The 144,179-nt window shown below is 36.6% G+C and overlaps 2 protein-coding genes and 2 pseudogenes across 3 annotated transcripts; 1 reads left to right on the forward strand and 3 right to left on the reverse strand.

Moving 5' to 3' along the window:
• Window positions 1-2,581: 2,581 nt before the first annotated feature.
• LOC143621008 (protein BASIC PENTACYSTEINE6-like) lies at window positions 2,582-4,036 on the reverse strand (annotated as a pseudogene). The gene is made up of 3 exons (XR_013151439.1): window positions 3,946-4,036; window positions 3,751-3,875; window positions 2,582-3,670 (listed from the first exon to the last, which is right to left on the reverse strand). The product of XR_013151439.1 is annotated as a protein BASIC PENTACYSTEINE6-like (transcript).
• Window positions 4,037-19,555: 15,519 nt separating this feature from the next.
• Window positions 19,556-43,733, forward strand: LOC143620977 (glutamate receptor 2.7-like; annotated as a pseudogene).
• A 30,482-nt stretch (window positions 43,734-74,215) lies between these two features.
• On the reverse strand, window positions 74,216-75,272 carry LOC143620978 (uncharacterized). The gene is made up of 2 exons (XM_077092526.1): window positions 75,089-75,272; window positions 74,216-74,994 (listed from the first exon to the last, which is right to left on the reverse strand). The coding sequence occupies exons 1-2, from the start codon at window positions 75,270-75,272 to the stop codon at window positions 74,216-74,218; spliced, it is 963 nt and encodes a 320-aa protein (XP_076948641.1).
• A 15,314-nt stretch (window positions 75,273-90,586) lies between these two features.
• On the reverse strand, window positions 90,587-92,000 carry LOC143620996 (B-box zinc finger protein 21-like). The gene is made up of 2 exons (XM_077092538.1): window positions 91,437-92,000; window positions 90,587-90,984 (listed from the first exon to the last, which is right to left on the reverse strand). The coding sequence occupies exons 1-2, from the start codon at window positions 91,956-91,958 to the stop codon at window positions 90,616-90,618; spliced, it is 891 nt and encodes a 296-aa protein (XP_076948653.1). The 5' UTR covers window positions 91,959-92,000; the 3' UTR covers window positions 90,587-90,615.
• Window positions 92,001-144,179: the final 52,179 nt, after the last annotated feature.

Genomic DNA, 144,179 nt, shown 5'->3' on the forward strand with positions numbered 1-144,179 from the left:
GGTGGATAAAGGTTAGTATTTATATATTTTGAATGTTTTTTAACGGCATGCCTTGTTTATCCAAGTGGGGTTTGAACCCTAGTCTCCATCGGAGACCCAAGACCACAACCTCTTCCTATCATAATTATAGTGTGTTTTTGGTTCTAGAGTAAATAGCAATTCCTTCTAGGCAAAAAGGGTGGGTCGAACCAAGCAAAATAGCATGCTAGTTTGATTCAGATTATTAGGCTATGTGTAGTGGAGGGGCTACAATTGGGGGCGAATTGTGACACGTGATGTCTAGTCAGCATGGAGTGAAAATTTGTTTTTGGGGTGTAATAGTGTAGGGCTACAAGTTAGGCCTACAGTTTCTTTTTTTATTATTTTCTTTTTATAATAAACTAAACAAATAAAAACCAATTTATTTAAATAATTAAATAAAAATGCATTAAAATTAAAAAGAAATACTAAAAAAATTAAAAAACACAACTAATAATGCATTAAAATTAAAAAAAAAAAATACATAACTAAAAATATTAAAAAACATAACTAAATAAAATACTAATATCCATAATATTCGCGCATTTTTTCCATTAGTTATCGTTGCAATAATGCGGCCTCCTCGTGTAACCCGGCCGCTTTGAGGGATTTGTACTCTTCACTTATTTCCCGCAATTCCAACATTTGGGCAATATTTTCGTGTTGTTTGTCGGTTTTTCTCATGGCCTCGTTGAGTTCCTCGACACACTTTTTTTGTTTTTTGACGATTTCTCTCATGGTAGCGGCGAGTTCCACGAGTGTCGGTTGGTTCGGGTTGTTTGAAGGATTCATTTTGCTAAATTTTTTGAAGAATTTGGGTATGAATTGTGTATGAAATGGATATGAAATGGAGAAGAATGTGTATGTTTATATATATATATATATATTGTTTATTTTTTTTTGACCGTTACAACGGTCAAATTAATATAATAATATTATTATTAAAACCCCATCGGCGATAAAAGAACCCCGCCCCCGCCCCTTTTCGCCCACATATCGCCGGGGGGGGGGGGGGGGAGGGGGGGGGTGGTCTCGCCCCTCTTCGCCCAATCTCACGCCCCATTACACACAGCCTTACGGACAACCGTAGGTTTATACTGAAGTGACACCTTAAAGTACTAGTTTTTCTATCTTTAATACTACAATATTTTGAAAAGGGACTTACTATCAAAAGAGATCTGTTAAGTAACACTACCAAAGTCTCGTTAAATGAGGGGAGGAGAAGGAAAAGAGAAAAAAATGTTAAAATATTATGTTCCGGAGATATTTTTAAAGAGAGAATAGGAGAGAAGAAGGGATAATACTAGAAAATTTAAACATATATTCATCCTTCCAAATTAGAGAGATTATGAGAGAAAATCTTATCAATTACTAAATTATCCTTAAAAGTAATTTTATTTTTGTTTTTACTTAAAGGTTCTAATAGTAAAACTATAACTTTCTTTTATTTTTCTCTTAACTCGAGAACACATGAAATATGCGAATTCATTGATTTTCCTTTTCTTCTCATTAAACTCGGGAACAAAAAAAAAAAAAAACTTTTCAGTCTCATTTCTTTCTCTCCTAATTTCCTCCCCCTCCCCTCTCCTCTCCTCCCCTCCTCTATCCTTGTTAACGAGACTCTAGAACACAATGTAAAGTCTTGTATCTATCTCTTAGGTATATTTTTAAATCTGTAAAGCATCATTAATTCAAGTCTCATGTCTATCTTTAGGCATACCTAACATTTTCAAGCATCTTTCAAATCATTCTAGTTTTTGTATAATTTTGTTAAAGAAGAAAACAAAAAAGCAAAAAACTTAAGCAAGTACACTAGACCATCTCCAAGGCCAATGATAATACCCATCCTTACTCTAGTGTCATATTATGGCTCTCCTTCATCTTTAAATCATGAAAATACCCATTTTTCATCATTCAACCATATACTAAAATAATTATATTACAATGTACAACTCTAGATGCATAACTCTTAGCGGGGACACCCCCACCGTTGTCACTATCAAAGGCATGGTGTTCTCGTGTGGCAGCTTGTCCACATCTGCTGCATAGTCTACTTGGTGGAGCCAGGAATTTACTGGAATTTGGAAGATATAAGAGGTTATGTGTACCTGGAAGAGAGGAGGGATTTGTATTTGACAAAAAACAGGTTTTTAAAGACATTGGAGTATTAGACAGGTTTTATGACGTCCAAAAAATAATCCAAGTATAAAGAATTATAAAAATGCAAAATATTTACTATACCTATTTTGGTAAAACTTATCCAATGTCTGATAAAATCTTGTGGACTAATCTCATGTCGTTCAATATCTGAATAATAGTCTCTTTACCTCTCGAATATTTCAGGATTACTAAAATTACAAACTGTCTTCGTATGATATCACTAAGATTTGGGATGTTAATCGTGTCAGGTTGACGGGTTATTAACTTAAGATTTGGGGTGTTAGGTTGACGAGTTATTGACTTAGAGGTTGATGAGTTAATCGTGTCAGGTTGACGGTTTTTGTCTCTTTAACCTGCCCCACCAACGAAAGTGTCAAAACGGTCAATCGTTTGCGTTTTGAAATTTTATTTAATTTATAACATGACCATACATACTTCCAATAACGTTCAACATTATAGATACAAACATAAATGTTGAAAACCACCATTAAGGAACCTTCAAGTCTTTATCATCCAAATACATTACTAATGCTTCAAGGTCAACAAATCACACTTAAGTAGCTCAAAACCTAATAATTTACTTAATAGTGATGTACCGATTCGTCCCGTGTTTAGCCCAATGCTCCTTAAGATCAACTGGATTTGACAAATCATGGCCTTCACCAGCGAGCCGACTGATTAGCTTATTAAACACACTCCCACTCATCTTCCGACCGCCAACACGCGCGTGTCGTTTATTAGGCAACGATGGAAGCGGGTACATTGACATGGTGGTCGTGCAACAGGACGACTGCCACCCGCCATTACCCCATTTGTAACATGGCCTAAACACACCCGTGCACGAACACACGGGTATAGGCATCGTTGTGTCATCATACGCCACCTGGTTCAACCCGAGATCCTGATCTTTCCACTCGGATTTGATCTCACCACCACCGCCAATGCCGCTACTGTCCCAATCGTGGTTGTCATCATACATAACCTTGTTCAAATTATCACATTCCAGTTTCACCTTTCTAGACGATCATGACGTCTTGTTAGTGGTCGATGTAGCGTGTTTGATATCTTTCGTGCGTTTCGCACGTCTAGGTTTCACGGGTTCTTGAGGTGGAGATGTTGGTAGCAAGCCGCCACCACTGCCCAAGTTGGTGTCGTCGTGTTGGTAATGGTGTGGGTGGTGCACGTGTTTTACGTTCCGTGATATTTGACATCCCGGTGGGCATGATGACGACAAATTATTGTTGCTATTATTATTGCTGGAATTGGTCATCGAGTTTTCACGGTACTGCAAAGTGGCAATGGCGTTATCCCGTTCCATAATTGCGCTATTCCGTTCAGCGATTGCCGAGTCGCGTTGCAGAAGCGCCATGTCACGCTCGGCGAGGGCGGTTTTCTTTTCTGACATGGCTAGGTTTCTTTCTTGGATGGCGGCGTCCCGCTCAGCCATGATGGTCATTATCTGCTTCATTGATGGTTGATGCTGCATTAACCACTGAAAACACAAACAATAAGTGTTTGGAGTTTGGTTGTTTTAAGGTTTAAAATATGATGTTGAGGTGTAAAAGATAGTACCTGACCCTGAAGCTGTTTTTGCCTCCCATTTTCCCGATGCCCGTTGTCATCCATTTGCAAACTTGTAAAGATGAAACTTCTAATATTAACCTCGACTACTCATGAAGCTAACCGCAGTTCAAGAACTGTAATTAAGATTTGAGACCTGTTAGGATATTAGAATAAAATGACAGAAAAGTTGTTTACAGATCATACCGTTGTATTACATTTGGGAGAAAACGTGTTCTGTGCACAAAAGCTTGCCATATTTCTTCATTGTAAACCTTTACTAGCTTAAGAGAGATACCTGGTAAAGTAAAAAGCATGCATATACTAATAAATATAGATTCAAGCCATACGAAATTACCATTTTACCCTTTGATAAATCAGTTTTGGTATCGTTGCCTAGAAAAGAAAACTGAATATTTGAATCCATAATCACATAACTAGAGTCAAATTATGTGCCTATAATTATGTGATTATTGGGTTCAATAATCAGCAATTTTATGTTTGAATCAACAAAAATGTGCCTCTAATTATGTGATTCTGAATTCAAACAATCAGTTTTCAGTGCTTGGATCGACAAGTATGTGCCTCTGATTATGTGGTTCAATATCAGATCTCTATGTCAGACATACAAAACTGACTACTGAACCCCATTAGTCACACAATTTGAGCACATTTACGCTAATCCAAAGATCGAAAACCGAGTATTGAACCCCATAATGACACAAACACAACTAGAGGCAGATTTTGTTAATTCAAACATAAAAAACCGATAATTTGAACCACAATAATCACATAACTAGAAGCACATTAGTGCATATACACAAACATACAAGTACACGGAGCAAGCATATAACCAATGTACTTAACCATCTACCTATCAGGAAGATCAAGAACATATGAAATACAATAATAGCACACAGCAAACACATCCGGTAATCCATGCAATTTCAAGCTTATCAAACCATTTTCACTTACAAAAATAACCTAAATTTAGGGCAAACAATATCCATGCATCCAATAAACTCAAATTAATCTACAAAACCATCAAATCAGCTTGATTTCAGTCAAAATTGAGCTCGTATAAGTCAAATAAACCCTAATCAACCATAAACTTAAGCCAAGTAAATTAATTCAAAATTAGATCAATAATTAAGCATAAATTAATGATGAGTTTGGAAATTACTTACAGAATCATGAAATAGAAACCCTGAGAAGAGGAGTTGGTGGAGAAGCAAAGAAGAGTGAAATGAATGGCCACTTGCCAGTCACCATCTTTTTCTTATCTTTCATAACAGGTTAATGCCTAGTACAATAGTGATGGTGGTGTGCTAAATACACGGACGGTCACGCTTTCTTTGGTGAATGTTGTTTCTTAACCGTTTACTAAAGCCTACCTTTAGTTACTTTAAAATAATTGGATTAAATAAAGATTTTGGACATTAGGAATTTAACTAGTGTTTCCAACTCCACTTTGTCGGTGCTGTGAAAATGTAACCGGAGAAGCTTAAGACATCCACGCGTCAATATGAAATCAGTTCTCGAGTAACATTTTCTTTATAACATTTAAGACTTTCTATAAAATGGAAACCGTCGTATACGCTTTATGTTTATCAACCACAGCGACACCATAACCTTTACCACCACATGATGCCTTTCCACTTGAAAATCGTGCTTCGAATACTTATTTAATTAAATATCAGAGTCTTACACGGATATTATTATAAAAATGACAACTTAGTTCAATCATAAATCTTATTCAAACACCCACGCGTCTTTCCTGCTCCTTCTCGCAAAACCGTCATTTACCTGAAAAGCATATTAAAATAATTTTTGTTAACATGAATGTTGGTGAGTTTTCCCGATAAACAATTTATATAAACAATATAATAGTTTATAACTATCATAATTCCAACCAATACCGATCTATACACGGTACAACACACAAAACCAACATTTGACCTTTTGCACCAAAAGTGTTAGTTGCAAACGAGCCAAGAGTACAACGCGTGTATGACTACCAATTTGATAACTCGAAGCGTACCAAACTCAAAATATTCCCATTTTTACCCCCAACGCGAATGGAAGTGGGGGGGGGGGGGCGTCACCCCAATAAATCTACCAATATTTTTGTGTCATTCTTTATCTCAGTTAATAGTTATTTAACCAAATTGATTCATCCCACTATAACACAATTTGTAAAGTATAATGCGTTTTCAAAAAATATATACATATATACTAGTAGAAGAGCCCGCGCGTTGCGGCGGGAAGACAACGAGAATTCAATTAGTATTGTTTCAATTACTAATGCGTTGCGGTTAGACTTTTGGTTGCATAAAGTGAATATCTAAATTGTTGTTAGTCATGTTTGCCATTGAAACAAACAGTGCAAAGACATAAAATGAACACAACAAAGATATACAAATTTGAATGTTGAGTCAAGATTTGACCCAAAACTGATCATATGGAAGATTGGAATCTTCTCAACCTCCTCAGATATCACTAGGTATGGAACCGGGCACACCTAAGACATCCGAGCAAGGTTTTACTTAGCCGGGCATGATATTTTGCCTACCGGGCAAGGTTATCTTCAAGAAGTCTTCTTTAGTGAATATCCGGGCAGGGTTCACTCTTTTGTGTATACCCGGGCAAGGTTCACTATATCAAGCAGGTTTGTTCTTCATAGCCGAGTAAGGTTTACTTCAGAGTAAGCACTTGGCTAACCAAGCTCATGAAGCCAAGTGATTAGAAGATCGGGCAAGGTATTCTTTAATAATACAGTGGTCCAGGCAAGCTTGATGTTTAATGAAATATCTCAAGTAACATCGGGCAGGGTTCAACTCAAGCAGGGTACAGTGCTCCCAAGCACACTTTGCTAATAAGCTAATTCCAAGCAAGGAGTTGATTGGACCATTGAAGAACAAGGTTGCTCGTTGGATTATGTCGGGCAAAGTCTGATATAATCAAGAAGATTGAAGTCTGCTTGGTGAGTATTTTCCTTAGGAAAATACTTCAAGTAAAGCATACCCGGAAAACTGTTCCCGGGCACACTTTAATGTTACAAAGTCTAACAAGGTAGGCAGAGCACAAAGTCTACTCGGAGAAGTTTACTTCTAAAAAGCATACCCGGAAGACTTATTTTACACTTAGCATAGCTTTGAATATGTAATTTGAATATGTACGTTATATTTAGGGTTTCTAGAAGGAATGATAGCTGTAAAGGATGTGTCAGGCCTATAAAAGAAATAATTAGGGCACGCCTCCTAAGGGTGGCTGAATACGAAATTAGAAAGAATATTTGTTAAGTGACAGCCGTTCTTAGTATTATACTGACAAACTTTCCCATCAAGAAACCCTAGATAGATTATCGTTTGTATGATTTGATATTATATAAATGGAAATCTTTTGAGTGAATCTTGTGTGTGTTAGTTATCTTTGATTAACTGTTCAGCAACTAAATCGTTTGTTATTGATTCCGCCTTTATCAAACGGTTTTCTTACTAAATATAGCAACCCGTCATTAACTCTCTTGTCAACACTTTATCCTGTGAGTTATGACTTAATTTGTTAACGATCTACCAACAATCGGGGACCTGACAAGTGGTATCAGAGCGCGGTCACTGCTATTTTAGTAAGAAATTGTTGCTGATTGAAGATTTGAAGAACAATGACGTAAGCATAACACTGTTCCATTAAAGAGTGACGTCAGCTGCTTTGTTCTTCATTTCAGTCCAGATCTACAACTTTCCGGTGTTTTCTCTTCCTTATTTCAATTAAAGTTTAAATCTTTATTACTTAATCTTGCTCTAATTGAACCAGAAACATCAGATCTGTAGATCTGGTTCTCAGATCCGATAATTTTCAAACCTTGTTTTCACTGATTAACTGATTTTGATTTTCAAAATGTCTGGTTACGAAGAACAAGTGGTGTCTACTAATAAGATTCCTAGATTATATGGACAGGAAAACTTCACAAAATGGAAGGTTTTATTTGAAGCAGCCATTTGCTATAATGATGTGGATATGTGAAACTCAAATCAAGAATGGTCCACAAGACACTACTGAAGGTGTCAATGCAACTGCTGCTGTGAGAGACAGATTGAGGAAAGTGGATGACATGGCCTTAGCCATGATAAAGCTAGGTCTCTCATGGGAAATATTGACCAAGGTTGCACATCACACAACAACTAAGGCTATGTATGATGCAATCCTTGAAATGTTTGAGGGAAACACTGAATTGAAGAACATCAAAAAGCAGAGGCTCAAGCAACAGTTACAGAGATTTAAATACAAGGATGGAGAAAGATTGAAGTAAATTATGGAAAGATTCTTAGCAATTGTGAATGAGCTAAGAACCACTGACTATGTCATGACTGATTTTGACTTGAACACCAAGCTGCTTAACTCAATGCCTAAGGAATGGTACACTGCCTGCAAATTCATCTTCCAAAAGCCCAATTTCAATAATTTGAAAGTGGATGATGTAGTGTGCTTCCTTCAGGTTGCAGAAATTGAAATGATTGAAAATGAAATGATTAAAGAAGAGAAGCCATGTTTCCAGGTCACTAATGCTCTCATTGCTCCAATGGGCAACTTTTCAACCATAAATCAACAACAAATTCCTATCATTGAAGAACCAGTTGAGCATGGTGTGGATACACCTAAATCTTTTGTTGGTGGTAGTACAAGTCATCATGGAAACCAACAAAGGTTCAATGTCCAACTTATGGATGATACTGATTCTGCCTCAATGGCTAGTGGACATGTACCTTACACTGGTGGAGGAAGTGGCCAAGGAAGTGAAACACAGGCTTTACTCTCCATGTTTACAGAATCATACAATGCTTTTGTTGCAAAGAATCTGATTCATACAAGTGTCATCCAGGATGACCTTGAATAGATAGATGCTGATGATTTGGAAGACATGGATTTGAAATGGCAAGCAGCCATGTTGGCTCTTAGAAGCAAAAGGCTATACAACAGGACTGGTAGATCACTCCTATCAGGGCCTAATGAAAGAATTGGTTTTGATAAGTCCAAAGCCATTTGCTATAATTGTTAACAACCTGGTCATTTTTCCAGAGAATGTAACATGCCAAGAAAATTCCAGATGCATCATACCAAAACCAGTCAAGAAATCAGCAGCACCAATATCAACAGAATCAGCAGAGAAACAACAATCCCAACAACTTCAATAACTACAATTCCAACTTCAACAACTTTCAACAGCCTCAAATGAACTATAATCATCAAGTTGTGCCTCAGAATCAAAACTTTTAAAGAAACAACAATCAAAACCTTCAAACTATTCCAAACAACTCAGTTCCAACCAATCAAAATCAAAACAGAAATCAAGGGAATGTGGCTGTAACCACACAGCATGAGGGTAGTTTTGACTGGAGCAATCATGAAGAAGACATTGCTGATGATATCAAGAGGGAAAATGTGGCATTTATGGCATTGATCGAGAAAGGAGCTGAATCATCATCTCAGGTACACTCTGCTCCTACTGTTGATTTGAATAAAATAATCAATGAATTGAAAACAAAAGTAGGCAAGCTGGAAAGTGAGTGTTTTAGAAAGCAAAGTATCATAAATGGATATGAGGCTAGTGAGCTGATAAGTTAAGAAAAGATTAAAAGTTTAGAAGATGACTACATAAGTAGTTACAGAGCTCAGAAAAGATACACCACTGAGATTGATGGATTGAAGTAGATGATTATGGAAGAAAAGAAGCAGAACACAAAACTGGAAGTTGAAAATGAATTCTTGAAGAACTTGGTTTCCACAGGAAACATATGTGGTATTCTAAACCAAGTGAGTGAGAAAGATAAATACAAAGCAGTTCCACCACCTTTTAACAACAACTTTATGCCAAAAGTTGATAAAGAGAAAAGAGATGCATATCTACAACAATTCAAAAATGTCTTTCATGACAAAGAAGAATTTGTTGATTTGTACAAGAATGTTGAGGTGAATGAAGAAGGTGAGTTTGTGGTTAAGGAAGAGGTGAAAGAAGAAAAATCAATTGGAGTGCAAGTCTCTGAAGATGACTTTGCTTCTGATGATCTTAATCAAGATGATTTGAGTGAATTAAGTGATCAAATAACTGATGAAGAGATCAAGGCTGCTGATAGAGGAAGAAGAGTGAAGAAACCTGAATCAATTGACAAACTTCCATTGTATCCACCAGTCACACCAAGAATGAAGAAGCAAAATGAAAGAATGAAAAGGGAACATGTGTCTTTCGACATTTGTGAAAGGAAGAAGATAAGCTACAATGCAGTGAGGCCTCCAAGCAAAGCTGTGTTGGAAAGGATGAAACAAAACAACAAGAAAAAAGTGACTGAAACAGTTGATATTGAAAATTGTATCCCTGTTTATCCAGTCTTTTCTAGTCATGAGGTTCTTGATGTTGGAGAAGTGGAAACCATGGAAGAATATGAGAAAAGACAGTTAATACATAGAGAAAGTCAAGATGAGGAACCTATAATTATGGAAAAGATTGTCATTGTCAAAAGCAAGACAGAAAGACAAGATATCAAGATTGAGGAATTTGTTCCTTTTTCAATTGATTATGATGGTCTGAAGACTCAGAAGACTCTTGGAGTCAAATCACCTAAACCAACTGAAAGATTCAGGAAACCAAGTGAACATGAAAGATACAAAGGAAAAGTATGGTGCAAGAAGTGTGATGAATATGGTCATCAGACAGACTCATGTAATGAGAGATTCAACTTCAAACATTTTCATGTCCCAGATGAAACAAAGTATGGACAAGACTTTGTTTTGTACAAGCAAAAATATGATGTGTACCTGGGAAAGGGAAAGGTGTGTGAAAAGGAAACAATAAGTGCAAATGAACTGAAATAAGCTAAGGATACAAGAAATGAAAAGAAAACAGAAGTCAAAATAAAGAAACAAGAGACTAAATCAGTAAGAAGAAGTTTATCTCCTAAGAAGCATGAGAAAGGTGTCAAAAAGAACATTCAGCCTTTGAGAATCGGTTCCAAACAAGATACTCAATCAGTCAAGTCTGATGGATCACAAGGATCACAAAGAAGTGACAAGACAAAGAACAGAGGTATCTTTCCTAGAAAGAAACCCACTGATCTGACAGGTGATGAGAAGTTCTTGTTAAAGCATGGATATGAACCTCATGGTTTTCTTTGGAAACCAAAGTGTGAAACTAAAGTGGAAAAGGTTGATGATATAAGACATTATTCAGAAAAGAAAGATTATGTTGTGCAAGAAGCTGACAATGCATCTGAATAATTCAAGAACACTACTTCATTTGTGAAAACTCCAAGAGAGTGTGGATATGAAACTGACAACTCAGATAATCTTGAAGTCACTCATGAAGATCCTGAACCAACAACACTCACTTCAAATGCTGCCACTGAAATTGAAACTGATGAGATGCAAGTTGAAAAAGCTTGCACTTCATCACTCAACTAATCAAACTTTTTTCTTTTGTGTAGGAACAGTCCACTCCACTGAATGACATATGGTACATGGATAGTGGATGTTCTAGGCACATGACTTGTGACAGGAGGTCACTTGTCAACTATGAAGAAAAGTTTGATGGTTCTGTGGCTTTTGGAAGTGATGAGAATGGTGGAAAAATTGTTGGAAAAGGAATTTTAACAAATGGAAAGGTTTCATTTGACAATGTGTTAGATGTTGAAGGACTCCAGTATAATCTGCTAAGCATATCACAAATGTGTGATAAGGGTTACAAAGTTGGTTTAGATGACTCACACTGTTTCATCTTAAAACCTGAATTTGTAATCCCACCTTAAATGATTATGATGATGGCCCCAAGAAATGGCAACTTAGATGAGCTTAATATGAAAGAATCCGTTTCAAGGGGTGGTACATGTTTTGTTTCCAAAGCCACTGAAAATGAGTCAAAACTGTGGCACAGGAAACTATGTCATGTGAATATGAAGAATATGAACAGACTTGTTAAGGGTGAATATGTCATTGGCTTACCTACAAGAGAGTTCAAACTGGAAGATCATTGCAGTTCATGCCAGAAAGGCAAGCAACACAAATCCTCTCATAAGACAAAGCTCATCAACTCAATTGATCAAGCACTTGAATTACTTCACATGGATCTTTTTGGTCCTATGAGTGTGCCAAGTATAGGAAAGAAAAGATACTGTCTTGTGATCATTGATGATTACTCAAGATATACTTGGGTTTATTTCCTAAGTACAAAGGATGAGACTGCAGAATTGATAAAGGGCTGTGTGACAATGATTGAGAAAAAACTGAATAAGAAAGTTAAAACAATGAGAAGTGATAATGGTACAGAGTTTAAAAATGGAGTCATGGAAGAATTTTATACAGAAAAGGGAATATTTCAGCAATTCTCAGCTACTAGAACTCCTGAACAAAATGGTGTTGCAGAAAGAAGAAACAAGACACTTATTGAAGCTGCCAGAACCATGCTAGCAGATTCAAACCTACCAGTTACATTTTGGGCTGAAGCTATTAATACTGCCTGCTATGTTCAAAACATGGTACTAGTCAACAAAAGGCATGAAAAGACACCATATGAAATTTTCTATAATAGAAAGCCTTACATAAAGTTTTTCAAGCCTTTTGGATGTAAATGTTTTCTTCTAAACACCAGGGATTACTTGAACAAGTTTTAAACAAAATCCTTGGACTGCTTCTTTGTTGGTTACTCTACACACTTAAAAGCATACAGAGTATATGTTAAGGGGGAAAGCCAAATGCCCTTAGCGCGGCGCCTAGGGGCTGCTGATGGGTTTTTAATTCGTTTTTGCTTAATGTCGGGCCTTGTTTTCGCTATTTAAACACCTTTGACTTAAACCTGACATAACCTGAAAGCCACCAGCCTATTTTGGAGAGTTCTTGGAGCTATTTTACGAGTTTGTTGGTGATTTAGAAGGCAAGAGGACATCCGGTGAAGAGTTACACGTTCACGTTCGAGTTTACGGGTTTTATCATCTTCGATTCCCCGTTTCTTATACTTTCACCATGTTTTCGTTATTATTTGTTTTGTTTGATTTAGATTTTAATATGCTAGGCTAAATTCCATAGCTGCCTAGGTCGTGATGAACCTTAGTTCGGTTTGATTTTATTTGGATTTTCATTTCGTTATGGATATTATGTTTTAAGTAAACGGCTGAGTTTTATTTAGTTGATGCGTATGATTGCTTGGTTTTGTTTACTTGAATTTATTGTTTCACATTGCCCTTGTTGATTGTCTCATAGGATAGGGTTTTGTTAGGTCATTTACTGTGTGTTCTTGACTAGTTTATGATTGATATCGATTAAGATCATAGAAACAATAAAATCAGTTAAACAAATAAAAGTGAGCTGCTAGTCTAAAAAGCTGTAAAGTGATAGGCTATTAATAGATTTTTGCTTGTCGGGATTGCTAGATTTAGTTCTTCTTAAGGAGTCCGTCTAGATTTGATTGTCAGCTTAGTCTATTAAATTAATTGGGTTTGCTTTGCTATCTTTTGAATTCCGCGCTGTAAGGTAGGTTTTTGTCATAAAAGATACTTAGACATAAGCAATTAAATAACCGTACGGAAGTTTAATATAAAACTGGTGAATCTTAAAACTTGTTAGAAATCCATAGGCGTCTTCTTGATGTTCAAGGGTTCTGTTCGGGTTTTCTGTCAAGGGTCTATCTTATGATCCCGATTCCATAACTTGCGTTTTTCCATTTAAATTAATAATCGTAACTTTGAGGATTCCGGCCTGGGTAGTTATTTTAATCATCTGAATTAATTCAAGTTTTCTAAATTGTTTATTAGTTAAAACTAATTAGGGTTTAAGTTTTATTAATTAATTAATAATTAATGATTATGTTTTATTATTATTATAATAATTAGGGTTTGTTTTATTATTATATTAATTAGTTTATTAATAGTTAAATTAAAGTAATCATTAGTTAATTATTATTATTAGAGTTTTAATTAATTAGTTTTAAAATCCCCCTCAAATATTATTAATAAATAGTCGTGTCTTGTAGTTGAGTCTAATTTGCTAGTTTCGTAATTTAAAGAGTCTCGTGGGTTCGATATCCGGACTTACTTAGCTGTACTAGAGTCGACCGGTTCACTTGCCGGTTCGTAGTTTAAGTTAAGTTTAAGGGTATAGAGTATTACTTAGTGTCTAGATTAGTTTATTTTTAGTTAATAATTATTTGACTACTTCAAGTACATCATCCTCCCAAGTTGGGGCCAACTTGCCCGGAAGCTTCATTATTGCAGAAGACAAAGTCTGCCGCATCGAATTCACATCTCGGACCCGCGAGTTATAATACTTTTGCATCTGGCGTTTGTAATTGTGCTCACGGATTGATGCTAATTCTCTCCTCTCCTCAAGGAGGTCGAGGTTCATCCGGAGTTCACGATCATTATCATTGATCAATAGAACTCTGGCGGATGGATTTCCAATCTCAGCCGGAATCATGGCCTTTGTGCCATAGGTTAGACTAAAGGGGGTTTCAGAATTGCTGGAATTATTTTGGGTGCAGAAGGCCCATAGTACATGGGGCAATTCGTCAATCCAACCCGTCTGTTTAGTCCCTAACCTTGCTTTGATTCCTTCCTTGATGGTCCGACTGGTTCTCTCAACCTAACCATTTGCTTGCGGGTGGGCTACAGATGTGAAAATTTGAGAGATGTGTAACTCTTTTAACCATTCTTGAAGCCCACTGTCCGCGAACTGAGTTCCGTTATCGCTAACGAATTCCAGTGGAAGACCAAACCGGCATATTATGAATTCCCACAGGAATTTCTTAACACTTGCCGCTGTTATGGAAGCAACTGTTTTGGCAGACGGTCCATGTTGGTGCATGATGTCAGTAGTTCAGTATCTCGTGTTTATTTGTGTCTGTAATTGTTTAAACTATTTGTTTTGTTTTGAACGTGTTAAGTTAGGTTTGGGTTTAGGCGAACTTGGGGCTTAGCGAAGTTATGACAACTTTGCCTAGTATGTTAGGCGAAGTTTTCGAGGTTTATAAATACCTCAACTTCGGCCTTTTTGTTTAAGTTTTGTTGAACGAGTTGTTTTGGTGATCTTGAGTATCACGTGTTGGCTATTGCAATACATCAAGTTTTACAGTATATTCTTGTGTGTGTATATACATATTCAACGTGTTAACTGTCTCGACACTCGTATCGTATACGTGGGAATTCCACACCCTCGTGTTACGAGATATTCCTGTGTTGATCCGGCTGGGAACCTACAATTGGTATCAGAGCCTTAGGCTCTTATGCTATGGTTCGAGATCTGTGTTTTGGTGTTTTCATGCCGTTTCTGATATGTTTTTGGCCGAACAGACGTCGTCGGCGAAGTTATAGGGTTCAGGCGAAGTTGTCGCTAAAATTTTAGGGTTTTGGCGAAGTTGACTTTTTTGGCGAAGTTGACTTTTGGCGAAGTTGACTTTTTGGCGAAGTTAAAAAAAATTATAAAAAAAAAAATTGTTTGGAGTTTTCGTCCGAATGGCCAGGTTTACACGATTATTGTGAGACCGAAAATGTTGTTCCGACAACGAGTGAAACTTGATATCTCTTGGTCTTACGTGTGAACAAATACGGGTCAACTCTGGATTTGGAGTTGAAATTGCGAATGGGATATTGATTAAAACTGGATATTGACACATATTTGGGTGTTTTTGGGCCAAGAAATAAGTGTTGTTCGAGGTTGACCAACTGAATAAAGTCAAATTTTGTTCAGGTTTTGTTGAGTCAAACAATTGACCTAAGGGGGAGATTGTTGAGTCAAAGATTTGGCCAGAATGAAGTATATGGAAGATTGGAATCTTCTCAACCTCCTCAGAATTCGCTAAGTATGGATCCGGGCACACCTTAGACATCCGAGCAAGGTTTTACTTAGCCGGGTATGATATTTTGTCTATCGGGCAAGGTTTACTTCAAGAAGTCTTCTTTAGTGGATATCCGAGCAGGGTTTGCAAATTAGTGCATTGCCGTGCAAGGTACACTAGTTTATGTAAATCCGGGCAAGGTTCACTTTATCAAGCAAGTTTGTTCTTCAGAGCCAAGTATATTACTCTTCCGAGTAAGGTTTGGTTAACCAAGTCCAAGAAGCCAAGTGATTGGAAGACCGGGCAAGTTATTCATTAATAAATATGGTCCAAGTAGGCTTGATGAAAATGGAATATCTCTAAGTAACATCGGGCAAGGTTCAACTCAAGCAAGGTATTATTCTCCCGAGTACACTTTGCTAATAAGTTATTTTAGCAAAAAGTTGAAATGGATCATTAAAGAACAAGGTTGCTCGTAAGGGTTTGTCGGCAAAGTCTGGCAAAGTCAAGAAGACTGAAGTCTACCCGGACTCTTCAAGCAAAGTCTACCCGAAAACTGATCCCAAGCATACTTCTATGTTACCAAGTCCTGAAGGATGGCAGAGTACACAGCGTACTCGGAAAATGAAGATTTATGAAAAGCCTACCCGGAAGACTTGTTTTACACTTAGTTTATTTTGAATATGTACGTTGTATTTAGGGTTTCTAAAAGGAATGACAGCTGTCCTAGGTTGGCAGGCTTATAAATAGAATGTTTAGGGCAAGCCGCCAAAGAGACAGACAGAGAAAGACACATACACACGAGACACGATATTCAGGAATAAGGATAGACAGACACATTTATTGAGAGTGAATATCGTGTGACGGCTGTCCTAGGATTCCTAAAACCCTTAATCGATTATCCACTTTGTATGATGAAAATTATATAGATGGAAATCTTTTGAGTGAATCCTGTGTGTGCTTTCTACATTTTATTATTCATTGCAACTACCCTGTTTGTTATTGATTCCGCCTTTAATAAACATTAATCTTTCTAAATATAGCAACCCGTCATTAACTCTCTTGTCGGCACATTAATCTGTGTGAGTTATGACATGATTAAGTAAGATCCAGCTGAAATCGAGGGGCCTGACAAGTGGTATCAGAGCTTGTTACTGCTATTTTGGAAAGATTGTTGCTGATTGAAGATTTGAAGAAGAATAACGTAAGCAGACCACTGTTCCATTGATTTGTGACGTCAGCAGCCCTGTTTTCATTTTTATTCCAGATCTATAATCTACCGGTGTTTTCTCTTCCTTATTTCAATTAAAGTTCTAATCTTTATATCTAAATCTTGTTCTAATCACATCAGACACATCATATATGAGCATTCTGTTTTCAGATCTGATTATTTTGAAAATTTTTATATTTACAAAGAAACTGATTTTTTTGATTTCTCAAAATGTCTGGATATGAAGAACAAGAGGTGTCTACTAACAAGATACCAAGGTTGTATGGACATGAAAACTTTACCAAATGGAAAGTACTCTTTGAAGCAGCCGTTTGCTACAATGATGTTGATATGTGGAATTCCATCAAGAATGGTCCACAAGCTACTGTTTAAGAAGGTGCAAATCCGCAAGCAACTGCTGCTGTGAGAGAAAGGATGAGAAAGGTTGATGACAAGGCTTTAGCTATGTTGAAGCTAGGTCTGTCTTGGGAAATACTTACCAAAGTTGCACATCATCCCAATGCCAAGGCAATGTATGATGCAATTCTTGAGATGTTTGAAGGAAATGTTGAACTCAAGAACATCAAGAAGCAGAGATTGAAGCAGCAACTAGAAAGATTCAAGTATAAAGAAGGAGAAAGGTTGAAATCAATTCTGGAAAGGTTTCTAGGAATTGTGAATGAGCTCAGAACCACAGATTATGTCATGACTGATTTTGATCTCAACACCATGCTGCTAAACTCTATGCCAAAGGAATGGTATACTGCCTGCAAGTTCATCCTCACAAAGCACAACTTCAATGAGCTAAAGGTAGATGATGTGGTGTGTTTTCTTCAAGCTGCAGAGATAGAAAAGATAGAAAATGAAATGATAAGGGAGGAAAGACCCTGCTTCAATGTTTCAAATGCATTGATTGCACCTATGGGTAATATGACTACCAAGAATCAGCAACAGATTCCTATCATTGAAGAACCTGCTGAGCATAATGCTGACAATACAAAGGATTTCATTGGTGGTAGCACAAGTAATCAAGGAAACCAGCAAAGATTCAATGTGCAACTGATTGATGACACTGATTCTGCCTCTGTGCCAAGTGGAAATGTTCCTCATACTGGTACAGTATATGGTCAAAGCAATGATACACAGGCTTTGATGTCTATGTTTACTGAGTCATATAACACATTTGTTGCAAAGAATTTGATTCACACTAGTGTAGTGCAAGATGATCTAGAGCAGATAGATGCTGATGATTTGGAGGACAAGGATTTGAAGTGGCAAGCTGCAATGTTAGCTTTGAGAAGTAAGAGGTTGTATAATAGAACTGGTAGATCTCTAGTTTCTGGTCCAAATGAAAGAATTGGATTTGACAAGTCAAAGACAATCTTCTATAATTGCCAACAGCCAGGACATTTTGCAAGAGAATGCAACTTGCCAAGGAACTATCAGATGAATCAATTCCCGAATCAACAGCCAAGAGGTCAACAACAATACCAGCAAAATCAGCAAAGAAACAACAACCAAAACTTCAATAACAACTTCAATCCCAACAATAACTATAATCCCAACTTCAACAACTTTCAGCCTCAAATGAATAATCTGAATCAAAGTATGCATCAGAATCAAAGTTTTCAAATGAACAACAATCAACACCTTCAAGCTGCTCAAAATGTTCCAAACAACACTGTTCCAGCCAACCAAATCAACCAAGAAATCAAGGAAATGTGGCAGTGACTACACAACATGAAGGAAATTTTGATTGGAGTAATCATGAAGAAGACATTGCAGATGATATCAGGAGGGCAAAAGTGGCATTCATGGCTATAATTGAGAAAGAAACTGGATCATCATCTCAGGTACACTCTGCTCCTACTGTTGATTTAAATGAACTTATCAATGAATTGAAAACAAAAGTAGGCAAGCTGGAAAGTGAGTGTTTTAAGAAACAAAGTATCATCAATACATATGAGGCAAGTGAACTAGTGAGTGAAGAAAGAATGAAAAGTTTAAAGAAAGATTGTGTAAACAGTTACAGAGCTCAGAAAAGATTCACCACTGAAATTGATGGGTTGAAGAAAATGATTATAGAAGAGAAGTTGTTAAACACAAAAATGCAAGTTGACAATGAATTCTTGAAGAACTTGGTCTCCACTGGAAACATCTGTGGAATTCTAAACCAAGTTAAGGAAGAAGACAAATACAAAGCAGTACCTCCACCATTCAACAACAACTTTATGCCAAAAGTTGATAAAGAGAAAAGAAATGCATATCTACAACAATTCAAAGATGTCTTTCAAGACAAAGAAGAACTTGTAGATTTGTTCAAGAATGTTGAAGTCAGTGAAGAAGGAGAGTTTGTAGTGAAGAAAGAACTGAAAGAAGAAAAGTCAATTGGTGTACAAGTCTCTGAAGATGATCTTGAATCAATTGATTTGAATCAAGATGACTTGAGTGATTTGAGTGATCAAATTACTGAAGAGGAACTTAAAGCTGCTGAAAGAGGAAGAAGATACAAGAAGCCAGAATTTATTGATAAACTTCCAAAGTACCCACCAGTCACACCAAAAATGAAGAAACAAAATGAAAGAATGAAAAGAGAACATGTGTCTTTTGACTTATGTGAAAGAAAGAAGGTGAATTACAATGCTGTAAGGCCTCCTAGCAAGGATGTATTGGATAAGATAAAGCAAAACAGCAAGAAAAAGATAAAAGAATATGTGAATGTTAAAAACTTTATTCCAGTTTACCCTATTTTCTCAAGCATTGAAGATTTTGACATTGGTGAAGTAGAAACAATGGAAGAATATGAAAAGAGGAAATTGAGACAAAGAAAAAACATTAAGGAAGAATCCTTGAGTACAAGAGAAATTGTTTTTGTGAAAGGGAAAGTGGAAAGAAGTGACATAAGAATAGCTGAGTTTGTTCCCTTCTCAATTGACTTTTACAGTTTAAAGTCTAAAAGGACAATTGGAGTTGATCCACCAAGACCAAGTGAAAGGTTCAAGAAGTCAAAAGAACATGAAATATTCAAAGGAAAGGTTTGGTGCAAGAAATGTGATGAATATGGTCATCACACAGACTCATGTAATGAAAGATTGAAATTCCAACCTTTCCATGTACCAGATGGAACAAAGTATGGCCAAGACTTTTTTCTATACAAACAGAAGTATGATATATATCTGGGAAAAGGAAAGGTGTGTGGAAATGAAACTTTGAAAAGAGAAGAAAAGAAATTTGCAAAGGAGACAAGGAGTGAAAAGAAAATTGATGTTAAAACAAAGAAACAAATGGCTAAATCAGTAAGAAGAAGTGTGTCTTCTAAGAAAAATGAGAAATTGGTGAAGAAGAATTATCAGCCTGTGAAAATCAGACAAGACAGTCAATCAGTCAAATCTGATGGCTCTCAAAGATCATCAAACAGTGAGATAACAAGAAGAAAAGATGCACATTCTAGAAAGAAACCAACAGAACTCACTGGTAATGAGAAGTTTCTACTAAAGCATGGATATGAACCACATGGTTTCCTTTGGAAAGCTAAGACTGAGAGTAAGGTTGAGCAAGTTGCTGATGTGAGAGACTACTCTGAGAAGAAGGACTATGTGATAAAGGAGTATGCCACTGACTCAACTGAATACCAGTGTCCAACCTCACTTGTTAAAACTCCAAGAGAGTGTGGTTATGAAACTGATAATTCAGACAACTTAGAATTGACTCATGAAGATCCTGAACCAACAACACTCACTTCCCAAGCTGTGTCTGAAACTGAATCTGATGAGCTGCAAGTTGATAAGGCTTGCACTTCATCACTCAACTAATCAAACTTTCTTTGTATGTGCAGGAACAGTCCACTCCTCTAAATGACATATGGTATATGGATAGTAGTTGTTCTAGGCACATGACTTGTGACAAGAGATCTTTTGTCAATTATGAAGAAAAGTATGAAGGTCCAGTAGCTTTTGGGAGTGATGAGAATGGTGGAAAGATTGTTGGAAAAGGAATCTTAACAAATGGGAAAGTCTCATTTGATAATGTATATCATGTTGAAGGTATTCAGTACAATCTGCTGAGTATATCACAAATGTGTGATAAGGGTTACAAAGTCAGTTTTGATGATTCACACTGTTTCATTTTAAAACCTGAGTTTGTAATTCCACCTGAAATGATTATGATGATGGCACCAAGAAATGGTAACTTGTATGAATTGAATATTAAAGAAGCTATTTCAAGAGGAGGTGCATGTTTTGTTTCCAAAGCCACTGAAAATGAGTCAAAATTGTGGCATAGGAAACTGTGTCATGTGAACTTGAAGAACATGAATAGACTTGTCAAAGGTGAGCATGTCATACGCTTACCTACAAGAGAATTCAAGTTGGAAGATCATTGTGATTCATGTCAAAAGGGAAAACAACACAAATCTACTCATAAGTCAAAACTCATCAATTCAAATGATCAAGTACTTGAATTACTTCACATGGATCTCTTTGGTCCTGTGAGTGTACCAAGTATTGGGAAGAAAAGATATTGTCTGGTAATCATTGATGACTATTCAAGATACACTTGGGTTTATTTCCTAAGTACCAAGGATGAGACTGCAGAGTTGATTAAAGCTTGTGTAACAATGATTGAGAACAAGTTGAATAAGACAGTCAAGATGATGAGAAGTGACAATGGCACTGAGTTCAAGAATGGAGTTATGCAAGAATTCTGTGAAGCAAAAGGAATACAACAACAATTTTCAGCTCCTAGAACTCCTGAGAAAAATGGTGTAGCAGAAAGAAGAAACTGAACTTTAATTGAAGCTGCAAGAACCATATTAGCAGATGCTAATCTGCCTGTCACTTTTTGGGCTGAAGCCATAAATACAGCCTGCTATGTTCAGAACAGGGTACTTGTGAACAAAAGGCATAACAAAACTCCTTATGAAATATTTCACAACAGAAAGCCTTACATCAAGTTTTTCAAGCCCTTTGGATGCAAATGTTTTCTTTTGAATGCAAGGAAATATTTGAACAAGTTTCAAACAAAATCCCTGGATTGCTTCTTTGTTGGATATTCTACACACTCAAAAGCCTACAGAGTTTATGTGAAAGATCACTTGAGTGTTATAGAATCATCTGACATCATCTTTAATAAGAATCAATTCAGTACAGTTAATGGTGCAACATGGCTGTTTGATCATGAGAAGTTAATAAGGTCATTCAAGATTTATCCTGAAGACTTTGATGACTCATTCTACAAGACCAGTGTAATTGAAGAAAAGAAGAAGAAAACATTGGACTTGGAAGAATTATGGAAGAAGGTTGCTAGAAAAGAGAAAGAATATTCTTTCGTGAAGAATTCCTCATGGAACACTAATGAACTTGATCATGCTGAGCACAATCAAGACAATCCAGATGTACAGAATGATACAATTCAGCCTGAGGATGACACAAGCAACCATGCAAGTGAAAATGAAACTGCATCCACTGCAAGATTTCAAGATCTATTTCTAAGACTGAACTTAGAAAAAAATGGTGCATCTACTTCAGGACAAAATAATGATGAAGCACCAGAATTTCATGATGCAGAAGCTGATTTGATCATTGAATATCTAGAACTCAATGAAACAAATCTTGATACAAACATGTCTACATATATGATTGTACAAACTCCTTATGTGGAAAAGAATCATCCCTCTGAAAACATCATTGGTGATTTGCATGAAAGAGTTACAAGAAGTCATTCCGAAATTGCAAACATCTGTCTTTACTCTTGTTTTCTGTCCCAAATAGAACCAAAGAACATAGCACAAGCATTAAAAGACAATAGTTGGGTGGAAGCAATGCAAGAGGAATTGACACAATTTAGAGACCTGCATGTGTGGGATCTTGTTGATAAGCCATTTGACAGATATGCAATTGGAACCAAATGGGTTTTTAGAAACAAAAGGGATGAAAGGGGTTTGGTGATTAAGAATAAAGCTAGACTTGTAGCACTGGGATGTCTTCAAGAAGAAGGAATAGACTTTGAGGAAGTCTTTGCACCTGTTGCAAGACTTGAAGCTATCAAGATTTTTCTTGCATATGCTGCCTCAAAGAACATTAGAGTGTTCCAGCTTGATGTTAAGTCTGCATTTCTAAATGGAAAGATTGATGAAGAGGTGTATGTTGCTCAACCTCTAGGTTTTGAGGATCCAATGTATCCAAACAGGGTGTATAAGTTAAACAAAGCCCTTTATGGATTGCATCAGGCTCCTAGAGCATGGTATGATGAGCTGTCAAATCATCTTCTTGAAAATGGTTTCAAAAGAGGAGCCATTGACAAGACACTCTTCTACAAAAGAAAGGGATCAGACTTACTTATGTTACAAGTGTATGTGGATGACATCATCTTTGGTTCTACAAATGAACAAATGTGTATGGAGTTTGAAGGGGTAATGAAGTCCAAATACACCATGAGTTCTATGGGAGAAATGAACTTCTTTCTAGGATTGCAAGTTCAACAGAAGGCTGAGGGGATTTTAATTCATCAAAACAAATATGTGCAGGACATCTTGAACAAGTTCAACTGTCAAGAGTACAAGACTGCTTCAACTCCAATGGACACCAAAGAAAATATGATTGCAGATGAAAAAGGGGAGCCTATAGATGAACATGAATATAGAGCCAAAATTGGATCTCTGATGTATTTGACTGCAACAAGACCAGATATCATGTTTGCTGTATGTGTGTGTGCAAGATTCCAATCAAGTCTAAAAGTATCCCACATGAATGCTGTTAAAAGAATATTCAAATATTTGAAGGGAAGACCAGACCTAGGGATTTGGTATCCAAAGAACCAATCTTTTGATCTGATTGCATATACAGACAGTGATTATGATGGCTGTAACATGAGCAGAAAGTCAACCTCAGGAGGATGTCAATTTTTGGGTGGAAGGCTAGTGTCATGGCAATGAAAAAAGCAGACTACAGTCTCAATCTCTACTGCAGAAGCTGAATATGTTGCTGCATCTGCCTGCTGTGCACAAGTTCTATGGATTCAAAATCAGATGCTGGACTATGGTTTGAATTTCTTGAACACCCCTATTCTTATTGACAATACTGCTGCATATTTTACTGTTAAGGATCCAGTTCAACATTCCAAAACTAAGCACATTGAAATCAGACATCATTTCATCAGAGACTGCAGTGAAAAAGGTTTGATTGAAATGCAAAGAGTTGATACAAGTGACAATTTGGCTGACCTTTTCACCAAACCACTTGAAAGAACCAGGTTCAACTTTCTTCTGAAAGCTCTGGGAATGATCAACTCTGATGAAATCTGATTAACTGTACTTAAGTATGATATTTGAATATGCTACTGAATATGTTAATTGTTATGTGCTTTAACTATGTATGTATGCAAAATTGGACATGTTTGATCTGATAGATAGGTTTGCATGATTATCAGTTGATGTGCATTTGTGATGTTAGAATAAGTGTCTGTGTTATGATTTACTTGTGAGAGTAAGCTTATTTGACATCACTGCTTTAATGCTTGACTATGTGTTTTATCTGATCATCTGATGTTGTTAGGATAGGTTTACACATGAATGTTGTTAAATGTTTGCTTGTCCTGATAATATTGAGTGTCATTCAGATTTAATTATGTACTGCAACTGTTTATGTCAAAATGTGTTTTATGTCAAAATTAAGTGATTTAATGAAATTTCTAATGAATTTTGCATAAATACTTTATTTTGATCAAAACATGAGCATGTTGTTAATGGTGTAGAGATATGATAAGATTATTCAGTTCAAGCTTTAAAAGAAGCTTAAAAGAAGGATTTTTTTAAGAAAAGTCTCAAGTAGTTGTTTTTGCTAAAAACTATGTCATTTGTCCAGTTGGAAGGACATGCACCTGTGTATGTTTGGTCCTTAAATCTCTACAGATTCAAAGGATAGCCATTGATATGAAAACTGAATGCATTTGGGGCAATAATAACTTGTTTCTTATTCCTTCACTTAAAACTATGTCAATAGCTCTAATTTTGAAAGGACATATATTCACATGTATGTTTGGTCCTATTGACCACGTTTGGTCAAACAGGATAGCCATTAACCTGACAATGAAGAGATATTGGGGTGATTGAATATTAAACTGTGTTTAATGGGAAATGATAGTACATTGACTGCTTAGCTGATCATATGGAATTAATAGGCTAAAAAGACCTTAGTATAGTCATTAACATGTATGGTTGCTTTCCCATGATGATGTAAAATCTTAGGTGATATAAATATAATGAATATGCTGATCTTTATGTGGAGATACATAGTTGTCTTTGCATGTCTTAAGATATATCTCTCCAAATGATAGGCAGAAAAGTGATTACCCAGTCATACACGAGCCTGTTGTTATTTGGTCAACCAAAAATGAAACATATTTAAATATGACAAAGAACATGCTTTAAGAAAATTTGAGAAAATATCAAAAACAAGGGGAAGAATGAATAAATCAACCAAAAGTTGATAAGTGTTTTAAATATTTTATCAAACAAGAGGGTTACAACAAGAACTACAAAGATGTTGACAAAATCTGTCTCATCTTGAATGAAAGGCATGTTATTAACTGTAAGTACAACGTTCAACCTCTATATATGTTTGAATCTCAAAAAAATACAATAATACAATAAGTTCTGTCATACAAAAACAATTTTTGACCAAATACAGGAGGCTGGAGTCAAATTGGGGTGATCTGGGTAAAACCAAATAAGCTTTGAGAAGAGATATGAGGCATCATAGCACAATGTTGACCATTAATGCATTATGCTTAAATTGAACCTTAATAATATCACCAAAGAAATGAAATTCATGCTAAGTTTATACCTGCTGTTAACCTATCTATGTTGTCATAATAATGCTGAGAATGAAGTATTGAGAAAGCTACTTAGTCAACATGATCCCATTCTTGAGATCTTTTCAGAAAATGAAAGAAACTGTTTTGAAGAGAAATATAACTGAAATTTGACAAGTGGTTTAAGTCAAAAAGTTTTGCATTTTGCCTTTAATTGGATGAATATGTAAGTTCGGGTAAGGTTTGATGTTTTATAACCTTTACGGGCACAAAACAAATGAATATGTTTGAATATGTTAGTTTATGATTTTTGGGTAAGCTTAGTCATTTTTGACTAACTTTATGATTTTCGGGCATGCTTTGAAGTGTTTACACTTTCCGGGTAGAGTACACTGTGTACTCATTTCCCGAGCAAGCTTGAAGTCTTGAGATGATTATGTGTTGTTATAGCTAGCTTTTAACAAGAAATTCTTGTTTCGGGCAAGCTATGCATGTTATATGCTGATTGTGAGTCCAAGCAAACTTTATGAACTTAGTCAAGTACATCAAGTAAGCTTTGTGATTTGTGTGAATATGTTGTTAGGAAAGGTTTGTTAATCTTTCCGGGCATGCTTAGATATTACTATTTAAGTTTGTCATTTTTCGGGTATGGTTTGGCATGTTGAATTCCCTCGGGTAAGGGCATACCTGATGATTGAATGTGTTTATCCTAGCAAGCTTAGTGCTAACATAGGATTTTCGGGCAAGCTCTTTGAAATTTTAGACTATAGCACACTTAAATGTTTATGTGTTTTAATTTCATTCCGAGCATGCCCTGTGATATATGTGTTTATGATTTCTTTGAAATTACAAGTGTTTTCGGGCAAACTTTGTTTTCCGGGCACACTTTATATTTCGGGTACACTTTTGTTCCCTCAATATACTTGGTAATTTCAAAACTTAACTTTCCGAGTACACTGTCTGCTAGAAATCCATTCACTCATAGCAGTTTTGCTACCCATCAAGTTTTCATATGAAGTCATGAATGCACAAAGAAAGGAAAATTATGTTCAGCCTTTCTCATGTTTACATTTGGTGGTGAAGTGAAGACATTAGCAGTTGATCAGCTAGAATTAGTATTTAAGCCATATTCCATGAAACACACATTTGGTTCAATGAAGGGAGATGATCCATCTTGTGAAGTTTGAGTTAAAAATGTAAGGCCCCGGTCTTGGTCCCCTACATTGGACGTTGGATTTACTCATAAACACAGTTCTAAATATCAGAGTTAAATAAAACTTTTCGCGGAATAGATAAATGTCCACCATTCATTACACAAGTCTTAAAATTTAAAACAATAATAAACATGTCTTTTAGTTTAAACATCATAAATAAAGTCTTCAGATGTCAGCTTCTTTATTCTTCTGCCATGTGACCCTCCTCAAGCCAACGGTCTTATCCTACTCACCTGCGTGTATACTAAAAGTCAGCTACACTAAGTGAGTTCTAGTTAATCAGGCAACATACAATACATTCACATACTTATACGTATCCAAAGATACATATTACTTACTTAACCTGTTCGCCTTTCTTTCGTACATACATAAGTAAATACCTTCATTCTTACTTTCATTCTTTCTTTCTTTCTTTCATACTTTCATATTTTAATCTTACTATACATACATACTTATAAGTTTTAAAGAGCCTTTCGCCCTATAACCTCACAGATATTATTAGTGTCTGCCACCCTTCTTCATAGATATTATTAGGGTCTGCCACCCTCCTTCACATATATTGTTAGGGTTTGTTACCCTTTTAATGTCAATTCATACATACCTTCCATTTCTTTTACATTATTATTTACTTTCATACATACTCTTAATCTATTCTACATCATACATACATCTACATACATCATTTGTATACATTTATATATCATACATACATCATATATAAACATTCACATAGCATACACTTACCACTTAAGGTAAGTGTATTAACTAATCATATCGAGTATGCACATATGCCCGAAAACATAACAAGGAAATGTGTCTTGTTCTTCTCTGAGTTAATGATAACACCCTTCCTTAGTTGTGCACGACTAACTGTGTAATAAGTTTAAGTGTTAATTAATTAACTTTAGTTTTATCATACTTCTATGTTAGTGTAACCCCTGGTTATGGGGATCCGGGGGCAGCGCCCTTGGCAGCGGGTTCTAGGGGTAGCAACCCCTAGCAGGGTCCAAGGGGAAGAGCCTCTGGATGGGGTCGAGCTTCCAGGTTAGCTTGGAAAAAAATTATTTTCATTAACTGTTCTTTACTAAAAAGTTCACCAGAAAACTTAAGTCTGAACTAATCTAATCGAATTATGACTCTAATCGAATGACCATTTCTAATCAAATGGCAGTTCTAATCGAATGACCATTTCTAATCGAAAGACTTGATCTAATCGAATGGCATTTCTAAGAGAATGGAAATTTTAATCGAACAACTTGATTTAATCGAATGGCAATTCTAATCAAATGGCATTTCTAATCGAATGGCAATTCTAATCGAATGACTTGATATAATCAAATGAACCTTTCTAATCAAATGGAAATTTGATTTGATCACTTTTCCCTCCTGATTCGATTTGATTACTTTCTTCATTCGATCCGATTACAATATCCATTCAAATAGAATACACCTCTATTCGTTTACATTTTCCATTCGATCACTTTTCTATTCGAATGCTTTTCTATTCGATTAGATAACTATGCTGAATCACGTTTCTTAAGAACCTGATTCATATGTTTCCATTCCCATCACCTTCTTTTCGAATACTTTTCCATTCGAATACCTTTTCATTCGATTACTTTCCATTCGAACACTACTGTAGCATATTAACACTATTATTATTATTATTATTATTATTATTATTATTATTATTATTATTACTTCATATTTTGTCATCCGTTACAATATTTTACCACTACGTCATCTTTAGCCATTTTAATTTCTATCCTTGACCAAGATCTAGCTCGTTTAGCAATAAAGTGTAAACCTTTATTGATTTTAAAACCCGATTTGGCTAGATCTATATTAACGGTTTTAATAACCCCACGTTTTATCATCAAGTTTATATTTTTGTTGTGTAAAAATACCCGATTTGACTTAATCTCAGATCTTAGGGCAAACCGTCCTTAAAAACACAGTCTTTAAGCTTATAAAGCGTACCTTTTGGGTTCACTTCGAGCTACGGTTAGCTTCAATACGTGACCTTGGACTTGTTTCTTGCTTGTACAATCAAAGATCTGATACAACTATGCTTGATTTGGGTTTTAGATCTGAGTCGTAAGGTTTGAGGGTGTATGTGTGTATTTTTGAGTGTGTATGGAGACTAGAAGATGGAAATGAGGGTTTTAGGGAGGTTTATATACCCCTAAGCCCATGGACCTAAGGCCCATCACCATCCTTTATTCCATATATTATTGTCCAAGCCCACACTTCATTAAACTTAACTAAATAACAACACACCCTTAAGTAAACGGAATTTCTTTTCATTTATTATATCAAAAGTAGGATATTACAAGTGTTCCCTTCTTAATAGTCTCTCTTTAGGTCTTGATACATCTTGGTGGATCTTATATGGATCGAGTACCTTGACTTATGAGTTTCATCTAGGATTCGGACTCTAAGATCTCCATGGCGCGGAATCCACATGCGGTCAAACCTAGTCTTCACATTATGACTGTTTTCCGTCAGCTCGTCTTGTTGTCCGATGATTCTTTCCTTCCTCACTAGCCCTTCATTTATATGCACCTCAGACTGTACCTTGATGATCTCTTCAAAGAGATTTGAGTTAATGATCAACTTATACGACTTCACAGTTACAATGACTTCTTCATTCTTACGGATTAGTGCGTCAGCAACCACATTAGCCTTACCAGGATAGTATTTTATGTCGCAGTTGTAGTCCTTTATCAATTCCAACCATCTCCTCTATCTTATATTCAACTCTTTTGGCTCGAAGAAGTACTTTAAACTCTTATGATCGGTGTAGATAGTACACTTAGTACCGTATAAGTAGTGTCTCATATCTTGAGAGCATGCACTACGGCGACTAGTTCTAAGTCATGCATTGGGTAGGTACTTTCATGAACCTTCAACTGTCTGGACACGTAAGCTATCATATTTCCTTGTGCATTAACACGCAACCTAACCCACGATGCGAGGCATCAGTACAAACAACCAAATCCTCGTCACCATCGGGTAGAGCAAGGATTGGAGATTGTGTGAGTCTTTTCTTTAATTCCTCAAAAGCCTCCTCCTGGAACTTACCCCAATTGAATAATACAGACGTTCGAGTCATTCCAGTCAACGGTGTGGCTATCTTGGAGAAGCATTCAATGAATCTCCTATGATATTCAGCCAACCCTAATAAGCTTCATATATCAGTTGGGTTTTGCGGAGTCTTCCAATTCATTTTCGCCTCAATCTTATTTGGCTCCACAATATTCCCTTCAGGATTGATTATGTGACCTAGAAACTGTACCTCACGCAACCAGAATGCGCACTTCGAAAACTTAGCATACAGTTTCTGTTTCTTCAAAATCTCCAATACTTCTCTTATATGCTCAACGTGATCAGACTTAGTCTTTGAATAAATTAATTTATCATCAATGAAAACGATGACTGACTTGTCTAAAATCGGCCGACATACCATATTCATAATATCCATAAAGGTTTCGGGAGCATTCAATAGACCGGACGACATCACGAGGAACTCGTAGTGTCCATACCGCGTTCGAAACGCCGCCATAGGGACGTCTGCCTCCTTCACCTTCAGCTTCAGCTGATACCTTCATCCGTTACAATATTTTACCATTACCTCATCTTTTAACCATTTCCATTTCTATCCTTGACCAAGATCTAGCTCGTTTAGCAATAAAGTACCTTTATTGATTTTAAAACCCGATTTGGCTAGATCTATACTAACGGGTTTAATAAGTCCACGTTTTATCATCAAGTTTATATTTTGTTTTTGTGTAAAAATACCCTATTTGCCTTAATCTCACATCTTAGGGCAGACCGTCCTTAAAAACACAGTCCTTAAGCTTAAATGTACCTTTTGGGTTCACTTAGAGCTACGGTTAGCTTCAATACGTGACTTTGGACTTGTTTCTTGCTTGTATAATCAAAGATCTAATAGAACAATGCTCGATTTTGGGTTTTAGATCTGAGCCGTAAGGTTTGAGGGTGTTTGTGTGTTTTTTTTAATTGTGTACGGAGGCTAGAAGATGGAAATGATGGTTTTAGGGTTTTAGGTAGATTTAAGGGAGTTTATATACCCCTAAGTCCATAGACCTAAGGCCCATCACCATCCCTTATTCCATCTTTTATAATCCAAGCCCACACTTATTTAAACTTAACTAAATAACAACACACCCTTAAGTAAACGAAATTTCTTTTCATTTATTATTATCAAAAGTAGGATGTTATAAGAAATGTATTAATCGGAGCAGTAGAACTACTCAACGGTAAAGAACCTCCAAATAAAGTTGGGTTTTGAGTTTCCTTTGACGACTTTTACCATTTCAAATCATACACTCTATCTCCAACTTTTTGCATGAATTCCATTGTCGTAATATCTTCATTCTTAAATAAGTTATTCTCTTTAAGCACCATAAGAAACGTTGAGTAAGAACTTGGAAGAGCATTTCGAACAGTATCAATCTTATCAACCTCACTAGGTTCCATCTTCACTTATTCATCTCAGCGATTAGATGATTAAACCTTGTGAGTATCTCTTCAACAGTTTCTCCTTTCAATAAGTTAAAATACTAAAACTGAAACTTCAACATAGTCTTCTTACTCTCCTCAATATTTCCCATACTTCTCATTTAAATGTGCTGAAACAAAGAGGCACAAATTTTACTACTTCCCATTTGATGGAAGATATTGTCGGTAATGCCATCATCAACGTGGAATTTGCCTTTGTTTCAATCTCTAAAGCTTTATTTTCTTATTGAGAATATTGAGTAAACGCCTTAGGGGTAAAACCAGTTGTTTCACTACCAACCATGGGTATCGTATAAACATCATCAAGACATCTTGAATACTCTGGGTGTACAGACCCTAGATGTGCTCTGAATCGTGGTTCCCATTTTGCAAAATCACTAAATTTCATTAAACGTGGAAATTTTGAATGTGACTCGATCTCAGCATCGAGATGTAACATCTTTTGCATTAACATGTTTTGAGATGCCAGTGCGTAATAACAAGCCATCTCAAATTATAGATTAAAATGAAAGTTTAAGGCGATAAATGTTCAAGTTTGAAACTTAAAGGTTTAAAAGGTAAATAATAATAGCGAATGGTTAACGAATTAATGAAGTAGGTTATGAATGAGTAAGAAGTGGATTGATGATGAACAATATCACAAATAAAGTATCTTACAGCGAATGAAGGGACGAATCTCGTGAAGAATGAGGTGACGAATGACACTCGGTCTTCACAAATGATGATAACGAATAACTATAACAAATGAAGATCCAATGATGACGAATCAACACTCACATAGGTAAACGAATACCTTAATGAATGGATGACGAATATGGTAACAAATGATATTGTTTTTATGTAACGAATGAGCTTGGCACGAATGGGTATCAATGATGAATCGGTAACGAATGAGTGATGACGAATTTGTTTCTATCACGAATAGCTGATAACGAATCAACTACAGTAACGAATGAGGTTGTTATTCTGTTGTAACAACTTCAACACGTGGCACGAATCAGTTGTAAACTGATAGCGAATGACTATCAAATGGATAACAAATGAATAAACTAAATATAATGAATAGTTATATGAATCTTCAAATCTTCAAAGTAATTTTCCAGATCTGGTAATTCCCAGATTCAAACCTTGATTTAGACTAACACAAACTGATGGATTAAACAGCCAATTCTTAACCAAATCACACAAATAACCACTCAAATCGCTCGTCTTAAACCCGCGGACAAACCCAAACTAATACAAATACTCAATTCCAACTCGAAGCTAGCCTGAAATCCAATAATCACCAAACCAGTAAACTCTGTTTTATGTCAACACAAACTTAATCCAAATCCATTCCAAATCACAATAGCTTAATTCCACATACACGAATACCACAATATCAATTCCGAATACAATCCCAACCAATTCAGCCTCTAATTAACATATCAATATGTTAATTCAGTTAAAATAGATAAAATCAAAAACAACAAGGAGCTTCAATACTATTGATCAATTCATATTGATTAATCAACGGATCTAGTTATTTGATATGCGTATGTGAGTAATAGATTAGTGAACGAAGTGTATGAGTAATCAATTGGGCAGCATAACGGCTAGAGAGAAATACTTTAAACAGTTGTTAAAGTATGTAGACTGAATCAGTCTATATATAGAAGACAAATGTCATTCGTTACACATTCTGTAACGAATGACCATTCATTCATCTTCATTACATAAGTATATTCATGGGTATAGCGAATGACTCATTCATTATATCCCATTCGTCAACATTCCATGACGAAAGATACATAATCATAATGATTAAATGTTCATTCGTTAAACATCCTTAACGAATTAACATAGTTAAGTACGAATGGTCTCATTCGTTAAACATCCTTAACGAATGAGCATTTACAATAACGAATGGGACTTTTAATTTACTAAAATGCCCTTACATTAAAATAATAATAAATTACAAACGATTACAAAGACTCGAGACGATCAAAACCATGCACTAACAGTATTTCACCATTGCCATTGACCATTGAACATGTTTACAATTTTAAACATTACCTTACTAAGAACAAGTAGAATATATGTATTGAACAAAATATTCATATTGAATAAAAATGGTTATTACTGTCATCACATCAATTTATTATTATACAGAAACCATATACAAAACACAATAAAATTAACAATATACATGTATTGTTGTACGTAGACTTGAAATTCAACATTGCACATATTCTGACATTCTTTTAGCTCTCTTTTTTTTACTTCAACATGGCAACATTATTTACCATAACTTCATATTTTTTTCACAATATCATCATCATGTTCCATGAGTTATCTGTATTCCGCGTGACTTTTCCAACACAAATATCATAAAATAAGTAAATGTATAGTAGTATTTTAATTAAACAGATTTATTCAGCATACCCTACACAATAAACATGTTTATCATACACAACAATTGACATATACGGACCATACAAAGTAAATGTATTTTATCAATCTTAAACATTCAATCATTAACAATAATATCATACACACCCTACACAATAGTAAAAAAAACTTATCCTACACAGTTAAAAAAATTATCGTATGCACCCTACATAGTAAAAACATTGTCCTAAACATCATACACATGTAGAAAACTACTTTATCCAGCAAAGTAAACATATTTATTTAGCATACACCACACAATATTCATTTTATCCTACAAAACAATTGACATATAGGAACCATACAGAGTAAGCATATCTATCCTATACATTCAATCGTTAACAATAATATCCTACACACCCTACACAATAAAAAAAACTAATACCACACACCCTATACAGTAAAATAACGTATCCTACACATTTAAAAAACTTATCCTACATACCTTACATAATAAAAAAAACTTATCCTACATACCCTACACAATAAAAAAAACTTATCCTACACAAGTAAACAATTGAGATGTTTGGCGAACATTGTGTTACATCTTTACAAATTGATCCAATAATAAAAATCATAATTTTTTACTCTAATATTCTAAGTAAATAATCAAATGCAGGTGTCTGTTTAATGCTGTAAATTATTTAAACTTGATTAAAAGAAAATTGAAAATGACATACCATCATCATTAAATATTTACAAATTTATCCAATAATAAAAATCTTTTTGTTTTGTGATCAAATACAGTATAATCCAAATGTAAATTATATAGGCATAATTTAAGGGATTTCATAAAGCTCGTCCGCTTTTTTTTTTTCTTTTATGCCTTTATACATATGACAGCTTTGCCCTTTCACATTAATAACTACCATATCCAATGCCTCTTTGTATTTACAAAAATGTCATTTGTATTTTGGATCATTGATTTCACTTAAACAATGTCTAAGAATCACTTCTTGCACTTCTCTCATGAACCATCCACTATATATATATTTATCTGTTCAGAATCATATGAGTACTATTTGAAAATTAAGAACCATGAGAACCATTTTGGACCACAAAAAAAATCATAAAAATCACAAAAAAGAAAAAAGAAAAAAACCAAAATTCTTATTTATCAACTCGGTTTCATAAAAAAATTGAGAACTTTGAGAACCTTTTTGAACCTCTAAAAAACCTCTCGAAAAAAATTTAATAAAATTATAAAACAAAAAAAATTAAAAAGTAAAAAAACCAAAATTCTTATATTTTATTCGGTTTCATAAAAAAACTTCATATTATACACATGTGTATAATTTCATTTAATCTTCAGCTACGTAATGTACATATATGTACATTATCATTTACCTTAAATTGTACATATGTGTATAACAAAAAAACATGTATGTACATATATGTACATATTATACATATATGTATAATTTAGCTAAACCGAAACGTTTTTTATGAAACTGGGATGATAAATAAGAATTTTGGATTTTTTACTTTTTTTAATTTTTGCGTTTTTTTTTTTTTTTGTTTTGTGATTTTTTTTTATTTTGGGTTTTTGTGGTCCAAAATGGTTATCAAAGTTCTCAATTTTAAAATAGTTCTCACATGATCTCAATCCTATATGTGTGTGTGTGTGTGTGTGGGAAAGTTAACGCACAAATAAAATTAACGTTCTAATTATGAGAATCAAGCAGAGTAATTATATATATCAGTAGAGTAATTACTTTATTTGTATATATAATTATTCTGCTTGATTCTCACAATTAGCATGTTAATTTCATATATATATATATATATATATATATATACACACACACACACACATAGAGGGTGGGGTTATAATAAGAAGTGAAATGTGTCTAAGAAGTGTAAGAAGTAATCTGGTGCGTTAGATATGTTGATCTGACGGTGGATATGGAAAGTGTGTTTATTATGCGATGTGTTTATTGTGCGGTGTGTTTTATTAGATCTAATGGTGAAAACACACTTTTTACACTTCTTAGAAAAAATCTACTTTTTATTATACCCTTATTCTCTCTCTCTCTCTATATATATATAGAGAGAAAGAGAAAAAAGGGTTCAAATAAAAATAAGGAGTTTCATAGAAATAGTAAGAATCAATAGATTTTTGACATTTGGCATTACAACCTATGGTGAAAGAACAATTCTAGGAAACTATGTCGATTATAACGGTGAAAGAGTAATTTTAGGAAACAATGTCGGTTTTTGGCGATTTTAAATCTCAACCATTGATTAACATGATCTAATGGCTATGATTTATTATTAGTCTTCCTATGAAACTACTTATTTTTAGGATAACATTTCCATATATATATATATATTGTAAGGCCCCGTTACCGGTACCTCACATTTGGACGTTGGATTTACTCATAAACGTAGTTCTAAATATCAGAGTAATTAAAAACTTTCGCGGAATTAATAAAACTTAAACCATTCGTTACAAACATCTATATTTTTTGTATTTTAAAACATAACTTAAATTATAGAAATAAAACATTGTAGCAAAAACCTCAGATGCCAGCTTCTTCCAACTCTACCATTTGTCCTCCTCAAGCTAACTGTCTCATTCTACTCACTTGCGTGCATACTAAAGTCAGCTACGCTGAGTGAGTTCTAGTTAATACAATCAGCATACAATACGTTCTTATATTACATACTTGTCCTTCTTTACTTTCTTTCATTCATCCGTAAGCATATACTTTTATTCTTACTTTCATACTTTCTTTCTTTCATACTTCATATTTTAGCTTTCTTTTACATACAAACTTATACATTTTAAAGAGCCTTGCGCCCTATAACCTCACAGATATTGTTAGGGTCTGCCACCCTTAAAGAGCCTTTTGCCCTATAAACTCACAGAAATTATTAGGGTCTGCCACCCTTAAAGAACCTTTCGCCCTATAACCTCACAGAAATTATTAGGGTCTGTCACCCTTCTTCACAGATATTATTAGGGTCTACCACCCTTCTTCACATATATTATTAGGGTCTGCCACCCTTTGCCGTCAATTCCTTCATATCATACTTTCCTTTTCATTTATATATTTTACACACTTTCTTTTATTCTCATATTCTATAACGTACATACTTCTTACATACAACATATATATAAACAGTCACATCACCTAATTATCTCCTGACAGTACATGCAATATCCGAATATCGTTCATGTACCGTCAAGCATTCTTTTATAACATACACATATATCATAATAGGCATACACTTACCACTTAAGGTAAGTGTATTAACTAATCACATCAAGTATGCACACAGCCCCGAAAACATAACAAGGAATGGGGCTGGAAACTCACCTGAATGCGGTTACGTTCGCCGTTAATAGTTATTCCCTTCTTGAGTTGTGCACGGCTAACTTTTTGATGCTTCTAGGTTCCGGCTAGTTTGGTTATGAACGTGGACTTGTTATCTTGCTTGTATGATTGAAGACCCAACGTTGCTATGATCGATTTAAGGTTTGGATGGTGGCCGGCGGCTATAGGAGATGTATTTGGCTTAAGTGTGTGTTTTAAGGTGTAGGCAAGAGTGCAGAATGGATGGAAATGGAAGATTTAGGGTTTAAGGGGTATTTATACTCCCTTAAGCCCATGGACCTAAGGCCCATCTTTCCTTTTTAGTCCATGATTATCTATTTTAATTAGCCTACTTATCTTTCCTTAATATTTTATTATTTCTTTGCCAAATCAAGTAACTCGATTATTATAAGGAATAATATAAAATATTATTGTTTGAGATTTTTGGGATGTTACATATATATATATATATATATAAATTTCAACCATTTATTAACATGATCCAATGGCTATTTTAGTTGTAGTCGTAGAAGGGGGTGGCCTACAACACCCATCCGCCCTCACGTTTACAACATCAACCCCCTTGTCGGACGAGCCTCCACAAACCGACGCGTTTTTCATTGCTCATTTGCTATCATGCCACATTAGACGGACGAGTGGACGGTACCCACAACACGCACGTTGTGGGTGCTCTAAATATTATTATTTTGACCAATTATATATTGTATAAAATGTTTAATACTTAGGATAAACAATTATCTAGGTGAAAATTATTCATTATGTGTGATGGTGTGTCTCTTGGTCATTATATATCTATACACGCGCAAACTAGTTTGAGCCTCACGTGTTATGGGAGTTTATTTAGTTTTTTGTTTTCAATCGTTTTGCTATTTTATATTTGTAATGGTTCATTTTATTTTTTAACGTAGTTTTATTTTGATTTAATACGTATATATTAGTTTGTTACATTAATTATATTTTTTTTAACGTTTGTGCTCTTTCAATTGAGATGTGTAGGTTCTTTAGATTTTTAGCGAACGAACATGAACATGTAGATTTTTTTATAAATGAACAAACATGAACACATGCAAATATGTATTACAAAAGGGGTTGTTTATGTAGGTGACGATGGTGGTGGATCCATGAGAAGGGAGGTTGACGATAGTAGTGGTAATCGGAAGTTAACCAGTGATATAGAGAATAGACTGACGATAGAGAATATGTAGATGAGAGAAATTAAATTTAGGTTTGATGATGAAAGTGTTTCACAAATAAATGAGATTTTATAACTAGTTTAAGGGATATCCGGGTTTGGTGAGACCTATGACATGCAAAAATTATATTTTGATGGTTAATGGGTTATTTCACAAATAAATTAGATGTTATAACATGTTTAAGAGCTATCCACTTATCCAGTTTTGGTGAGGTCCATGACCCATGAAAATTAGTGTTTAACTATGAAAGTTATTCACAAACATAAGAGATGTTTCCCATTTAAAGACTATTCGGGTTTGGTGAAACTCATACCTACGAATTCATGTCAGACACCTGCCGCATCCACATAGCGTCGGGCCGGATAACGCTTTCATGGCTTGATGTTTAGCGTCGGATAATACTAGAAACCTATAGAATCACCGCCACGTCGACCGACCACGTCTCCACGGCGCCTAAGACCTGTTGTGGAACGAAGAGCCTAAAGACTCAAAAAATTTTGGTTTAAGTCATAAAGATTCAATAAAAAGAGAGGTTTTGGGTTCAAGTCTCACCTATATTGGGTTTCCTCCGGGGGGGGGGGGGGTCTTTGAGTCGAGACCGATGGGGCTAATTGATGTGCAGATTCCCCTCGAGGAATTGTCAGCCTAGTACCCTAAGGTTTTATACTCACGAAATGGAGATGATTGGATGGGGACACCGGTCCGTTATATTTCTTCAAATGCGCCAAATACCATATTCATATTATTGCTTAAACGGATTCACGTATTGCATACATAGATTTATGTATTGCATACACAGATTCAAGGCCGGCTTTTGAGGTGTGCGAGCCACACGAGGCATGTTCTTTTTAGGCTGAAATTTTTTTATATATATTTAGAAAATAAATCTTATATAATATTATGGGATTTCGTTCATCTTAAAATTATCGGGCACAATTTTTTTAGTTCACAATCCACTTGGTAAAGTTTAGTTATTGGGTCCAAACCAAAATCCATTCGGTAAAGAATGTTATGGGAGCTTCACGAACCATCGGTTAGTCTCTAACTAATATTGTATTTGATTATATTACTATATTTTTGTTATATTTATTGTTATAACGTGAATGTAGTTTAAAAAAAATAGCTTAATTATATGTTTCGTTACTCATTAGGGCATACGCCATACATGCCTTTTTAATTTGGCTCGACTGAGGTATATAAATTCTCGGAGACGACCCTACACATATTCTTCTTAGGGTGAACTTGGTTTGCTTGTACACAAGCCACTGATGCCTGATTCTTAAATATATATCATATGTTATTATTGATATAGATTTATAAAATGTTCTCCCTAGTTAGTTATGAAACGATGTTGAAAACATAAGGGATTAAAGTTCTATCTAGTTTGATAATAAATTAGAAGTAGAGGGACTTGGTTGCAAATTTTTAAAATTCTATTAATTGGTCAAAGAAACGCTTAATTTGCATTTTTGGTCAAAACTGGCAACACACATACATAGAATGAGTTTGATGCGATCCAATGGAACTACATACTGTCGAGTCTGCTGACCTTCTCCTAGAAAAATAAATAGTATTGAAGTGGGTACTCAAGGTCAAGTAGAACACTTAGGTGAAACTGTCAAGTACAAAGCTCTTGTTGCAAGGGGTTTTGTGTAGTTACAAGGCATTGAGTTTCAAGAAGTTTTACGCCAGTAGCTAGAAGCCTAGAATTAATACAATTCGGCTTTATTGTTGCACTTGTGGGTGACAAAATTCTAGATGATATATCATTTGGATGTAAAATTGATGTTTTTGGTGGTTGAGTTTAATGAAGAGGTGAGTATAACAACCTAAAGGTTTTGCTACAGGGGGAGAGTGTAAAGTTTATTGGATGTTTAAAGCTAACTTAAAATGCCAAAGTTGACACAGTCTTGTGGATTTTAATGCATTATTATTTCATCTCCTTGTCATAATCATGTTCTCGGATGCATTTTAGTTTATATAAAGTGCCATTCTTACCTCTTAACTTGTATAATAAGTTAACATAAAATCTTATAGTTCTTACCTCTCAACTCGTAAGTGCGATTACACTGTAACTAAGATCAATAACAGTGTGAACCCTGTATGTATAAGTCATAAAATGTTAATATTACACTAAACAATACACATTGCGGATTTTATAATATTTCTTATTGAACGCCAGCTCTTGATCTACTAGAGAGACCAAAAGTGAAAGCCATTTCAAGTTCACAATCAACAGACGAAGCAAAGTTCTTGGCGGTATTGGGGGATCAAGCTAAAATACCTATTCGTTCACTTTCACCACTTCAATCTTCCAACAAACATCCTTATTTCCTTCAAATTACACAAGATGAAACTACTCAGGTTAAAGCCATTGTATCAATGGCATTATTGTTCGGATGGAAGAATGCTATTGCTATCTTTGAGGACAATGAAAATGGGAGAGACATGGCTACATTTATGAACAATTCCCTCCAAGAAAAAAACATAACTATAACTTATATGAGCCTTGTTTCTACCTCTGCTAGCTATGAAGTATTACAAAAAGAGCTTAACAAGCTTTCAAATATGCAAACAAAATTGTACATTGTACATGCTTCTCATACCCTTGCATCCCACCTTTTCCAAAATGCAAAATATTTAGGAATGATGGATGCAGGATACAAGTGGATTGTCACCAGCAAGACTATGAACTTTTTGAATAGTATGGATGATGAGGTTATCAAGTCTATGCAAGGAGTGTTGGGGTTTAAATCACACATCCCTCGGTCAAGGGAACTTCACAAATTCAAAATGAAATGGAGAAGTAAACATCATGTGATGGAGCTCAAGGACATAAATGCTTTTGCAATTTCAGCATATGATGGAGTTTTCGCACTAGCAATGGCTATTGAGAAGACACAAAATATGGAAACGAGGGGTTCGACTCAATGGGGTACGTATACAATACTTCTAAATCAAATGTTAAAAATCTCATTTGATGGTTTAAGTGGCAATATCAAATTTTATAACGCGAGGGTTACCGCACCAGAAGTAATAAATGTGTTAAGTAATAAGGAAGTTAGGGTTGGGTTTTGGACAGCGGATACTTTTTTCAGCAAAAAGATCAGTAAGCTGAACACTTTTCCAGGTGATGGCCTGGAACCCATTGTGTGGCCAGGAGGTATTATAAGTAATCCAACGCACCGGATGCTACAAGTGCGTAGCAAGCGCCTCAAAATTGGTATTCCAAGGCAACACAGAATAGGACCACTTTTTGAAGTGAAGTACGATGCTCAAACTAATTCAACACTTGTTTCGGGGTTTTGTTCCGAAGTGTTCCAAGTCGCATTTGCCGGACTAAAATTAAATCCTAGTGTAGCTTTGGAATTCATTCCAGTTACAAAAGATTGAGTTCGACAAGGAACTTATGAAGATCTTATAGATCAAGTGTACGCAGGGGTATGCATAATTTTCTAATCCATTATTCTTCGAAAGCAAGAAATCACCATAATATAATTTTTTGCATTATTGTTTGTATCAGGAATTTGATGCTGCCATGGGAGATATAACAATCAGAGCTAACAGATCTCAATATGCCGATTTCACATTACCATTCACGGATCTTGGCCTTGCAACACTATATCGAAATGCAGATGTAAGCCTGTGGATATTTATGAAACCACTTAGTTCAGATCTTTGGCTTGTAGCTGCTTGCTTCTTTATTATATTGGGATTTGTCATTTGGATTTTTCAACATGGGACGAATTATGAATTTCAAGGTTCACTGGCACAACAAATAGGAGCGACCTTGTGGTTTGCCTTTTCAACCATCGTCTTTGCTCAAAGTAGGCTATCGCATTTTTGTTTCTATTTTACTTAATTATCACTTTGTTTCAACTGAATGTAGTTAGTTATAATGTAACAACTTATGATTTTTAGTGTGTTATTTTTTTGCTTATATCCATTTGAGATAGTGTTTGAAGCTGGAAATTAATTTGTTAAGATTTACAGGACAGAAGCTGGAAAGTAATTTGTCAAGATTTGTAGTCACTGTGTGGATGCTTGTAGTGCTGGTGCTTGTTTCAAGCTACACTGCAGCACTAAGTTCGCTATTAACCGTTGAACAAATCCAGCTAGTATCAATGAGAGGCTCAATTGGGCACCAGTATGAAAATCCTTTACTCAGGGACTTGAACTTTGATGACACCAAGGTGAAGTCATACAAATCAGCAGCTGAACTTGTTGATGCTTTGTCAAAAGGGAGCAAGAAAGGTGGCGTTGATTATGTCATTGTGGAGGTTCCTTATGCCAAAGAATTCCTTGCACGTTATCCATCTGGTTACTCCATGCTCATGGCTGCTGATAACAGTAATGGTTTTGGCTTTGTGAGTTACATTTGATCTTTCACTTCATAATTCTTTAGTTTTTTGCTCCTAGTTTAATTTGTTGGAGTTAATCTCAGTCAGTTAGCATTCAGTTAAATGTTTTAAGGGTAAATTGCTACTTTTGCTCTTGTGGTTTATCATTCATAGCTAATTCAACTCAAAATACGAACTTATAACGAATTAACCGCTAAACTTTTTTTTTCTCTGTACTGAGACTATAAATGATGGGTTTCCTTTTATCTATTTTTTTTACCGTTCCTTTTCTTGTATTCTTCTTTTATTCTTTTTATCACTTTTATGTTATAGATTTGATAAAAAAATTATTAAATGGTTAACAAACTAATTTTTTTTTAAATGTATATTTTTTATACTTTGTTATTTAATCTATTTATTTTCTTTTGTTTGAAAACTTGTATATTTTTGTCACTTTTATTTTATATATTTCTTTAAAGTTTTATTAATTATTTAAGCAACTTAGTTGTTTATCAACATTTTTTGTTCCTAATGAAATCATTAAAATCCAAATCGCTCTTATCAGTTGTTTATCAATGCTTGGTTCAACATCTATTACTTTGTGTAATCAAAATCCGATTATAAGTAACGTACGTATGCCATAATTTTCAGGTATTCCCCAAAGGTTCCACTTTAACCCTTGAGATCTCAACACAGATTGCCAGATTACGAGAAGACGGGACTTTACGAATGTTAGAAGAAAAGTGGTTTGGAAAACAAGCAGATTCACAGTCAAAAGATTCAGCAGTTGAACCAAAGATTCTAAGCTTGAAAGGAATGCGTGGTCTATTTCTTTTCAATGGCATCAGCCCTTTTCCTATTCACACTTTATTGTATTCATGAGAAGGTGAATTATCTCTATATGAAGCGGATACGAGAAACGCTAGCATTCATCTTGAGATTTCTTTTGGGTGGCATCTCAATGGCATCAGCCCTTTTCCTATTCACACTTTATTGTATTCATGAGAAGGTGAATTATCTCTATATGAAGCGGATACGAGAAACGCTAGCATTCATCTTGAGATTTCTTTTGCCTGAAACTACTATTGCAGTGGAATGAAGATGAACCAAATTAATTAAAAAATATATGTAATTACGCCATTCATCTTGTTTTAGCTTAGCTATATATGTATCTATTTAGTGTAATGGATAATTAGTCGTGGATATTATCTATATAGATTAATAATGAAATGTCGATGCCACAAGTTTCATTTTTGAATATTATATTAGTTATGTTATATGTTATAATATATATTCAAATCCTCCTGACAGTTAGAACAACTTTGTTTGTTTGCCTTGATGGATATTCTATTTGTGTTTAGTAATAGGCTATGTTAAAAGTTAAAAGCCTCAAGTTCGGGGCACCTTGACTGCTATTTTTTTTCTTACTTTACTTACTTTTCTCATTTTCTCATTTGGTTATTTGATGTTTTCTATGGTGGGTTTTTTTATATGATTTTTATGCAACTTTTATTATTCTATTTGTTTTATATATTTTAACCTGAAAATTTTATTATTTGCGTTTATTTTCGAAACCATAACGAACATACCCGATACCGGCCGAATTCACATCGACTCACCACCGCAATGCCCGGATTTTAAGGATCAAGTGAATATCATTTTAAATATATTATTTGTATCATAAGCTGCATCGTAACCAAGTTAGTGTCATTTTGATCATAAGTTGTATGCATGCTGATACAATTTTAAACGTTTACATTTTTTTCTGTTTTAGTGACGATGTCGTAATGAACTTAACTAATGTCGACAAAATTTACATTGCAGCACCGCCGCAACGCGAGGAGTTGTTTTCCTAGTTCATATTAAGATACTAGTGGGTGGTCCGTGTTTCGTAACAGATTTGTAAGAGTTAAACTAACCCGTCGTCTAACTCTACTTGCGTTTACCATTGACTATATTTATGGTTATTATTTAAATAATAATAATAATAATTTTGTTATTGATTGCGTTAAACAATATAGTGAATTAAATATGCACTACTTAATACAGCGAGTTAAATATACATTAGTAAATAATATTACAAGTTAAAGTTATAATACAGTATAGATAACTTTAGCGTTATTATAGGAGTTTTATTTTCCTATATGATTCGATTTCTTTCTAAATCAAGATAACGTGTACTTAAACTAAAGCATTTCGTGTCACTAAATCAATAACTGGACAAAAGAAGTTTTCAAAGCGAATAAATTATTTTTTGTGAAATTCAAAGTATGAAATTCTATGACTGGCTATAGGGTAGTGCGAACTAGACGGTGGACAAGGCCCATAATATTTGGAGGCCAAAAATTTATTAGGCCCAAAACTTTTTTTATTAGGCCAAAATAATTATTATATTAATTTTTTTTAAATATGCACATATCTTAATCATACCAAATATATTATTTCCTCTCTCCCATTAAAGGTGTCATGAGTTGAAAAACACAAATTTCTAGGTAGATTAAATGAGTACTTATTTTCCTTTCCAAATGACAATAATGTCCTTAGAAATTGGGTCTATTAATATTTTTTATTAATTTAGTTGTGTATGTTTAAGGGTAAAATTGAAAATTGACTAATAAATTTTGAAAGTGGACATTTGTAATGAGCCAAATAAAAAAGGAAATATTGACACTTTTAATGGGACAGAGGACACTACAAGAAAACTGAGAATTAGCGGCGACTTCTAAAATGTCGCATCTAATGCTCAATCCACGTGATATATATCGTTATTAGATCAGGGTCGTTCTTTCATAAGCAATCCAATGGTTAGGGTTTCATCCTTTAAGAAAAGTAAAAACCCAAGATATTTCCCTCAAACTCAGCCTCACTTTTCATCACAAACCATTCCATCCCTCCACAGCGACACCATGTCACCCACCACCATCTACACGCCATCGTCATCCATTGGAGCACCACCATCGCTGCACCTCTTTGCCGAATGCATTTCTCAGCGGAGCACCACCACCGTTGCACCTCTTTGCCGGAAGCATTTCTCAACAGAGCACAACCACCGTTGCACTTCTTTGCCGGAGGCATTTCTCAGCGGAACACCACCACTGCTGCACCTCCATGGTGAGCGGATCGACTTCTGTTGCAAGAAGCCCAAAATTCAGGTACCGATTCATAAAAATTTTGGTTAGTATGAACTGATTTATGCTTAATATGAACCGATTTGTATGTTTGTTGTAACAACTTGGATTTTTTTAAATCAACATTTTTATTAAATATCCGATCCATTTCGATGCTCGGGAAGTTTTATCGCGGTTATCGACTGTAATTTTTATTATAATATTATTGTTAATTATTTATTTAATATATAATTATAACTTTCAAGGTTTAGCAAATATAACCCTAAACTGAAACTTTTATCCTTATTTGTTTCTATCTTCATACTCCAAGGTCTATAGGGTAAATTAGAAATTATAACCCATCAAAGAAATCCATACCTGTACCCAGATCCGAACTCCAACCCGTTTATCATACCCGATAGTTAAATTCGTGTCTTGAACCTCAAGTTTCGCAATCTTTATGGAAATTGAATCTTTATTAGCGTTATACATACCATCCGCGGCCTAACCGACAATACTAATTTGTTAATTGAATCAAAAAATATATGCAGATCGTTTTATACCAGCCGACCCTAACCCTAAATGAATATACATATAAACGATTATATAAACTCAATTAAACTTGCAGTTAGTATCACCTAACCCTAGTCGTCCTTAACCCTCTATCTATTTGATAATATGTTCTTCATCGTGTTGAGCCGACCCTGTTTCTTCATAATCAACTTCATTTAAGCATGTTTAGGAGGTAATTGTTTATACCATTGTGTTCTTCGTGTTCTATTGTGTAAAACCCCTATGATAAATCTGCCAATAGATTAACATTATGGCCGATTAAGATTTCTAGGGTTCCTATGTGTTTATGGGTTTTGGGTCTGCTAGATTTAGTTTTTCTATTTCAAGTTATTTCTAGATGATTTGGTAGCGCAGCCGGTTGTGTTGAGTTTATGGAGTGGCTGGTTGCGGGTTCGAACCTCATCCACCCCGTTTTTTTGTTATTTTTGGGAAACTTGGGTTATTTAATCATATTAACCAATAATAATCATAATAAACGGTAAATAAATTATGTTTTATATAAAAACCGACATATTACTCGTTGTTTTTCCAAATCTTTATTAAAAACCATATATATATATATATAAAATAAATTTGAGATTAATACAAATAAAAACCGATTATATATATATATATATGATTAAATTAACTTTTATAAATATAAATATGTATTTGTATGTATATACTTTAAAAGATTTAAATCAACATTTTTCTACTTTTATATATATATATATATAGTATAAACATATAATTTTTACATAATAATTATTTATAATATTAAATGTATTAATTAAAATATATTAAAAAAAAGTTCTACAAAAAAAATTATTAAAGGTTTTAACAAATTAAAGTAATATATGTTTATCACAATAATAATAATAAATAATCATCCAGATTCCCAACAGTTTATCATATCTGTTAGTTATATATATATTGTTTCCTCATCTATTCTTTATTAGCCATTATCCTCAAAGCTTGTTCTACCATTTTCATCCTTATATTATATTGTTATTCTCGTTTGCTCGTCTCTTAAGGTGAGTATCTCACTCCCCTTTTTTTACTCATTTTATATTGTATTGGGGACATATGCGTTTATAGATATTTTATTATTATTTAATACTCAAACTTGCAACTGTTAAGTCATGTGTATTTAACAATTTATGCCTAACGTGTTATATGCTTTGCTTAAATACATTTAGGTGAGGTCTAACATTTTTTCAGATTAGTATGATCATACGCCCGTCGTGTTAGCCATCGTCTAGTTCATCTGGCATCGAGCTTACCTACAACAAATTTACTTATTAATTTGGTTAAATTACTTATCTCACTTGACAAAGTTTTCTCTTTTAATGATTGTTATATATTCGCAAAAGCTGGTGTTTTACTCACTCAACCTAGTGTTGAGAAAATTGTTGTATTTTTAACGCATGTGCAGGTCATCGTGTGATATGATTGCTGAGTTGTTTGAAGAAACTTAGGATTGCATGTTAGAGAGAAGAATCAAGAAATTTAGTTTTATTTTGTCCTTACTTGTTCTATTTTTGGAAATCATGTACTTTGGATTATTTGAAATTAAATAATAGATATTGTCACTTCAATTATTGCATGATAGTACCTTGAGAGCTGTGAGCAATTCGCTCACGGCCCGGCATTTCTGCCGTAGGTGGGGTGTGACAGATTGGTATCAGAGTTGAAGGTTTAAAATAAGTCGTTAGTGGTGCATAGTAACATGCTTAGGAGCCCCATACGTGCTTATTTGTTTTCCTTAGTTAAGTTATCTTTGCTTATTATTATATTATCATGCACACACACACACAACTCCGAGGCTATGCCTCAACATTCAAAGAAGACTTTTCTTAATTAGATTGCCTTTTTATTTTTCAAAAATTCCTTAAGAATTCCCTACTTTTGTTTTTACTCCTTCCCCTTAAGGATAGGTAGTATGACAAGTTCCTATAGTAACTAGAAGGGGGAGAGTACTGTGAGTTGGGCCTTGGCAAACCGGTTCCGAGTACCCAAGGTAAGACGCTATTCAGTACCTGGAGAATAACCTGGCCACAATACTCGAGCTTATAGGCTAAAGCGGGAACACAACTGTCATACGACCGACTCCTTAGGTTATCGAACGTAACTGCATAAGCGCATCAATGGTTGCATTCCCAAATTTTAAAAACCGAATTCACAGTGGTTCGTGGCTATTTTCGGTTTTTCCGATTATTGTGTTTTGTTATTTAAATGGTTAGTTGGGTGAAAAATACATGGTATCCATGGGCACTCCTACTATCCATTCCTCATCTTGTTTTGAATGTTTTTGTTGGAGTTCATCATATGTGGTGGTTCACAGGATGCTCCAACTACTCATATTTCTCTCTCGTTTATTCATTATTTAGTTTGGTCGGTTAAAACTCCATGTAACTCTCATGAGCCGACAAACTCTATTGTATTGTTAATTCGTTAATTAGTTGTGTCACACCCTGACTTAGGGCCTAGCCGTGTGACCAATAGTTGGTACCTGTTTTGTAAATACATCAGAGTTGTGGGTTTTATTTTAGCGGAAGTCTTGAATAAAATATTATTATATTAAAAACTCGGGTTTAGATACCCGTTTGATATTTCAAATACATTTCTTTAGAAAACATAACTCTTTATAATATTTTGAATAAAATATCTGAGCCACCAGATAGCATCTAATGACTATAACTCCAATTTTCTATTCCCTCTTGCTTGTCTGTCCTAACCTTTCTGTTTTCCTGTAAAATGGTTATAAAATACGTCAGCACACAGCTGGTGAATGACGCTGACTCTTTGTAAAAATATTTTCAATACCTTTGTGAAACCAACAATAATACCTTTGTGACTACTCATTAGGCACCCAACTACATTGGGATCAAATTACCCTAAGTACCTTGTACAATTAATTATATACACAATATCATTTCTCTGAACAGTCCCGTAGACTTTCAGAGGTATGTTGATGATATGCATGGCCTCGGGGAACTCCGAGTCACCATGTATGAATGGATCCAGACACATGTATACTCTTATTCAGAGTGTCCGTTTCTTATTATTGTATCACAAAGTTTTAAGGATTCGTAAATCCTATGCAAACATTCTGACTCTAAAAGAGTTTATAAAAGTTTAGGGCGTATTCACCTTTTCTGTTTATAATAACTTTCTATTACTGATTCCTGTTTTCTGATTTCTGCTTCTTGTTTTATTACCTCGGACCTATAGTACGCAAATAACCTTTTGTATAAATAACTAGATCATCAATCTAGCTTCAGACCTTTAGTCCGTTTTGTATAGCTTTAACCTTGATAAGAACATTTGTTTGTATAAAGCATTTGGACCTTTAGTCCTCTTGTTTATTTACCAATCATATACTATGTTTCTTCTTCAGGAAGAAACGTCTATACTAGGCCTGTTCACAAGCCGAGCCGAGCCCGAGGCAAGGAAAGCTCAAGCTCGGCTCAATATTCAATCGAGCTGGCTCAGCTCGAGCTTGAGCTCTTAATCGAGCTAAAAATTTGAGCTCAAGCTCGGCTCGGTTTTAAATCTAGCTGGCTCGGCTCGATTTGGCTCGAGTTTACCTGTAATAATAAAAACTATATGCAACATCAAGTTAAACTAAATAATATGACGTTGAGATCAACACCAACCAAATAAACTAAATAAATACGTCTAATAACACCATCGAAAACAAAATAGGTTCAACAAGTAAACCAAACCAAATACAAAATTAAGCAGAGAAGTATTATCTATGAGCGGCGGCCGATGGCGAAGGTGAATATGAGCGGCGGCCGACGGCGGAGGTGAATATGAGCGACTAGGGTTAGGGTGGAAAGTGGAACGTATCTTGATTATTGAGTATGTGAACTATTAAATCCCATCTCTCAATTACTCAGTATATGGAATTATGAATAGGGACTATGGCGTGAAAAAAGAAATTGGGCTGGATTAAAGGAAAGCCCATCTGTTAAAATAATTAGGCTCGATAATTATATGCATGTATATATATATATATAATAAATTAAAATAAAATAGTTCGAGCCTATCGAGCGAGCTCGAGTCGAGCCGGGGCTAGCTCAGGCTCGGCTCGTTTAGAAATCGAGTCGAGCTAGGCTCGGCTCGTTTACAATCGAGCCGATTTCGAGCGAGCTTTCTCCGAGCTTTTTTCGAGCGAGCTTCGAGCTGTGATATTTTTGAACAGCCCTAGTCTATACTGAGTTTCTTCTTCAAGAAGAAACATTAATTTAACTATATTCTTTGAATATTATATTTCTTAATAATAAAGAAATACTATTTTAATTATACCTTTTGTATATACTTGCTTACGTTTCTTAATCAAGAAGAAACAATATTTTGACTATAACCTTTGCTTAAGAAAAGTTACATTATTCTTAATCGTAATCAAGTTTCGAGCTATATCCCCGACTATGGTCTAAGCCATTTATAATAATAAAATAATAACTTAGGCAGAACCCCTACCTCGCACGGGTATTCGGAGTTAGATATTCCTATGTTTATACGGGCAGCACTTCTACTCTATGTACGTTTACTGAGGCGTTCTTGATCAACCTTTCTTGGCACGCAAATCTATGCGATGTTCAGGTGTTGCCGGGCCGCGCACGTAATTCGAGGCAAAATGTCGGGTTACTTTTAGGTGGCGCGCACTTCGAGAAAACGTCGAGTATTGACACAGTTTACGAGGTGATACTTGTCGGGCCGGTGGCACGCAAAACGTGCTCATCACGTAAAACTAGGTAGAAAGAGAGTGTGTATTTCTAGAGAGAGTGTGGGAGAGTAAAATTGTGTGTGTGAAATGGGTCGTAGCCCTCCCTTTTATAGCCAAATCTGAGTCCCATCGCGTATCGCGATGGGCTCTTTTTTAACTGCGTCGCGTACCGCGGCGCCCACTTTTCTGAGATCACGACACGTGTTGCCACGTGGCCTGACACATCTACCACGTGTCCTGCCATACTGCCACGTGTCACCTGGGTGTGACACGTGTCCCTGAGTCATCACGGACCATCGCGATACGTGATGGCCGTGTTCTTGGACTCATCACGTACCGCGATGGGTCCCTGAACATTATTTTTCATTTTTGGTTTTTTGTCTTTTATAGCTTGTCACGTCTAGGTCTAATTTTTGTTATCCAAAAATACTAAGGCGTCTCTCAAAGCAGCTCGCGGCGATGCGAGCGTGCGAAGTGCAAAGTGCGCCATCAAAGCGCCACATTGCGCCAACGCCCTTCGCCTTCGTCCTCGCCCCAGCCCGTGCGCGTCGGGTGCTTTGCACCCTCTGCTAGGACCACTTGGTGCATGCTAAGAATAAAAGAATATAACTATGGAAATTCTATCTCTTATAAAGAGTTTCCATTTCTTTACCACTTTCCATGTGGGATGGATTCCATTTCCTTATTTATACCCAAGTGGAATGATTCCACTTTCTTACATCTTTCCATGTGGGATGACTTATATATTTATTTACTTATCTTATTTTGAAAATATTTTTCCCATTACTTGTCTTTTGAGATTATTATTGGTCCTTTAACTTTATTAATTTGTCAAATTTGGACCAAAATTTTGGGGATGTTATAAGTTGAGACAGTTAAAATGTCATGTAACACTCATGGGTTGTCCAACTCAGTTGTTTTTATTCGTCGGGCCATTCAAACTGCCATGGAAAGGTCATGGGAGGCCAACACACCAACTTTGTTTCATTAATTGTTTGCTAATTAACTCAATAAATTAAATTCTAACTTTTTAAACTGACCTCCTCTAGTTATCACGCATTAATCATTTTACTACATCAACTAATAAATATCTACGCAATGTACCCCTTATCTTACAACCTTTTACTATTATTCATGTAAGGCCCCGGTACCGGTGCCCTACTTTGACGTTGGATTTACTCATAATCACAGTTTTAAATATCAGAGTTAATTAAAAACTTTTCGCGGAATAATTAAAGTCAACCATTCAATACAAAACATTCAAATCTTGTCTTTAAACATAACTTAAAACATATTATTAAAACATCATGACAATTCTTCTCCAGATTCCAGCCTCTTCAGTTCATGCCATGTGTCTCCCTCAAGCTAACTATTTTAGTCTATTTACCTGGGTGCACACTAAAAGTCAGCTACACTAAGTGAGTTCTAGTTAATTAGATAACATACGTACATACACATATACGTGCCCGGAGGTACGTATAACTTGTTTATAATTCTTCCATACATACACACGTTCATTCTTTCATACATTCTTTCTTTAACATACATAGTACGCCCATAACTATTCTTACGTTATAAAGAGCATTTCGCCCTACATACCTTGGATATTATTAGGGTCCGATACCCTCCATCCTCAGATATTATTAGGGTCCGGTACCTTCATCCTCGGATATTATTAGGGTTCGGTATCCTCCATCCTCAGATATTATTAGGGTCTGGTACCCTTCTTTCCATGCAACCATACCTTCATACATTCATTCATTACTTTCATATTTACGTACTCTTAACATATCCAAAATCATTTATTGATCATTCATACCATATTCATATTCCATTCATACATTTTTCATAACACATTCATATATCATACATACATCATTCATAACACTTTTAGATATCATACACTTACCACTTAAGGTAGGTGTATTAACTAATCACATCAAGTATGCACACAGCCCCGAAAACATAACAAGGAAATGGGGCTAGAAATTTACCTGTAAGCGATTCCTTTCTGAATTTACCGTTATGCCCTTCTTGAGCTGTGCGCGGCTAACTTTTATTAATCATAGTATAAATTAACTACTTCTAGCTATACCATACTTCTAAGTTATTGTAACCCCTAGCTATGGGGATCCTGGGCAGCGCCCCTGGCAGCAAGGTTCTAGGGGTGTCAGCCCCTATCAGGGTCCAAGAGGCAGAGCCCCTGGCTAGGGTAAGCTGTCCGGTCAGCTTAGAAAAATTTTATTTTCATTAATAAGTCTTTACTAAAAACCTCATCAGAAAACTAAAGTTCAATTTATTTAATCAAATCAAATTTTCATTTTAAACGTTACCTTTTATAATTAGTTATTTACTTATCTTTGGCACATATATCGTATAAGCCCATGTCTATCGTTTACGTACGTATACGTTGTCTATCTTTCGTTTATTTTATAAAATCATAACAAGTATGTATAAGTTGTCCTCAACGTATAAGTGTTCCAACGTATAAGCTGTTTTTGGCTTACAAGTGTTCCAACGTATAAGTTGTTCTTGGCATGTAAGCGTTCCAACGTATACGTCATACATACACGGCGTATATACATATACGCACTACTTACACGTTGTTCCTACTCACACGCTGTATACTTACATGCTGCATACTTACACGTTGTCATACTTACAACGCTACTGCATGTATACGACTGGGTACACTTATGTGCTGATTAGACTTATGCGGCGTATATACTTATACGACACATAAGTTCTGTCAAGCTCTTAAATATGCGTTTTGAGCTTTTTCTTCAATTCCGGCGTCGTCAGCCGCCGTTAACCACCATAGTTGCTCGGGGTTTGATCGTTTATGGTCTGAGTAGCTTCGGGGTGTCCAGATATTAGCTAAGGTGGTCCTTAAGCTCATTTTTGGTTGATTAAACACCCGAAATAAGCTATATCTAGATCCAAACGGCTCATACAGCATCCCAGGGTTGCGGTGTCGGGTTCTAATACGTTGGGTCAGCCGAGATATATGATTTCTTACCTTCGGTTGGTCTTGGATCGTTGAATATATTAGATTAAAGAGTGTTTGGCTTAAGTGTGTATTTTTTAAGGTGTAGGCTATGGTGTAGAGATGAATGAAAATGGAAAGGATTAGGGTTTAAGGGGCATTTATACTCCCTTAAGCCCATGAACCTTAGTCCCATCTTTCCTTTTTAGTCCATAATCCATTTTATTTAACTTGACTACCATCTTCTATCTTTATTATTATTTTATTAATCTACTTACTCAATTTAATATTTCCAACATAAATAATATATTAAATATTATTCTTAGAAATTTGGGATGTTACAATTCCTCATGATATCCCCTATTCTTAAAAGCAAAGTTATCATAATATACTAACCTTTTTCATTTAAATGATTTTTTTCCTCAACATATCCTATATCTTATAAATCTTTACTTTTGGTCCACATAGAATGTCTTCACAAAGAAACCATATCTGTTATCATCGTTCCTCTAGTTCTCACGATCGCCGCTTGGCTGCTAGAATCACGAAAGAGTTTGCTACCGCTATGCCCACAATAATCACTCAAATCCAAAGCCTCAACTCCAATGGATTTGCTACTTATGCCGCACCCATCAACTATGACTTTCGTAACTTCTTGCTTATTAAACCTACTTCCTCTTGTGATGAGAAGAATTCCACCAAGCTACTGCAATGGTTTGAAAAGATGGAGAATATTTTCATCCACTGTGAATGTTCCGACGCCAAACGGACTAAGTTCACCTCGAGCATGTGCGAGGACCGAGCTATCACATGGTGGAATGCTTTGAAGGCCGACCAATGGATCGATTTGGTTGTAGCCATGCCTTGCAAGGACCTCAAAGAAGCAATGAAGGAGGGATCCCTGATCATGAGCGGCAAAGGCTTGAAGCCGATTTTTGGGAGCTCAAGCAAGATAATGGGGATAACTCTACCTACTCCAACCGTTTCCGTGAATTAGCCAAATCGTACCTCACCTTATAACCCCCAAGCACGTGGCATTCAAAATACATTCACAGTTTACCAAACATTTTCCGTGATGCTGTGGTGAGTTGTGATCCCTTAACCATCGGTGAGGCTATGGACCTATCTGCTTCCCTCACCGACAGTCATGTTAGGGATGGAACCTTGTCCGGCAAGGATTCCAAGCCTAATCCCGATAACACCGAAACCGACTCATCCTCTAATGCTAATTCCAAACATAAAACTGCTTCCAACATTAACAGTCACCGCAACAACAACAACAACCACCACAACAACAAGCGTAAAAGTAACCATCAAAACTATGCCGTTAACCAACCCAATAACCAACCTCCTCCTAACCAAAGCTAAAATGCCCCAAACAAAAAGGCCTATGCTAGACCTCATCCCCTATGTACCAAGTGTAACTTTCATCACTCTGCTCAAACCCCTTGCCGCCTATGCACCCAATGCAATCGTTATGGCCACCTTGCTAACACTTTCCTAATGCACAAGCCGCCCCACATGCTCAACCTGGTGTTCCTAATACCCGTGCTTGCTATCATTGTGGAGACCCAAATCATCTCTGTAATATGTTCCCTCAACTTATCCATGAACATCAAGCACAAATTATGACTACACCCTACTACTTTAATCATGCTCACCAAGGTCAAACCTATCAACCTAATACCCTTCAAGCTCCTCCCATCAATCCAAGCCAACCTTACTTACCCCAACTCTATCAAACCCTGCACCCGTAAGCTCAAGTGTACCAAGCATACTTGTAAGTCCCCGTTCCCGGCGCCCGACTTTGGCGTTGGATTTACTCATAAACACAATTCTAGATATCAGAGGTAATTAAAAATTTCATGGAATAAGTAAAACAACAATCATTCGTTACAAAACATTAAATTTGTCTTTAAAAACCTAACAAAATATCTTATTAACATCATGAGAATCCTTCAGCAGATGCCAGCTTCTTCCAATCCTGCCATGTGTCCCCCTCAAGCTAGCTGTCTCCGTCTATTAACCTGTGTGCATACTAAATGTCAGCTACGTTGAGTGAATTCTAGTTAATGCAGGTAACATACAATACATACTTACGTATATGTATCCAAAGATACACATTACTTACTTAACATGTTTATCTTTCTCTTATACATACATTCTTTCACACTTTCTTTCTTTAACATACTTTTTACGTTCATAACTAACCTTAGTTATAAAGAGCATTTCGCCCTACATACATCGGATATTATTAGGGTCTGGTGCACTTCATCCTCGGATATTATTAGGGTCTGAAACCCTCCACCCTCGGACTTTATTACGGTCCGGTTCCCTTCATCCACGGATATTATTAGGGTACGGTGCCCTTCATCCTCGGATATTATTAGGGTCTGGTGCCCTTCATCCTCGGATATTATTAGGGTTCGGTGCCCTTCATTTCCTACAGCCATACCATTAAACTTTCCTTTCATGATTTCATACATACTCATACTTTCATATAACACTCAAACATTATATCATACTATAAGTTTTGGATAAAAACATGCTAAGGATAATGTATCCAAATCCGTAAAGTGAGGTTTAGTGCTAAATTGGTAACAATGAATATATGAACGAAATTAAGATGAACACAGCGATTTGTTGCAAGGAAAAACCCCTTGATGTAGTTTAGATCAAAGGAAAAAAAACCCGGGTGATGACAACTCGTCGACCACCAATTTATTAATAGCATAAAAGGGTTACAAGTGTTTGGAGATTGTGATCGATGTTACAAAATAAGCTAGTGTGTAGAGAGAGTTATCAATTCTGCTCTAGTGTGTGTGAGAGTACAAGTGTTTTCTAATCGATCATTTCTCGATGTTTATAAAGAAAGTGCATGTAACAAAAAGTTCTATCCGCCACTATTCCACTATTTCTCCAACGTTCATTGACCACGTGTTGGGAGCTTCCAGTATCGAAATTTAAGGTAGAACAAGTCACAAAGCCGTTACTTCTGTTGCACAATAACCTACACACGTGAAACAATTGTTAATAATACTAACCTCTGAGGATCCTTGATCCTTGACATGGTTCTGGAGCTCTTCAGGAGGATAACTGATCCAGACATATCTTCAAGTATAATATATCCTCAGCGGAGAAAATATCAGTCCTAACACTATACTACACATTACCTTCCCTAGCGATACGTACAATATCCGAAGATCGTTCACGCACCGTCAATCATTCATTCATACATAAATCATATAAGGCATACACTTACCACCGAATGTAAGTTTATTAACTAATCACATCGAGTATGCACACAGCCCCGAAAACATAACAAGGAAATGGGGCTAAAAAGTCACCTGTAAGCGATTCCTTTCTGAATTCACGATAATGCCCTTCTTGAGCTGTGTACGGCTAACTGTGTATCAGTTAACAAGCGTCACTTTAATAATCCTAATCATATCATATTTCTAGGTCGTTTCCCGTTTTAAACGTTACCTTTCCTTATTAATTAATTACTTATCTATAGCTCATATATCATATAAGTCCATATATATCGTTTACGCACGTATATGCTGTTTATATTTCGCTTATATGGAAAAACCTCTTTAACCCATATAAGTTTTAGGGTGTGTAAGCATATGCATTACATATACTTATGCGCTCCATATACATACACGTTACATATACTTACACGGTGTAAACAGCTCCATATACATATGCGTTACATATACTTATGCGCTCCATATACATACACGTTACATATACTTACACGGTGTAAACATATGTGCCTTAAACTTATACGGCCGCATACATATACACCATATACTTCAAACCAGCTTTCTTTTTACACGTTTTTTGGGGGTTTTTCTTTGATTCCGGCACCGTCAGTCATCGTTAACCACCATGGTTGATCGAGGTGTGATCATTTATGACACATGTAGCTTCGGGTTGTCCAGATCTGAGCTAAGGTGGTACTTAAGCTCGTTTTTGGTTGATTAAACACCCGAATAAAGCTAGATCTAGATTCAAACGGATAATTCGGCATCACAGGGCTACGTTGTCGGGTTCTAGAATGTTGTGTTAGCTGAGATAAATGATTTCTACCAAGTTTCATGCAAAACCGACTTTGTTTACCCATCCTTTTCACGAACCAAACACTAACGAACCAACTAACCCGTTTACTATCAAGTTCATTAATTTATCAATAATAATGTCCCGTTCGATCATCCTAGCAATTTTCATGTAAATCCTTACACGAAAAGAAAAACTTTTTAACAAATACGTACCTTTGAGGTTTATGATCGAAATCACTCGAATAGACCAAAACCATATCAAGCGAACTCAGAATTGAGTGATTAAAGTGACCACGAAACCGTCTCGCCCCGATCTACAAACTCATCAACTCACCTTCGTCAGAAAACGCCGCTACAGTCACCAGAAAAGCTGAACAATGGCCGGAAAACTCCATTTTTAGCTGTTACGGTTTTGTTGATAAAAACCAGAATTTACAAACTCTGATAAAAGATCTGATAGGTGGGAATATTTATTTATATATCATGAACACTCTGTTAAAATTTGAGACCGATCTGACGTGTAGATCTCCGCGAATCATCGTGTCTTTGTGGGCTATTTTCTTAAAACGGGAATTGGAGAAATGTGTGTTTTTGAATGTGTAGGCTATGGTGTAGAGAAAGATGGAAAATGAAAAGATTATGGTTTAAGTGGTATTTATACTCCCTTAAGCCCATGAACCTTAGGCCCATCTTTCCTTTTTAGTCCATATTTAATTCCATTTTTAAAGCCAACTTAACCTTCTATCTTTATTATTTCATTATTTCTTCTACTAACCCAAGTAAACTTTTCCATACTAAATAAATAATATATTAAATATTATTTTTAGAAATTTCCGGATGTTACAATACTCTACTCAAGCCCTTGTATGCAAGTTCAACACATTCAAGTTATCCCAAGTCAATCTACCTCGACTGCTCCAACTCCTATGAACGCAACTCCTCATGGTGCTTCAAGTCACGTCAATTAAGCTACTCAGGGACCCCGAAGACTTTTGCTTCTTTCTTATCTTATTTTAATTTGTTTTGTCTTTTTTCCTAATTATGATATTGTAATGCCTTTTTGTGGCCTTAAATTATTTCAGTTTAAACTTTTTATCCTTCGTATATCTTACCTTATGAATAAAGTTTCTTTTTTTTAAATAGGTTGTTTATTGAAGCCTACTTATATCTTATTTCCTTACCTTTGTTCATCACAACCCATTCACCTCAACTATTAACAAGTTATCTCTTTTTCAATTTTAAATACTTATATTTTTACGTTTAAAAGATGTCTTAGAAATTTCTTGGTTTTATATCCACTGCAACTTTTTGAGATTATTATCTCTACTACATTTAGAATTCAATGACATCTTTTTTCTCCATCATTTTCAAAAAATATATTAAAAACGTAATTATTTAAAAACATAGAATTGGGATCCATACACCCTCCTTTTTAACCATCATTTTATTGTTAATTTAAATAATTTGGTCACGTTTAATTCATATGCTTATACAATTGCCACGTACAACCCCAGTTTTAATAAGTAACCGTCACTTGAATTCTAAACGGCTTCCTTTTTTTATTCAAGCGACGCATATTTTTTAACCAACACGACGATTTAACTTATATATAAACTTTTACGAAAGGACGTAACGGTTCGGATGGAAGTTATATAATATTTCACGAAAGGATGCGACGGTTCGGATGGAACTTTTGGTTTCCTATAGATAGGACTCCACTTCATTTGGTTTAAATCGTTCAAATTTTCCACAAGATCATCCGATGATCAAATCCACACTTCCACTGAAAGATATATACGATGATCACGATCTGCAATTTCGAGTCAAATCTAATATGCCACCGGAATACTTCCGCCTAAAAAATGGTTGTCCCCGGAAATGACAGGGAAGCGGGAAGAAATTTTCAAATCATTGTTCTGTTGTATAAGAAAAGTGTTGTAAGTCCCGAATCTGGATTACTACAATTATGATATCAATAGAACGAGTATTGGTGCGGAATACCAACACTCGGTGATTCAAGAACACGAATAAGCACAAGTAATTAACACAGGATTACTTCAAAACACACGTATATTAAGAATACGTCGGGTGCTTAAGCACTTACAATACTTGATCACAATAGCTAAGAATGAACAACTCTCTAGTTCTGCTCAACAACTGAACTAGCAACCAAAAACCCTATACAACATGTTCTATATATAGGGTATCCAACACTCTAGCCCAACTATAGCCCAAAGCCCACCGAGATCCATATTGGATCTCGGTTTACATACATAGCCCAAATCCAATTAAATAGAACTAAGTACAAACCACCAAATATGGACCCAACAAGCGTCATCTTGATATTTTGACATTTCTCCTTTCATTTTAATAATTTATAAATCAGACCTTAGACTTTTATTCAAAACATTTCTATCCACGTTCATAAAAAGTTGATGTTACCGATTCTACAAACTCTTTAAATTGATATAAATATAATTTGGAATATTTTGTTAAAATTACATGAGAGAAGGATGATGAAAATTAATTCTAACCTTTATTTTATAAAATTCTATCCTTTAACTTTACAATGAAAAATTGTTTATAAAAATTCACACTTTTTATATTCAACTCCTTCCTAATCTTTAAATCATTTTATTATGTTATGTATGCCAAATTTGACGTAAAACCTAAGTAGCACAAAATAAGAACGACATCCGTAACCATACAAAAATAGCGTCGCAGAACCGCCACAACGCGCGGATAACAATGTTAGTTTTATACACTGGTAATTTACTAGTGTTATAATTAAAAATCGTTAAAACTTTTGTTTTCTCAAAATCGTGTTCTTTAAAGTTTTTGTGACCCACACAATGGGACGAGTTATGTGGACCTTCTGTCGATCTATGTAATTACGGGTCGACACGTAATTACCAAAGTCTTTGCATGGAAACCATAATCTGAATAATTGTGTGTCATAATATAGAATCATAAGTAGTTGAGATAACGGTACAAATGTAAAGATGATAAGGACACGGTGGATACGCTGCTGGTACATCCTATATATAAGTGCCCCTATCGGATTTTCATTTGAATCGTCGCTTCAACTATTCAAAGTTCTGTATTATGATTAATTTAAAATCATATTAAAATTTTTATTGTAAGTGCTCCTCGACAGATGGAATCTCCTGGGATCGAGCTAATCTTGCTTTCGCTTGTAATAAGCATTATGCTTTGTCTACCAATTCCTTTAAGAGTTCTTGTTCTTAAAATTTAATGGTGTTGTTATAGTATTATTTAATTTCGGGACGAAAGTAGGGGAGACTATAACAACTTGGATTTTTTTTAAATCAATATTTTTATTAAATACCCGATACATTTCGATGTTCGGGAAGTTTTATTGTGGTTATCGAGTGTAATTTTTATTATAATATTATAGTTAATTATTTATCTAACATATAATTATAACTTTCAAGGTTTGGCAAATATAACCCTAAATTAAATCTTTTATTCTTGTTTGTTTCCATCTTCATACTCCGAGGTCTATAGGGTAAATTAGATATTATAACCCATCAAAGAAATCCAGACCCGTACCCATATCCGAACTCCAACCCGTTTATCATACCCAGATAGTTAAATTCACGTCTTGAACCTCAAGTTTTGCAATCTTTATGGAAATTGAATCTTTATTCGCGTTATACATACCATTCGCGGCCTTACTGACAATACTAATATGTTAATTGAATTAAAAAACGTACATGCATATCGTTTTATACCAGCCGAACGTAACCCTAAATGAATATACGTATAAACGATTATATAAACTCAATTAAACTTGCAGTTAGTATCACCTAACTCTAGTCGTCCTTAACCCTCTATTTAATTTGATTTTAGTTGTTGATTGAAAATTTGTTCTTCATCGCGTTGAGCCGACCATGTTTCTTCATAATTAACTTCGTTTAAGCGTGTTTAGGAGGTAATTGTTTACACCATTGTGTTCGTCGCGTTCTGTTGTGTCAAACCCCTATGATTAATCGACCAATCGATTAACATTATGGTCGATTAAGGTTTCTAGGGTCCCTATATGTTTGTGGGTTTTGGTTCTAGTATATTTAATGTTTCTGTTTCAAGTTAATTCCAGATGATCTGGTAGCGCAGCTGGTTGTGTTGAGTTTATGGAATGGATAGTCGCGGGTTCAAACCCCATCCAAATTGGGCTTATTTAATCATATTAACCAATAATAATCATAATAAACGGTAAATAAATTATATTTTTTATAAAACCGACATATTAACTCGTTGTTTTTCCAAATCTTTATTAAAATATATTTAAAACTTGAGATTTATATAAATAAAAACCGATTATATATATATGATTAAATTAACTTTTATAAATATCATAAATAAATATTGTATGTATATGTTTACATGATTTAAATCAACTTCTTTTTTACTTTTATATATATATATATATATATATATATATATATATATATTATAAACATATATTTTTTACATAATAATTTTATTTATAATATTAAATGTATTAATTAAAATATATTTAAAAAAAGTTCTATAGAAATATAATAATAAAAGTTTTAAAAATAAAAGTAATATATATTTATCATAATAATAATAATAATAATAATTAATCATCTAGTTCCCAACTGTTTATCAGATCCGTTAATTATCTATATTTACTGTTTCCGCATCAATTCTTTATAAGGCGTTATCTTCAAAGCTTGTTCTACCATTCTCATCCTTATTATATTGTTATTCTTGGGTGCTCGTCTGTTAAGGTGAGTATCTCACTCCCCTCTTTTTACTTATTTTATACTATTTTGGGGACATATGCGTTCGTAGATATTTTACTATTATTTAATATTCAAACTTGCAACTACTAAATCATGTGTGTTTAACAATTTATGCCTAACGTGTTATATGCTTATATGCTTTACTTGAATACATTTTAGAGAGGTCAAACATATTCTCATACTAGTATGCATACGCGCATCGTGTTAGTCATCGTCCTGTTCATCTGGCATCGAGCTTACTGACAACATATTTACTTGCTCATTTGGTTAAATTGTTTATCTCACTTGACACAGTTAGCTCTTTTAATTATCATTATATATTCGCAAAATCTAGTGTTTTACTCACTCAACCTAGTGTTGACAAAATTATTGTATTTTTAACGTATGTGCAGGTCATTGTGTGATATGATTACCGAGTTGTTTGAAGAAACTTAGGATTGCATATTAGAGAGAAGAATCAAGAACTTTCGTTTTATTATGTCCTTGTTCTGTTTATGGAAATCATGTACTTTGAGTTATTTGAAATTAAATAATATATATTATCACTTCAATTATTGCATGATAGTACCTTGAGAGCTGTGAGCAATCCGCTTACGCCCCGACATTTCCGCCATAGGTTAGAGTGTGACATTTGTAGATAAATTTGTGCTTAATATGAGATGATTTGTTTGTGTGTAGGTAGAATTATGCTTAATATGAACTTATTTGTGTGTGTAGGTAGATTTGTCTTTAATATGAATAGATTTGTATGTGTGTAGGCATATTATGTTGAGTTATGCACTGCGTTGGCTTAATATGAACTGATTTGCGTGTTAGCTCGTTTAATAAAGTGATTTGCGTGTACGGGCTTCAGCTTGTTTAATAAACTGATTTATATGTGTATAGATAGATTTGTGCTTAATATGAACCGTTTACTTTTGCACTAAAAACTAGACCGTAATCAAATATGTTATAGCTAACAGATATAAAATCTGACTTTTAAAAGTATGTTTAACTATTTTATCACTAAAATACATACTCAATCTAACTATTTTACCTTGTTAGCTCGCTTGATAGACTGATTTGTAAGTGCGTACGTAGATTTGAGCTTAATATGATGTTTTGAAGAGTGACACTTTTCTCTATGTTTAATAAACTCATTTGCTGTTGTGCTTAACCAAGCATTATTTTCTCTATGTTTTAAAGAGTGCCACTTTCACATACATTAAGTAGGGCCTTTGTAAAACCAGTGACCGGAAAAGAACCTTTTGGAAGTTTAGAGAAAATAATCTGATAAAAGGATAAACATAGAAGAAGTTTGGGGTTGTGTTTCCATTCAATCAACCATAACACAAATGTGCAATATGATTTTAGTTAATATTAGCTCATTTGATAAATGTGCAATCATATTTGCAGTCAACATGTACAACCCCGCCCCAAATTAATTCAGAATTTGATACCTTTTGTCTTAACTAGTATATGTTAGTGTGTTAACTTTCTGTAACTCTGCACTAGGTGGTTGTTTCTCTTAACTAGTATTTTTTTACAGTTGATGGTTGATTCCATGGGCCTTGGGCATGGCGGTGATGGTGTTGGGGATCCATCGCCTCCTTTTAATGGCAGCCGAGGTCCGCACGAGCAGGATGGTAAGTTTTATCATAATTTTTTATTTATTATATATGTGCATAGTTATAAATACCATGACTAATAATTGTTTTGTTATACTTACAGTTGTTCCAAGAAAGAACACAAGAGGCAAGGCGGAAAACTTGAAACTTGCACAAGAGATTAAGAAAAAAGGGGGACCCTTGGATCTTCCTTTTGATAGAATTGCTGCATTCACACCGGTCAGTCCTCGTAATGATTACCTCACGCGTGAGGTTAGGATCTATCTGTGGCAGTCTATTGCATTTGACAAGAAATCTTGGAAGTATGTTTCCTCCGCAGAGAAGAATGCCTTGGAAGTATATTTTACTAAGTATATTTTATGTTCCTTTTGATTATTTTCTTAGCAAACTAACTGCTTTTATTTTTACTTCCTAGGGAAAATTTGATCTGGAAGCAATTAAGCAAGATAATGAGCGTTGACAATTGGAGGGTGGCATCGACGCGGTTATCAAAAAGGGATACCGAGACAGAAAATACGATGCTAAAAAACACTTTAATAAATTTGGAGGTAAGAATAATATTGAGGAAGTAAGGCGCAACGCCCCGTGGGTATGGATGATGATAATTGGTTGAGAACTATAGAGTTTTTTTTTCGGAGGCGCATGAAAATCGTTTAGAATTAAACAAAAAGAATCGTCAAAAATAAACAAAGGTGAACCGGGGTGGGTCAAGCACATATTCTAGCACAAAATACAAAAAGGTAATATAAATGCATTATATATATATATATATACACACACACACTACATATATAAGTACTTATTTAACGTATAATCTCTTGACTGATGGTTAACCAGAATCAGATCTAATTCCAAACGTATCATGATGTTAATACTGATGAAGATGGGAATTTTTATGACGAGGAAACGGAACAACATTTGGTAAGTATTTACTTAAAGTATACTTTATATGTAACATATATTTACTTATATATACAGACAAATAAAGCAATTAAGAGCATCTTTGTAAAATATAGCATGCTTTAGAGCAGGAGTATGAGATTCAAACTCAGACCCCTGGTGAAGAAGGTGGCCCGTCACAAGTAAATGAAGTTGCAGAATTTGAAAAGGAGATGGGTCCCCGACACGGGGTTATTAGAGGGATTGGGCGCAAACCGGCTTTAGGATTTACATCGACGTGTTCGACTCATGAGAAAGAGAGGCATGCACCAACTCAGCTTATGACACGGGTTAAACACGCTTATTTCCTAATAGCAACTAGTTAAGACCTGATATATTATAAAAATGACTTGCTTTATAAAAAGTTAAGGCCTGATATAATAACAACTAGTTAAGACCTGATATATTAAGAAAACTCAATTTAGTTAACAAACATGTTAAGACCTGACATATTATAAAAATGACTTGCTATATAAAAACTTTAAGACCTGATATAATACCAACTAGTTAAGACCTTATATATTAACAAAACTCACTTTTAGTTAACAAACATGTTAAGACCTGATATATTATAAAAATGTCTTGCTTTAATATTTCAAGAATTTTAAAAGTGTTACTTTGAGCTGCTGTTACTTGTATATACCAGGTCCTGGCCCGTTAGATGTTAACTAGATAATGGATGTAGATGATGACTAGCGGTTTTATGTTTGATGTTAAGTAGACAGGATAATCGTCAGATTATATGTCATTAAAATAATAGGTGTGGTCCAGTTAAAACAGTATTATAATAGCAACTAGACTACATGGTTCGTTTCTTGATCAAACGGATCACTTATGTGTCGTTTTCGGGTGTTTTAAGGCACGGTTTTTATATTACTATTTTAGCTTCATCAAAATATATTTATACAAACAAAATAATACTTAGTTGCTGGAAAATGTGTGATAAAGTTCCAGAGATTCAATGGTTATGAAACGGATTAGTTTTCAAACTAGTTTTCGCTTAACCGAGTTACCGAAAGTCTCCAAGTGAGTTCTTGATTTTTTATGCTTGTAAACATGTTTGTATATCCGTGTGATGTATTTTTGTTTTTAACATTCTATTTGTATACTTCATTGATTTTGTAGGATCAAATCAAGCTAATGTTTCAAGACCCGGCCTTCAAAACTTGTTTTGGTGAGTTTATGAGTTCAAGAAAGTCTTCACGTTTGGCGGACGAAGATAGTAGTGACGATAGCGCTGGGGATGATGATATTTACTAGGGGTTTTATGATGTTTTATAGTAAGATGTTAACTAGATAATGGATGTAGATGATGACTAGCGGTTTTATGTTTGATGTTAAGTAGACAGGATAATCGTGAATATGGATTCTTGGCATGTTATGTAGTTTTTTATGTATGTTAAAGAAAAATGGTGTGTTTTTATAAATTAGTGTTTTTGTCTCAAAATCCAAAGTATGCAGGTTACTGAATAAAGAAGCTGGAAATTACAGGGGGAAAAAACTGCACTACAACCACTGTTTGCTTTTTGCGGCAACGATGATAACTTTTAGGGGCGACAATGTCGTCACTAAATAGAAATCAGTTATGACAAAAGTTGCCTTTAGCGGCGACAAATGGCGCCTTTATGGGCTATTAGCTGCGACATTTGTCGCCGCTAAAAGTCCTTTTTCTTGTAGTGGGAAGTAGTATATATATTTTTTTATTCATAATCCATTTAAGCCTAAGGACCTTTTTGTTTCGGCTCGACCGATATATTTAATTCTCGTAGACAACGCTGTAAAACTCAATGTTATATAAGGTATGTTTGGCAAAACTTGTAGGTAGCTGTAGCTGGAAGCTGCTAGCTGGTGGCTGTTAGCTGTAGCTGGTAGCTGTTAGCTGTAGTTTTTTAGAAATATTTAGGTGTTTGGCAGAGTAGCTGGAGCTTTTTATAAAACTAGATGGGTGCTCGCGCGGTTCATCGATTTAATCTGAAACCTATTTTGACTTGACCCCTTTCGACTCAAAACTGTACCAACCAGGGGCGTAGTCACATGTAAGTGAGGGTGTCCCCTGTCTCCTATGAATTTTTTTTTGTGTGTGTTAATATACCGTAAAATTCCCGACCGACCCCTGTAAAATTTTGACCCCGACCCCTGTGAAATTTTGAAGCCGAACTCTGTATAATTTCAAGACGACCCCCATGAGATTTTGAGACTAACCGTAATAAAAAATACAATGAAAATTTTATAAAATATAATTATATAAATCTTATATTAACAATTTTTCCTATTAAACTAGAATTTAATATCAATAAGTCCATTAGTCTAATATCCAATACAATTATTAAGCCCAAAACCCAACTCACACCCTACTCAATTTTTAGTCCAACATCCGACTTACTTGTTTCTTTGAGTTTTTGACTCCTTGTGATAATTTTCGGGCATTTTCTATTCCAAAAATATCACGATTAGTCGAGTTGTACCCATATGATTTTGATTAAAGTGATAAAAGAAGACTCCCGGTTGAACTTGCGACATACATCGATAATTTGAAAGGAGATAAACGATTTAAATACTTGAATGGTTTTGCAAGTCTTGTTCAATTGATGGTTCAAACAAAGAAACACAATTCATTTGCATTGGTGTATCGTTTATTAAAGTTAGCTATCGTATTACCCGTCGCAACCGCAACCGACACCGTTGAAAGATCCTTTTCGGCGATGAAGTATGTTAAGTCCGATTTGCGTAATCGAATGGGTGATGAAAATTTAAGCGACAGTTGTATTTGTTGCATTAAGAAAGACTTGCTTATTAATGTTAAAGTAGATGATGTAATGGTTAGATTTCAAAAAATAAAAACACGTAGAGAATAACTTTAATATATTGGTTATCTAATATTTTGTTTGATAATCTTTTTTTCTATATATGAACCGACCCGATTCGACCCGACGGTTGTATTAGTACTGACCATAAAAATTCCCGACCATTGTGAGAAATTTTCCTGGATTCGCCACGTTCAGACCCTAATTTGGTCTTACATATGACATGGACTTGCCTGACTCAACTGCTGCCGATCCTAACCAGTAATCACATAATATGTTAATATTTTATAGTTAAAGAAGTATAACAATATGATACTCAAATTAAAGAGAATAAAATGCACGTTTTTATGATGCAATTTGTTTAAAGAAGTATTAACGTATGAAAAAGTTACAGCCTTTTAAAAAGTCACGGAGGTAGTTTGTTTCAAACAATGGTTAAATATGTAATTATTATATAAATTAACAAAAGGTGATGGAAGTTCAAGTACTAAAATTGTAAAATTTGAAATGCTAAAAGCTTGTAGCTTTTTCTAAACGCTACTAGTTGGAGCTTTTAGCTTTAAGCTTTTTCTCCTAATCTAAAAGCTTCAAGCTACTCCAACCAAACAAGATTTTTCAATAAGTATGAGTTTTTTCTTAAAAGTTTGTAGCTTAAAGCTCCTAAAAGCTTCTTAAAGCTTCTAATCTAAGAGCTTCAAGCTACTCCAACCAAACATACCCTAAACCAAATGATGTCCTCATTTGTGTCGAATAAACACGTCGTAAAAATCCTATATACAGTATTGCCGTGCTTCAAACTTATCATTTGTCATGTTCTTTCACTCGTTTTGTTAATAATTTTCGCTGACTAAAACTATAGTGGTACAATCCGCAATTTAATTATTTTTTTCCAAGTATATACTCATGTTTGAAAAAAATTATTGTTTTTAGTATTCAAATAATAGGTCGATATTCTTTTTATAAGAATTTATAAAGACAAATTTATAACTTTATAATTTTTAAAATCATGTATATTTGCTTATATTTAACTTAGATATTTATTTATATTGCAGCGGAAACATAACAAACTTCATATCTAAGGGTACCATACACATAACAATCATAAAATTAGTAATGTAGGTTACCAATTTTGCATTATTTTTTAACATTGGTAGCCAAATTATTAAGGTACGCAAGGACAAAATGTAGACATTATACATTAGTAACTTATCAAAAGTAGTGCCGACCCAATCATTTTGGAGGTCTAAAGCGGATGAAAAGTTTGGGAGCCTTACCAAAAGTCAGAAGGATGAAATTATAGCCCTTATAAACTTTTTGTTTAAAATTTACCAAGTGATTGCCGTGTTTTGTATATGAAAATACAATATTTACGTATTATACAAATCAATGGAATATATATATGCATACACACTTCATTTTATTTAAATTTACCGAAACAACATGCTTCGTTTATGAATTATAAAGTTTAGAAAATGAATAGACTTTATATATAATATACTAGTTCAAGTATATATAGACCTTGAAAATTTTGGAAACAATTAGAATATTATAGTAGTTCAACTAAAAATTTGGAAAGTAGATATGGAGATAGTTAACCATTGGGCCATCTTACATATTTGTTTAGATAACTATCTATGTATAATAAAAATGTGATTCTGCGTATATATAAACACCTAAAACTATGAAACGGAGGCCTTATGTTTCCATGGGCCTCAAGCCCTAACTTTACCCAACTCTACAGTAGGGCCGCCCCTGATCAAAAGTCAAGAATGTGTAAGCATGCATGGCATATTTAACGTAGTGTTGACAATATACAAACCTTTAGAAATGCCTGTTGTTTTGATTGGAGTATCGTCTTTGTGGCGAGAAAGTGTGTGTGCGATATGAGAAAAACGTTTGGACACTTGTCCCGCTGTCTTATAGTACGTTATTTGCATATGGTGTAGCAGTTAAGAGTCATTTAATGCTAGTGGATCAAAGTAAACAAACCATTCGATAGAGCCCTAATCTCAGTGTAGGCCCCACCATTTTCTGTGAGGTTTCATGTATACATCAAGTTTCAGAACAACACTAGTCGTGTAATATGATAAGTTACTAAAGTTTCGTAATACCACTTGCATGAATAGCTGGTTCATACTTTATAAACAATCGTTACTACTCCATATGTCTGTTTGAATGAGTAAATACTCACTGTCAAAATTTCATGCCATTTACAGACAACCGACGTATTGTGTTGTCATTTTCATCTTAGATACGCAATGGAAACGAGGAATGTACGTGTCAAAGATATATATTTAACTTTCATTAGCTAGTTACCATCAAATGTACGTTTTACTATGATATACATAAGCTTACAACTTATGGGCGCAATTGTTGGTCGCGTATGACATGTGCTTGGCCTACAGTGATAGTGATGAGATTAAAGACATACATGAGAAAAAAAAGAGTAAGTACGTGATGACGATTACACTACTTTCTAATAATAGACGTAGTTGTATTATTTGGTAGACTTTACATATTTGGAAAAAAAAGGACATTGATGATTTATTTATAAAGCAGTTATATTCATATAGCTTCATAATTCATCTTGTTAGCTCTCACATTATAGAGATTATTGTTGTTAAGTGGATGATCAGGTTCATGCAAAAAATGTATACTGAGAAGAGTTTTGAGAGTGTATTAGGATTATTTTAACTTAAATTTTTCTTTTTGAACATTTAGACTTTCCTTTCAATAAAAAAATATAAATGGCCGATCTAGTTCACTTTTGGTCGTACCATGAATTCCAACCGTCCAAAATACACGTGAGTCGAGACGTGATATTTAATGAAGGTGTCGGGTGGAATTGGGAGAAATCGAGCAAAGACAAGTATGGGAACCCAGGTATGTTCACTATGGTCTGGGGAAATACATTTTCCACGGGTTCTGGGCCATTAAATGTTACCATAGACGAGTACTCAACAGCCGAACCGACAATAGATGCTAATAGCCCAACCCAAACTGAGGGTAGTTTAGCCCATTATGAAGCAGGTGGCAATATGGGCTCACCGAACTCTGCAGCATCAGACACATCCCAAACAAACCCATTTTCAGCTCAGTCAATTCTGTCCCCAGCCCAAATGGTTCAGTTTCCAGCCCAAACGACACAAAATATGGGTCAAACTGGGCTAAGAAGATCTGATCGAATTCATATTTTACCCGAAAACCGGACGATTATGTCCTACATGTGGACCTCAACTATGATGAACTTTGGCTTACGGAAGATGAAGAGCCAAATTGCTATGGCGAAGCGAGGAAAAAGAGCGAGTGGATGAAAGCTATGCGAGCTGAAATTGACTTCATTACGAAGAACGGAACTTGGAGGCTAGTCGAGCCACCAAAAGGTGCTAAAGTTATACGGGTGAAATGGATATTTAAGGTTAAAAGAAATGAATACAATAAATAAGCACAAGGCCCGTTTGGTGGCGAAAGGGTATGTTCAGCACCACGGTGTTGATTTTGATGAGGTATTTGCACATGTGGCCTGTATTGAGACCATTCGCTTATTGATTGCTTTATCGGCTGCCAACGAATGGGAAATTCACCATCTAGACGTGAAAACCGCGTTTTTACACGACGAGTTAAAAGACGACGTGTACATGTCTCAACCAGAAGGCTTTGAAAAACGGGGCGAGGAATACAAGGTTTATAAACTGTTTAAAGCCTTGTACGGGTTGAGACAAGCACCGAGAGCTTGGAATACCAAGCTGGATCAGATATTAAAGGATATGAAGTTTGTTCGTTGCTCAAAAGAACAGTCGGTGTACCGCAAGAAAGGCGGAAAACATTTACTAATCGTTGATGATTTATTTGTAACAGGCACGAGTTTGAGCATTATTAACGAGTTCAAGAAAGGAATGGCGTCTAAGTTTGAGATGTCAGATCTTGGAAAATTAACGTATTACCTCGGAATCGAGGTTTCACAAGAGCAAGGTGGAATTAAAATTAAACAGGAGGCTTATACGAGGAAGATTTTGGCTCAAACCGGGATGGAACCGAGTAACCCGACTCTTGTTCCTATGGAGTATGGGTTGTAGTTTTCGAAAGTTGAAGATGAAGCCGAGATCGATCCAACTAAATACGAAAAGTTGTCGGCTGCCTCAGATATTTACTTCACACCCGACCCGATCTCGCATACTCGGTTGGGGTGGTGAGTCGGTACATGAAAAGTCCACGAGATTCTCACGAGTCAGCTATAAAACAGATTCTGAGGTATGTAAAAGGAACCGTTGGGTTCGGGATAAAGTATGAACGAGGAGGAACAAAAAGGTTTGTTGGTTTTTGTGACAGTAGTCATTGTATTGACCCGAATGACAGTCGAAGCACATCGGGACATATTTTATTTTGGAAACAATCCGGTTTCATGGTGTTCGCAGAAGCAAGGAAACGTGGCCCTCTCGTCTTGTGAGGCTGAGTATATGGCTGCTACAGAAGCAGCATGCCAGGCGGTATGGTTTCACGAGTTACTAAGTGAGTTGTTGGGTAAACCGCCTCAAAGAGTAAATCTTTACATTGGAAATACCCCGGCTATTGCACTCGTCAAGAATCCCGTATTCCACAAAAGAACTAAGCATATAAAGTCTCGTTATCATTTTATTCGAGAATGTTTTGAAGCCGAAGAAGTAGATGTTCACATCAGCGGAAGCGAGCAACGAACTGATATACTAACGAAGGCACTAGCAAAGATCAAGTTCAAGGAAATGAGAGATATACTTGGAATTGAAGAAATACCGAATACGGTTTAGAAATTCAGGGGGTGAATGTTGGGAATTATCGAACCGGTTTCAGTGATCTGGGTCGAACCGAGAGTTCGAGTCGTAATCAAACTCGTTCTAATATTAACGAATAAATAAACATGTTGGTTTATCTATTTAAGTATATTAGATAAATATAGTTTGTGTTTGAGTTTGAGTAGAACTATGAGTCATCTAATTCTTATAAATACTCATTGTAATCACTTTTTTGATGTAGATTTTCTAATTAATAATATTTGCAAGTTGGCAATATGTTCTGAGTTTTTCTGCTGCTGTGTTTCTTATTATCAATTCATTACCAGTTCTCGGGTTATATAAACGATATGCCTTCGATCCCGATTCAGTTCCGTGGTGAACTAATGGGATCGAACGATCGTCTAATTTCTTTAAATTTGCCTCTTCCACTTTTGCATACGCCACACACCCAAATACTTTTATATGTTTAGCACTCGGTTTTCTTCCGTTTAATCTTTCGTAGGGCGTTTGATTAATTAAAGCCCGGGTTGGAACTTGGTTTATAAGGTATGTTGCGTGACGAGCCGCTTATCCCCCCCCCCCACAAATAAATGGGAACTTGTAACGCCTTCATAATACTTCGAGTCATCTCCATAAGTGTTCGATTTCGACGTTCCACCACGCCATTCTGTTGGGGCATATATGGCGCGGTGAGATGTCGGTTCACTCCATTGTCTTCACAAAAACCTCGAAACTCATGAGAAGTAAATTCTCCTCCCCTATTTGTTCGGAGTGTTTTAATCGCCTTTTCGGTTTCTTTCTCGACAAGAGCTTTAAATTTTTTAAACTTCTCGAACGCGTCACTCTTTTCCTTCAACAAAATAATCCACATATATCGTGAAAAATCATCTACTAAGACAAGAATATACCTGTTACCTCCGAGTTTTGCCGGTGTTATTGACCCACATAAGTCTCCATGTATAGTTCTAGAACACCCGAGTAGCTCGATATGAGGTTGCATTACTTTCCCACCAAGCACGACTCACATAATTTCTCTTTATGTTGAATATTTGGCAACCCATTTACCATCTTCTTTTCACCATGGAATTTAGTTTGTTAAAACCAATATGACCGAGACGTGCATGCCACCTCCACATGTCTCTTTCAATCACTGACATTAAGCAAACTGGGCTTCCAACCTTCAACTTTATATTGTAGAGCCGATTACTCGATCTTGTTACTTTCATCAACAATGACCCTCGGTATCGTGCATCGTTAGAAACTCATTCTTCATCTGAACATCGCATCCCGAATCGGTTGCTTGTCCAAGACTGATTATATTACTTTTAAGCTCCGGTATGTAATATATTTTAGTCATTAACCTACGTTCACCTGATTTTTCTTGGAAAAGTATCGACCCTTTCCCCTTAATCTCAACGCACGACCCGTTGCCAAACCTAACTTTACCAGTTATCCGTTCGTTCAACTCCGAGAAAAACTCACGATTTCCCGTCATATGATTACTAGCCCCATTATCCAAATACCAAACATCCTCTATCTTGGTGTCGTTTTCATATCGATCTGGCCTTAAACGCTCCTCGTTCAAGTGGACCATTTCATGCATATAAACGACCCCGTCGGCTTTTCCGGTTTCAGCTACGTTCGACTCCTGTTGTTTTGGTGGTTTTCGGTCTGGACACATTGACGTGAAGTGTCCGAGCTGGCCGCATCTGTAACATTGCACATTGGACCGATCTTTCTTTGGTTTGAATGTTCCTGAGCTCGAACCAGCCTCGTTATTAGCCCGCTCTCGGTCTTGACTACCAAGCCTACCACGTCCACGACCCCGATTCCCATAACTACCTCTTCCTCGACCCCAAACATTATCGCCTTTTCGGTTATTATACGAGTCAGACCTGCCAAACATTAGTCTCCCGTCTGCATGTAGTTCTTCGTTACCGATTCGTTCCTCGCAAGCCTTCAATCGACCGACCACATCTTCATACCCAACTTCCTTCAAATTAACTGTTTATTCAATTGAAGCAACAATGTGAATATACCTTCGGGGAAGGCTAGTAAGAAACTTCTTTGACAAGCTTCGTCTCATCTACAACCTCACCAAGTGATGCAGATCTTGAAGCAATACCGAACAACCTGTTGGAATATTCGTCTATATTTTCTGTCTCCTTCATTCTCATGTTGTCAAGTTCTTGAGTTAGGGTTTGTAACCTAGCCTCCCTTACTCGATCAGCACCCATGTGACGAGTTTTAAGTTTCGCCCACATCTCCTTGGCGGTAGTCATGTTCCGACTTGCATTACCTGATCTTCAGGAATTGCTTGAAATAATAGAGCAACAGCCAAACTATTCTTTTTGGCATCTTGCACACCGGGATCGATCGTTCCCAAACCCCGTGTACATTAAAAATCGCCCTCATCTTCATAGCCCACACGGTGTAATTAATCGAGTTTAACATCGGGTTCAGAAGGGTTGGTGTCGCACCTTCCTTCGAACAACCTGATGATGAGCTTGCTTCAACCATATTGAACTTGCCTCTTCGACTGTACTTCTGATTAAACGACTTCGGTGTTGGTGGCTCTGGATCCAGAACGTGACTTTAAACCCTAGTCACACTGCAGCTACTCTATTAACCCAACTTCGGACCTCTCCTCTGTTGAATCTCCACAGCAGCAGGTCTTGATCAGAACTAAGCTCTTATACCAATTCTGGTAATGAATTGATAATTAGAAACACAATAGCAGAAAAACTCATAACGTATTGCCAACTTGCAAATATTATTAATCAGAAAATCTACATCAAAAAACTGATTACAAAGAGTATTTATAAGAATTAGATGACTCCTATTTCTACTCGAACTCAAACACAAACACAAACTATATTTATCTGATATACTTAAATAGATAAACCAACATGTTTATGTATTCCTTAATATTAGAATGATTTTGATTATGACTCAAACTCCCGGTTTGGCCCAGATCACCGAAACCGGTTTGATAATTCCCAACAGTTATTAATACAAACCCAAGATAAGAGAATTGCCAACCTCAATTTAGTTGACTTTTATCAAGCTTGATATGGTTTGCTGGGTTTTAAAGAGATGAAATAAATAAAACAAAATAAAAACTAGTCATATGCATGTTCGGTTGTTTAGTGCAAAAACTATATCCTTACTCAGAAGGTTCAATAAATGTAATCTCAACAAATTAAATGTCCATTACAGCTTGTAGATTTCCTTTTATTTTTATTATTATTATTATTATTATTAGTTTTAGTTTTAGAGCCCATGTCATACATCGGAATTGAGATAATTCAAATTATAAAATTACAAGTAAAGAAAATAATAACATAGCGTATATAAAAAATGTATTACATCTATGCTTGTATCTATACTATGTGTACATAAAACAATGTTATTTACATCACAAAATGATTTTTTTAAATGAACTTAATAGAAAAAATGCACGTACAAAAACGTACCCGAAAATGTTTCTTTCTATTGAAAATTTCATTCTTAGTGTCATATATGTATAACCAATTTCGGGAATAGAACTTCTCATAACGATAGTAGTTCTAACCACTTAGCCTAAATACAGAAAGAACGTTACCTTTATTGATATATTTATCATTGTACCACTCATCGAAGGAAATGAGAACATTAAATTGTAACGACGGATGTTCTTCAAGAACTATGTTTTTCTGAGCTATACCATGAAAAAGATTTGTATAAGTTTCAGGGGGCTTCTCAACTTTGTCATAATGATAAATTAAAATTAACATGTTAACCCATTAATTTTTGTGAATATTTTGTTTAATTTGAGCATAGGTTTTGCATGACATGCTTTCCATACAACATTCTGATCACCATTGAAAGAAAATTTAATACTGACATAAATATTTTAAATTTGATAAAAGTTAGAAGCATCGATAGGCATGGGGTGCCATGTCGAAAGTGTTCGCAATCTTTTCTTGAATTTTAATAGTCGAGGGAAAAATAGTCAATTTGTCAAATCACAAACCTTTTGATTATTTTCGAAAATGCATTTGAAAATAAATTTGAAACCCGAATCATGTTTAAAATTTTAACTTTCATTCGTTTGACATTTTCAAGTCAACACTTTGAACAATAACAAATTTGACGATAAATCTATTTGCATTCTCAAACTTTTTGAATTACTCAAAATTTTCATTTTTGACCCATAACAAACTTTGACATAAATGTAGTTATCTTGTACCAAACAATCTATTTACCAACTTTTCACCCATAAAAATCAAATTTAAGTTTCATAAAAAACCCGAAACAATTATTGATAAAAAAAACTAAGAAATTAAATATGATAAATTTTGTTATGTCTGAGAGTGATTCGTATATATCATATTTGCATTTTAACATATGTAGTTTACTGAATTAATCGAAAAAATAAATCGATGGATTTAAAGCATATATTTATTATTTATAAATTTATATGACAATTTACAACAATAATAATAATAATATAATATATAAATGGATTGATTTTTAAAAAATGGATCGACTTTAAAAGTATATATTTATAAATTAATGATGTATATAATTATTTTGTATAATAAAGCATATTCAATTTTTTTTCTTTTCAAATCTTTTATAATATACATGATACAATATGTTAATGATAACATTTGAAATTTTAATTTTTTCAGTCTTTGAGAAACATAGTTTGTTGTTGATTTTTGGATTTCACCAAGTATTCTGGAATATATAGTAAAATAATATGTTAATATTTATTTTTATAAATTTATATAAATATAATATATATAGAGAGTAAAAGAAAAATGAATAATTATTGATTTATTACATATATTAGAGTAATTAATATATTAGTTTTTGAGGGGAAAAAAATTTGTAAGAATTAACTAAAAAATAACAAATATCTATAGTGATTATTATTATTATTATTATTATTATTATGAAAGACCAAAATATTAGTACCGACAAACTAAATTAAATGAGACAACTTGCAAAACGTAAAAAGCAGAAAGAACAAGTAAAAGTAACCACAAATAGAAGATAGATATGCTTAAGTGCAAAACAAAAAAGCCCAAACTACAAAGAGAAATTAAAGAAGCTAAACTTGTATCAAAATTCTCACTCTATGCATACTCTACGGCTCCTGTTCAAGATCCAAAGAAAATATTAAACACGTTTAAATAATACTGATTAAATTAGATGATACTAAAGAATTAGGTACCGGATATCAATCAACTCTTTAACTTTTCTCTTTAATATCATAAAAATAAAGTAATTAAAGCTATTTTAGATTAACTCAATTATATGCATCGAATTTAATAATATCATTAAAAACAAAATGTTTTATATTTTAAGTTTTAAACTGTGCAATAGTTCTTTTTTTTTTTTTTTTACAGAATTACAAATTTTGTCCTTTAAACATATACGATTTATGGATCATGTCATTTAAAAAGTTTACTTGCAGACGGTGTCCTTTACGAGATATATTTGTTTGAATTCCGTCCTTTTCAATAACCAGCACCCAAAAACTCAGTTAAATATTGGCATGTGCCAAACATGTGAGGGTATAAATGTAATATCCACTTAGTTTTATAATTAATATATAATAAATATATGACTACTAATATATATGGGTCCCACACCTTCATCTCCATCAACTCCGTCTTCTGGATCTTCACCACCACTAAGGCCCACCTACCTACTGCGGTTGCCGGAAATACGTATACAACAATCCCGTTTATTACCCGATCGACATCCATGCTCCAACCTTAGCATCGCTCAGGCCCGAACGTTGTTCCTTCGGTCACCACCAACAACAGGATTTGGGAAAGTTATTGAATTTATAGTTGGGTTTTTACTAGTTAGCAAGCTCAATGATTTTTGGCTGGTATTATCATCATAGGAGAAGTTACATGTAAAAAACGCCGCAAGTTAAAAAAAAAAACCCGCAAGTTAAAAAAAACCCTAGATTGGAAATGGTGGGTCCTCAATTCGTCACAACAGCAGAGCGGATCGATGTTGGATTTTGACGAATCTGGAGTCTCAAGAAGCATCGATCGGTTGGAGATGGGTTTTGAAGTGAATCAAATGTTGCAGGTGGTGGGTGGGCCTTGGTGGTGGTGAAGATTTAGAAGAGAGAGTGAAGAAACACTAACCGGACCCCGGGCAGATTACGGGTAACCTGGGGGTTAGATAGATGTTTCCCACGAGGGGTTAGACCCGGTAAAGATGGTTCTTCTGATAACCTGCAAAACAGACACCGTGAGCTTGTCATTGAGAAGGGGGGGTTCCTCCTTGTGACCACCCTTCGGCGTGAGAATCAGACTAGATTGCTCTTTAAATATAAATGTATATTAAGAGATTGCTAGAGCAGATATCAGGTATAATATGATGATAATGTGATAAGATATGATAAGATGATCATACCATTTGTGGTATTTATAGCCGAAGGTAGGTTTCCAAGGAGGTGTGGCCTGCTGAATAGTATTCCTGTTCTACCAACAGTGGCCTACGCACGTGCCCTGCTGGTAGTTGGTGGGTAGGCAGCGGCTGATAGTGACCAGGCCTGCTGTGTACTATTCGTTTTCCACCAACTGCCGGCTATGCACGTGGTATGACAGGAGTTGGTGAGTAGGCAGCGGCTAATAGTGACATACAGTACAGGAGCATGCTGCTCGCCATACTGTTGTCAATAAGCTGTCGTATCTTTAGTCAGATCTTTTGCCCATACCTCGTCAGGTACAGTACAGAAGATCTTCCCGTATCGTACGGACTGGCTTAGTTGGGCGGGAGTATTCCCCCTCCCGCCTTTGTGCGGGATTGTTCCCGGCTTTGCTCATTCCTTCAGGTGACACTGAGTGATTGAGAGCTAAGTGCCTTGTGCGTGTAGCCTTGCTGCGCGGGTGGCCTTCCCTGATGGCTTGTATCCGCAGCTGCGGGAACAGGCAGAGTCCTTCACCATTGGGAGGCATTTCCTGCTGGAACAGCTTGCGTACTGCGCGTAAGGACGTCGCGTCTCTGAGCATGGTTGGTCCTGCGGATCCAGTTGGTTTCTGCGCAGACGTCCCTCTTCAAGGTGAGTCTTGCGGGTCCAACTGGGCTCTGCTGGGACCTACCTCTTCAAGTCCCCCCAGTCCAATGTTCTTCTCATGAGTGTTTAATAAAGTGAGGTGAACTTTTGGACTTAAGCAAAGGGTTTTGAAAAGGGTTTTTTAAGGTTTTCCATGGGGGTTCTTCCCGCGGAAGTCCTTGTCACTTGCAGAAATTCCCGACTTTCCTGCTTGATCTTTGGGTATGATGCGGGTAGGTCTGTAACCTCCTCGCAAGTCAGGAGCGTTGAGTCCCACTTGTGTGGATTCTCCATGAGGTTTTGGTAGTTTTGAACATAGTGATCAATTATGTTAAAACCACCAATTCCATCCTGGAGCTTCAAACAATGTAGTTCTCGACGTTCCCGCTATGCGGGGATGTTATTTCCGTTTCCGCAAGCATTGCCCAGAAGATTCTTCTGGGTTTCAATTCCCTGCGGAGCGCTAGGTATGTGAAGGGTTTTGCCTTAACGCTGTACCCGCACTCGTCTTACGGTTACTTTACTTCCAAGGTATTCCTGGCGTCAATTCCCTGCGGGTGCTAGGTATGTGAAGGGTTTTGCCTTAACACTGTACCCGCACCCGTCTTATGGTTACTTGGTTGCCGAGGTATTCTTGGCTTCAATTCCCTGCGGGTGCTAGGTATGTGAAGGGTTTTGCCTTGACACTGTACCCGCACCCGTCTTAAGTTTACTTGGTTGCCAAGGTATTCTTGGCTTCAATTCCCTGCGGGTGCTAGGTATGTGAAGGGTTTGCCTTAACACTGTACCCGCATCCGTCTTACAGTTACTTGGTTGCCAAGGTAAGGGGTATTTTCCCGCTTACTTTTGAATCTTTTTGAATTTTGAAATTCGAAGAGTTGGTGAAAGGATAAGAACAGTCCAAACCTCTGAAACGTCGTGCGACGGTTTCTTCTGACTGTCAGGACGTGCAGGAAGTTATGGTGACGTGACAGTACATGGTCATTCCAGACGCTTTTTCAGGCGCGTGGGCGCGATTTTTCGGGCGCGTGGCCGCGAAATTAATGGTACGCGTCCTGTCAACAGCTGTTGCCAGCTTGCTTTTTGCCACGTGTCATAGTTTCATTGCACCTTCGATTTCTCTCTCTTCCGCGTTAAATGCATCGCATTAATTGCGATTAGTATATAAAGGGGGAGAGGGTTCTTTGTAATCCACACTTTCACTCTTCTCATCTTCAGAACGATTTCCGGCGAATACTCATCTTTCAGTCGAGCATTCTCTTGAAATCGTTTTCTTCTTTCTTTTGCAAGATGTCGTCTCGTGATCTCGAATCTACAGCCGATGACAAGAGTACTGCTGGCGAGTGCCAGTGTGCTCTGCCTGTCGATCTGTATCAGTACGTCGTCAGGAAGTTCATGCTCGAGTCTCTCGAGCCTGAGTTTCCTGAACCCCATCAGACGGTGTACGATGCCCCCAGAGGCAAGATCGGGGTATATGCTGCATTCTTTGTTTATGGAAATCTTAGGTTCCCATTAACAAAGTTTGTTTACCGTGTCCTTGAGAGGCACGGTGTGCACCTGACCGAGGTGCATCCGATGGCGATTGCCAAGGTTCGCCACTTCGAGTGGGTGTGCCGGATTCTGGGCATTGAGCCCTATGTTGACCGCCTGATGACCTTCTACTCTTGGAGGTGCATCCAGGGGTGGTATACGTTGATAACCCGGATTAAGGGTTTGAAGATTTGCGCAACCGAGCGCAGTCTTCGCTCGTGGAAGCGGGAGTTCTTCTACATTTCGGCTCGCGCCATCCCCCTTGCCATGAAATTCAAGAATGGGCAAGCACTTCCCAGCCTTCACGCCTCCAACTACCAGGAGGCGGAATGGTTTTCGAAGATATCCCGAGTCCAATCTCCGGTTTACCGGTTTGCGGAGTCCGGGATGGTGATGCTCAGGATGAGCCGGGTGTGGAAGGATGCGGATGCGCGAAAGATCCCAATCGTCCTTGAATACGGTTCGAACTCTGTTCCTTACGGTATGCTCTGTTTCTTTTTGTTGATTTAGAATTTCTTCTAACTTCTTTCCTGTTTATTTCAGAGGGGAACGACTTGCAGTCGCTCATGTACCCGCGGGAGGCTGATGGTCCCGCTCGGATGGGTACTCGCGCTCTAGACGAGAACGAGTTGCCCATCCTAGAACAAACGGCGGATCGGTTCGTGGAGGTCTATCCGCTAGGCCACGAGATCCTTAGCGCCAGGCGGCCAGGTAAGGCGCTATTCGACCCTCGACCCCTCAATGTTGAAACCTCTGCTGGAATTCCTCTAATCGTATGTTCTGATGAGGAATCCGCAGATGGTCCTCCGCTGGTGCGGAAGAAGAAGGCTGCCGGCGGGAAGGGGAAGGAGAAGGCCTCCACTGCCGATCCGGCGCCTCGGTCTGATTCGGAGACCGAGAGCGAAGAGGTGGCGGGGAATCCCGGTGGTGATAAGACCGCCGCTCCGGAGGCTGCGACGATTGTCACCTCCGGAGAACCAAGGATGACAACGGTGACCGGCGTGAAGAGGCCGGCTCCATCGGGTTCATCCCCGCCCGTCCGCACTTTCAGGCTCAAGAAAACCCGTAAGTACAAACTTCCTTTATCTTTAACTTCATAGTTTTCCGTCATTAATGCTTATCTTCTTTGTGCAGGCGTGGATGTTGACGCATTCCAGGGTGGAGCGCAGAGTATCCCTCCGCCCATGACGGTAGGCTTGGTCAGCCTACCTGAGGCGACGACCCAGGCGCCTGCGCCTGCTTCCGCTGGTTCAGTTGCTCACTCCTTTGAGCCGACTGTTCCAGCTGTGATGACGTCACCGCCGGCCGTCAGTGCGATATTTACCGCATCTTTTACTGAGCCGGCGGTTACTTTTGCTGCGGATTCCGCGGCGGAGACCGCGGCAACGACGGCCGATCCGTCAGGTATGCATGGGGCTTTTCGCCAACCTCTACCTCCTTCCCATCTGCCTGACCTCTTGGATGGATTTCCCTTTGGTTCAGGTGATGGGTTTGGCGGCTATCGGCCTGTTATTGACCCTACAGGTGCGTAGGGTTCTTTTGGCCCATTTTATATATTTTTATCATCTTTTCCTAACTGCTTTATGTTTTTTGCAGTGTCGGATTCCAATGAAGTGTATGTTCCACGATGGAACATTCGCCGAGGAACAACCCTTCGCACCCCTGTGGAGTGCGTGGAGTGGGCTCGTCACGCTGCTCCCAGTGGTGCGTTGGGGGAAGCCATGGCTAGCTACCAGGAGGGTAGGCTAACCAATGAGCTTCGGGTTCTCCTGACCCGGATGCAGCCGCGCGTCGAGCTGCTTTGTCGTGAAAACGACAAGTTAAAAGCAGCTCGCATTAAAGAAGTGGCTCAGGCGCGGGCTGTCCGGGAGGAGAACCAAAGGCTTACCGCAGCTGCTGCGGAAAAGGAGAAGGCCTTCAAGGCCCTCGAGGTTGAAGTTCAGGCCCGGCTCGAGGCCCGTTCCAAGGCTGCCCAAGCTGTTAATGAACAGCTTCGGCTGGCTAAGGAAACTGCAAGGAACGCAACCGAGAGGGCCACCAAGGCTGAAGCTGTTGCTGAGCCTCTACGCGTGGAGAATGAAGAGCTTAAAGCCAAATTAGAGGCTCTCCAGCAGGCTCATGATGCCTTGGCGATGGAAGACGCCAAAAAGCTCCAGGAGATCTTGGACCATAGGGGGGTGCTTGACCATACTGAGCGGAAGCTAAAGGGCGTCGAAGAGGCTGCGGCTAAAGAAGTGTTGCTTGCCAACCTCAACAAGAGTGAAGCCGAACGCGCCCGTAACGAAGCTCAAGCTGCCCTCCAAGAAGCTCTGGTTGCCAAGGAATGGCTTCTTCGAGAAGCGTTGTCTCAGGTATGCTTTTCATTTCTTTACGCTTTTCTTTGTAGATAGAAAAGGTTTTGACTTGTATATTTTCTTGTAGGTTGTGCATCGGGTCTTCTCAGAGACGTCTTATGATGCTGCTATGAGCGCAGCCTTCAACGCTTCTCATGAGGATGGGGAAAAGGCCGGCTTCCTGCTTGGTCTAGGGTTCGTTGAGAAAGGCATCCCGCCTTCCAACTTCCCTTTGTATAATGTTGATACTGAAGCTGTTTACGACCAAGCAGTGAATGAGTATGCCGCCTTCCCGCATCCGGTGGTGGAGAAGGTGAACCAAGTTGCTGCTGCTGATGATGGGCTAGCTATCCTTAAAGCTTTTCTTGAACTGCCACGATCTACTGATGGTGCTGGTCCAAGTGGAAGTGGCCCTGAAGCTTGATCCTGAAGATCCCTTCCCACTGCTAGGATAGATTTAGCTTGTATAGATTTATTTTCTTGTAGGCGGGTAGTTACCCGGCCATTCTTGTAATGAATCATTGTGAAATATAAATCTTTGTGCGGGTAAGACCTCTACTTTCTCTGGATTCCTTGCTTTATAAACGTTATATGACTTGCATACTTTAGTTTAAATTAGCAATTTTCCAAGTGTAGAATAAGTTAACCTTTGAACGTGGTAGATAATAGGTTGAAGTTTTGCTTCCTCTTTCGTGATTGTGCGGGTAGGACCGTCACTTGCACTTAGTAGGATGGCTAAACTTTACCTATGTCTGACCTGCGTGGAGGTTTTCCTCATCTTTTTGAAATTTCTAAGTATTTAGGATAAGTTAACCTTTGAACGTCGTAGATAATAGGTTGAAGTTTTGCTTCCTCTTTCGTGATTGTGCGGGTAGGACCGTCACTTGCACTTAGTAGGATGGCTAAACTTTACCTACATCTGACCTGCGTGTAGGTTTTCCTCATCCTTTTGTTAGAAATTCTCTGTTTTGACCCGTTCGACGCGCGGTTGTCAATAGGTTAGTGTTCAGTTTCCTCTCATGATTCATGCGGATAGACCGGCACTTTCATTTAGTGGGATGACTGAACTTTTCCCCTTCAACTGGCCTGCGTGAAGGTTTGCCGTTTTTTGGGTTTATGCGGGTTTTGCCGCCTTCCCCACGCAACAACTTTCCACGTAATTATGTGGTGAAAACCGGCATATTAGTGTTGAATAAATTAACCGTTCGACGCGCGGTTGTTAATAGGTTAGTGTTCAGTTTCCTCTATGATTCATGCGGATAGACCGGCACTTTCATTTATTGGGATGACTGAACTTTTCCCCTTCAACTGACCTGCGTGAAGGTTTGCCGTTTTTTGGGTTTATGCGGGTTTTGCCGCCTTCCCCACGCAACGACTTTCCACGTAATTATGCTGTGAAAACCGGCATATCCGTGTTGAATAAATTAACCGTTCGACGCGTGGTTGTTAATAGGTTAGTGTTCAGTTTTCTCTATCATGATTCATGCGGATAGACCGGCACTTTCATTTAGTAGGATGACTGAACTTTTCCCCTTCAACTGACCTGCGTGAAGGTTTGCCATTTTTTGGGTTTATGCGGGTTTTGCCGCCTTCCCCATGCAACGACTTTCACACTTATGTATGCGGTGAAAACCGGCATCAGTGTAGATAGTTCATAAAGTATAAATGTAAAATCATCAGCGTCGATGTTCTAAGGAGAATCATTTCCATTAGAAGTGGCTCTGGGCCTTTTCTTTACAAATTTGGAATTGATCTACATGCAAACTGTGTAATTGAGCTCCCTTCCATGTTGTTGGGATGGGAGTGCCATCGAGCCGATATGCACCTGGTTCGGGATCTCGTTCTTTACGCAGCATGTAGTCTCCACATTGAAGCTGGAAATTTTATTCGTGTTTTCCCCAGCTGGGGTTCTACACGGATCAGCCTGCTCAGCGTTCATTGCGCCACGAGGTGCGTGAGCGTCCCATCTCTGACAAATGATTCGACCATGTCCTTTACGTCTATGCATTCTTCAGTGTTGTGGCCTTTTGTCCTGTGAAAGTCACAGTATTTGCTCCGATCAGCATTGTGACGATGTCGGATTATTTGAGGCTTTGGCCATGGGAGCTCCTCAGTGGCGAATATCTCGGTGACGCTTTTGGTGAGTGGCGTCCATCTGGAGTTCTGGTTTGACTGTACATTATCCCTTCCGCCTAACCGATGTTGCAAGCCGGATGAGGTGTCAAAGTTTACCCTTGACTGCCAAATGCCTAGCTTCCGCTTTTTGTTTAATCGGGCGGTAAGGACGTTGTCTTCTCTGGTTCTCTGGGTGTAGAGGTTTGTGCTCTGTGGGAGATCTCTACCCAGTTGCCTCTCAGTTTCCGCAAAGCGTTTTGCTGCTGTCATGATGGCATCCCATGTGGATGGCATGCCATCTTTACCCGTTAAGGTGCGGATGAGCTCTGGGTCGTTCGCGCCCTGAATAAAAGCAGCGCGAACAAGATCTTCGCTAATGTTACCCAGACTTAGCTTCTTTGAGTTGAAGCGAGTGATGAAGTCTGGCAAAGATTCATCTTCTTCTCGAATGCATTTGAGGATTGTCCATTGCTCCTCAGTATACTTTCGTTGTTGGCTGAAGTGTTGGCTAAACTTCTGTTGGAAGTCTGCCCAGTCGTAGATGTGGTTGACCGGTAGACGATCGAACCACGCTCTAGCTGGCCCAACAAGCGTCATTTGGAACATGTAACACCACGTAGGTTCCGTCCAATTGCTGACGGTTGCCCCCGCTATGAATCTGTTCAAATGATCATCTGGGTCAGATATACCATCATATGTGCCTATGTTGGACATTTGTTTGGCACTTTTTGGGGCAATTGCTTCCGCAATGTCCCTTGCAAATTTGGACGTTCCCGCATTTGCAACAGTTGGTCTAAATGTTTTGGAGAAGTCACGTGGGCTTCCACCTGTGTTTTTTGGTTTGAAGGCTTCTCCAAAACGCCTTCTCGGTTGGGAGTCCGTTTCCTTACGCTTCCATTTTGCCCTATGGCGAGGGTTCGCGTCGGTGTCGGATTCCTCCGAGTCATCGTCCAAGTATTCTTCGAATTCGTCAGCCTGTTGTATGGAACGCAAGCGTTCGTCCAACTCAGCTTGGAATTCCCTCTGACGTGCCTCCGCCCATGCCTTAACTTCGTCGAGTGTTTGGTGGGGGAGTCTTGTTCGTTTCTCTAACTGGTTATCGGTGAATCCCAGTGAGCGATTATTTACTGCACTTGCCCCAGCTTGGGTAACTGGGGTAGTGTTCGTAAAATTTACTTCACTTGCCCCGGCTTGGGTAACCGGGGTAGTGTTTGTAAAGACTGTGTAGCCGGTATTCCCCCCAGTAGCTGGGGTTGTGGTTACCAGAATTTCTTTAACCATCTTTCCAGAAGTTTGAAAAAACTGAAAAGAAATGAAGTTCTAGCTTTATGCACGGATGGCGCCAATGAAGAAACACTAACCGGACCCCGGGCAGATTACGGGTAACCTGGGGGTTAGATAGATGTTTCCCACGAGGGGTTAGACCCGGTAAAGATGGTTCTTCTGATAACCTGCAAAACAGACACCGTGAGCTTGTCACTGAGAAGGGGGGGTTCCTCCTTGTGACCACCCTCCGGCGTGAGAATCAGACTAGATTGCTCTTTAAATATAAATGTATATTAAGAGATTGCTAGAGCAGATATCAGGTATAATATGATGATAATGTGATAAGATATGATAAGATGATCATACCATTTGTGGTATTTATAGCCGAAGGTAGGTTTCCAAGGAGGTGTGGCCTGCTGAATAGTATTCCTGTTCTACCAACAGTGGCCTACGCACGTGCCCTGCTGGTAGTTGGTGGGTAGGCAGCGGCTGATAGTGACCAGGCCTGCTGTGTACTATTCGTTTTCCACCAACTGCCGGCTATGCACGTGGTATGACAGGAGTTGGTGAGTAGGCAGCGGCTAATAGTGACATACAGTACAGGAGCATGCTGCTCGCCATACTGTTGTCAATAAGCTGTCGTATCTTTAGTCAGATCTTTTGCCCATACCTCGTCAGGTACAGTACAGAAGATCTTCCCGTATCGTACGGACTGGCTTAGTTGGGCGGGAGTATTCCCCCTCCCGCCTTTGTGCGGGATTGTTCCCGGCTTTGCTCATTCCTTCAGGTGACACTGAGTGATTGAGAGCTAAGTGCCTTGTGCGTGTAGCCTTGCTGCGCGGGTGGCCTTCCCTGATGGCTTGTATCCGCAGCTGCGGGAACAGGCAGAGTCCTTCACCATTGGGAGGCATTTCCTGCGGGAACAGCTTGCGTACTGCGCGTAAGGACGTCACGTCTCTGAGCATGGTTGGTCCTGCGGATCCAGTTGGTTTCTGCGCAGACGTCCCTCTTCAAGGTGAGTCTTGCGGGTCCAACTGGGCTCTGCTGGGACCTACCTCTTCAGAGAGTGATGGAGATGAAGGTGTGGGATCTATATATATATTAATAGTCTTATATTTATTATATATTAATTATAGAGAAATCTGCAATTTATTATGGAGATGAAGGTGTGGGATTGAGTTCCGTATCCGAAAGATCACGGGTTGGTTTGTGGTCGACTTAGCCAACCACAACCAAATTAACATCCACCGTACGTGGAATTTTGCGTCGCGTCTCCCGATGCTACCCTTATAAAATCCCGAAGCTTATAATTCGGGTGAATAATTAATTTAATTATTAGGTATGTTATGTATGTGAAATCCCGAAGTTTATAATTCGGGTGTTTTGATATATGTATTTTGTGTTTGTGTTATATATATAAAAAAATGTTTGTGTTAATTGTGTTCGGGTTGGGTTCGGGTGGTTGGGTTCGGATGGTTGGGTTCGGGTGGTTGTTAAAAACGAGCCGTTTCGTCGTTTTTAAACCAAAAGTTTGTTAAAAAACGACCCGTTTCGTCGTTTTTAAACAAAAAGTTTGTTAAAAAACGAGCCGTTTCGTCGTTTTTTAACAAAAATTTTGTTAAAAAACGACCCGTTTCGTCGTTTTTAAACCAAAAGTTTGTTAAAAAACGAGCCGTTTCGTCGTTTTTTAACAAAAAGTTTGTTAAAAAACGACCCGTTTCGTCGTTTTTTAACAAAATGTTTGTTAAAAAACGAGCCGTTTCGTCGTTTTTAAATCAAATGTTTGTTAAAAAACGAGCCGTTTCGTCGTTTTTAAACCAAAAGTTTGTTAAAAACGAGCCGTTTCGTCGTTTTTTAACCAAAAGTTTGTTAAAAAACGACCCGTTTCGTCGTTTTTAAACCAAAAGTTTGTTAAAAACGACCCGTTTCGTCGTTTTTAAACCAAAAGTTTGTTAAAAAACGAGCCGTTTCGTTGTTTTTTAACAAAAAGTTTGTTAAAAAACGACCCGTTTCGTCGTTTTTAAACCAAAAGTTTGTTAAAAGACGAGCCGTTTCGTCGTTTTTTAACTAAAAGTTTGTTAAACGACAGTATATATACATATATATACACAATATATACAGCATACATACGATATATATATACAGAGTATATATATATACAGAATACATACATACACACAATATATACAGCATTCATACAATATATATATACATATATACATAATATATATATATACAGCATACACACAATATATTGTGTATACACACAATATACAGTATATATACATATATATACACAATATACAGCTTACATACAATATATATATACATACAGCCTACCTACATACAATATACACAATATATATACACATATACAGCACATTCTGTATATACAAGAAACTACTATTTTCAGGTGCTTAATATATATTTGATATTGTGTAGTTTTATTAAATTGTAGCTCAGTCCAACTGGTTTGTGTTGTTTGTTGTTAAACCGGGGGTCCGGGGTTCGAACCCCACCCACTACACGAAACAGGGATATATAGTTTTAGGTTTAATTATAGACTCAGGGGTTAAAAGGTAATTTCACAGTTTTTTGGTCAGTCAACTCACGGTCAACTGACGGCAAGGAGTCAGAGTGACCCGCCCAAATATCACGATCGTCCAAAGTTCGCAAAATCATTTTCAGTGTCAAACCTGTAGAATCGTTCCATAAACCAGGGAGACAAAATGCAGATTTCTCTTAATTATAAAACCAAGTGATATTACATTTATGCCCTCACATGTTTGGCACATGCCAATATTTAACTGAGTTTTTGGATGTCAGTTAATGAAAAGGACGAAATTGAAACAAACATATCTCGTAAAATACACCGGCTGCAAGTAAACTTTTTAAAAGACATGATCCATATATCGCATATATTTAAAGAATAAAATTTGTAATTTTGTCTTTTTTTTTTCCTCTCAAAAATTCATTACTATATAAGTATATATATTTAAAATTGTATGACAAAGCTGTCATATATTAAGTATTTTTAATAGTGGGCACTCGTAATAATAAAAAAAAGCAATTACTACTTAAAAATCATAATCTTCAAAATAATCAATTATGAACTTATCACACCATTCGATCTGGATTCACATGCACGACCTTGATTTTCGTTTATTTTATTAAAAAACAGAAGCCAGATGATGGAGAACCAAAATCTATTAAGAATAAACGAAAACAAGTTGAAAATCTAAGAACAACATGATACAACATAATAAAAAAAATTAATAAAAGAAAGCCAACAAAAATATTAAAGGGAGTTTAATGCCAAAGTGTTCTTGATCTCTTGGAGGTCATTGAAGATGGACTGATCTGAGGCACCGTGAAGCAATTTCCATTATCTGATGTCCACTTTCTGCTAGACTTTGTGCCGGTTGTGATCTTATTAACATTGTTGTAGTTATTTTGTGCAAATGAGGGTGATGATCCGTTAATTGTTTGATCTCCAAATCCCATATATGAACTGGGTTCGAAGTGTGGAAGAACATGAGTGTGCCGTGACTGCGCAGTTGCCAGTGGGGGTGGTGCTTGTGGAACCCATATACCCATTGATTCCGGTGAGAGAGAATTATTGAGGCCTCCATTTAATAGATCCTCACCCCAAATCGACCCCGGATCATTGTCACCAACCTGTAATCTCTAATCCAGTTAATAATAGGACATGTTTGTACGTGTAAAAGTTTACTCTGTGTGTTTGTTTGTTTTAGTTGATAACAAAATTAATCATGAGATTCGTTATTAGACAACCCTTCAAAATTTGTGATAGGGGAGGAGGTACGAGAAGTATTTTTTACCGTTTATATAAAACCAATAACGCAACGCAGGACTTACGATTGATTCTAAATTTTTTTTATTTACAGTTAGATGAATTATTTTTGTAAAAAAAAAGAAAAAGAAAAATCTTGAGCTATTGATAGTACGAAAAATTTGTATAAAGCATAACTCAATAATAAAAAATATTTAAAGTTTCTTAAAAACAAGTCCATAAGCAAAATACACAAAATAATGATAAGTTTATGTTTAGTAGTTTAATTTTTTTAATTAATAATAATAATAATAATAATAATCAGAAAAAAGTAGACCTTAGAGAACATTGTAGTTGGATCAAGAAAATCTTCAACATGCCAACCAGGAAGTGTCTCAATCAAATACTCCGATATGCTACTAGTAGTTGAACTTGGAGTTTTAACAGTACTAGGCTGGTTCATAATCATAGAACAAACCGGTTTCTGTTGTTTGTCCGCAACACCATCGTCTTTTGTCTCCTGAGGAGAATAAACAGAACTCGTTGGAGACACCTTAACACCAGTAAGAAGAAACCTGTTGTGATTTAGTGTGTGTTGGTTGACTTTATGAATCGCCAAATCACAGTCTTTGCATAATATAGCTCTATCCTGTTGACAAAACAAGAAAGCTTTTTTGTCCTGACAAATATCACAAACTGGAGTGTCTTTAGGTACTTGGAGGGAGAATCTTAGGTGTTTTCCGGCGAGCTTGTTGGCGTGGTGGACACGGTGGTCGCAGGAGGAGCATAGGGCGGCTTCGTCGGCGGAGCAGTACACCAAGGCCTCCTTTTGGTTGCATACATCACACTGGATCTTCATTAGGGTGGTTGAAAGTTGAGATGTAATGAATTTGGATCTTAAAATGGAAAAGAGGGTGATGGGCGATGACAATATTAAAATAGGTGACAGATGAGAACCAATGTGATGGGTCCCTATAGTTTTGGTTTTATGTTACTAAATTAATATTTTCTTATTAAGCATGAGTGATTATATTAATTGTGTAGGGTGTAACATAATTTTAATTCATACTTGACACGTATTGTACGGTTATAAGTTGGGAAAAAATTCAATATCATAATCATTTATCTAATAATACTTACGCGACATACTATATCGTTGATTTATAAGAGCACGCTAATTCTAAAATCATAACTACGCGAACCGGTCTTCGTCTACCTAAGCCCCCAACGATTTCTTCCACCATCACCATCCAACGATTATGTTCACCGTCGAAACCACCATCTATCGCCGTGAGACACCGTCACTTTTGTTGTTCACATGTTTGTTTAGCTTTTGATAAAAAATTGAATTTGAAGTCAATTGATCAGTTAATCTGTGAAATCGATCCAATTAATCATTAATTTGAAGTTTCAGTCTATCGATATTGAATTTGAGTGATAGAGTTTAACCTTGAAAGCATCAGGCTTTAAGCTTGAACGTTTTAGGTTTTAACATTCAACGTTTTAAGATTTAACCTTAGGTTATAACCTTGAAAGTATTAGGTTTTAACCTTGAAAGTTTTAGGATTTAACCTTGAATGTTTTAGGGTTTATCCTTGAACGTTTTAGGTTTATGAATTTGACTTAAACGTATTTATTTTTTTAAAACTTGAACGTATTCACGTACCTAATGTACGTTAAACAATTATTGTACGTTAATTCACCCTATAAGATGAATTTACTTAAAATGTATATGGAAATATTAAGTTTGAATTGTTTGGTGAAATATTCGTTTATGTTTCTTATTTAATAAATAAATGATAACAAATATTTTTATTCGTTTAATAAAACAAACGAACATAAACTCATGTTTTATTGTTTATTTATTTATAAATGACACGCTTATTTATTATTTTTTTTATTTTTTAAAATAAAGGTAAGAAGGAAATACTAATGATCATGAAAGTATGGTTTTTTCTTTAATAAAAAGGTTTGGGCAAATATTCATAAATAACCGAGTAAAAGTTTATAAATCAATAACACAACGTGGTAAGATTATGACAAGCTTTTGCAAAATATTGACACACCTTTCTAATTATTCTTACACAATGTTATAAGCATTAAGTTCAAGACGGCTTTAGAAAATGTGATTGAATAGAAAATTAAGGATAAAAATGTTTGGTTTTAGGATGTAAATTTTTTGAAAAAGATTACGTACAAAAAGGTTATTCAGAATTAAAAAATGTGAAAAAGAAAAAACATTCACATAATCGCATTTACTACTAGAAAATGGGGCATTTGTAACCGCCTTTCCGGTCACAAATCAGTCGCAAATGCTATTTTGCAACCGGTTTCGCCGGTCGGTTAAATCTTGGTCAGCAATTATTTTGCGACCATTTTTCGCGATTGAAAAAATTGTTCAGATAGAGTTTGCGACTGTAGTTTTGGTTGTAAATTTTGTGACCGGTTTTGTGACTGACTTTTGACCGAACTTTTAGCAACCGGTATAGCGACTGAATTTTTTACAACCGATTTTGCAACTGATTTCGCAACCGAACCCTGTCATGACCAATTTTGCAACTTAATTGTTAGCAACCATAATTGCAACCGGTCCTTTTCATGACCAATTTTGCGACTGAATTGCTTAGCAACCAAAATTGAGATTGAAACCACTTACAACCAATTTTGCGACTGGCTTTGTAACTGTCATTTAGGTTGCAAAGGTATTCTACAAAATTAACAGAATTATTTATTTTGTTTCATTATTTTTAAATGTTAAATAGTTCAAAATTCACAAAGTGGAACTGATCTACAAAACTAAGAATTCATTCAAAACTAAATGACTACGTATCCAAATACAAGTACGCTAAAAAATACCAAACATAAGTACAATAACACATCTAAATTAACCTTTCCTACTAAAAGATCGCTTTCTTAACTGGTTAAAGATATTTTTGGTATGTTCTTCAAATTGGAAATGAATTTGCTCTTTTATTTCTTTATTTGCTTATTTCATTTCACCATTTATCTCCCTAATGTCCTCACTAGTTCCATTTGATGAGTGTCGCTTGTTGCGGCAGTGCGGCCATGTTATTTTCTTTCAAATTTCTAGATCCCGTAAGGCCATGTGGCACTTTAAAGATAGATTAAACCACTCCCCACTTGTGTTAACTGTATTAAAAAGGCCCATAGGTTATGCTTTTAACGGATTAAAAGGAACAATATGTATTAATTACTAATTGATTTGTTATATTAATTATGTGTTAAATGGGTTAAACCATTTCCTTTAAATGACATAGAGTGAAAGAGAAAAAAATGATGATGTGGAGCTTATATGGAATTAAGATGGGTTAGTGTATACCTCATGGCCTAAGTAATATAATAGCACATTAAAACCAAATAATACCGTTATGACTAAGGGTGGCAGACCCAACCCAAATGGAATGTTTTGGTCAAGATGGATAAACTTTAAAAGTAAAATATGTTAGGATGGATCATAAAAATTCTTCAAAGGGGTCAGGATGGGTCGGAAATATACAAGTGAGTTTTATTTATAGGTTAAAATAGGTCAAAACAAAATATCCAAGTTATCCAAAATTTATCTAATTCAAAATACCCAAACTATCACGTGCGAAACAAAACTCATCCGAAATCCAAAAAACGATCAAAACGAAACAAAAACCCCGAACCGACTAAAACTAAACAAAAGGCAAACTGGACCGAAATAGAAAAACGACCAAAACGAAACACAAAAAACCGGAATGAAATTGAATAACTGACCAAAATAAAACAAAAAAGCGAAATGCAACCAAAAAGCTAACCAAAACTAAACAAAAACACCGAATCGACCGAACCGAAACAAAACCGAATTGAAATAGAAAAACAAACAAAACGAAAAAAAACGATATGAAACCGAAAAGTTGACCAAAACAAAACAAAAAAAAGCAAAATGCAAATGAAAAGCTGACCAAAACAAAAACACCGAACCGACCAAAACAAAACAAAAAAACGAAACTGAACTGAAATAGAAAAACGACTAAAACGAAACAAAAAAAAAACCAAAACGAAACTAAACCGAAATAGAAAAATGACCAAAACGAAACAAAAAAACGAAATGCAACTGAAAAGCGGACCAAAACAAAACAAAAACACTGAACCGACCAAAACGAAACAAAAAAACCCAAACGAAACTGAACTAAAATAGAAAAACGACCGAAACGAAACTGAACTGAAATAGAAAAACGACCGAAACGAAACAAAAAAAATGAATTGAAACTAAAAAAATGACCAAAAGAAAACATAAAAAAACTAAATGCAATTTAAAAACCGGATCAAAACGAATCAAAAAACCGAACCGACCAACACGTAACAAAAATACTGAAACGAAACTCAATCGAAATAGAAAAACGACCAAAACGATACAAAAAAACCGATATGACACCGAAAAACTGACCAAAACGAAACAAAGAAAAGCGAAATGCAATCAAAAAGCTTACCAAAACGAAACAAAAAAACTGAAACGTAACCGACCAAAATAAAACAAAATGAATCGAAACAAATAATAAAAACGAAATGAAACCGAAAAAACTGATTAAAACAAAACAACACTAAGAGCGAAAAAACTGAGAAATCGAAACCGAGCAAATACCGAAACCGACCGAAATGAAAAAAAACAAAACCGAACCGAAAAAAAAACCCCGAAAAACTCAAACCTGAACCGGTACAAAACGTTTTTTTAATGAACGAGGATGACGAGAGAAACATTTTAGTTATTTTACATTTTGTGTTTTTTATTTATATTTTGAGTTATTATTTTTTAATAGTTTTTTTGAATATATTTTGAGGGGTTTTTAAAACCCTTTGTATGTCAATCTTAACTTGGGTCAAGATGGGTTAGCTTTACCCATCTTGACTCATATCCATCATAACCCTATATTTTAAAAATCCATCCTGACCTAATAGCCATCTTGACCCATCACCCAAATCCAACCCAACCCAACCCACTCACATTGCCACATCTAGTTACGAGCCATTACAAACAATAAACACCATATATATATATATATATATATATATATGGGAGGGTTATCCTAAAAATAAATAGTTTCCTAGGAAGACTAGAAATGGATCATAGCCATTTGATCATATCAATCAATGGTTGAGATTTAAAATTACAAAAAACCGTCATAGTTTCCTATAATTACTCTTTCACCATTATAACCGACATAATTTCCTATAATTGTTCTTTCACCATAGGTTTTAATGCCAAATGTCTAAATTTTATTGGTTCTTACTATTCATAGGAAACAACTTCTTTTTATTTAAACTCTTTTCTATCTATAATATATATAAACGAAAACTAAAAAATCCTATGTGTCGCGATGTGGTCGCTCCCCCTTTTTTGAAGTCACCAGATTTGCTTGATTTTAAAACGGTGACTTTTCATCGATTTAACCCGGTTTTGACCCGTTTAAGGTTTAAATTTCGCGGGTCATAATTCTTAACAAACCCATAAACACTTAAATGGGTCGGAACACCTCCTTAATCCTTTCTCTATTCTCTCTTGTACCGAACCCTCCCTCTCAGCCACCCTAGATCTCAATTCCGGCCATATACCTTTGTGAAATCGATCGAATAACAATCTTGAGATGTTAAATATTTATCTTTTAATGTAAACCCTAGAATAGAAAATAATATGTTAAACCCTTTAAATGAAATTCGTTCTCTCTGTTTGTTATTGGATTTTAATGTTTTTTTGTTTGTTTTTATTTTATTTTATTTTGTTTGTCCTAAGATCAATTGTTGACAGAGAAAACTCTTTTCAATCTACTCCAATCTCGACTTGTAAGGCAATCGTTTGATTGATGTTTATATCTTTTTAGCTTATAAGTGTAATGTGTTTGTTCTTTTTTTAAATATATATCAACCAGGATAATATGCATGTTCTCTGCAGTTCTGTTAGAAAGAATAAACAGAGTTGCTAGTAGATTCTCTTAATTGATAAAAATGATTCTATAAATTTGGGACACAATTTTGATTTTAGGTTTAACTTATCTCAAATCTTATATATGTGATGTTATTTATTAATTTATTAGTATGCATTTATAATTTTTTTCATATATGCATTTTAAGTATTGTATCATCACGGGAATTTTGGGCCAAAAATGTCAAGTTTCCAAAGTTAAGGGATTAATTCTGCCAATTTCCAAACTCCAAGGGCTAAAACGAAAATTCGGTTTTCTTGTCCTATTGCGATACGCGACCGGACAAAGGATGAGCCCATCGCGTACCGGGATGGGGCTTGGTCAAAGATTCTAGAAGAGGTCAACGGCGATACGCGATCGCCGTTGAGCCTACGTCATCGCGTACCACGATGATGTGGTATGACACGCCTGACACCTTTTCACCACGTGTCCACACGTGGCACATCGGTCGCCACGTGTCCCGACACGTGGCCACACGTGGCATGTCGTCCGCCACGTGTTAATACATGCCACAGCGCATCTGGGCTACGTCGCGCTACGTGACGGGGTCCTTGGTACCAGTCGCGTACCGCGATGGGACACCAAATTTTGCCTATAAATAGCAGGTCCGGGCATTCACAATTTCACACCAAAACTTCACATACAACCTTCTCTCTACCCTCTCACTACACCTTGAAAATCGTGCCTACGATCCATCTCGATAAACGTGCCCAGATCCTCGTTTTCTGTGCCCTACCTCGATAAGCGTGCCATTTCCCGACAACGAGTATATCAAGAAGGTGATCCCGTACCAACGATCATTTTGGAGTGCATATCGTGAAGTGTTGGTGCCTTGAAAAGCGTGCCGACAAGAGGTTCGTTGACGTAAGAAGGGTTGATCAAGTGGCGTGGAAGTGCTGCTCGAATCCTCAGAAAGCCCAAAACGCCAACAAGGTTAGGCGTAATGTCCAATGAATATAATATAATATTATATTAAAGGCTTAAGCCCTAAGTCGAAATCATACTATACCTCGAGAATAAATGATATAACAAAGAAAAGAAAGAAAGAAAAGAAATATATATATGCTTATGTGTTATATAAATTATTTGTTATAATTATTATTATTATTTAAGTATAATGAGTATTCTTAAATAATAAAGAAAAGAATACGTTTCTTAAAGAAGAAGAAACGTAGGGTTTTATAATAAACTAAAGGTTTATAAACAATACTTTTAAACTAAAGGTTTTCAAGTAATTAAGAAATAGACTAAAGATTCATCGAGGTAAAAGAAAGACTAAAGGTCTTAAGCCGGATTGTATATCCGACTAACGAATAGTTATACTCGTACTATAAGTGCGAGATAACAAGAAAGAGTCGCAAGTGTCACACCCCAACCTACGGCGGAAATGTCGGGGCATGAGCTGATTGCCACAGCTCACAAGGTACTATCATGCAATTGTAAAACGACAATATCTAATTAATTTATTAATTGTCAACGAACATTTAAGTACAACATAAATAGAGAAAATTACAATACAAAACCAACTATTCCTTTTTATGTTTAACATCCTAAGGTCATCTCTACGTAAGCTTCAGTTCGATAAGCAATCCAATCTATAAACTGCAAATGCGTACAAAATATATATATTTGTCAACAACACATGTTGAGTGAGTAGATCATCAGTTTTGACACAAACAAAAATGGTAATAATATATAATGATACAAGTGAATAAAAATAGGCAAAACTGTATCTGTGAGTATAACCAATTAAACCATAGCACATACATAAACAATAAACCATAAAGAAAGGGCTAAACCTTTGCCATGCGAATGGGCATTGGTTACCAAAAAAATGAGGTGTCGGTGAAACCATTGCCAATGAGATCGGGCTCCGACCACTATGACGGTCGTATGATCATACTATAATGAGATTATGTTGGACCTCTCCGAATGCGATTCAAGTAAGCAAGTAAGCAAATAGCAAGTAACATGCAATCATTCAATTGATACACAATACAAAAATCACATTTTGCGTTTGAGAAATAATAAGATAAATAATATGATAAATGGTACGCAAGTGTCCCCAAAACATTTGAAAACAAGTAAAATAGGGGAGTGATTACTCACCTGATTAAATGAACGAAGTAAAAGTGAGGATGTGAGAATGAGAGCAGTTAAACCCCTTCGGGATTCACCGACAAGGATTCCTAGTTAAACAATATAAGTTAATATGAATTAATTATAAATGATATAACATACTTTAATGAATTAAGATTTTATGATATTTGAGTTATGTTTAGTGATTAGAACGTTAATGAATGAAAGTTTGATCTCTAAGAATTTTATTTGTTATTACGAAAACAATATTATTAGTCATCATTTAATTAAGAGAATCGTCTGTTTATCATATACTGGAATTTATGTATAACTAGTTTAAATAGATATGAGCTGCGATATATACTATGATAATAAACGTTTAATTAGTTAATTATAATAAAACTATATTTTAAAATCTTTCATGAAACCCAATTGTAAAAATATAGTTAATTCGTCTAACACATTTAATACGTTTTATTATATTTTCGTTTGAAAGAACATTACATAATATATATCAATATATATACGAAAGCTTGGACGCAAGATTAATTTACAAGAACGTTAACCTACTAGTTTCGGTTTAGTGAAAAAAAAAAGAAAACGCTTATTTAATATTAATTATAATATGTTATAAACATCAAAACCATTGAAAAATAAAAATAGTAAAAACTGGGCACATCGGGGACTGGAACCCTGGTGGTGGCCGCCTCACAGTGATTAACACAAACACACAACACCAACTGATCTGCGAGTTCAGTTGGTAACCAAACACAAAAAAAACGTTTAAATACAGTATATCGATTTTCCCCTAAATTAACATAAACCCTAGAATCACAATCCACCAATCCGTTTATCAATCGTTAAATTAATGTTAGGGTTTTTGATGAGGACTAAAAGGCGAGTTCAAAACATGTAAATATTACCTTAAGCGACCTCGTAATGGGGCTGATTCAAAACAATGAGGACGGCTAGATCGCAAATCAAGAATGGCACCTTCGGTTTGACATAATCAAATTAATTATAAGGGTTAGATAGGCGCTGCTATGAGTCTCATGCGTGAAGGTTTAATTGAATTATAATCATTGATATAATGTGTATTGCTAAACTGGTTAAAGACGAGTTAGGGTATTAGTTAATACGCATCACAAAAGATCGTTGTTTCCTAATTAATTTAGTCGGTAAGCCGAATTTGGCAAGAGTATTAATTCCCCCATATCAATTCCCAGTTTATGACAAGTATTATGCTACAAGGAATTTAACGGGTCCTTAAATACGGGTAAATGGTTTGGGAAAACGGGTTTAAGGGTTAGGATAATAGAGTTTATAAAATTGCAGGATAGTCCTTAAAGTTTAGGCATGGAACAAAATTAGATTGAATTATAGTTTAGGGTTAAAATTGAATATGAATAAAAGTTATAAATATGTTTTAAACAAATGAAAACTAAATAAATAAATAAATACTATATCAATTAATTTAATTCGATAAATGTGGTATTTTATTTAATAAGATAACCCGAGCATAAAACTGGGTCGGATATCGGATATAAAACAATAGTTGAAAACCCGAGTTGTTACAAGGACAGTGTTGGAAGCCGATCCCGAACAAAGATGAATACGCCCCACTTTTACAAACTTGTTTTCAAACAAATAAATGTGATGTGTGTAAAACTTTATATGAGGCAACGTGCCTCTAAAAAATTATGAATAAGAGTAAAAGCCTAGCCCTCAGGCTGTAGTATACGTTTATCTGGATCCTTACATATGTGGTAAAATACGGTGGGCACATCGCACCACGCCTGGTCACGACCTCCAGCCACGATGGGCCAAACCAAAGTAGGTTCGAGTGAGAATGACCTTGTGTATATTTATGGTACCTAAGTACGTCGAAACGCTGCGGTGTTTTGATGGGGTGACCTAGTGTAGAGACTCGAGTTTATAATGATGTTTTAACTTTGTCATTCCTAAGCCAAGATGGGCCGTGGCTTGCGTAACCCTCGAGGGGTGATAAAGTAAAAGAAAATATTTTTAGCGTTAGCATATTCACCAGCAATCATTGCTGACGTATTTTTATAACATTTTGCAGGTAACCAAGAATAGAGCTTGAAGGACGAAGGACTCAAGAATCCGATGGCTCGGATAATTTTGTTTAAATAATAAAATATGATGAATTTGTAAAACAATTAAACAAGTAAATGGAACTCTTGTTCCATCTTTTGTAATGTAAATATTTAACTTTAAAAATACATGTTTTATAAAGACTTTCGCTAATAACCCGTAACTCTGATTTATTTACATATGTGGTACCAACTGTCGAGTCACGCCCCTAGGCCTAAGATGGGGGTGTGACAAGTATTAATTTTTTGCGTGCAGGTCAACAAGAGCAATAGAAGCATGATGCCGGAGGTTGATTCCCCGGATGTATCTTTAGATTCCGGAGACAAGTTCCTTACTAGATTGGTCATATTCAGAATTGTGATGATGTCGATCTCGCCCCTGCTGCCACTGCAACCCATCCGTATGTTGGTTTTTTTATCCTCCATTGTTGAAGAGGTAGGTCCCTGCAGAGCCCAGTTGGACCCGCAAGACTCACCTTAAACAGGGACGTCTGCGCAGAAACCAACTGGATTCGCAGGACCAACCATGCTCAGAGACGTGACGTCCTTACGCGCAGTACGCAAGCTGGTCCCGCAGGAAATGCCTCCCAATGGTGAAGGACTCCGCCTGTCCCCGCAGCCTCGGATACAAGCCATTAGGGAAGGCCACCCGCGCAGCAAGGCTACACGCACAAGGCACTTAGCTCAATCATTCAGTGTCACCTGAAGGAATGAGCGAAGCCGGGAACGATCCCGCACAAGGGCGGGAGGGGGAATACTCCCGCCCAAATAAGCCAGTCCGTACGATACGGGAAGATCTTCTGTACTGTACCTGACGAGGTATGGGAAAAAGATCTGACTAAAGATACGACAGCTTATGGACAACAGTATGGCGAGCAGCATGCTCCTACACTGTATGTCACTATTAGCCGCTGCCTTCTCACCAACTATTGTCATACCACGTGCGTAGCCGGCAGTTGGTAGAAAAGGAATAGTATACAGCAGGCCTGGTCGCTATCAGCCGCTACCTACCCACCAACTACCAGCAGGGCACGTGCGTAGGCTACTGTTGGTGGAACAGGAACACTGTTGCAGCCGGCCATACCTCCTTGGAAACCTACCTTCGGCTATAAATACCACAAATGGTATGACCATCTCATCTTATCATATCTTATCTCATATCATCATATTATACCTGATATCTGCTCTAGCAATCTCTTAATATACTTTTATATTTAAAGAGCAATCTAGTCTGATTCTCACGCCGGAGGGTGGTCACAAGGAGGAACCCCCCCCCTTCTCAGTGACAAGCTCACGGTGTCTGTTTTGCAGGTTATCAGAAGAACCATCTTCTAACGGTCTAACCCCTCGTGGGAAACATCTATCTAACCCCCAGGTTACCAGTAATCTGACCGGGTTCCGGTTAGTGTTTCTTCATTGGCGCCATCCGTGCATAAAGCTAGAACTACATTTTTCTCTAGTTTTTTCAAACTTTTACAAAGATGGTTAGAGAAATTCCGGTAACCACAACCCCAGCTACTGGGGGGAATACCGGCAACACAGTTTTTACAAACACTACCCCGGTTACCCAAGCCGGGGCAAGTGAAGTAAATTTTACGAACACTACCCCAGTTACTCATGCTGGGGCAAGTGCAGTAAATGATCGCCTACTGGGATCCACTGATACCCAGTTTGAGAAACGAAGATTCCCCCGCCAAACTCTCGATGAAGTTAAGGCATGGGCGGAGGCACGACAAAAGGAATTCCAGGCTGAGTTGGACGAACGCTTGCGTTCCGTACAACAGGCCGACGAATTCGAATACTGGGAGGATGACTCGGAGGAATCCGACTCCGACGCGAACCCTCGCCATAGGGCAAAAGGGAAGCGTAAGGAAACGGAATCCCAACCGAAAAGGCATTTTGGACAAGCCTTCAAACCAAAAAGCACAGGTGGAAGTCCACGAGACTTCTCCAAAACGTTCAGACCAAACGTTGCAAATGCGGGAACGTCCAAATTTGCAAGGGACATTGCGGAAGCAATCGCCCCAAAAAGTGCCAAACAAATGTCAAGCATAGGCACATATGATGGTATATCTGACCCCGATGATCATTTGAACAGATTCATAGCGGGGGCAACCGTCAGTAGTTGGACGGAGCCTACATGGTGTTACATGTTCCAAATGACATTGGTCGGGGCCGCTAGAGCGTGGTTCGATCGTCTACCGGTCAACCACATCTACGACTGGGCAGACTTCCAACAGAAGTTTAGCCAGCACTTCAGCCAGCAAAGAAAGTATACAGAGGAGCAATGGACAATCCTCAAATGCGTTCGAGAGACAGATGAATCTTTGCTGGACTTCATCACTCGCTTTAACTCGAAGAAGCTTAGTCTGGGTAACATTAGCGAAGATCTTGTTCGCGCTGCTTTCATACAGGGCGCGAACGACCCAGAGCTCATCCGCACCTTAACAGGTAAAGATGGCATGCCATCCACATGGGATGCCATCATGACAGCAGCTAAGCGCTTTGCGGAAACGGAGAAGCAACTGGGTAGAGATCTCCCACAGAGCACAAACCTCTACACCCAGAAAACAAGAGAGGACAACGTTCTCACCGCCCGATTAAACAAAAAGCGGAAGCTAGGCATTTGGCAGTCAAGGGTAAACTTTGACACCTCATCCGGCTTGCAGCATCGGTTAGGCGGAAGGGATAACGTACAGTCCAAGAACTCCAGATGGACGCCTCTCACCAAAAGCGTCACCGAGATATTCGCCACCGAGGAGCTCCCATGGCCAAAGCCTCAAATAATCCGACATCGTCACAATGCTGATCGGAGCAAGTACTGTGACTTTCACAGGACAAAAGGCCACACCACCGAAGAATGCATAGACGTGAAGGACATGGTCGAAGCATTCGTCAGAGATGGGACGCTTGCGCACCTCGTGGCGCAATAAACGCTGAGCAGGCTGATGCGTGTAGAACCCTAGCTGGGGGAAACACGAATAAAATTCCAGCTTCAAGGTGGAGACTACATGCTGCGTAAAGAACGAGATCCCGAACCAGGTGCGTATCGGCTCGATGGCACTCCCATCCCAACAACATGGAAGGGAGCTCATTTACACAGTTTGCATGTAAATCAATTCCAAATTTGTAAAGAAAAGGCCAAGAGCCACTTCTAATGGAAATGATTCTCCTTAAAACATTGATGCTGATAATTTTACATTTGTACTTTATGAACTATCAACACTAATATGCCGGTTTTTACCGCATAATTACGTGAAAAGTCGTTGCATGGGGAAGGCGGCATAACCCGCATAAACCCAAAAAACGACAAACCTTCACGCAGGTCAGTTGAAGGGGAAAAGTTCAGTTATCCCACTAAATGAAAGTGCCGGTCTAACCGCATGAATCATGAGAGGAAACTGAACACTAACCTATCAACAACCAAGCGTCGAACGGATAATTTTATCAACACTAATATGCCGGTTTTTACCGCATAATTACGTGAAAAGTCGTTGCATGGGGAAGGCGGCATAACCCGCATAAACCCAAAAGACGACAAACCTTCACGCAGGTCAGTTGAAGGGGAAAAGTTCAGTTATCCCATCAAAAGAAAGTGCCGGTCTACCCGCATGAATCATGAAAGGAAACTGAACACTAACCTATTGACAACCGCGCGTCGAACGGTTCAAAACAAAATTCTTAAAAGGATGAGGAAAACCTACACGCAGGTCAGATATGGGTAAAGTTTAGCCATCCTACTAAGTGCAAGTGACGGTCATACCCGCACAATCACTAAGGAGGAAGCAAAACTTCACACCTATTATCAACCACGTTCAAAGGTTAACTTATCCTCAAAAGATGAGGAAAACCTACACGCAGGTCAGATATGGGTAAAGTTTAGCCATCCTACTAAGTGCAAGTGCCGGTCCTACCCGCACAATCACTAAGGAGGAAGCAAAACTTCACACCTATTATCAACCACGTTCAAAGGTTAACTTATCCTCAAAAGATGAGGAAAACCTACACGCAGGTCAGATATGGGTAAAGTTTAACCATCCTACTAAGTGCAAGTGACGGTCCTACCCGCACAATCACTAAGGAGGAAGCAAAACTTCACACCCATTATCTACCACGTTCAAAGGTTAACTTATTCTAAACACTTGGAAAATTGCTAATTTAAACTAAAGTATGCAAGTCATAACGTTTATAAAGCAAGGAATCCAATAAAAGAAACGGTCTTATCCGCACAAAAGATTTATATTTCATAAATATTCGTTACAAGAATGGCCGGGTAACTACCTGCCTACAAGAAAATAAATCTATACAAGCTAAAACTATCCTAGCAGTGGGAAGGGATCTTCAGGATCAGGCTTCAGGGCCACTTCCACTTGGACCAGCCCCATCAGTAGAGCGTGGCAGTTCAAGGAAAGCTTTGAGGATAGCTAGCCCATCATCAGCAGCAGCGACTTCCTTCACCTTCTCCACCACCGGATGCGGGAAGGCGGCATATTGGTTCACCGCTTGGTCATATGCAGCTTCGGTGTCCACATCGAACAAAGGGAAGTTGGAAGGCGGGACGCCTTTCTCAACGAACCCTAGACCAAGCAGGAAGCCGGCCTTTTCCCCATCCTCATGAGAAGCGTTGAGGGCTGCGCTCATGGCATCATCGTAAGTAGTCTCTGAGAAGACCCGATGCACAACCTACAAAGAAAATACAAGTGTCAAACACCTTTTCTATGTACAAAGGAAAGCGTGAAGACGTAAAGCTAAACATACCTGAGACAACGCTTCTCGAAGAAGCCATTCCTTGGCAACCAGAGCTTCTTGGAGGGCGGCTTGAGCTTGGGTGCGGGCGCGTTCGGCTTCGCTTTTGTTAAGGTTGGCAAGTAGCACTTCCTTTGCAGCAGCCTCTTCAACGCCCTTAAGCTTCCGCTCGGTGTGGTCAAGCACGCCCCTCTGGTCCAGGATCTCTTGGAGCTTCTTGGCATCTTCCATCGCCAAGGCATCATGAGCACGTTGGAGAGCCTCTAATTTGGCCTTGAGCTCCTCGTTCTCCACGCGTAAAGGCTCAGCAACGGCTTCAGCCTTGGTAGCCCTCTCGGTTGCGTTCCTCGCAGTCTCCTTAGCCAGCCGAAGCTGTTCGTTAACAGCTTGGGCAGCCTTGGAGCGGGCCTCGAGTCGCGCTTGAACTTCAACCTCGAGGGCCTTGAAGGCCTTCTCCTTCTCCGCAGCAGCTGCGGCCAACTGTTGGTTCTCCTCCCGAAGAGCCCGCGCTTGAGATACTTCCTTGGCGCGAGCTGCTTTTAACTTGTCGTTTTCACGACAAAGCAGCTCGACGCGCGGCTGCATCCGGGCCTGGAGAACCCGAAGCTCATTGGTTAGCCTACCCTCCTGGTAGCTAGCCATGGCTTCCCCCAACGCACCATGGGGAGCAGCGTGGCGAGCCCATTCCACGCACTCCACAGGGGTACGAAGGGTTGTTCCTCGGCGGATGTTCCATCGCGGAACATACACTTCATTGGAATCCGACACTGCAAAAGAAACAAAGCAGTTAGGAAAAGATGAAGAAAAATATAAAGGCCAAAAGAACCCTACGCACCTGTAGGGTCGATCACAGGCCGATAGCCACCGAACCCATCACCTGAACCTAAGGGAAATCCATCCAAAAGGTCGGACAGATGGGAAGGTGACAAAGATTGGCGAGAAGCCCCGCGCGTACCTGATGGGCCGGCCGTCGTTGCCGGTGGCGGAGGCATAGTAGCGGCCGCCGTGGTCGCCGCCGCGGTCGCCGCCGCAGAATCCGTAGCAATCGTAACCGCCGGCTCGGTGAAAGATGCTGTAAAAATCGCACTTACCACCGGCGGTAACGTCATCTCGGCTGGAACAGTCGGCTCAAGGGAGTGAGCAACTGATCCAGCGGAAGCAGGCGCAGGCGCCTGGGTCGTCGCCTCAGGTAGGCTGACCGAGCCTACCGTCATCGGCGGAGGGGTACTCCTCTGCGCTCCACCCTGGAATGCGTCAACATCCACGCCTGCACAAGAAGATAAGTGTTTCAATAAATTTATAAAGCGATAAATCTACAAAAATAAGGATGTTTGTACTTACGGGTTTTCTTGAGCCTGAACGTACGGACGGGCGGGGACGAGCCCGATGGAGCCGGTCTCTTGATACCGGTCACCGTCGTCGTCGTTGGTTCTCCGGAGGTAACAGTCATAGCCTCCGGAGCAGTGGTCTTCTCACCACCGGGGTTCCCCGCCACCTCTTCACTATCTGACTCGGTGTCAGATAGAAGCACCGGATCAGCTGTGGAGGCCACCTTCTCCTTCCCTTTCCCGCCGGCAGCCTTCTTCTTCCGCACCAGCGGAGGACCATCGGCGGATTCCTCAGAAGAAGACAGGATGTCAAGAATTCCAGCAGCGGGTACAGCATTGAGGGGTTGAGGATAGAGTATCGCCTTACCTGGCCGCCGGTGGCTCAGGATTTCGTGGCCCAGCGGATAGACCTCCACAAACCGATCCGCCGTTTGTTCCAGGATGGGCAACTCGTTCTCGTCTAGAGCACGAGTACCCACCCGCACGGGACCGTCAGCTTCCCGCGGGTACAGGAGCGACTCCAAATCGTTCCCCTCTGAAAGAAAAGAAACAGTTAGAAGACAAACTCATATCAGCAAGAAAGACAAGACATACCATAAGGAATAGAGTTCAAACCGTATTCGAGAAGGATGGGAAACCGAGACGCCTCCTTCCATACCCGGCTCATCCCCAGCATCACCATCCCGGACTCCGCAAACCGGTAAACCGGAGATTGGACCCGGGATATCTTCGCGAACCATTCCGCCTCCTGGTAGTTGGAAGCGTGAAGGCTCGGAAGCGCTTGCCCCTTCTTAAACTTCATGGCAATGGGGATGGCGCGGGCAGAAATGTAGAAGAACTCCCGCTTCCACGATCGGAGACTGCGCTCGGTCGCGCAAATCTTCAAACCCTTAATACGGGTTGTCAGGGTGTACCACCCCTGGATGCACCTCCAAGTATAGAAGGTCATCAGGCGGTCCACATAGGGCTCAATACCCAGAATCCGGCACACCCACTCGAAGTGCCGGATCTTGGCAATCGCCATCGGATGCACCTCGGTCAGGTGCACACCGTGCCTCTCCAGGACACGGTACACAAACTTTGTCAATGGGAACCTAAGGTTCCCATAAACAAAGAATGCAGCATATACCCCGATCTTGCCGCTAGGGGCATCGTACACAGTCTGGTGGGGTTCAGGAAACTCAGGCTCAAGAGACTCAAGCATGAATTTCCTGACGACGTACTGGTACAGATCGACCGGTAGAGCACACTGGCACTCGCCAGCAGTACTCCTATCGTCGGCCACAGCTTCAGCATCATGGGAAGACATATTGCAGAGGAAGAAGAAACGATTTCGGAGGAATGCTCAACTGAATAAGGGAGTATTCACCAGAAATCGCTTTAGAGATGAAGAGAAGAAGTAAAGGTGTGAATTACAAAGGACCCTCTTCCCCTTTATATAGTGATCGCAATTAATGCGGTGAATTTAATGCGAAGGAGAGAGAAATTGAAGGTGCAATGAAACCGTGACATGTGGCACCGGGCAAGCTGGCAACAGCTGTTGACAGGACGAGTGCCATTAATTTCGCGGCCACGCGCCCGAAAAATCGCGCCCACGCGCCGTAAAAAGCGTCTGGAATGACCATATAATGTCACGTCACCATAACTTCCTGCACGTCCTGACACAGTCAGAAGAAACCGTCGCACGACGTTTCAGAGGTTTGGACTGTTCCTATCTTTCCACCAACCTTTCGAATTTCAAAATTCAAAATTTAAAAATATTAAAAAGTAAGCGGGAAAATACCCCTTACCTTGGCAAACAAGTAACCGTAAGACGGATGCGGGTACAGTGTAAAGGCAAAACCCTTCACATACCTAGCACCCGCAGGGAATTGAAGCCAAGTAAACTTTGGCGAACAAGTAACCGTAAGACGGATGCGGGTACAGTGTAAAGGCAAAACCCTTCACATACCTAGCACCCGCAGGGAATTGAAGCCAAATATTCCTCGGCAACCAAGTAACTATAAGACGGGTGCGGGTACAGTGTAAAGGCAAAACCCTTCACATACCTAGCACCCGCAGGGAATTGACGCCAGGAATACCTTGGAAGTAAAGTAACCGTAAGACGAGCGCTGGTACAGTGTTAAGGCAAAACCCTTCACATACCTAGCGCTCCGTTGGGAATTGAAACCAAGAAGGATCTTCTGGGCAATGCTTGCGGAAACGGAAATAACATCCCCGCATAGCGGGAACGTCGAGAACTACGTTGTTTGAAGCTCCAGGATGGAATTGGTGGTTTTAACATAATTGATCACTATGTTCAAAACTGCCAAAACCTCATGGAGAGTCCACACAAGTGGGACTCAACGCTCCTGACTTGCGAGGAGGTTACAGACCTACCCGCATCATACCCAAAGAACAAGCAGGAAACTCGGGAATTTCTGCAAGTGACAAGGACTTCCGCGGGAAGAATCCCCATGGAAAACCTTAAAAAACCCTTTTCAAAACCCTTTGCTTAAGTCCAAAAGTTCACCTCACTTTATTAAACACGCATGAGAAGAACATTGGACTGGGGGGACTTGAAGAGGTAGGTCCCTGCAGAGCCCAGTTGGACCCGCAAGACTCACCTTAAACAGGGACGTCTGCGCAGAAACCAACTGGATCCGCAGGACCAACCATGCTCAGAGACGTGACGTCCTTACGCGCAGTACGCAAGCTGGTCCCGCAGGAAATGCCTCCCAATGGTGAAGGACTCCGCCTGTCCCCGCAGCCTCGGATACAAGCCATTAGGGAAGGCCACCCGCGCAGCAAGGCTACACGCACAAGGCACTTAGCTCAATCATTCAGTGTCACCTGAAGGAATGAGCGAAGCCGGGAACGATCCCGCACAAGGGCGGGAGGGGGAATACTCTCGCCCAAATAAGCCAGTCCGTACGATACGGGAAGATCTTCTGTACTGTACCTGAAGAGGTATGGGAAAAAGATCTGACTAAAGATACGACAGCTTATGGACAACAGTATGGCGAGCAGCATGCTCCTACACTGTATGTCACTATTAGCCGCTGCCTTCTCACCAACTATTGTCATACCACGTGCGTAGCCGGCAGTTGGTAGAAAAGGAATAGTATACTGCAGGCCTGGTCGCTATCAGCCGCTACCTACCCACCAACTACCAGCAGGGCACGTGCGTAGGCTACTGTTGGTGGAACAGGAACACTGTTGCAGCCGGCCATACCTCCTTGGAAACCTACCTTCGGCTATAAATACCACAAATGGTATGACCATCTCATCTTATCATATCTTATCTCATATAATTATATTATACCTGATATCTGCTCTAGCAATCTCTTAATATACTTTTATATTTAAAGAGCAATCTAGTCTGATTCTCACGCCGGAGGGTGGTCACAAGGAGGAACCCCCCCTTCTCAGTGACAAGCTCACGGTGTCTGTTTTGCAGGTTATCAGAAGAACCATCTTCTAAGGGTCTAACCCCTCGTGGGAAACATCTATCTAACCCCCAGGTTACCAGTAATCTGACCGGGGTCCGGTTAGTGTTTCTTCAATTGTCATGTTAGTTGGTGTTAAGAATATGTATTTGTTACGTACACTGCTAGAAAACTGACTTTCACCGGTGATAAAATCATCAACTGGTGCGTCTTGTCAGCAATCATTTACGGATATGTCACACGTTCATGAATATAAATGAACGAGATGTGCTCAAGTTTGTTCATTTAACTAAATGAACAAAAATATTTTGTAATTACTAATTCGTTAATTAAATAAACGAGCATAACCAACTTTTCACGAATTTTCACTAAACATTATGTTCCTTTACAAGTGTAAATTAATTTAAAAATACGGTTAACAATAATTCATTTATTAAATAAACGAGTCGAAACAACTTCTCGCCGAATTTAATTCAAAACTGGTTTATTGACGACAACTTATTTGAGCCACTAATCCTCCATAGCTGGCAATTATTAGGTATGTTTTAGATTTTGTGTTTGTTTTTGTTATCATCTTTTATAAGGACAGCTATTTTTAATCATGTTTAATGTGAATTTCTAATAAACGAGTCGAATACATGTTCAAACTGTTGTCATTTTCTACAGGGCCAAAGTTGGAATATTGTATAATTTCTTTGTTTTACATGATTCAATATGCAGGTCACAACTCGGTTCCCAACAATGGCAATGAAGTCAAACCCTCAATGTTCAAACTGGCCTTATGTACACCGCCAGGTAAATTGATACCATTGATGTTTTATCATTTGATCCGTTTAAGGTTGTTGGTTTCTTTAATAACTTTTTAAATAATTATGCAGAAAGAATACATGCTCATTAAACCCGCAAGGGATGCAACTCTCAAAGCAAAGATAGAGGAAGAATTATCAACTATAGAAATCCCAGTTCATGCTGATAATGAATGGAATATAAGGTAAATATTTGGCATTTCTTCATATTTATATTTTGATTTGACAAGCATGTTATAATTATATGTGTTGTTTTTCAGTTTTGTTTTTCCATCGGTAGTATTTTTTAAGCGAATTTACTTAACCACTCTAATATGTTGATATAAAAATTTGTTTGAGCTTAATATCGGGCTCTAGGCAAACGAGTTCTAAGCAAAATAAATAAATAGGTTATGGGTTTTAAGCAAAATTACAAGTTATGGTTTAATGGGTTACGGGCCAGAACTGGGCGGGTCAGGCTATGGATCAGAACGGGTTACGTGTCAGAACGGGTCAGAAAATGGTGGGTTCGAGTATGTAACATTTGCACTTTTCTTGAAGTGTTAGTTATGGGCAGAGCTGCATAAACAATTGTAACTAAGTTGAATGTTTTTGTTGTTATTATATTCTAATTGTTTCAAATATTTGAGTCTCTGACTCTGTTTAAACATTTGTCACAAATTGTTTGAAACATTTATGTTTTTTTGTTTTTGTTTTTGTTTTTGTTTGCTGTGTATTTAAGTTATGTGTTTTAAACAAACACAATGAATGAGTTAATAACTATAAGCGGACCTTTGTCAACATTAATGAATTTAATTTCTTTGGCTTATTTACAGGTTCAGTAACTCATCGTTAAAACTCTGTTTGCAAGACGAACTTATGCGTATAGCGGGTGAGCTTTAGTTTTAATTTAATATGAAAAATTACAATAATTTGGTCTGATATATTTTCCCTACTGACAACATAAGCTGATAAGCATGTTTAGACATAGTGGTTAGCTTTTGTTGTGTGTGTGTGTTTAGATCAACACCTATTCTAAATTGTATAACAATCTTTTTTACTTAACATGCAGGTTTGTTAACTTAGGGAAAAGTGTAGGTAAATTCAAGTGGATCAGTGATACTATTTACCTATTTGGAACATAAATTTTGGTCTATTGTGATTAAACACTTGTAGATTATGTTATTAAACTACTAAACATACATACATATTGGTTTCCTGATGATGCTAACAACCTTAAACATTCACACTTCACCGACAAAGTTGAGGGGTAACCCAGGCTACCCCTCAAACCTCCTAAATCCGCCTCTGGCTTTATGTAGGTTTTGAAAGTGTATTTCAGTTTGATATAATTGAGATGGTTCTTTACTTTTACATTCGCTATATATATTTTTTCTTATACCATTTAGTTATCTAATGTTCAAAATTTGTATTAACCAATGTGTATTGATACTTTGAGATATTGATAGGATCCAAGCTACTTGACCTGACCCATGAGAACCAGTTAAAAGTGCGAGCCACGTTTTTCAATTTCCACATAAATTTTTTTGCATTTTGTTAGGAGATAATTTAGTTCCATGTTTCCATGATCTATGTACGCCTATTTAAAAGGCTATTAAGGTAGAGAAGAAAAACAATTCAAAAGTGTTGTCTTTTGTCTTTATTTCTTGGAGCATGACGCCTCTAAGGATCACCTATCTTTCAGTGGTTCTTTCATCAAGCCGTTCTCCTTCCCGGCAAGTGTCACCGGACTACCGGAGTAAAAAACTGTTACGGGTCATTTGATATTGTGTTTAGGGATACTTTCGGACATTTAGAAACCGTAAAGGGTCAACAACACGCATTTCATTGTTGTGTATGAGCATTACATCAACCACCTGTGTAACACAACACAACTAAATAATTTTAAGTTTAATTTAATTGAAAAAACTTGCGTACATCAACTTATAGTTGCTAAGAAACAAGGCAGACTATGAGATATGGTTGAGTGGTCGACCGCCCCCTGCTGAGAACCTCGATAGGCCTGAATTTTTATTGTTTTAAAAATTATGTATATTTTTTTGAAAATAAAAAATATGTATTTTTAATTTTTAAACCCAATCACTCAACTAAGTTAAGCCAACAAACATTAGCCCTGTTAAAATGTAGTCTTATAATTAAAAAAAATCCAAAACAAGCCTTCACAAAAACACTAACTATCCACAAACTAAACTTTAACTCTAACTATAAACATAATCAACTCAAACTTCAACTCCAACCAAACTATACATCTATTAATTTCAATAGAAAAAACCAAAATGAAAATATATATATATATATATATATATATATATATATATATACATAGCAAATTGATATATACGTATTAAATAAAAACAAAACTCAGTTGAAATATAAAACACATTATTAGAAAAACAAGATTGCAAAATGATTAAAAATGAAAACCTAAATAAACCCGCGTAATACGCGGACTAAAAGCTAGTATATATATATATATGCTCTCAAATATCAACCATCATAACCCATATAACATAATAAAACCAAATACTACATTTTTTTTGTTATGGCTCATTAAAAACAAATGAAAGAAATTTACACCTCTTGTGATACATTAAAAATAATAATCAGCTAAACAAACCCACCTATACTTGTGGTAACCATAGGATCAAGATATATCCTAAAATATAATCATTAGGATACAGAATACGATTTGTTAAAATCTTTTATAAAACGTTACAACTAAATAAAATAAGCTATATCCTACTTCAAGACTTTTAGAAGTATAACAAAAAAAAAGAGGAAAACACAAAAAATACCTTGATGATTCTAGAACACGAGAACAGGCTTATAGTAATCTGCAATTTTCAAACTCCGCTTTATGACCAATTCTACGACATATAATCTCACATGCAGAATATAAAACTGGTCATCAACATTCTCTCACTCCAGCCATCGCTCTTACACAATATCTTGATTTTTCCTTTTTTTTTTCTCTCTACAGTGCAATCATTGTAAACACCATATAGGTAATGCTTTAATATAATTATATAAATGTGCTGTATATAAAACTATTAACTACACATTTGACCAACTTCAGTTTTGTTAACCAATTTTCTATTCAACACTTAGAAAGAAAATAGTTGTAGGCATATACAGTTGGTTTGACACTATGCAATGGTCACTCTGCACAAGAAATAAAAATATTACATATGCTGAATAAATCATGTTGTCGCATTTGATTTATAACTAAATGAATTTTATGAACTAATAATATTACTTTCAAAATATGTGGATCTGAACAAATTAAGAATTAGACACATTAAAACAACCAGGTGGTCAGCATTGGCAAATATATATGGAAAATAAAAATAAAATCAACACAAAAAAAAACAGAATAAGTAAACAAACACCGAAACACAAAAAATTAGTTGTATAATAATGACAAATCTTAGATTTGAACACTCAATATCCTTACATCGATCTCAGCAATTTCCAAGTAAGAAAATAAGAAGCTTCAAAATACGGTGTGGTGGCAATAATGAGTGGTGACCAGAGTGGTAGCGATGATGACCACAGTCTGGGTTGAGAGAGAGAGAGTCAGTGGTGGTGGTTCAAGTTGGTGGTGGTGCCATCGTGGGAAGAACTTTTTCTTGAGAACTGATTTAGGTTTAAGATTTGGTAAAATGAGAGGGAAATCAAAAGTAGGAAGGAAATATAGGAGAAAAATCTGAAATTTTATAGGAGAAATTGGAGGGAACTAGTTTTGTTAAGGAGTTGTATTTTTAGATTTTAATAAATAGGAAAAATACCTTTTATAAAATAAGTTTACATATATAATTATTTTAGAGGTGCGAAATGTACTTTTATGTTGGTCGTTCAAAGAAAATGTAGGATAACACACACAATCATTCATCATACATTATGTATGCAGCCTTTTTGAGTGTTGATTACAAATTCGTAAATAACCTGAATCTAATTTCACAATCTATTTCGTCGATTACTAAAAAATTTATGTTCAGGCTATTTATCATGATCTGTTTGAAAATGAAAATTATATTAAATTCAATTGCGAACTGATTTACAATATTTTGGTAGGTAATTTTGGAATTCATGTCTAATTTGATAAGTATTAAATATTTTGACAAACAATTTGGGAATTCATGTTTGATTTGATAAGTTTTAAATCCAATTGATTCATGCATACGGTTAATTATGACGAAAACATAATTTAATACAATTTTGTCACCGCGTGTTTGTTGAAATTAAGGGCGTATGTTGTCTCGTATGTGATATCCAATAAGCCTGTATTCTATTTATAGTCTCGTATGCGTATGTTGTCTCGTATTAAGCTATAATGACTCATGTGTCTTCGTGTGAAGTGTAGGTCTTAATAGCCATATTAGATCATAATGAACAATAACATATACTAGCATATTAGTGTAAAATACTCCTTCTTAACAGTCATTATCGCTCATAATGACCTAATGGACTTTCTTAGGTTATATTTGGTCTTAAAGGTTAAACATCCATACAAGATCATAATGATAAATAACATATCATACATATCTTAACGGGTTATAACTAACCCTCATTAACCAATATTGACCCCAACTAGCAACGATTAACCAATATGAACCATGACTAGCCATCATTATTTTCCTTGTCAATCATAATTGATGCATGACACTATTTAACACTAATTGGCTGCCATTAGACATTACCAATTTGTAAAAAATAATTTTTCATTTTGGCATTTCCAACAAATGTAAGGATTAAGTTTTGATTAAAGTGGAAAAGTCATGGCTTAGAAATTTTTGGAAATAGCGTTGATTGAGGTCTTTGATGAATGAGAAGTCAAATATAGTTTACTTAGAAAAATTAATGTTGAAACTAGCGACTAGGAACAACTTGGTAGTTATAATTCTGACCGTCTATGCTACTAATTTAACTTTCAAATTTTTTTTATTTTAAAGATTGGCCATATATTTGCTATCAATCAATTTCCATTGGTGAATCTGCTACTATTTTGCAACCATAGTAATTTTTATTTTTATTACACTTTATATTTTTTAAAACTAGCGGTCATTTTTGCAACCGAAACAATTTTGTCCCAAAATTATGGATTGTTAATTTTGCAACCGATTTTGTTTTGATCGCGAATATTACAGACGAACAATTTCGGTTGGAAAATATACGACCCTTTTTCTGACCAAAAAATAACTTTTATTTTTTATTTCTCTATTTTAGAATTAGCAAGAGTTATTTCATCAGAAAGAATTTTGGTCGCTAAATTTGCAATCGAGTAACGACCAAAATAATTCGTGATTGATTTTCTTTCCGTCATGAAGTTTACAACCGAACAAATTTGGTCGGTAAATTTCCAACCGTTTTTACAACCAATTTGGTTTTTAGTTATTTAGTTTCTCAATTTTTAGTTCTAGCGACCATTTTTGCAACCCAAATAATTTCGGTCGCTAAATTTGCGACCGAGTGACCGAAATAATTTGTTTGCAAATTTTGCGACCGATTTTGTGTTGGTCGCTAGTTTTGCGACCGATTTTGTTTCGGTTTCAAATTTTGCGACAGTTTTGATTTCGGTCGCAAATACGGTCGCTAATTTTGTTATCATTTTGGTTGGTCGCAAATTTCGGTCGCTTATGCCCATTTGTGTAGTAGTCATCCAACTCACTTTCCTGGTAATGGTTTTCTTCACCTTCACTCCCATTTTGAGATCACCCCCTTATTAAACGTCTAGAAATGGTATGTATAGTGGGTTTTATGTGTGCGAAAGTTCATGCCTTACAATCTTACTGAACTTTGGGTTTTGGTGTTGGCTCTTTCTCATGTTACATTGTTGGTTGTAAATAAGTCTATTAGATCAAGAGAAACCTGATGTATCTTAAGCTAGTATAAAAGAACTGACTTACTTCAAAAGGTGTTGTAAGATCCATGTGCCAAGTATATTAAGACATTTAGTCGAATTGTCAAACCAACCATTATCACGTTGGTTTTTTTCAATTGCCTTTCTTCATGGTGATCTGCTTAAGAATGTATATGCACAACCTTCAAGATTGGTTAACTTTATTCGCCCCATTATGCGTGCTTGATGAAGAAGGCGCTATACGACCTTACGCAGGTATCGAGCTTGGTTATCGAAGGTGTTGATCAGTTCTTCATGTTAGTAATGGAAAAACATAATTATATGATAAACCTATAATTATATGCGTATGTGTTACAACATGTAATTTAGCCACAACATAGGATTATGATTTAGACGACATGATTGTGAGTTTGGTCGAGTTCCTCTTCAGGATGTATAGTTAAGTATAGGGATTAAGATTCTTGATTGAAACAGATTATGTGGGGGGGGGGGGGGCACCAATTTTGTTATTAGGTTATGATATTATGCTTAATCTCTCACTTATATTTACCCAATGGGAAATCCTTTATTAGCTAGGAAGGGTAATATGGCCCATCAACAATTTCCAAGATAATATATAATATGGTATATTAATTATTTTGATTTTTATAATATAAATGATATCGTTGGTCATATTAATAAATACATAACATATTTTTTTTACATTCTCTCACTTGGTAGAGTAATCATTTATTATGAGCATTAAAAAAGCCTAATAAAGACTTAACACTCATTTGAGCTCTAAACTTAAAATGGAGTAGAGAAATACAAACATTGAATTGAACATTAGCTCATGACCCCCATTAATTATATCATGGTCCTTATTTAAAACCTAAGTAGTTATAATCAAAATTTTCAAATAAGCCATTCATAGAGTTTGATTTGTATAATAATTTGTTTATATGTCATTATGCATGTAGTACATATTAAGAGACATAGAAAATCAAAATTGGTGAGGAAAAATTAATAGTTAATCATTCATAGTACGATATACAGTTGTACATGGTCATCAATAAACCCTTCATGATTATAAGCGTTTTCATATAGTTATAGAATCCTTAAGAATATCATGAATATATTCGATACGGAAATTTTGTTTCCTCAACACGCTCATTAACGAATAATTAATTACATATCGAATTTTAATGCAACACCTCTCGAACCGTTACTATTTGAGAAAACATGGTATCTGACTTTATCACAATAAGTCTTCAATATACAATTTATATGAAGCTAATAAACTTATGAGTCCACTGATAAATATTCAACAACATTTATTGATTTGGTTGACGTTATTAGTTCATTATGACTCCTCCATGAGATAGATTTATTTGCCGACATAAGAATACATCCCGGAAATTACATTTTGTTATATTTGAACATAATAGTGCTTAGAGTAATCAACCAGTTTAAACTATCACTCCTTTTTTAAATTATAGTATTTTGTTTCCTTTAAAGATATTTTAATGCTCTTTTAGATGCTTCGCATTAATCTAGACATATCTGGTGTGTTGCAATTTGAGTAAATATCTGAACAAGTATAGATTCGAACCTACATAAGATTTATACTTGATGAAGTACAAGGAAATAATCTCAGTGTTCCTATTATCCTATAAATGAGAGCAATATAGTTTGTTACATGCGTAATGACTCATTTAAGGTAAGCTTATGAAACAAAACTAATGTCCCTTTGGGTCTATCTCAAAATGTTATAATATCTATCATGTAAGAGGATATCTCTGAGATCTTTCATATCAAAGGTATGTATGAACAATGCTTTGACTTATGTAACATATACTTTATAAAAAAATTCATCTATATAAGAACAAGTATGTTTTAGTTTCTCCCACTCATCTTGAGGTAGCTAGGTACATTAATCCGCTTCGTTCTTAATGAAAATAATTGTATTAAGATTTCATCACATTATATGTTTGCATTAACCCATACATGGATTATATTTATATATAGACTAAGTGTTCTTTGACCGTTGATTTAGAGCTTTATGGTTGTTTTATGAAAATGTAAATGTGTAAGTTAGTTGTTAAGGAAAGTTGTTTTAATGTTAATATAATGTAACTTATAACTATTATAAGCTACTTGTACATTGTTGAACCTCAAATAAAACCTTTTTAATATATGTAAGAAGATTCTTTGATGATTTATTCCCTCTTTTATATAACTTTTAACAATCTATAATGCTTCTTAGTGCCTTAATATTTGTATTAGTATTTAGTTAAGTTATGAACACTCTTAGGTGATTAACCAAATCCCAAATCACTTTTACTTATAGAGTTTAGTTTAGTATGTTGATAATAGCTTTATAGCATTCAAAATATTAACTAATGCTAATGGGTTAATTAGAAGAGGTAGGATCAATAAAATTTCCAACATTCATCTAAACTTTTGTTAGGGATGTTAAATAAACATCAAAGTTAGTAGGTTCTAAAACCTAGATGACCTCATGAGTTTATTATTGGGGTTATAGAAGTTTATGGATTAGCTATTGTTTATGTTACTATCATTTTCAGGATTCTAAGTGTGTAAAAGTTGGTACAGTATGATGTACAAGAGGTGTAATCAAAATAAAATTTTAATGACTCTTTTCCACCCACCTCTTGTACTTATGACAAGTCATTATAAGGACTTTTACTGCCACCACGTCCTTAGAAGCTTTTAGGAAATTTTCATGCTTAGGGTTAATTTTTAAAGACCAATAGATTCTAATAGAGAAACAAGTTAATGACGATGTTGGTCGTTATAGTTTCTCTTATTTAAGGATTATTTTAGTAAGACATATAAGTATGCCCATATACATTTTTGTAAGACATATGAGTATGCCCATATACATGCAACAATGAAACTTTTATAAGAGTAGCATTAGATTCTAAGGAGGTGTAATTGATATGATATCAAGTTTTCACTACCAAACCTATTGCAAATCTTGCAAGTTATGATTAAGACACTTGGCTTCCACTGATCTTCGATATGTCTAGGAAAATTACATGTGAAATTTCAATGATGTACGTGACAAGGGAATTTGTCGTATATACATTAGACTTTATTTGATTTCATTCACGCCTATATGTCATAAGAAACTTATGGACATATTTAGAAGAAATCTTATTAAGTGTATATAGAATAGATCTCTTTAAGACTATGGACCATTGAAGACATATTAGATACACGTAGATAGTCTATAAATGATAAATGGATTATGTCTGAGTATTTATGGTGGACCCATACATATTCCTCAAGCCAAGTAATGTTTAAGGCACCTAACCTAACGCATGATTTAAAATCATTGAGAACGAGACTAGATAAAAAATCATTCTCATCAACCATGTCATGATTTATCATGAATTTTGGTTTCAGTGGATGAAATTCTTAAGTCTCATTTGTCTTTTGTTAAATTCTCATTTGCATGATAACAAAAGGTATGAAAGTGTATAGTATTATCTAGATCTATTTTATAAATATTTATACTCATATATCGATAACAAATAGCATGGGAGTTTAAGGTAAGGGTTACTTTATGTTGGCTATGCAAATCTCACGACTGTTATAATGTAGCTTAAGTATTGATACAGGATTCTGAATAATTTTCCAGAATTTTGTAAGATATCATAAAGCGTAACTAAAAGATACTTTATTATGATTTTAATCGCCTTAACATTTCACTAACCCTCATGTTAGTTATTTGTTGAATTTTGAAGGAAACGTATATAATTATACATGCCCGGCTCCGAGAAAATAAAAAAAGTTTTAGGCTGAAGGAGAAATCTTTTTAGGCCTTCATTTAAAACGAGTATTTTATTGGTTTAAAATATTAAATTTTTAAATAGATTTACTTGGTTATTATTTGGGTTTTGTAAAAATTTTTTGTATAAAAATAAGATTAAACATGTCTCAAATGAGACTAGAACCCATAACCTTTTGGTTGAGAGTAATGCCCCTTTGCCATTAGACCAAGCTAGTGGTCATGTAGTTGGTTTAAACATTAAATATACATATTGTTTTTAATAAAAATAAATATCAATTATTTAAAAAAAAAAATTCGGGCCTAACGGGGTGTCGAGACTGTGGCCATCGACCACCCCGCCACCCCTATGGGCCGGCCCTGTAATTAGACTCAACCTATTATGTGTTAATTGGAATATTAAGATTAACACACTTAAATATCATTAATATAATAGCTATTTTAGTCGGTTGTTCTTTCGAATTATAGATAGTCTCGTTGCTTATGCTTAGTCTAATGACATATTTATGTAGTGAGACTTCTCCTTGGAGAACTTAAAGGTGAATGTAATACTTGTATTTTGTCCATGAACCCTAGCACTATCCTCTTTTAGGTTTTAGTGTTAATGAGGTGAGTATCATCTTATTTTCCATTGCCAGACATTTCTCTTCTTATACATATGTTTTTGATTAACACACACATTTTATTTAGTACTTTGAATGTTATAATTGATTCTTAAGGCATAAAATTGAACTATTGAAAAATTTAGTATGTAACATGCTAGAAAATTATACTTATTTTCATGTGTGAGCCCTTAATTTTATGGATCATGGTATTATACATTACGATGTATTCAGTGATGCCATTTAACCTTATAGTTATAATTTTTAAAAAGTGCATGCATCTTAGGAGTTATTTTGATTATTTCATATATATAAATATATTAATCTTAGGAAAACTTCTCGTTATAGCTTTTATTTAAATTAGTTATTGATAATCATAAGAGACATTATATTTAACTCATTCCATTTGTTATGCTCCAGTTTCAATAGCATGATTGTTACTAGAAAGAACAATAGGATTGTCATATCACATCTTAAGGATAATAAAAAAACCAAAAGTGTTAAAGTTATTGAAACTCTTTATGAAGCAAAAAATCATACTAGATTTTGAAATTAGAGTGGATGATTTGGAGACGGGGGTTCGTCCCCCTAAGCAGGAGGTATTCTCCCAAGAGAATGGGGGTGCGTGATTTCGAGAAAGACACCTTTCCACGAATAGTGGAATTTCACATTTGTGCCCATCTTAAATGACATAGATGAACGCTCCTTACGATCTTTCCTATGTATGAATAGGGCCAGAAAAAGGTACAATAAGAAGATGGTTTGGATAAAAAGTAAAAAAATCAAAAACCTTGTGTCAGTCGTTAAAGCGTTCAACCACTTTGGAGTTATTTTTTCCATCTTGGTTTCTTCATAACAGTATTATTCCCCCCCTCCCCCCTACAGAAAGTCCTGTACGAGTAGTGAAGAAGCAACAGATTCTTACTAAGACCGGTAATCCCCATAGACACGACCATTCTCGGCATCTTCACTGTTGCCCTTCTTCTCAAAGCCTTTCCAATACCCCTTCCTACTTCTTCATCCTAGCTCTCCAACTAACTGTCTGACTCTAGCTTTCATTTCAGTTACTGATTCGCCTATCCTCTCCCTTCCGGTCGAACTAGTTTTTATTCCTCTATCTAGGCCAACATTCATTCTAAGACTTTCACCAGCAAGGGCTGAAAGAGAAGAGCAGGGGGTGGTATGCTTAGTAGGGCTCGAACCTACAATATCACCGTTATAAGCGGTATGTTTCAACCCATTAAACTATAAGCCCCTTAGATATTGATTTATAGAATACAGTTACAATGAGTAATGTTATGGGGTATTAAAGTACGTAGACTAAAATTTATGACTATTAGATTAGTGAAGGATGATATATTATTGATGATGTGATATGTTTATTATTAACGTCAACTAATAGACTGTATTAAAACTCTACTTAAACAAAATAGAAATCATATTTGGACAAAATTAAAATTTATTTAAGTATGTGTGCAAAAAAATTGTAACAGATCACCATTTGGGAGAAGTGAGACAATAAATTTAATTATTCACAGGCTAGTTTCACTGGATATAAATTTGACACATCACCTTTGGGCAGAAGTGAAACATGTGTATTATGTTAGGCAAAACTAACAAAAGCTTTTAGTTAGACTTGGATGATAGGGTAGATGTAGCACGTCACCTTTGGGCAAAAATGATACATCAAAAGTCATTCAATTTAAGTCTTTTATGTTTTATAACAATTTATAGTATTTAAGTATTTCTAAAACATTATTAATTAGTTAATAGCAAAGCATTTTTACGAAATTATTAGTTTATGGGATTTGAATCCGGAAAAAAGTTAGGTTATGGTAAATCTTGAGTTTTCAGGAAAGTTCAGTTCATGGGATTGTTTGAGTTTCCAGGTTTGTGAGTTTTGTGAGCTTATAGTAATTTAGAATTTCCAAAAAACTTGAGTTTTAGGAAATTTTGGAGCTTCTGGGTTTATGGAGTTTAGGTAATTTAGTTCCCGACAATTTTAGCTCACACAAACTATTTTAGAAAAGCATGAAATCTATTTTAACATCCATAATCTGTTGTTATAAAAACTCGATGAGATTTCATTCAAAGTTTTAAGAGATATTATTAGATTTGATTTCAAAATTTAAGGTGTAAACATATCCCATAATTATGCTTGAAATAATAGATAAAAATAATTAATTTATTCAAACTTGGAGATAAAGTTACACAATTTTTCAAAACATAATTATCTAAATCTTTTCAGCAAAATTCATAAATTTCATAAAAAATTAGGATGATTTTCATGAAAAGTTTCTAAGAATTCTAATGAATTATTCATTATTAGATTATTATATTTTACTATCATCGAAACCTTTGAATATGATATTTAATAGATTTCAAAATTACAATTTATTAAAATTGATCTTTAGCATGTATAAACAACTTTAATACTTGTTTACTTAATTAAAACCAGTTAGGCATCAAAGAAAACAAAATAAATAAAAAATTAGGGTTTATCAAGTTTTAAGTATAAATCATGTCTTTCAATTTGGTTTCCAGGTTTTGAAAATACATGAAAAATTGATTAATCAACATTGCTCTGATACCACATATTAATCAGTTCTTCATGTTAGTAATGGAAAAACATGATTATATGATAAACCTAAAATTATATGTGTACATGTTACAGCATGTAGAGTAGCCACATGCCACGACAGAGGAGTATGATTTAGACGACATGATTGTCAGCTTCGCCGAGTTCCCCTTTAGGATGTATAGCTAAAGATGGGGATTAGGATTCTTGATAGAAACCAATTATGGTAGAGAGAGGGAAAGAGAGAGAAACACAAATTTTGTGATTGTGTTATTAGGTTATGATGTTATGCTTAATTTCTCCCCTTATTTGTATCCAAGGGGAAACCTTTTATTAGCTAGTTATGGTGATACGGTCGATCATTAATTACAAAGTGTTGAGTCAAAGACTTAAGAATTATCAAGGAAGATTGGAATCTTCTCAACACTCCCCGGAAATGACTAAGTATGGAAACCGAGCACACTTGGACCTCCCAACAAGGTTTTACGTGTCCTAGCAAGGTATTTTGTCCTTTGGGCAAAGTTATCTTCTTGAAGTCTTCTTTAGTGTCAATCCGAACAGGGTTCACTATGTCTAGCAAGGTTTTTCTTCATAGCCAAGCAAGGTTTACTTCCGAGTAGGCTCTTGGCTAACCAAGCTTTTGAAGCCAAGTATTTGGGAGATCTAGCAAGGTATTTTTCAATAAAAAAGTGGTCCGAGCATGCTTGATGGAAGCTGATAATGAATTATATTAATGACTATCGGGCAAGGTTCAACTCCGAGCAAGCTACAATGTTACCAGCACACTCTGTTTTGCTAATAAGTTATTATTTAACAAAGGGTTGAAATGATCTCTGAAGAACAAGTTTGCTTGTTGGATCATATCGGGCAAAGTCTACTATGGTCAAGAAGATTGAAGTCTGCTAGGTGAGTATTTTCCAAAGAAAATACTCTAAGTAAATTCTACCTGGAGAACTGTTCACCAGCACACTTCAAGGTTACCAGGTCTACTCGTAAAAGACAAAAGGCACAATGCCTATTCGGAGAAGACAAATGACACAAAGTCTACCCGGAAGACCTGTTTTTACACTTAGTATAATTTTGAATATGTAATTTGATTATGTACCTATCATTAGGGTTTCTAGAAGTCAGGACAGTTGTCAGGTGGTGGCAGGCCTATAAATAGAATAATTTATGACACGCCTACTCACGGATTTTGCCACTTTACACTTTTAAGAAAAAAACGAATATTTCTGATTTGAGTGTGACGGTTGTCCTAGGATCGTACGGATAAACTTTCCAAACAAGAAAACCTAATTGATTTTACAATTGTATGAACCTTTATATAAATCGAAATCTTTTGAGTGATTGTTTGTGTTTGTTACATTTAAGGTTCATAAGCAACAATTCTGTTTGTTTCTGATTCCGCGGTTTAGAAACAGTTAATTTTCCCAAAAATAGCAACGTCACTAACCTTCTTGTCGACACATTTATTTTGTGGGTTGTGACATTTATTGTGAGTTTGAGTGATCAATTCGGGACCGACAAGTGGTATCAGAGCTTGTTTGTTGCTGTTTTTGTGAAGATTTGTTGCTTATTGTTGATTATCTGAAGATGAAGAATGGCGTGAGCTGAGTACTGTTCCAATGAATACTGACGTCTGCAGCTTTGTCTTCCTTTATTTTTCAAGAATTGCAAAATTGGGTTACTTCTTTTACTTGTTTTTAGTTAAAGTTTGAATTTTTATAATTAGATCTTGCTCCAATCGAATCAGATCCATCAGATCTGAAGAGCTTCTTCTCAAATCTGATTAATTTTTTCAACTTTAAGTTTTAATCTGTTTAAGCTTTTCTCTGTTTTCTTTAAAATCATTTTACCAAAACACCAAAAATATGTCTGGTTTTAAAGAGCAAGAGGTATCCACTAACAAAATTCCGAGGCTGTATGGGCAGAAGAATTTTATCAAGTGGAAAGTTCTGTTTGAGGCTGCTGTGAGCTACAATGACATGGATATATGGAACTCAATCAAAACTGGTCCTTATGTTGCTGATGGTGCAAATCCTAATCAAGCCATGGGTGAAAGGATGAGAAAGATTGATGACAGGGCTCTAGCTATGATCAAGCTGGGTCTGTCTTGGGATATTTTGATCAAGGTTGCATATCATACAACCGCAAAGGCTATGTATGATGCAATACTTGAGATGTTTGAGGGAAACACAGAGTTGAAGAATATCAAGAAACAAAGGCTCAAACAACAGCTTGAGAGGTTCAAGTACAAAGATGGGGAAAGGCTGAAATCAATTCTTGATAGATTTCTAGCAATTGTGAATGATTTGAGAACTACTGATTATGTGATGACAGACTTTGATCTAAACACTAAGCTGTTATCTTCTTTGCCCAAAGAATGGTATACAGCCAGTAAATTCATTAGTTAGAAGCCCAACTTTGAAAGACTTAAGGTGGATGATGTGATCTGTTTCCTCCAAGCTGCTGAGATTGCACTGATTACACCCATGGGAAACCTGTCCACTAAGAACCGACAACAGATTCCCATTATTGAGGAACCAACTGAACATGGTGTTGATACACCAAAAGCATTCGTTGGTGGGAGTACAAGTCACCAAGGCAGCCAGTTAAGATTCAATGTCCAACTTATTGATGACAATGAATCTGCCTCTGTGACAAGTGGACATGTACCTTATAGTGGTGGAAGCAGTGCACAAGGGAATGAAACTCCTGCTTTATTCTCCATGTTTACAGAGTCCTACAATGCATTTGTTGCTAAGAACTTGATTCACACAAGTGTCATCCAAGATGACTTGGAACAAATCAATCCAGATGACCTTGAAGACATGGACCTGAAGTGGCAGGCTGCCAAGTTGTCTCTTAGCAGCAAAAGGCTATACAATAGGACTGGTAGATCTCTTCTATCAGAGCCTAATGAAAGAATCGGATTTGATAAGTCAAAGGCCATTTGTTATAATTGCCAACAGCCTGGTCACTTTGCAAGAGAATGTAACCAGCCAAGAAACTTTCAAGTAAACCAATACCAGAACCAACAGCCAAGAAACCATTTCCAATATCAGCAGAACCAACCAAGAAACAACAACTACAACACCAATCCCTTAAACAATCCTATTTTTACCAACTACCAGCAAGCTCCAAAGAACAATCAGCAAGTTGTGCCTCAGAACCAAAACTTCTGAAGAAACAATCAAAACCCTCCAAATGCCCCAAATAACCCCAACAGAAACAATCAAAATCAACCAAGAAATCAAGGGAATGTAGCAATTGCTGCACAACATGAAGGGAATTTTGATTGGAGTGACCATGCTGATGACATCTCAAAGGCAAATGTTGCATTGATGGTTTTTGTTGAAAATGAGGCTGGAACATCATCTTCACAGGTACACTCAACCTCTACAACTGATTTACATGAAACAATTAATGCATTAACTGTAAAAGTAGGCAAGCTAGAGGGTGAGTGTTTTAGAAAACAAAGCATAATTAATGGGTACCAAGCAAGTGATATAATCTATGAGGATAAGATCAGAATCTTGGAAGATGATTGTGTGAGTAGTTATAGGACTCAACAAAGATATGTCATTGAGATAGATGGGTTGAAGAAAATGATTGTTGAAGAGAAGGTGAAGAACACCAAGTTGCAGGTTGAGATTGATTTTCTGAAGAATTTGGTGTCTCTTGGAAACATTTGTGGTATTCAAAACAAGATAAGAGAAGAAGATAAGTACAAGTTTTTTCCTCCACCATTCAACAACAATTATTCACTCAAGGTAGATAAATACAAAAGAGGTTCATATCTGAATCAATTCAGAGAAGTATTTCAAGACAGAAGAATTCATTGACAACTACAAAATGGTTGAAGTTAATGAAGAAGGAGAGTTTGTGGTAAAGGAAGAAGTTAGAGATGATAAGTCTATTGGAGTGCAAGTGTCGGAGGATGACTTCAATGAAGATGATTTGAACCAAGATGATCTAAGTAACTCAAGTGATCAAATCTCTGCTGAAGAAATTCAAGCTGCTGAAAGAGGAAAAAGATATCAGAAACCTGATTCAATAGACAAGCTGCCTGTTTTACCCAAACTGACTCCCAATATGGCAAAGATAAATGAAATAATGAGAAGAGAGCATGTGTCTTTTGATATATGTGAAAGGTCAAAAGTAAGTTACAATGCAGTCAGACCACCAACCAGAACTCTGTTAAAGAGGTTAGAAGAGAAGAACAATAAAAAGGCAGATGAAACAGTTGTTGGTGACAACTTCATTCTAGTATACCCTGTTTTCTCAAGTCATGAAGTGTTTGACATTGGAGAAGTTGAAACCACGGAGGAGTATGAGAAAAGACAATCAAGACAAAAAGGAAATTTGGATGAAGAGCCTATGAACTTGCAGAAGATCATCTTTGTGAAAAGCAAGAATGAAAGACAAGATATCAAGATAGAAGAGTTTGTTCTTTTCTCAATTGACTTTGACAGTTTGAAAACTCAGAAAACACTTGGTGTCAAACCACCTAGACCAAGTGAGAGGTTTAAGAAAGGAATTTCTCATGAAAAGTTTAAAGGGAAAGTATGGTGTAAAAATTGTGATGAATATGGTCACCATACTGATTCATGTAATGAAAGATTCAACTTCAAGCCCTTTCATGTGCCAGATGAAACAAAATATGAACAAAATTTTGTTTTGTACAAACAAAAATATGATGAGTATTTGGGAAAAGGGAAAGTGTGTGAGAAGGAGAAAGATGTTAAGAATGTGCCAAAGATTGATAACAGTGAAAAGAATGTTGAAAAAGGAGCTATGAAACCAAAGAAAAAATGGCTGATCAAGTCAAAAGAAGCAAATCTCCTAAGAAATCTGAAACTGCTGTCAAAAAGAATTTTCAACCTTAAAGAATTATCCCCATTCAGGACTCAAAATAAGTTAAGTCTGATGATTCTCAAGGATCACCAAGTGATAATAAGAAAGGAAAGAAAAATGTTTTCTCAAAAAGGAAACCAAAAGAACTAACTGGTGATGAAAAGTACCTATTGAAGCATGGTTTTGAACCTCAAGGATTTTTTTGTAAACCTAAGGTTGAAGTTCAGAAGGAAAAGAACGATTATTCAAGCACAAAGTACTATGTAGTTCAAGAGTGTAACTTTGTAGTGGATGATTGCCAATGCACAACTTCATATGTGAAACTCCAAGGGAATGTGGTTATGAAACAGATCATTAGGATAATATTGAAATTACTCATGAAGATCTTAAGCCCATTACTCTCACACCCAATGTAGCTATTATTAATGAATCTGATGATTTGCAAGTTGAGACAGCTTGCACTTCATCACTCAACTAATCAATTTCTTTGATTTGTGCAGGAACCATCCACTCCGCTGAATGAAGTATGGTATATGGATAGTGGGTGTTCCAGGCACATGACGTGTGACAAAAGGTCACTTGTCAACTATGAAGAGAAGTTTGAAGGTCCAGTAGCCTTTGGTAGTGATGAGAATGGTGGTAAAATTGTTGGAAAGGGTATCTTAACAAATGGAAAGGTCACATTTGACAATGTATTCTATGTTGAGGGATTACAATATAACCTCTTAAGCATATCCCAGATGTGTGGTTATAAGGTGGGATTTGATGATTTTCACTGTTTCATTCTTAGACCTGAGTTTGTAATCCCACCAGACATGATCATGATGATGGCCCCAAGGAATGGCAATTTGTATGATCTGAACATGAAGGATGCTGTTTCAGGGGGAGGTACCTGTTTTGTTTCTAAAGCCACTGAAAATGAGTCAAAATTGTGGCATAGGAAACTGTGTCATGTGAATCTGAAGAACATGAACAGACTTGTGAAGGGTGAGCATGTGATTGGCTTACCTACAAGAGAGTTCAAACTGGATGATAATTGTATCTCATGCCAAAAGGGCAAGCAGCACAAGTATTCTCATAAGACAACACTCATCAACTCAATTGATCAAGTGCTTGAGATGCTTCACATGGATCTCTTTGGTCCTATAAGTGTTCCAAGCATAGGAAAGAAAAGATACTGTCTTGTGATCATTGATGATTTCTCAAGATATACTTAGGTTTATTTCCTAAGTACAAAGAATGAGGCTGCAGAGTTAATTAAAGGATGTGTAACCAGGATTGAGAATCAACTGGATTCAAGGGTAAAGATAATGAGAAGTGATAATGGCACAGAGTTCAAAAATGGGATAATGGAAGAATTTTGTACTGCAAAAGGAATTCTACAACAATTCTCTGCTCCTAGAACTCCTGAACAAAATGGTGTAGCTGAAAGAAGAAACAGAACACTTATAGAAGCTGCAAGAACCATGTTGGTTGATGCTTTTCTGCCTATCACGTTTTGGGCTGAAGCAATCAACACAGCCTGTTATGTTCAGAAAAGAGTGCTTCTCAACAAAAGTCAAGACAAAGCTCCCTATGAGATTATGTTTAAAAGAAAGCCCTACATCAAGTTTCTCAAGCCATTTGGATGCAAATGTTCATTGCTGAACACCAAGGATTATCTCAACAAGTTTCAAGCTAAATCCTTGGACTGCTTCTTTGTTGGTTACTCTACACACTCAAAAGCCTACAGAGTATATGTGAAAGATCATTTGAGTGTGATAGAATCATCTGATATTGTGTTCAATGAAAATCAATTCAATACAGTTGATGGTGCTGCATGGCTGTTTGATCTTGAAAAGCTGATCAAGTCTTTCAAGATTTATCCTAAGGACTTTGATGAAGCTATGTATAAGACAAGTGTGATTACTGATGAACCTTCAAAGAAACTTGACTTGTTGCATTGGGATGCCTACAAGAGGAAGGGATTGACTTTGAGGAAGTCTTTGCACCAGTTGCAAGACTTGAAGCTATAAGAATTTTCTTGGCTTATTCTGCCTCAAAGAACATAAGGGTATTCCAACTTGATGTCAAATCTGCTTTCCTAAATGGAAAAATAGAAGAGGAAGTGTATGTGACTCAACACCAGGATTTAAGGACCCTGACTATCCTAACAGGGTGTATAAGTTAAACAAAGCCTTGTATGGACTACATCAAGCTCCAAGAGCCTAGTATGATGAGCTGTCAAATCATCTAATTGAACATGGTTTACAAAGGGAGCCATTGACAAGACCCTCTTTTACAAGAAGAAAGGAAGAGATTTGTTGTTGCTGCAAGTTTCTGTTGATGATATCATTTTAGGGTCAACCAATGAACATATGTGCATGGAGTTTGAAGAGGTGATGAAATCCAAGTATAGTATGAGCCCAATGGGAGAAATGAGCTTCTTTCTTGGATTGCAAGTTCAACAGAAGACTGATGGGATTTTCATTTATCAGTCCAAGTATGTGCAGGACATACTAGACAAATTCAAGTGTAATGACTTTCATCAACTCCTATGGATACAAAAGAAAAGATGGTAGCAGATGAAAAGGGGGGAGCCAGTGGATGAACATGAATACAGAGCAAAGATTGGATCTCTGATGTATCTGACTGCTTAAAGGCCGGATATCATGTTTGCCGTGTTTGTTTGTGCAAGATTCCAGTCAAGTCCTAAGGTTTCTCACATAAATGCAGTAAAGAGAATCTTTAGATATTTGAAGGGAAGACCAATTCTGGGAATTTGGTATCCAAAGAACCAGTCCTTTGATCTGACTGCCTACACAGATAGTGACTATGATGGGTGCAATATGAGTAGGAAGTCTACTTCTGGAGGTTGTCAATTTTTGGGTGACAGATTGGTGTCCTGACAATGCAAGAAACAGACTACAGTGTCAATCTCAACTGCAGAAGCTGAGTATATTGCTGCATCTGCTTGCTGTGCACAAGTCCTCTAGATTCAAAATCAGATGCTGGATTATGGTCTGAATATCTTAAACACCCCTATTTACATTGATAACACTGCTGCATATTTATTGTTAAGAATCCTGTGCAACATTCCAAGACTAAGCACATTGAAATCAGACATCATTTTATAAGGTATTGTAGTGAAAAAGTTTAATTGAGGTAAAAAAAGTTGATACAAGTGATAATTTGGCTGACCTATCCACAAAACCACTTGATAGAAACAGGTTCAACTTTCTCTTGAAAGCCCTGGGTATGATCAACTCAAATGAAGTCTGATTAATGATGTGTGCTTGACTGTGCAAACTGACTATCTTTTCAAAGTCTTGATGAATGCTTGTTTGATTTGTGTGCCTCTATGTGCTAATTGACTATTTTGGTAGAGGATCTACACATTGTTATGTTTGAATGTGATTTTGTTTACTGTTCACTGAAATGTGCTTTAATGATTAACTATTAATCCTAGGTATGTTTGATACTTTGGATAATGATCAGTGAATGTGTATGATATCTAGATGAGTACTTAATTTGATTTGATAATATGTGCTTGTCTGATATCCTGATTATGTGTTTTATCAAATGTGATATTGTTAGGATCTGTTAGACTATGCATTATGTGAAGTCTGCCTGTTTTAATGATGTCATTGATGATTTGAATATGTTACACTTGTGATTGTGTCAAAATGTGTTTTTGTATAAAAAGATATGCTCAAATTGAAGAATTTTAAGGAGATTTTGTTCAAAACAATTTTGATAAAACAAAGCAAGTTGTTTAATGGTGCTGAGACATGATAATGCTATTCAGTTCAAAGCTTTATAGAAGCTTAAAAGGAAATTTTCAATGAAAAGACTCAATGATGTGCAAAACGGTCTATTAAAAATATAACCTAACTTAGACACTCTAGTTTTAAATTTATAAACCTAGACTCTCCTAATGCTAGACCACTAGACAGGCAAGTGTTCCTATCGATTGTAGTAAAGCCTAATGTAGTCCGGATGTCGAATCTACATGACACTAGCGACACCTAAACTAGATTCTGACTAATAACTTAAATAAATAGATTTAATTTATTTTTGTGTTTTTTAATTATTAACTATATTAAACAATACTTAAACTAAATCTGACACGGAAAAATCGGACTAGAACTCAAATAGGGGGAACAACTACCTAGGTAAGGAATCCTACTAGTCAACTCGTAAACTCTCGGAATTGGATTTATGATCGGTAACCGGATTCTAAAAAATATGACCCTAAGGAATAACTAAAGTATGATAGATCTCCTCCCGGTCTCACTAACAATACCTATGAACCCTAAATATCATGTAAGCTCAAAGGTTTAATGGTTCGGATCACCTCCTGGTCTCACCTTACCTAACTACGCTAAGGTACCCAAAGACTATACCTCCCGGTCTCTCTAATCACAAAACAACCTAAAGCGTAAAGAGGTATTCTATTTAATTTGGTTATAATTCGGATCTGTAAGAATCTAAAGGAATCTAGGGTAACTCACTCCCGTGCAATCACTACCTAAACCCGTAAAAGACCAAAACAGACGACACTTAATTACCTCCCGGTCTCTCAAATAGCAGAATACAAGGTATCTCTAAACTTTAAATTACCGTTCCTATGGTATAAGTTGATTATTAACCATAAACTAGTTACAAACACACAGTAAGAAACCTAATATGCATCCATACATGAAAGACATTCACAAAGACGCATATGGAACAATAAATTGATCATAAATTAATTCCAAGTACGCATATGCATCACATCCAAATAAAATAAAAACTTTACCAAAGCATGAACCAATCAATAATAATCAAAGACCAAAAATAAAATGAGTTTAAAAAGTTTTCATCCAAACCCAGGCAGTATAACAGATTAGCCAACCATAATAATATTCAACGAAACAAAGATATAATAATTATTGCAGTTCATCGTAAAAAGAAATAAAATTAATTGAGCTACTAGCCTGTGAGCTTAATTTATTGAGTTGTATGCCTGGTAGCTTAAATTAATTCACGTGTGTGCTTGCTTGCTTTTTAATTCTTGCGTGAGACTTTGTGAGAGGTGCTTGGGTGCTAGCCTTTTTTTACTGCTGTGTTCTTGTCAAAACCCCAACAGGGGCGCCTCCTGCTACTCACTGATTTCTTTTTGTCTTGTACATAGGGATTTTATTTATTCCAAATCAGCCGACCCCAATATTACATCTCATGGACTTTTCTTTCTTTTGTTATTTTGGGCCAATAATTTTTTTGTCTTGTGTTTGATCCGGTCCAATGAGCTTTTGTGCAGCCCACCACTCACCTAACTCAAATATTAGTAAAGTAAACGATCAGTATTCGTTTTCTTATCTCTCATCACAAACCCACAATTCAATTTAAGTTAATACTACAAGATATATTATTATAAACTAAATTGATTATGTAATATTATTTGAAACTTTGACAATGCTCAACGGTTAATATTTCTTTTTATATCACGATTAGTTTAATTTAATCATTTTAAGCTCGTTGTCTCTTAAAACTTTTAATATCAATATATGAGCCAAATGGGAGTAACATTCAATAAAAACCCATTCAAAACTAGTTAAAAATGTAGGAAATAGTTATAATATTTATATATAATTTAGCTTATATCACTCAGACAGTTACTTTTGCTTACAAACATGTCATTTGCTAAAGTTGGAAGGGCATATACTTGTATATGTTTAGTCTATCATCTATTTTCAGATTGAAAGGATAGTCATTGACCTGGAAAACTGAAAGCATTTGGGGCAATTGTAACTTGTTTTCTATTCCCTCACTTAAAATTATTTCAATAACTCTGATTTGAAAGGACATGTATTTACATATATGTTTGGTCCTGTTAACCACTTCTGGACAAACAGGATAGCCATTTACCTGTCAATTAAGAGATATTGGGGTGACTGAGTATTAAACTATATTGAACGGGAAATGATAGTACATTAACTACTTAGCCAATCATATTGATTTAATAGGATAAAAAGACACTTAGTACAGGTATTGACATGTATGGTTGCTTCCCCATGATGTGTAAAATCTAAGGTGATATAAACTTAAAGAAACTGCTAAACTTAATGTGGAGTTATATTGTTGTCTATGCATGTTCCAATATACATCTTTCCAAATGATAGGCAGAAAAGTGAATATCCAGTCATACACGAGCCCGTTGATATTTGGTCACCAAAATGAAATATCGTATTAAAGAATGACAAAGAACAAATGTGAACTATATTATTTCAAATATTTCTCAACCAAAAGTTGATATGTGTTCACAACTTTTTATAAAGAAAATGCAAACATGAGGGTTAGTTCTAGAACTACAGGGGCGGAGGCAATCATATAAGTCCTTTAAACATTCCGAATGAAAGGCCTGTAAGTCCAACGTTCAACCTCACATATGTTTGCTAAATTTGAAAAGGAATATCTAAATTTTAAAATGTTATGTCATTAAAATTTTGACCACATATTCGGGGGTCAAAGTCAATTCGGGGTGATCTGGAGAAAGCCAAATAAGCCTTGAGACTAGATATGAAGAATTATAAAACAATATGTGTTATCCATTTAACTTTATGCATATTAATTGAACATTAATCATATCACCAAAGAGATGAAATTCATGCGGAGTCTAGACCTGCTGTTAACCTGTCTATGTTGTCATAATAATGCTGAGAATAAAGTATTGAGAAAGCTACTTAGTCAATATGATCCCACACTTGAGATCTTTTCAACAAAAGTAAGAAATTGTTTTGAATTGAAACATGACTGAAATTTGATCTCTTAATGCACCATTTGCTCTTAAACAATGATTTTTGATAAATATGTTTGATATTTGTTTTAAGTCAAAAAGTGTTGCATTTTACCTTCAAAAGGTTTGAATATGTATTTTCGGGTAAGGTTTGATGCTTTTCAACCTTTCCGAGCATACTTAGATGTTTTTGTCTAAGTTTATCAATTTCGGGCATGCTTTGATGATTTACATTATTTTGGGTAGACTTGACTGCTTTAGTTGAAGTTTAACCCTTTCGAGCATACTTGAAATTTGAATATGATAATTCTAGCATGCTTTTATATAGTTGGTATCGTCTAGCACACTTTATTGTTTTGTTTAGAAGTACAAACTATTTACTAGCAAGCTATTTGATATATTACTGTACACTAGCAAACTTTGTTTATTTCCAAACATTCTAGCAAACTTAACTATTTTATAGGTTGTTTAAGTCATACCAGCATGCTTTGTGATTAAATATGTTACTTCCAGCAAGCTTTATATGATCTCAGACTTTATAGCATACTTAGATGTTTGTTTTACTATTTGAACTCATTCTAGCAAGCTTTGTGTTACTTGTGATTATGATTCTTTGAAATTACAAGTGTTTTCTGGCAAACCTTGTTTCCCGGGCACACTTTATGATACGGTTACACTTTGAAAATTTTCAAATGTTCTCTTATCATACTTGGTAATTTCAAGTCTTTGTTTCTCGAGTACACTTTGTGTTTCGAACTCCTTTCTAGCACACTTTGTATTCTTGAAGTTTTCCAAGCATACTTTGCTTCAAAGTATACTTGACTGAATATTTGTGAATTGTTTGACATATTCGGGTAAGGTTTGTGATATGTTGAACTATTCGAGTAAGGTTTGTAATTAGAAGTATGTCTGAGATATTTATTTAGGTATCTTAATTGATTCCTAGCAAGGTTGCCTATTTAATATTTTATACTTGATTATTTACCTTGTGATTCAGTTATCAAGCAATCTTGTATTTCGAGTAAGCTTCCTTCATTTTATTTTCTTAATTATATTTCTAAAATTTCTTATAATGGTTGAATTAATTCTGAAATGAGCAAGCTTTGAGAAAGTGGAAGGTTCCTAGCAAGCCTTGTTAATAAACAAATGAACTTTTTCGAGCAAGGTTTGGTTAATGAACTTTATCGAGTAAGGTTTTTAAATGTGAATATTTTAAATAGTTAATAGTACTGTTTGACAGCTATTAACTCACTACACGACAAAATGCTTTTAAAATCCACTTTCAAAAGGTATATAAGAGGGAGTTAGAGAAAATTTTCTCACTTTTCTCTCCCACTTTCCACTCTCTTGCTCAGAAATTCAGAATCTCAACCGACCTATTGCAATAATCTAAAACTTTCTAACCCTAATTTACCAGCCCACTTTTTCCGACTCGGTAAGCTTCAATTAAGTATTTTCCGATGACGATTAAGTAATAATGGGCTTTGATTATTCATTTTTACTAACTCTCTGTTTATTTTGTAGGTTATAAATTTATCGAAGATTATGATATGGCGGACGATGATGAACTGACTTATCCATTTGAGCACAAGCACAACATGTGCGCTTTACTGCAAGTGACTCCTGAAAATCAGGAAGTAGATCTAATGATCCGATGGCTTCTACGATCAAATATAAGATTTGCCTTGACAGAATGCCTGGTGATATACAGAAATCATTCACTTGATTTCTGGCGCTCATCCCAACTAATCGATGATATAAACGGTAGGCGAATAGAGGCTACAATAGCAAGGCAAGAGATTCATGTCACTGAAAAAATGATCAGAAGATGCCTGGCACTACATGATGATGATCACAATCCCATACACTTTACAACTGTTCATTTGTTGCCGATATTTGTTGATATAATGGGATATCAGGGACCGTGAACGAAGGACAATTCCAGAAGGGAATGTTCCCAAATTTGTACCATTACTTGATTCACCATTTGATCCAGGGTTTTGCCCCTCGAAAAGGATCTTGGACTCTCATGAGTCGTGACTTAGCAAATGCCACAGTTGCTATAGTCTTTGATTTTCCATTCAACTTCTCGAAGATGATTTTTGATGGAATGGTGAGCATTTTGAAGAAGGCAAACAAAGACAGATTTCTTGCCTGTACCAGGTTTCTGCAGATCATCTTCAACCATGAACTTCATGATCTACCCACAATGGGTATTACACATGTTCTGCATAATCCAAACACTTACACAAGGATTGCTAATCTGGCTAGTACTAGCAGATTCAATCCTAATGTTGAACTTGATGTATTGCCATGGTGGTTGACCATGATGCTGAAATTATGCCTGTACCTGAGTTAACCTCAGATGAGGAGGAGGATGAGATGGAAATAGATGACAGTGATGAAAGCGATGATGATGGAGATGCGGGTGATGATAATGAAGGAGGAGCTGGAGGAGCTTTAATTGATAATGCACAAGTTCATGGGGAGAACCAACCAATCCCTACACCACCAACCACACCTATAGCCATACCACCTCAATCACCACTACCTACCCTAATCCAATCCCCACCTCAAACTCCACCTGAAACCTTAAACCTAAGCCCACCTCAAAACATAACTCAAACCCCACCTGAAACCCAGCCTATTCATGAACCATATATTCCAGAACCTCTTCCCAAAAACTTACAAACCTTCCCATTCACACCAATCACATCTCCAACACACTCCCAAACCTTAGACCAACCATTCCACATACATTACTTCCCACACCTGAAAATATTTTTGTTGACCCAAACCCTCCCACTGATCCAATCCTTCCACAAACTAACCCTTTACCTGAATCTTCTCCTTTTTCATCACCTGACACTCTTCCCTCTAATACCTTTTTGCTATTTAGAAATTTTGATTTGATTTGTCGAAACATTGAGTTGAGAGGAGAAAATGTTGAGTTAATAAAGACAAATGATGAGTTAAATGCTCAGTTAGCCTAATCACTTTCAAGAAATCAAACCCTGGAGCAGGAAGTTGATAAGACCTTAGCTGCCCCAAAACAGGGGGAGAATATTCCAATTGATGTGGCAGCTGGTGCTGATGATGAGGAGATGGTGAATACAGGGGTAAAGGCAGCTAAAGATGGATTGAAAAATGTATTGAGTGCATATAGTGATAGTGATGATGAGGATAGTGGAGGAAGAATGATTTTTTTATGATGATTATGAAGATGATAGATCTGAGGATATTGAGCAGAACTATGATGTGAACGATGAAGTTTTGAATACAGTTGTAAGAGATAATGATGATGATTTATCAAGGAATGAGAAAGAAAATGAGGATGAAATTGTAAATTTGAATACTGATAATGTGGCTACAACAGATGTTGCTACTGATGTCATGACAGATGTTATGACTGCCGCTGATATACAGACTGACATTATGATGGATGAAAAAGCTGCTGCTACTGAGGAACTTGTACTTATAGAATAAGAAACAAATGAAGTAAGTTCCAAGAGAGTATAGCAGGATGAGGAGATGAATGATTTGGAGAATGATATTGACAACTTTCCCTCAGAAACAAAGGAAGAAAAGAAAAGATGATTAGACAAAGGGAAAGCTATTGTTGATGAGGAGGATGAGCCTATTAAGGCAAATGTTGATGAGGAGGAAGAAGATGAAAATGTTGCTGCTGCCAGAAGGCGGGAACAAGTATTGAAAGAAACAAGGGAGAGGGAATACATTGCCCAAACCCTAACTAGAGAAGAGCTGGCAGAGCAGGAAACACTTATTGAGCAAGCCAATATTGCAAAAGTTATTGATGAAGAAGGTGTTGTGGATCAGGAGATAACTGAAACCTTGATAAATTTGAAAAGAGCTAAAGAAGTTGATAATTACTTGGCTATGGTTGTGACTATGTTCAGTCAATCCCAAAAACAACCTGACAAGGAAACTGAGAGAGTTGAAACAGAACGAGAAACTGGAGAAACTATTGAAGAGATGAAAGAAAAGCTTTCCAAGTTGCATGAAGAATTTGCAGCAAAGGTGAACATATTTGCAAAAATATGCACAAGAAAAGGGAAAGCTGATGAACAAGCTGAAAAAGAAAAATCAGATAAAAGAGGCAAATGGGATGACAAGAATAAATACTTTGTTGAAGAAGAAGAAGAAAGCCCCTTGAGGCCTGTTCCAATCCAGATTGTTAGGCCTGAAGATTTAATTGCTCCTGATGAAGAAAAGATTGATTCTGTTAATGAATCAACTGAGAAGGAGGATACATCTGAAGAGGAAAGTGATGTTGATGATCAAGGTGATAAGCCTGCTGAGGCTGAAAATGTTGATATTATGTCCCCACAAGTTGAGATGACAAATGAACAAAGGGCAAATATTCAACAGAGTTTAAATGAAGCTCAAAAGAAAAATCCTATGATTGTGAAGCTAACTACATTTGGTCATAAGTTTGAAGATCTGGCTCCACTTTCTGATGAGGAGTTGCAGAATTTGATTGAGAAAGAAAATTATGAGATTAAGAAGAAAATGCAAAAGAAAAATTGTGATTCTTTGAGGTACAGAGAATATTTGAGAGGTTGTGGACTTTCTGAAAAAGACTTAACCAAGATGACCTTCAAAGTTCTTGAAGAAACCTTTAATGCAAATAAAGAAAGAAGGTGTGAAACCCTAGACAACGATCGCAGATCTAGGATTACTTAGTAAATTATACAGATCTAGTTCATGATGCTCGTAATCGTATGTTATATGTTATATATTAGTATTAGTATTAATTGTATATATGTGTATGTATAATATTAAGATTGAATACGATAATGAAGCTTGAGAGAGATCTGGACAGAGGTTCGATAATATAATTCTCAAAAACTTAACTTAAACAGTGGACACACCACTATATATAGAAGACGGGTCTAGTTCGTTAACATTCCATAACGAACTAGACACCGGTTTCGTTACATTACATTAAAAAAAATAACTTAACGAAACACCCCCTGATTCGTTAAACATCCTTAACGAATCAGGAGGGACTTAACTTAAGGGCTAGTTCGTTAAACATCCTTAACGAATTAGATTAGATATAAATATCTTTTACATTAAATAAACGATAAATACATTAACGATAATTACAAAGACTCGAGACGCAAAACCGTGTACTAACAGACACCCCATCGTCTGGAGATCTTTGTCTTTAAATTATTTGAAGCGTCTTGTCTGCCAATCTATGCAGCTGTGAATACCATATTCATGACACACACAAACAACGCGTTGAAACTGCATTGCTCGCTCATAGTGTTCACGACGCTCAATCAATATTTTATTCTTGAATAGCACGTCATTGTCGGTCTCCGTTAAATTTACAAGCCACATAGGATCAATGATCTTTATCAGCTCGGTCTTTAATCCTTTACCCAACACAATAACATCCTCGCCAGGTCGGTAATCGTAGTACCAGCGGTTGAAAGATAAATACATGTGTTGGTTCAATGTCTTCACCGGCATACGCTTCATGGTCTTTGGCGGCTTTACTTTAAGAACCAACTTTCTCCAACCTGTCCTTGGATCGAACTCATTGATACGCTTGCGGATTGGAATTTGTGGCTTAAAAAATTTAAAACCGTTGTTCACCTCGAACATCAAATGTTGGTGAAACCAATTTGCTTGATGGTTCCCCCTACGATTAATAAACGGACGATACGCAAGAGTACGTACATCCCATCTTGGCAATGAAAGGACGTCAGACATCTTTTCATAGTACTGAACGCCCTTCTCCCATTTGATAATACATACTTTTAATTCAGAATCAAAACGCCAAGAAAGAATGTCACCTTGAACTTTAGACACGGCCTTGAAGGAAGTCATCTGATTTGCTTTGGCACGTGCAATGGATTCTACCTTTAATTCATGATCAACATATCGGTGTGCATCAATAATCTTCCGAGCTCTCTTGTCTCGATGAGCAAACCAACTCTGGATGTCAGCAATAGACGGATCGGGGTTTGAATCAAATCTTGTATCAACAACATTCTTGCCCTTGGAGGTCTTCTCTAGATGATCTTCTGCTGCTTTGACCGTTTCCTCAGTAAATATAGGAGCACCTGATCAACATTGGTGTGTTGAAATAGATCAGGGTATTCCTCAGCAGTCATGTCCTCGATCTCTACTTCCTCATCCTCATAAATAAATGCCGCATTCATCTCAACTGTCGGATCATTTAAGATCTCATCATCGTTCACAACCTCCACGTCCTCCCATCCTCTAACACGGTTAACTCGTCATCATTCAAACCAAGCAAGATCGAAATATGCTCTCGTGTTAGGGACTTTTCAACGAACTGTCCCACAACAATCTCATCTGCATTCACTATGCTTCTAACCACCCCTTTACCATCAACAAAGATGATAGTATCAGCCTTGATAATCTCAATGGGTGTAGCGGCTGTAGTATCATGATAAGTGATGATCTGTTTTTCTGAATCACCAGCTGCACTCGTACCAGCACCATAAGCCGAGCCGTGAGTTTGTTTAGGCTCACTTCCTCCAGTACCCGAAGCATCTGGATCTTCTTCATCATTATTGAGCTTCTTTAGTTCATCATCTTTGCAAGTAAGATGCAAGATCAGATCTTCTTGCTGTTTTATTTTCACCCCCTGAGACTCAACAACTTACGGAGGGCCTTTGTCTCCTTTTGGCAGAAATATACATAACTGACCAGCTTTTTCTGATTCTCCATGAGACGTTCTTGATTCAGGCGATCAGCAGGCATTTGATTTTCATAAAGATGAAGTAAGCTCAAGAGCATATTCGTTTACTGATCCTGAGACATGTCATGAAACGAAGGAGGAATAGGTTGAACTGGACCTTGAGGACGACTGAGCCTCATAAATGAAATATCCGGTGGAGGTATCATTATTGGTGTTGGAGAAACCACCGATGTAGCAGTCGTAGGTCTTGGTATAGTTGAAAAAATCGATTGAGGAATCATACCAAGCCTAGGATCCGACATAAGCGTGGTCGTCAATGTAAGCTCCTTGGGTGCTAGTAGTAAGCGGCACCGCCGGACGTTGAGGAATAGACGGCCTTGGAGGTTGAACTCCAAATGAGATGCCAGCACCAGCCGACACTAGACGCTTAGACGACCCTTCTTTCACCAACTCCTTCCCTTTCCTTTTGTGATGAGCAGCTATAGCACCAGCTAAAGCAACTTCAACCTCAGCAGGTTGTAAAAAAGGAACATTACCAGCACCATCATTACCACCACCACCACCATCATCATCATTATCATCACCTTCGTTCCCACCTTCTCCTTCCTCACGCTCGGAATCCGAATCATCGTGGATCCAGCGATCATTGGGAGGACATTCATAAACTGGATTTGCCAGATGACCAATCAATCTTTTGAATCTAGGAGGAGGATCTTGACGGTACTGCTTCATTCTCCGCATAGTATCTGCTTTCATGTGATCCAATATAAATTTATCCCCAACTTGTGTTGGATCGATCACCAAATCTTGGATTGCATCTTGAACAAACAATTGGATGAAACGAGAATACATTAAGAACTTTACGCGTCGTTTCCCAAGAATACAATTTTCTTTGAGATGATCGAAGATCATTTCCGAGAAATTGTAAGGCTTATTCAACACTAACGCAACAAATGCCGATTGGAGCATGATACGGCATTCGTCAAACCCTGATTTTCGTCCACCAAGGCAGTGTATAAGAACATGAAGTAAATATTTGTATTGGGGACACAAGTATGCCTTGTTATACATGGAGTCGTCAAGGTTATCGGAATAAAATAAACGTCCAAACAACCCTTTGATCAGCTCTTTGTGGTACTCGCTCGGGTCATCAATAATGTCATCGGACCTCAACACCCTTCGAACGGTCTCAACAGAAACAACAACAGGTCGATCATTAACCTCAACAGCAATGTGGTTCTCTGTCTCCACATATTAATCCGTATTCCAGAATTGTCGAACAATGTTGAATCGGACATCAGGATTCGCGGTGACAGCGTAGTGAATACGAGAACGACGTATGAATGCTAACATATCTCCAAAGACATCCTCATCAGGGAAATTCGTATCGAAAAAAGCACATACATTATGCCTTTTATCATACGGAAGCAAAGGAATATTCTGAGCTAGTTGTTCTTGTGGTG

This window comes from Bidens hawaiensis, unplaced genomic scaffold, assembly GCF_021521415.1.
Source record: "Bidens hawaiensis isolate Kalapana, Puna unplaced genomic scaffold, B.hawaiensis_p1.1 tig00002759_1, whole genome shotgun sequence".
NCBI lineage: Eukaryota > Viridiplantae > Streptophyta > Magnoliopsida > Asterales > Asteraceae > Bidens > Bidens hawaiensis.

Excerpts from the sequence above, each read along its gene's own strand:
- LOC143620978 (XM_077092526.1), bottom strand. The coding sequence starts at position 75,272 with ATGACTACCGCCAAGGAGATGTGGGCGAAACTTAAAACTCGTCACATG. Across the intron at positions 74,995-75,088 it reads TTCAAGATCTGCATCACTTG|TTAATTTGAAGGAAGTTGGG; the intron begins GTGAGGTTGTAG and ends TTGAATAAACAG.
- LOC143620996 (XM_077092538.1), bottom strand. The coding sequence starts at position 91,958 with ATGAAGATCCAGTGTGATGTATGCAACCAAAAGGAGGCCTTGGTGTAC. Across the intron at positions 90,985-91,436 it reads CAACTACAATGTTCTCTAAG|GTTGGTGACAATGATCCGGG; the intron begins GTCTACTTTTTT and ends TAGAGATTACAG.